Below are 118,572 nucleotides of genomic sequence, written 5' to 3' on the forward strand. Positions count from 1 at the left end.
TCATTTAATATCGAAATTCCACACACAAAAAAATGTTTGCAGTTTTGCAGTTTCGTTGTTTTTCTTATGTCACCGCCTATTCAAATAGGTCGATCTGTGTTCAGCTGGGCACAGCTGGTAAAGAGCCATTGGCACACAATTCTATTGGTGTTTGTGTGCATTCACGCTCAATGGCTGCATAACTTGAGAACACTAAAGTTGCCTCCTACAGTACCACACACGGTTTGTGTATCTGTTTGTCTGTGTGTGTTTGAGTGGTCTTGTTTTTTGTCTGTATTTGCATTTGAATCATGAACAGAGATATTTAAAGTAGACATTTATTGATTCCTATACATAGACAGTCTGTCTTTCCTACAGTATACGCTCCATTGTACCTACAGTACAGTACATAGTTGTCTGAGCACAGCAATACAGGCAGACAATTTTTTTCTTTTGTTTCAATGTTGATATTGTTGTTCACTGTTGATAATGCTGTTGATACTCCTGGACTCTTTCTTTCTTGGCCAATATACCCCCCAAAAAATGCAGTTTACATGTGACCTAGAAATAATGTAAGGCAATTACCCTTGACTCTTAAAATAGTCTGTTATCATCTGTGAACAGTATACTACCCCCCAGTTCAGTGTTGATAATGTTGTTCAGTGTTGATATTAAACACCAGACTATAACATGTAGGCCTACTGTACTGTGCCCCGTACCTGGTGAATGTCCAGGGGACACCTGCTGTCACTGGTGCTGAAAATGTTCAAAACTATTATTGCAATAATGCTTAAAAAGGTATATATTTTTCCATGTGTACATTTTCTGTTGTGTGTTGTTTATTCAGAAAGAGTAAAGACATCAGCAGTCAATTTTATGTTTAGAGCAATTTATTGACGCAAACCATTTTCATCATTCATTTTATTCAGGTTGACATGAACATTGGGTAGGAATGAATCATTCTGAATGATGAATAATGAAGACTAAAATTATCACAGTAGAGAAACACAGTTCAATTAAAAATACAGTAGGACATGCAAAGGACAAAGAACACAGTATCATGATTCAGGACTCAAACACCCCTTTCAGAAACCAGGCTTTTGCAGGGCTTTTGTGATTTTTGAGGCCAAAAATAATAAGACATTTTATTTAAAACTGAAACAGATGACTTTTTAGTCTTCATTTGAACTGGAGCGAGAGGGAATAGCAATGTGAATAAGATTAGACAGATAAGGAGGGGCAAGATTGTGGATAGCCTTGAAGGTGTGGAGGAGTATTTCAAAATGAATTCTAAATTTGATAGGGAGCCCATGGAGATGTTGCAGTGCAGGGGTAATGTGATAACAGGAAGTGGATTTGGTACTCACGAGCAGCTGAGTTCTGGACCAGTTGGAGCTTGAGGGATTTTTTAGGGAGACCAAAGAGGAGAGAGTTACAGTCAATGTGGGAGGTGACAAGACTTGGGCTAAATCCCATTACTAATTTCTATCCCTACCCCTCTGTCTTAACATGAATCGAGACTCCACTACCCCTACACGTGGATGCGCAGAACAGAGGGGAAGGAGAAAGGCTTAGGGCTAAGGGGTGAAATGGGATTCAGCATATGCCAGAATTTGCGAGGTCATGTGACAGTGTTGTACTTCTCTCCTTCAAGGTCCTCAGTACTTTGCACAGTAGAGGAACCTGAAGCGGCGATCCCTGTAATGAGGTGAAGGACATTAGAGAAGGTCAGACAAAAGCTTTTGGCTCTTAATATCAACATAAGAAAATTTGTGGACATGCTTTTATAGAAATATAAAATGTCATCAAGGAAGAGTATGGGTAACTTACTGGGGAGAGTTGTGGTGGATGGAGTAGACTCCGGCCAGGTAGTTGTAGTTGGGCACATACCAGTTGAAGTACTCCTCATAGTAGTTCACCCAGGGGGTCCAACGGCAGCTGTGGTGGTAATGGCCAGGGGCTCTGCAACACCTGATGTAGAACCTGACACAAAATGGAGGACAAGACATTACATCAGAAGGAGTTATACACAGTCTAGTTTGGGGATGTCAAACATTAGGCCTGTGGGCTGGATGTGGGCCATCAAATGGTTTAGTCAGGCGCTATACTTATGTTAAATTAAAGAAAAAGATACAAGAAGGGGGGTAAAAGTAAACCTCTTGTCTATTACAAAGGTGCTGCAGGTTGTGATATATTTAGCGATTTCGGCCCACTTGGGATTGACACCCTCTACTTGGAACCATGCACTATGGTATATGGTACTATACCCATATTATTTTTAGTTTTCAGCTTCTCAAATGATCATACCCTCCTTACTTTCCATCAACATGTTCCATTTTAGCAAAACAATAAAATATTGAAATGTAATATAGAGAGGCAAATAGAGGTAAATAGAGAGGCAAATGACCTGAAAATCTGGCAAAGTGGATTAGATTCACTGACTGCGTGCTTGCCGTTTGAAGTCTGATGGTAGGCCTTATTAAAATGGTTTCAGGTCATTGTTCGGAATGAAAAGGACTGTGGGACAAAAACGATAATTACCTGCGATCCTGGTAGTAGTTGTTGTGATAGCTGGCTACTCCTGACATGACGTAGTTGAAAGGGCAGGTGTAGGAGAGAACGCCATTAAAGCTGTTCACATAACCACTGCCAGTGCACGTGGGGGTGGAGCTGAATGTGGATTTGCAGCTGAAGCTGAACCGACGATCCTCATATGCATTACTGTGGTAGCTGGAGTTGGAGAAAGTGAAAATATATCATTTTAACAAGGCCAATGACTGGTAAGTGGTGTGATTAATAGGAAAGCTAACAAATTCAAAAAAGTTTGAAGCTAGCATACTTCGACAAATGACTGCCTAAAAGAGTTATGTTAAGTACATTACAGTCATGACATTTTGAAAAAGTGGATAACTGATAGTTGTGATGTTTAACAGAAGAGCTGAACAAAGAGGCAGTTTAAACCGAGCATATTGGTCCAACCAAACTCAGTCCTCTTTAAGTGGACCAAAAATTGACAGCAAAGTTTATTTCAAAAAGATCCGGCTGTTCTTTCTGGTCCTGTTTGGCTTTTATGGTGTGTCAGTCCTCTATTTGATCACACCCGGTACTCAAGAGCTCTCCTTCAGTGATCACACCTGGTCAGAAGTCTTCCCAGGACTCATAAGCGAACCGTACTGAGACCACGTCAAGACAGGTTTTGGTGCGGTTCACCTCTGGGGAGTCCGGGTACACTTTGGAGCATTCACATATGCATATGCACAAACATTTTTGAGTCACAGGTCTGAGTTCGCTTAAATGACTGAAAGGGAGCAGGTGTGTAAACACCCTTTTACTTGTAAACCACAACCACAAAGCCTGGAAAGAGTTCATCACTAACCTGGAAATCCTGGAGATGGTTTGAGTGGATGGGCAGATAGCGTAGAAGTAACCATTGAAGGAGTTTACATATCTCTTGGATCTCTTGGCTGATGATCCATCTGCAATGATGACAAGCCAGCTTTAGGTCTTGAATCCCCCATATATCCCATATGAATTAGCTGAACGGCTGGCTGACTTACCTGTATCATTTGTCAGGGCAGGGATGTCCAGGTCATCCAGTGCTTCATTCGCAAAGCTGTTTGATTCCTCTGTTTAGAGAAGAGGAACAGAAAAAAAACATTTAATTTCATCACAAATTATTTCTTGTACAAGTGCAAAGTAATTAAGTTCAAATTCATGTCTTTGTGTACGTGTCCAATATAAGGTGGTTCTGACCATATGTGGTTCGTTTTGCCAGATCCTCAATCATACGTTCAACCTCTGCCAGGTCTCCCTCATCATCTTCTCCAGAGTCCACTGGCTTGCACATGGTGCCTGAATAGAAACAATAGGAAATGAAGTTGTTCAGTAAAGTTTAAGGGGAAAGGTCTTGGTTCTTATTGCTTATGATTAATAGAACCACAAAACCGCAACATGCTGGTCTTACCTCCAACATAAAGGAGAAGCAGAAGAGAGCAGCCTGTCTTCAGTGTCTTCATGGTGATGCAGCTGCTAGGACGAGCTCCTTCCAGGTGATTCAGGTGATACCCACCGATGCTGTTACCAGGCAATGCAGCTGTTGCCAGAAGATGCTGTTACCAGGTAGAGGTGATACCAGCAGCTTTGCTGTCAAGTGACCCAAGTTGCAGCTTTGGGAGACTTCTGTCTGTGGAGTCCACAGGTGCTGCTTTTATACCTTAGAGTGTTGTGTCTCGCGTGACTTGGCCACGTGTCAATCACTAAACTTGACAGCACGTTTGTCAGCATCACCTGTTGATTGGGTGCATCATGGGTGGCCAGATTAGTCTCTTTTGGGAAATGGGTCCTAATTCACACGTAAATAATCTATACAATGGCAGTTAGAAATACAGTGCATCTGAATATGTTTTACTGGATGGAATGCCACCATGCAGGGGAACTTACAGTAAATGTGGAGCAGAGCTCTTTATGTGAAGCCTCTTGGCCCTCTGGCATGTAAAGGTTATTTATGGACTACTAGTCTCTGTCAGTGATGAATAACTGTCCTCTCAATTTAGTTACACAATTGCACTGTGCATGAACTATTAAAGATACTTTTATTTACAATATTGCATGACAAAATAACATTACATGAGTGAATGAAATAGGACATCGTTTGAAATAGGACATCAACATGACCTCAAACCGCTCAACTGAACTTATAGAGCAGCCTATTTTCATTTATTGTTTTGGTCTGACTCAATTTACAGTTAGGTCATGTGAAAAAGAGCTCAAAGCCCTGTCAAGGTCCCTTGAATACGGAATGATTATGATGATGAACTCACGCAGCCACATAGATCAGAAGAAAGCTTCTACTGGCTTACTGTCTACCACTTGACTTGGCGTCAACTCTCCACCTCTGTCCATGGTGCTGACGTGTCCCCCATCACCCTTCAAATCTGTGTCAGTGGAACAGGTACACCTGTCTTTAGTGCACGCCCTTTCTCAGCAGGAATTACTGTCACCATTCCACAAGCAGTAGTAAAGCGTAAACAGTGACAGGAATAGACAAAGTGAAAGTCATTCACGTGCAGAAGATAATGCCATTCAACAGATTCCTCCCATGCAGGGCCCATAACAGACTAGACCAGCTGATCAGGTTCAAAGCCTGTGTCAGCCCTGCCTGGCTGAGTGATTGACAGCTGTGAGATCCAATCAATAAAGGTTATCCTTCATTTTTGTGGGAGGCCACATTCCTGAATTTGTAATGTGTGTGTGTGTGTGTGTGTGTGTGTGTGTGTGTGTGTGTGTGTGTGTGTGTGTCTCTGTGTGTGTGTCTCTGTGTGTGTGTCTCTGTGTGTGTGTGTGTGTCTCTGTGTGTGTCTGAGTGTGTGTTAGGGGGGGGGGTGTCAAAGAGCACAGAAGTTATTTGCAGAAGAGGTGTCAGGAAACTAATTACATCTCTGTAATACAAATCACTGACAGGAGTTTCTCTGTCTTGAAGGATTAACTTCATTCCACATCTTTCACTGCCAACAAATTTTCAGATCCTGTTCAGCAGCCTCACTGTTGTGTACGAGACCTTAATTGGCAGCTTACGTGTGTGCGTGTGTGTGTGTGTGTGTGTGTGTGTGTGTGTGTGTGTGTGTGTGTGTGTGTGTGTGTGTGTGTGTGTGTGTGTGTGTGTGTGTGTGTGTGTGTGTGTGTGTGTGTGTGTGTGTGTGTGTGTGTGTGTGTGTGTGTGTGTGTGTGTGTGAGAGAGAGAGAGAGAGAGACAAGCTATATAGGTCAAAGCTGGAAAGGGTTTCCCTTTTTTAAGAAAAACCAGAAGGTGTGTTTACTGTAACTGCAATTCTGCTAAAACAGCGGAACCCTGAGGGACTAGCCACAAGAAAACAGGCTGCAAGTAGGCCAGGGGGCATAGTGAGCTAATCCTAGATTCTGAAATTGCAGATTTACAAGCTTTACAATGCTATTGAATATGTTTACTTTTTTAAGTAGAGAAAAAAGAAAGTTTCACCTATAGAAAATGGCCTGCTCACACACTCGTACTCATTGATATTTTCAACTGCTGACAAAGGGCCCATTTCTTGTAAGAGAGATTTGGCTTGAGGCAATACAGTATGAACACACCAAAAAATAGGGTAATGATTGATGGTCAGGAGAAAAATGGCAGTCAACTCAGAAGATTTATCCTGATGCAAAGTATCAGGATAAACAGCACAGTTTGCGTCGATGATGAGTACACCCCTTTTTGAACAATATTTTTTATACGCACACAAAGTTATTTCCAAAATGACTGGATTGAATACGTTTAATACAACATCTGTTGAGCTTACAACAGAAAAGGTTAATAATATAACTAAAATAATGTGGCTTTCCATTTTTGTGAAATCAAGATGAGTACACCCCTCTGTTAGAATCCCATGGGAAGGATCATGAGCTGCTTCAGTAGTCACACATGTTCACATGCATGTTTGTTTTTGTGAAATTTGGCTTTCAAATAGCATTCATCCACCCCCAAAATCATGTCAGTTACATTACTTGACTTGACTCGAGACATGGGACATTGGGACTACTTACTTGGTTACCACCACACGTGCTTGACACCATCTAAAACAAATGTGTTCATCTTTTTTGTCATCAAACCACACGACATGATTCCAGCAATCCATATCTTTAGTCTGTTTGTCACTGATGAGACCATGACAAACAAATGCTTTGCTAGATGGTGTATGCATGTGTGGTGGTAACCAAGTGAGAAGTACAAGGAAATGTCTCCCATGTTTACAGTCAAGAATGGTAGTGGGACTATCGTGGTTTGGGGTTGCATGCATGCGGTCAACATTGGGAAGCTGAATTTCATGTTAGGAAACATGCATGCCAGCATGTACTGTGACTAGCAGCTCAGGATCCTCTCTATGGAAGTTTAACATAGGGGTCAGGGTGTACTCCCTTTTGCACCGTCATAATTAGATACCCCTTACAGTTAAAATGGGGTGTCAATATTATTCGTTAAAACCTAAAAATCAGTCCATTTCAGAAAAAAGCTGGCTTTGTGTATATGAAATTCACCAGAGTACAAAACAGCTACATAGCTTGAATCACACACACGCACACACACGCACACACACCTGCCAGTCAAGGTCTCGTGCACAACAGTGATGTTGCTGAACCAGATCTGGGTTCTTACAGGAACTGGAAACGTGTTGGCAGTAACAGATGTTGTGGAATGAACTTAATCCTTCAAGAAAGGGAAACTCCTGTCAGAGTTATTTACTGCACCATTACAGAATGGTAATTAGTTTCTCAGTAAAACCTTTGCTTTGGACCCCAGGAAGAATAGCTGGGTCTGCATCCAGCTAATGGGGATCCTAATAAACTAAACTAAACTTTGCTGTTGGTGAGCTCTGTGTTGCCCGACTGCTTTGTGGCCTTTGCACACCCACGCCCACACACACACCCACACACAAGAAAAACATACCTCTCAACCAACTGTGTCTCAGCCCTTTTCCCGTGACTCATTAACAATTCAGGAATGCAGCATCACGCAAAAAAAACATTATGGACAAGCTTTATTGATTAGATCTTGCAGCTGACAATCACTCAGCCAAGGAGGGCTGACAGGCTTTGAAGGTGATCAACTGGTCTAGTCTGTTATGGACCCTGCATCGGAGGAATCTGTAAGCGTTTTCTTCTGCACGTGAATGACTTTAACTTTGTCTATTCTTGTCACTGTTCTACTCACTGCTGAGAAGGGGTGTGCACTAAAGACAGGCAACATACATTTGACACTAAATAACATTAACACATTTTAAGGTCAGGTAAGGTCAGAAGATTTTACCACCACCTACACAAATGGCAAATAAGCCATTGTTTCCAAAAATAGTAGCGTATTATTCCTTTAACTGAGTAGCATAAAATACAAGCAGTAAGCACAAGCACAATCAGCAAATTGGTGGGTTTTGTTAAATGTATATACAGTGAGTCCAATATGTATTTGATCCCTTGCTGATTTTGTTGGTTTGCCTACTAACAAAGACATGATCAGTCAATAAATGTTATGATAATATGTATTCTAATATGGAGAGACAGAATATCAAAAAGAAAATCCAGAAATTAACTGAAGAGAATATATATTAATTTATTTCCATTTCATCGAGCAAAATAAGTATTTGATCCCCTGACAACTGATTACAGTTCCGGGCCCACAGACCAGATGGGCACTTCCGATCAACTTGCCATCTGAATTAAAGACACCTGTACATACTAACATGCATAAAAGACACATTGAATCAGCAGAATCAGTCCATAGTATGAGTGAATCAGTCACACTCCAACCTCACCAGCATGGGAAAGACCAAAGAGTGGTCAAATGATATCAGGGACACGATTTTAGACCTGAACAAAGATTAAATGGGCTGCAAAGCCACAAGAAAGAGACTGAGTATTAATGACTCAGCTGTTGATGCATTTCTTCCAAAATGTGAGGAATACAAAATGACTATCCATCAGCCTGTCTGGGGTTCTATACAAGATTTAACCTTTTGTAGGGATTTGATAATCATGAGAACAGAAAGAAATCACCCTAGAGCTGTACGGGATGAACTAGGCAATGATATCAAAGCTACTGGGACCAAAATCACTGAGAAAACTATTGGTAGCACTTAATGCCACATACGTAGGTTTAAAATCCTGTACTGCACATATGGTACCTCTACTTCAGAAGGAACCTGTGCAGTCCCACTTGAGGTTTGCCAACGGACATCAGACTGGTTTAGGATATGATAAGGAGGTGCTGTAGTCAGATGAAACCAAAATCAAGCTGTTTGGCATTATCACAATTCAATGTGTTTTGAGAAAGAGTACTGCTGTCTATGATCCCAAGAACACCCTCCTCACCATCATGCATGAAAGTGGTATCATTATGGTTTGAGGGTATTTGTCTGGCCAAGGCACAGGACAACTTAACATCGTCAATGAATGGATGGAGGGAGACATGTAATGTGCAATCCTGAGTGCAAACGTCCTTCCCTCCACCACTACACTGAAGGGTGGGCCATTTTTGGACCTACATGACAATAATACACAACATACAGTCAAAGCAACAAAGGAGTGGCTCAATAAGAAGCATATTAAAGTCATGAAGTGGCCTAGACAGTCTCCAAATATTAACCCTATAGTAATTCTATGGAGAGAACTGAACCTCCCATTTACCAAGCTACAGCCACAAACTATTCATGTTTTAGAGATAATATGCAAAGAAAAATGGGCAAAAATCTTTTCTACTATATGCACAAACATTGTCATCAACTAAAAGAAGCATCTGACCTCAGTGCTAGACAACTATAGCCTGGCTCTCGCGAGACCCTAGTGCTTCGTGCATCTTCGTTACACTTCGTGATGACAATCCATCTGCGTGAGAGCCAGGTTAAGACAACTAGGGCTTTGCCACAAAGCACTTTATCTTCTTTTGCTAGAGGGGTCACATACTTATTTGCCTAAATTAAATACAAATAAATTAAAATATATTATTTTAAGTTATTCTCTGGAATTTCTTTTTGATATTCTGTCTCTCCATGTTTGAATACATATTATCATAAGTTTCTAGACTGATCATGTCTTTATTAGTGGGCAAACCGGCAAAATCAGCAAGGGATCAAATACATATTGGACTCACTGTATATTGTACAGGTCCTGTGTCCAGTTTCAGTTTCAATGGTGACAAGGCCATGGCTGACTGCTCTGTAGTGTACAAAGGAGACTGGAGGCCAATGGGGACAAATCAGCACCATGGACAGAGGCATGCAGGGGCGGGTAAGTGGGGAAATGTGTCACTGTCTGAGCAGAAGTTCTTTAAGAAAAGAGCTAATGTCTGTGGTTAGGTTCCCTTACTGTACAAATGCATACAATTCATATCTGTAACCCTTGTGTCTCATTCCTGTCAACAACAAAAATACTCTTTAGAAGTTCACTTGAAAATGTTGGGGTCATATTTGGTCTGGAATGCAGCACATCTAAGTCAGAGGTTCTCAAAGTGGGGTCCTGGGAATCCCTAGGCGTCCGCAGTGCATTGCGAAAGGGTCCATGGAAATTAAGGGTGTCAAAATGCAATGCACAAAAAACTCGTGTTTCAATCTTTCATCTTTGTCAAATAATATGCTCTTTACCCAGTGACAGCTATTAGTCCCAGTGAATGTAGGTTAATGTTATTCATTTCCTTCATGCTACTGACTGGAAAAATTCCTCTTCTGTTTTTTTTTTGGAAGGGGTGCATGTGATCAATCATGTTTATCATGTCAACAGGACAGCTGTCAGAGCAACAGAGTGGGGACACACACATGCATCTATAAAGGAATGTTATATGTGTGCATTATAGTATTTCAGTTAATTATGGCATGTCCTGGCATTTGGGATGTGTGACGAACTGGCTTTGCTGTGATGTGTACTGTACACTCTCTCCTGTGTGGTTATGTTTGCCTGCTTGTCTTTGTCAGTCTAATGGTTTTGCAATAAGGTGACGTCTGGTCATGCAAGTCAATTTCATGATGACCTGAGCCTCACTCTCTGCCAAACATTCATTTAATACCTCTTATTAGCTGTAACTTGAAGCAACACCATGTTTTAATTACTCTGGTCACCCAACAGGTCAGAGGTGGAGTCGTCTCTCTCATAGAGAAAAATAGGAAATCCTCCAGTTGCTTTACGCAATTTCACAACATGGAAAGTGGCAACCTGAACTGAGAGGGGCCAGTGACCTTTGACTAACAAGATTGCAAACATTATTTCAAAGATGTGAAATGTTTAGTATTGCATGATATTTTGTATTGCTAAATATTGTATAGTTTACAGCAGTGTTTCTCAACAGGATTGCCGGGGCTGATAAATAAATTATGTAATATAATGCATATTTGTCTAAATTGATAAGTTAATGCTAGTCAGTGGAATCTTTCATCTGCCATTTACGCACAATAAAGTAAATATAGGTCGCCCCAGTCAGCTGCAACTTCGAACGTAGGTCATGTGACGTCTCCAAATGTGTTACTTTTCTAAGCTTGTGTGGTATCGGATGCAATGCCATGTTACTGCTTGTTGGTTTGGGATGCCTTGACATTTTTCATGATTTGAAAGGGTGCCTCGCCTAAAAAAAGTTTGAGAAACACTGGTTTACAGTATTGCTTCAGATTAAAGTTTAGAGTGTCATAATGAAAACACTCCTACAATACACATGTGGTTTGAACATTGCAGCCGAGTAGGCCATGACAGGTTCTGGTCTTTGAAACGGACTGAGATAAGTCCACAAAAGTAGAGGCTACAGGAGCCTTCACATAAAGATGTATGTTTATATTAACGTTTACTGCAAGTCCCATGCATGCCTGGAAACTCACAGGAAATGTAACCCATTTCTCATAACAGACTAATCCAACCACCCATTCACCCAACCAACAGGTTCCTCTGATGACGAGAGACATGCTGTCAGGTTTAGTGATTGACACGTGGCCAAGTCACGCGAGACACAACACTCTAAGGTATAAAAGCGGCACCTGTGGACTCCACAGACAGAAGTCTCCCAAAGCTGCAACTTGGGTCACTTGACAGCAAAGCTGCTGGTAGCATCTCTATTACCTGGCAACAGCATCCTCTGGCAACAGCATCCTCTGGCAACAGCAGCTGTATTGCTTCACCATGAAGACGCTTAAGACAGTCTGTTCTCTTCTGCTTCTCCTTTATGTTGGAGGTAAGTCCAGCATTGGTCTGGTTGTCCATAAACAAGATTATGTTATCAACCAACACATTTTCAATTCAAATTTACAAAGTAATATTGCTTTGAAACTTCATTGATATTACTTTTGTTCAGGCATCATGTGCAAGGCAGTGGACTCCAGCTCTGGTGAAGATGATGAGGGAGACCTGACAGAGGTTGAGCGCATGATTGAAGACCTGGCAAAACGGCCCACATATGGTCAGAACTACCTTATGTTCATCACATACTGACAAGATTCTGAATTGAATTACTTTAGTATAATTTTTTACAAGTGATGCTTAAGGTATTTCTGGTTTTCTAAACAGAGGAATCAAAAAGCTTTGCTAATGAAGCGCTGGATGACCTGGAAGTCCCTGCCCTGTCAAATGACACAGGTAAGTCGGCCACCCTTTCGGATTATACATGTCATTAAAATGGGATTTTAAAGGGAATTCAAGTCCTAATGCCAGCCTGTCATGATTTCAGATGGATCATCGGCCAAGAGATCCAAGAGATATGTAAACTCCTTCAATGGTTACTTCTACGCCATCTGCCCATCCACCCAAACCATCTCCAGGATTTCCAGGTTAGTGATGAATTCTTTTCAGGCTTTTAAATTGTGGTTTAAGGAAGTTTTTTTTTTCTGTTGAACATCTTCTTCGGTTAGTTATAATGGTTTGTCTACAATGTGGTTTATTTTCACTTTCTCCCACTCCAGTTACCACAGTAATGCCTATGAGGATCGTCGGTTCAGCTTCAGCTGCAAATCCACATTCAGCTCCACCCCCACGTGCACTGGCAGTGGTTATGTGAACAGCTTTAATGGTGTTCTCTCCTACACCTGCCCTTCCAACTACGTCATGTCAGGAGTAGCCAGCTATCACAACAACTACTACCAGGACCGCAGGTAACCTCAATCATATACCGTCAGTGTGTGAAATTGAATAATATAATCAACTTCATAGGATTTTCAACACGTTTCATTTTCTGTTTATTTGCTTTCCAGAAATTACATTTGAACACACACAGTTTTGTAATTAAGAAACGAATAAACCTATTTAAGTGACTGAGGATGATCAAGAAGCTGAAAATACTGAATACTTCAGACCAGACTATGTATTATACTGGTTCTTCTGATGTAATGTCTTGTCCTCCATTTTGTGTCAGGTTCTACATCAGGTGTTGCAGAGCCCCTGGCCATTACCACCACAGCTGCCGTTGGACCCCCTGGGTGAACTACTATGAGGAGTACTTCAACTGGTATGTGCCCAACTACAACTACCTGGCCGGAGTCTACTCCATCCACCACAACTCTCCCCAGTAAGTGTCCCATACTCTTCCTTGATGACATTTTATATTTCTATAAAACCATATTCAAAAAGTGCTACCAGGTATTGATACAAATGCATATAAATGTCTGATGAATGCTAATCAATCAGTAAATCTTCCTGAATGCCTGGTATATTCTTATGTTGACATTAATGTACTAATTTTCTTATGTCCTTCACCTCATTATAGGGATCGCCGCTTCAGGTTCCTCTACTGTGCAAAATACTGACCGCAACAATCACAAGAAAGCACTGCAAGGTCCTGAAAACAATGTTTCTGAAAGGGGACTTTGTGTCCTGACTCGTGATACTGTGTTATCGGTCCTTTGCATGTCCTACTTTATTTTTTAATATAGGCCTACTGTCTTTCTCTACTGTAGGAATTGTAGTTTTTAATATTCGTCATTCCTACCCAATGATCATACCATGGATGACAACCTGAAAAAGAATGTTGAAAATAAGTTTTTGCTTCAATAAATTTCTCTAAACATAAAACTGACTGCTTACATCTGTACTCTTTATGAACAAACAATTTATCTGTACAAGAGAGAATCTACACATGGGAAAATATATTATTTTTTAGCATTATTCCAATAATAGTTTTGAAAATGAAGAGTTTCAGTTCCACCGACAGCTTGTGTCCCCTGGACATTCACCAGGTACGGGGTACAGTGCAGTACACAATGTAGTGTGTTCATTATCAACACTGAACAACATTATTAACACTGAATAACATTATTAACATTTTAACTATGAAAAATAAAGTAAACCGTCTGCTTGTATTGCTGTGCTCAGGGGTGGGGGTGCTGTTCAATACCCGTTGGAGGAAAGACAGAGATATTGGGGGAGTCTAGCCTATATGTTTAGCCATGTTTATCACTTTATCAACATGTTTAAAACAAATTGTTATTCGCATCAGTAATATGAGTTCTTAATAGTCTTATGTGGCCTGCGTTATCTCTTTACCGTAATATTTTTTATATTTTTAGTGTTTTTAAGATGTTTAGTGACTACGCCACTCTCATTTGTTAGGGTGAGAGAACCCAACCATCAAACACTTGATTTGACTTTCCCCGCAACAGGTTAGTGAATAACAAGAGATACAACTGTCATACAATTCAGAGTTCTTTTTATTTTCTTTTTCGTAATGAGTCTCTGTGTCTGAAAATATGCCTCATGGGCTCAGTCCAATATAAAAAAAATAGAATGTGAACCCTTTACAGTATTGGTAGGCACGCCATCATAATATACAAAATTGTGCAAATGTGCTAGTTGCACGAGAGGTAGACCAAATCACAGAAAATTGCACGGCAAACAAAGTTAGTAAATCAAATTATACAAAAGAAAACAAACTGCCAAAAGGGCAAAATTGGTAATGGCCACCACACACACACACACAAGCCTGTTAGACACACGTCTTTGGTCTCCCCCTACAGCAAGTATAGGTTCCAAAAGGAGTCTGAGGTTTAAGATACGTCTCCCAGTAATACTTCAGTGTTCATACCCTAATCATATACACAAGCTCCGTCTTGGCGGTTACTAAGTAGAAACTTACACGAGCCCCTTCGTCTCGGATGTTAGAGTGAAACTTACACGAGCCCCTTCGTCTCGGACGTTACAAAGTGAAAGGGTTGCACAGGATGAATCACTCACACAATAGGACAAAACAAAGAAACAGGTTGGGAAAAGAACAGTGATGCCCCCCTTCTCTAGTGACACTGCATCAGTGTAGTCGAAGGCACCATCTCCTCCTATGTACATTTAACGAGAAAGTTACCATTAGGCACGGCATTTATAACTCGATTCAACAGGAGTTGTGTATTGTGGAAATGTGGGCGCTCCCACAGGTGCAACCACGACACCACAGCGCGATATCAAGGGCACCACGCTGCCAGTCCCGCCATCGCACCTGCGGAGCACCCCCACTCCCACCCCACACAACTCCCTACACAAGTCAAGTGCTAAGCGTCGAAACTCTTACAGAAAATGCCGGCATTACCTCTGGTTCTCTCGAAGCGGCATGCAAGCAGTCAACCACACAGGACACAAAGTGGAAGAACATCACCAGCGACACTGTGATAGAGTAACACTACATCAGTCACAACAGAGACTACGTTCGCACACACGAGAGAAGCGTACAGAACGCATCTTTTACCTTGAGTTTGCCCAGCTCAGCACACCATCCCAGAACAGCAGCCGACCCCACGCCAGCCGCCGATGGACAGGGCTACAATTAAGTTAAATGGTGTCAGTAACCAACAACTAAGTACATTACAATGCACCAAAAAGAGCAATAAACCAACCGAGAAGGACGCCTACCTTTCCTGTACGGTGGCTCAACCACAAACAGAGGGACAGAGAGAGCGGTGTGCCCACGCTACACTCGACAGCATCAAAAACACGGCGTCTTTGCTAACTAGCTACCACCGCAATGATTTATGCTACACACCTGAAGGAAAGGGGAGTGTCGTTGCGCCGTCAGAATAAGGGTTCAAGATAACCACCGGTTACATACACCCCCACTTTAAAAGGTCACCGTCCCGGTGACACTCCGCACTCGCACACATCCCCGCACACACCCAACAAGCGCGCACGCACGCACACACCCAACAAGCGCGCACGCACGCACACGCACACACAAGCGCGCATGTGCATCGCATGCGCATCCAACGAGCGCAACCACACGCACACTAGAAGCCCCCCAGCACATTAACCATCAACAAAGTACACATGCACATAATCATACACAGACACTGCATTATGATCCAGGATGGAGTCACGCCAGGCTGGATGGACATGGACGTTCTTCTGGGACGGTTACTCTCCAGTCCACTACATGACAGTCTGCGGTTGGAGGCCTGCCCATTGCCCCCTGAGTGGGCTGTCGGCGAAGGCTGCCGCTGCGCACCCACAGAGGCCCGTTGCCCATTGCCCCCTGAGTGGGCTGTCGGCGAGGGCTGCCACTGCGCACCCACAGAGGCCCGTTGCCCATCACGGTCTCTCACTGGGTGCCCCAGATGCTGGCTCCCCCACGTGAAGCCAGCCTCATGCGACATGGACGTTCTTCTTGGACGGTTACTCTCCGGTCCACTAAATGACAGTCTGCGCCTGCGGTTGGAGGCCTGCCCATTGCCCCCTGAGTGGGCTGTCGGCGAGCGCTGCGCACCCACAGAGGCCCGTTGCCCATCACGGTCTCTCACCGGGTGCCCCCGATGCTGGCTCTCCCACGTGAAGCCAGCCTCCTGCGACTCCGGTTGAGGTTGAGGTTGCTGGGAAATGCCCAGCCACCTTGACAGCACATCCAGCTGCCCTTGCCGATGCGCTACCATCTGCTTCAACTCAGACAGTCCTTCCATGCTTCTCTCGCAGCTTGGCCGTCGGCTATGCCAGCACCCCTGCCGGTGATCATCGGTGGGGCCCTCCGCTGGCTGGGGGTAATCACTGTTCTTTTCCCAACAAAACAAAACAAAACCAAATGCATACAAAACCCACCACTAACAATTGTAGACAGCTGTATCCACTTAGTTATCCTTTGCCGACTACTGCCAAATGTGGCCTGCGTTATCTCTTTACCGTAATATTTTTTATATTTTTAGATGTTTTTAAGATGTTTAGTGACTACGCCACTCTCATTTGTTAGGGTGAGAGAACCCAACCATCAAACACTTGATTTGACTTTCCCCGCAACAGGTTAGTGAATAACAAGAGATACAACTGTCATACAATTCAGAGTTCTTTTTATTTTCTTTTTCGTAATGAGTCTCTGTGTCTGAAAATATGCCTCATGGGCTCAGTCCAATATGAAAACAGAATATGAACTTACAGCACTTATGGGCACGTCATCTTAATATACAAAATTGTGCAAATGTGCTAGTTGCACGAGAGGTAGACCAAAATAACAAAAATTGCACGGCAAACAAAGTTAGTAAATCAAATTATACAAAAGAAAACAAACTGCCAAAAGGGCAAAATTGGTAATGGCCACCACACACACACACACAAGCCTGTTAGACACACGTCTTTGGTCTCCCCCTACAGCAAGTATAGGTTCCAAAAGGAGTCTGAGGTTTAAGATACGTCTCCCAGTAATACTTCAGTGTTCATACCCTAATCATATACACAAGCTCCGTCTTGGCGGTTACTAAGTAGAAACTTACACGAGCCCCTTCGTCTCGGATGTTAGAGTGAAACTTACACGAGCCCCTTCGTCTCGGACATCAAAGTGAAAGGGTTGCACAGGATGAATCACTCACACAATAGGACAAAAGAAATAAAAAGGTTGGGAAAATAACAGTGATGCCCCCCTTCTCTAGTGACACTGCATCAGTGTAGTCGATGGCACCATCTCCTCCTATGTACATTTAACGAGAAAGTTACCATTAGGCACGGCATTTATGACTCGATTCAACAGGAGTTGTGTATTGTGGAAATGTGGGCGCTCCCACAGGTGCAACCACGACACCACAGCGCGATATCAGGGGCACCACGCTGCCAGTCCCGCCATCGCACCTGCGGAGCACCCCCACTTCCACCCCACACAACTCCCTACACAAGTCAAGTGCTAAGCGTCGAAACTCTTACAGAAAATGCCGGCATTACCTCTGGTTCTCTCGAAGCGGCATGCAAGCAGTCAACCACACAGGACACAAAGTGGAAGAACATCACCAGCGACACTGTGATAGAGTAACACTACATCAGTCACAACAGAGACTACGTTCGCACACACGAGAGAAGCGTACAGAACGCATCTTTTACCTTGAGTTTGCCCAGCTCAGCACACCATCCCAGAACAGCAGCCGACCCCACGCCAGCCGCCGATGGACAGGGCTACAATTAAGTTAAATGGTGTCAGTAACCAACAACTAAGTACATTACAATGCACCAAAAAGAGCAATAAACCAACCGAGAAGGACGCCTACCTTTCCTGTACGGTGGCTCAACCACAAACAGAGGGACAGAGAGAGCGGTGTGCCAATGCTACACTCCACAGCATCAAAAACACCGCGTTTTTGCTAGCTACCACCGCAATGATTTATGCTACACACCTGAAGGAAAGGGGAGTGTTGTTACCCCGTCAGAATAAGGGTTCAAGATAACCACCGGTTACACTTAGGTCTACACCTTTGTAGCTTGATGGTGCAGTGATGGTGGTCAGAATTGAAACTGTTTTGCCCCTGTACTGACAGTCCAATAGCAACTGACAGGAGAGAATATTAAAAAGTAGGCTACATAAATGCATCAGGTGTGATACTGGTCTAACTGTTCCTATTTTTTAGCAACCTAATACAGTGAAGAGGGAATGAGGGTACCTTGCTGTTTTTCTCATAACTGAGTAATACATTGATTTATGTATGATATTAATTATGGGCAATAACTTCATAGAATACATGTATTTGCCTGATGGGGCGATGTTTAAAAAAAAACACGAGTGAAGGGCTCCCCCACCTCACAAAAGCCAATTTAAACACTGACCGGGTGTGATCAAAAAGAGTACTGACACACCATAAAGGCCAAACAGGACCAGAAAGAACAGCCGGATATTTTTGAAATAAACTCACAATATGAACAAAAACAGAACTTTTTGTTCTTTTGCTGTACATTTTTGGTCCACTTAAAGAGGACTGAGTTTGGTTCACAGGGGACCAATATGCTTGGTTTAAAGGAACAGACCACCCTTTTTTGATTTTCACATATGTGCAGTATTTCCAAGCATTATTTATGAATGTGCATATAATTTTCGTCTATGTGTTTGCATTGCCCCGTTTAACAGTATAGCCACATTAGGCATAGCAATGCAAGTCTATGGTACAAAATAAAACACAATCAAATGTACTTATAAACCATTTTAAAATTAATGTAAAATTCACCAGAGTGTAAAACGGCAATTTAATTCCATCCAGTGACCACTTGTGGCTTGATGCTAAAGATACCAGTTACTTCCAGTGATTATGCTAAGCTATGCTAATAATTCTGATCCAATAAATCTAAGCACTGAAAACACTGAGACGAAAATGATATGCACATTCATGAATAATGTTGGGAAATACTGCAAATATGTGAAAATCAAAAAAGGGTGGTCTGTTCCTTTAAACTCATTATTTGTCAAAAGCTTCTGCTGACAGTAATGTAAAACACAGAAACCCCTTATGGAAATGAACGCACAATTACACACATGAGCAACTCATTGTATGAAAAATGTATGAAAGTCTGCCATTCTGAAAAACAGAGAACATTTTGAATTTTGGAGCACATTTGAGAGATGGCAACCAACTGGTGAATCTTTTTCAATAGACCTTCTGGTCTGTAATCCACTATGAAAACCCTGACAGGAAAATAGGCCTAATTTTTCCAGCCATAGACTCTGTATGTGCATTTCAATCATAATTTTAAGCACTTTCCTTTGGATATTGCAAGGTGGCCAACTTTATTTTCATTTGTTTTAGTTTAGTCAACCTTTGTAAACATGTATGTAAGGAAATAGGACAGAATAGTGCTGAAAGTAGTTAATCGTTCATGAATATCACCTTATAGTACAATGTAATAATGCATGAAAACAAGTAATTTTGGAAAATGGTGGCCATATTGAATTCTGAGCAAAAATTGACGTGGCCCCATGTTTTAATTTCTTCCAATAGGCCTTCTGGTCAGTAATCCACAGAGAAAAGTGCGGTGGGAGGACGACAGGCCTAATTTTCCCAGTTGATGACCTGTCTATAATCCACTTTGCCAGATTTTCAGGTCATTTGCCTCTCTATTTACCTCTCTATATTACATTTCAATATTTTATTGTTTTGCTAAAATGGAACATGTTGATGGAAAGTAAGGAGGGTATGATCATTTGAGAAGCTGAAAACTAAAAATAATATGGGTATAGTACCATATACCATAGTGCATGGTTCCAAGTAGAGGGTGTCAATCCCAGTTGGGATCAGGGGCCACATACAGCTACTTTGATCTCAAGTGGGCCGAAATAGCAAAATATTGCAACCTGCAGCACCTTTGTAATAGACAAGAGGTTTACTTTTACCCCCCTTCTTGTATCTTTTTCTTTAAAAATTTAACATAAGTATAGCGCCTGCCTAAACCATTTGACGGCCCACATCCAGCACACAGGCCTAATGTTTGACATCCCCAAACTAGACTGATGTAATGACTTGTCCTCTATTTTGTGTCCTACATCAGGTGTTGTAGAGCCCCTGGCCATTACCACCACAGCTGCCGTTGGACCCCCTGGGTGAACTACTATGAGGAGTACTTCAACTGGTATGTGCCCAACTACAACTACCTGGCCGGAGTCTACTCCATCCACCACAACTCTCCCCAGTAAGTGGTCCATACTCCTAATTGGTGACATTTTAAATGTAGCCTATATAAAACCATATTCACAAAGTGCTACCAGGTATTGATACAAATGCATAACAAATACCTGATGAATGCTAATCAATCAGTAAATCTTCCTGAATGCCTGGTATATTCTTATGTTCACATTACAGTTAAGAGCACGTCTCTCTTCTAATTTTCTTTCTTATGTCCTTCACCTCATTATAGGGATCGCCGCTTCAGGTTCCTCTACTGTGCAAAATATTGACTGCAACTATCACAAGAAAGCCCTGCAAGGTCCTGAAAACAATGTTTCTGAAAGGGGACTTTGTGTCCTGACTCGTGATACTGTGTTATCGGTCCTTTGCATGTCCAACTTTATTTTCAATATACTGTGTTTCTCCACTGTGGGAACTTTAGTTTTTAATATTCAAATGATCATACCATGGATGACAACCTGAAAAAGGATGTTGAAAACAAGTTTTTGCTACAATACATTTCACATAAAACTGCTTACATCTGTACTCTTTATGAACAAACAATTTACAAGAGAGAATCTACACATGGAAAAATATGTATATATATATATTTATCATTATTCCAATAATAGTTTTGAAAATGAAGGGTTTCAGTACCACCAACAGCAGGTGTCCCCTGGACATTCACCAGATACGGGGTACAGTACAGTACACGTTATAGGTGTCAATTATCAACACTGAACAACATTATTAACACTGAATAACATTATTAACATTTTAACAATGAAAAATAAAATAAACAGTATGCTTGTATTGCTGTGCTCAGACAAGCATACGTATACATACATTGTAATGTAGGCGGGGTGCTGTTCAATACCCGTTGGAGGAAAGACAGAGACATTGGGGGAGTCTAGCCTATATATGTTTAGCCATGTTTATCACTTTATCAACATGTTTAATCACCCACCCCCATCCTCCATACCTTGCTCTGCCTTTCCTCATTGGCCTTATTGCGTGTGTGTGCGCGTGTGTGTGTGTTATATCTATGAGAAGCTTAGAGAGCATCTTAGAAACAATCAATACTCTCCACCAGAGGGAGCCCATAGACCAGGCAGAGTGCAAGTGCACGTCTGTGTGTACTGTATGTGTCTGTGTGTGAGTCTCTCTGTGTGCACTGTATCTGTTCACATGTGTGCATCTACTGTATGTATATCTGTTTGCATGTGTCTGTCTGTGTGGACTGTATGATCTGTTTGCATTTGTGTCTGTGTGTACTGTATCTGCATGTGTGTGTCTGTGTGTACTATATACTGTGTCTATTTGCATGTCTGCATCTGTGTGTACTGTTCATGTACTGTATGCGTCTGTTTGCATGTGTGGGTGTTGTGTACCAGATCAGTGGCATCAATACTAGGGTTGCCACCTGTCCCGTTGTTCCCTGATTGTCACGGTTGTTAATGGTTTATCCAGGGTAAAAACAAGAGCTTTCTTGGACACTGAATGAAGGGAGCTTAAGTTGGTGTCGTTGAAGAACTTCTGGGAGAGGAAGTCTTCTTATGCTGTTTGCAGTGGTAGGGCTTCTCTTTGGTGTGTGTAAGATGGTGTAGTTTAAGTGAGTTTACGTGCCGAAAATGTCTCTTACACTGTTTGCACTGATGGGGCATCTCTCCTGTATGAATGAGCTGGTGTAGTTTGAGACTCCCCGCCTGTGTAAAACATTTGCCACACTGTTTACATTGATGGGCCTTTACTCCTGTGTGTGTAAGTTGGTGTGTTTTGAGATTACCTGCCTGGGTAAAACATTTGCCACACTGTCCACATTGATGGGCCTTTACTCCTGTGTGTGTAAGATGGTGTCGTTTAAGTGAGTATACGTGCCGAAAACGCATCTTACACTGTTTGCATTGGTGGGGCATCTCTCCTGTATGAATGAGTTGGTGTTTTTTGAGATCACCTGTCTGGGTAAAACATTTGCCACACTGTTTACACTGATGGGCCTTTACTCCTGTGTGTGTAAGCTGGTGTAGTTTAAGTGAGCTTACGTGCCGAAAACGCCTCTTACACTGTTTGCACTGATGGGGCATCTCTCCTGTGTGAATGAGCTGATGTCGTTTTAGACTCCCCGCCAGGGTAAAACATTTGCCACACTGTTTACATTGATAGGCTCTCTCTCCTGTGTGAATGAGCTGGTGTAGTTTGAGTTGTTCTTTCCGCAGAAACCTTTTCCTGCACTGTTTACATTGATAGGCTCTCTCTCCTGTGTGAATGAGCTGGTGTAGTTTGAGACTCCGGGCCTGTGTAAAACATTTGCCACACTGTCCACACTGATGGGCCTTCACTCCTGTGTGTGTAAGCTGGTGCCTTTTAAGACGTGTTGCTGTACTAAAACATTTCCCACACTGTCCGCACTGATTTGGCTCATCTTCGGTGTGAATGCTCTGATGCCTCTTCAAACACTTCTTTGCAGTGAAACGTTTTCCGATGACAGAGCAATGACGTGGCTTCCCTTGATGGGTTTGCTGATGTGCTTTTAGAGTTTTCACATTACTGAAATCAGAACAGAGATACTTCTTCAAAGTGGTCTCTGGGGCGGCAGTAGATTTAGGAACAGCTGACAAAGCAGGTTGGGACACTCCTCCTGTTCCTGCACCAAGAACACAAAACAATCATGAATCTTCATCTTAAGTATCCCTGCATATTATAACATGCCAAAATATGCACACATATATACATACATACCGTTATTAAAAACTGTACATAAATTATATTAAGATTTTATTCAAGATTCAAACTACAAATGAAATAAGAAAAACAAGTTCAATTTTACTTGAAGCATCAGAATAAAAACACAAAAGTTTAAAAGGAAGATTATTAAAACAAGTTTAGATAAATAAAAAGAGTAGTCAATATAAATGGGTTTCATCATGGTTGCACTGTGTGTAGGACAGAGGCAGAAAGCAGTGTTGTTTTCCATTTACACTGTGAAGGTAATGGATGATTTTTATGCCTAGCAAAAGGCATCAGTTTTCTAGGACCTGAAAGAAGTTGGGTTTTATTACTGTGTTGTATTGTAGTGAGTACTGAGTGAGCAAAGACAGGAAAAGGGTCTCTATGCTGAGTAGCTATCTGTGCTCTTTTAATGAAGCGTTCGTGGAAGTGATATTGTGAAATGTGTTCAATTTTAATGTTGCAACACAACTAATCAAGCAACGAATTAAAAAACAGCATTTTGAAACAAATGTGTTTCCTATGTGAAAGAAAATCTAGCCTTCACATGTTTTTTTACATTTCAGTGTGGCCGGCACATCATAAATAATGGAGCTATAGTTTGCACCTTAGTAAGTGTCTTACTTTTTTCTAGGTCAAGATTTCATGTTACATATGTAATATTATTACGATGGGGAATGTGCTGTGTCTACCAGCCGTTTTTGCTCACAAAGGAGCGATTAGTAGACTAACTAAAAGTAATACACAATAGATTTAAATGGGGTTTTGCAATGTTTTCTGTTGTGGTAAATGCCTCTCTGCCTCGTGTTGGTGTGTGTAGGCGCACTGTAAACATTGAAACCCGTCTATAGATGCAAGAACCAGAATAAAAACACAAAAAAGATCTTGAGTTTTTAGCGTGTGCAGAAACAGAGCATAGGTGTGTTGATCATGTTATGACAAAAGGTAACCATGGCTGTATCAAGGTGAACATTGCTACAAAATAAGAAATAAGAATCCTTCCAGGGAGAGAGTGAGTGAGAGAGAAATTTCTTACCAGTTTTGGGGTTTTCACCATCTTTGTTATTCTGGTGGTCTTGTGTTCTTTGATGACATTGTGTTGCACAGCAGTCGACCACTTGCACTGACAACCTCCTGCACTTGACCAGGGACGGAGGATCTGGAAGGGACTGGATCATCACAGAGCTGATGACTGGAGCGTTGTCTGAAGCTAAACTGGCGACTGGAGACATGTCTGAAGCTGAGCTGACGACTGGAGTCATGTCTGAAGCTGAACTGACGACTTGAGTCATATCTGAGCTGACGACTGGAGCCTTGTCTGAGCTGACGACTGGAGCCAGGTCTGATTTTTCATCTTCTTCCTAAAGCCCATCAATGGAGGACAGGACAAAGAACATTTTCAAACAGTTTCTGTAATTGACCCTTTAATATTCTCCTTGTAAGAACATTTTCAAACAGTTTCTGTAATTGATGCTTTAATATTCTTCTTGTAATGTCAGGTCATTTCATTCACACTATGTATTTTGTCTTTAATGGAGGACGGGGGAAAACAGAATAAGTGTATGGCATCAACATGAGTACGTAGATCAAAGAAGTCTTGAGCTAATAGCAGTATCAGTGGATATCTAAAAACAACCATTTGTTCAAACATGTATACTAAATTACATATAAAACTGGTTTCATAATTTCAGTAAAAGTCACTCTACCTGCACCGATTCAGATTTGATATCTGCAGATGAGGAGGTGATCTGTTCTGGGGCAGAGATAGTTTCATCTACAGAACAAATAAAAAAAAACCCAGATCAACAACAATTAAAAGCACAAATAGTCTTGTGTGGCAGAACAATTCAGTTAAGTACACAGGAGTGTATCAAATGTTTATTAGTCAGCAGACATTTGTTTGCCAACTAGTAAAATCAAATGGGAACAAAAGAAGATAAACTCAAATATCTGTTTCTATTTAACCCAGGCCCCTTGAGTGAGTATCCATCATGACCTCTGGCTTTGACACTAAGGTGACATGACAGTCAAACACTCCCACAACCCCTGTGATGATCCAAATAGCACACCCAACTTTTCAGCAAGAAGATGGGCACTGGTAGATACAGTGCGTGTGTGTGTGTGTGTGTGTGTCATACCAGATTGGGTACACTGATATCCATCAGCAACAGCCACATAATATTCTTCCTCTTTAATGCCAGTGTCTGCATTCTGCAATGGACCGTCCTCTTCTTTCTGCAAAACAGGAAATATTATATTGTATGACAGAGAGAGAGAGAGAGAGAGAGAGAGAGAGAGAGAGAGAGAGAGAGAGAGGGGGTTAACATACCACCACATTGGGCTGGCTCTCTCCTTCCTGCAGTCCTTCAGTCACTTCCTGAATCGTCCTGCAGAAGACACAGATCTCAGAGGTCAAAGTTCAAAGTAAATTGGCAGTTGATGTCAATGTTCAATGGGGTGCCAAAGTCACACCTTTCTACTGATGGAGCATGGGTCACAACTCACAAAATTGTTGAAAGAAAGTGAATAGGGCGAATCCAGCTCAATCCTGATTGCGTTTCAGATGTGTCCTGGATTTCACATATGGCAACAGTGAATTTTAAATATTTGGATTGGCGTTGAAAAGTACTTTCCGGCGGGGTACAAATGTTATTTTAGTTTTTGAGCGAAAGTAGATAATAGATTACAACGTGTCGTGCGCCTCATGCATTTCATGTGAACCGAGGCTGAAGGCGCGCAGTCGGCTCTACCGCTGCACCACGGCTCAAGTGGCTGCATGTCAAACATGCAACTTCTCTTGTGTAGTGAAAATAATTCTGTATTTTGGTATGCACACAACTCACATAAATTCTGAGGTACAGCATATGTGTGATTTAGGGGTTAAGGCAAGGTGTATCAGAAAATAGGGCGGAGACTTCAGAACCTTGTCAAGGTACTATGCTAGAGGTTTAACCATTCCTCTGTGTTTGTGTGTGTGTGTGTGTGTGTGTGTGTGTGTGTGTGTGTGTGTGTAACGGAGGCTAACTAGCACAGAGTTGGCGTGGAACGTTGGTAAACCTCCCTCCGATAGCCTCATACAGTCTCGTGCCGTTGGGCCGAGAGACTAGGCTCTTGGCCCAGCGGTATCGTACTGTGTCTCCCATTGCCGAACCGTTGTAGTTGACGAGGTCGCACGTTCGATCCCCGAGGGGGGTGAACAGGTGCAAGATGACCTCCGTCACAGTGGTGCCGCTGACCCGGGATGGGAGTGAGGTTTAAGGGGGAGAGTGTAACGGAGGCTAACTAGCACAGAGTTGGCGTGGAACGTTGGTAAACCTCCCTCCGATAGCCTCATACAGTCTCGTGCCGTTGGGCAGAGAGACTAGTCTCTTGGCCCAGCGGTATCGTACTGTGTCTCCCATTGGCGAACCGTTGTAGTTGACGAGGTCGCACGTTCGATCCCCGAGGCGGGTAAACAGGTGCAAGATGACCTCCGTCACAGTGTGCGTGTATGTGTGTACCTGCAATTGCTCTGATGGCTCTGCAGCAGCTCTTCCAGGTCTGCCAGATCATTCGTCAGGACAGCAATACGCTGCATGAAACATAAGCATACTCACTCAATGTACATCGATACAAGTACAAAAATGACTAATGGCCTGTTAATACAGTTCCTCCGTTTCACCTATATTGTTTCAATATGGGGAGATTTGTTACAGTTCATAAACAAGTGAATCTGAGACAACAAACGTGCAGCCCATTTCATTCACCATTGTGATGGGTAAGACTATATCTTACAAAATGGGACAGAAAAACGTTGCTGTTGGTTTGAAGTAAACTGGACCAATGAGCTGACTGCTAGAAAAGGTGGACCAACATTATATTGCACCCTATGGGTTTGGAATGGGATGGCACTTCAGTTACACCATTTACTCCATTGTACCTAATGAGATAGACTATGTTGTTACTGAAAAAACAGACAGGTCTACTGGTTACTCAGATAAGTTACTTGTGTTGGAAGAAACTCATGTTTCTTACTTTTGACACCTCTGGACACAGGTACATCCAGCTGCAGCCTGCAGGATGGGAACCAATGTGTGACATCACACAATGCCAGCACCAGCCCCATATGTCATCCCATATAAATGGGAGAGAGAGAGAGAGAGTTTGCATACCATCACATTGGGCTGGCTCTCTCCTTCCTGCAGTCCTTCAGTCACTTCCTGAATCGTCCTGCAGGAGACACAGATCTCAGAGGTCAAAGTTCAAAAGTTAACTGACAGTTGATGTCAATAGTCGTGTTTGCAATGAAGCAGATTTTTGCTTGATCACAAGATCTGCTTGGTCTTAGAAAGGTGGGGCTGAATGCTTAGCAAACAAGGTGCAGAAATATCTAATGTCACTTCCCAAGACATAAAAAACGCTGTTTCCTACTTGAAGCAGCGAGTGAACTTCAGTGTGTTTGTGTGTGTGTACCTGCAACTACTCTGGTGGCTCTGCATCTGCTGTTGCAGGTCAGTCAGTTCATTCGTCAGGATTGCAATACTCTGCAGAAAACAAGCAAACACACCCAGTCAATGTACATCCATCAAATCATACATAATGACTGCACTGTATTCCCCAGCAGTACTATGAACTAGAAAAGTTTACGCTGTAGTACTCAATATTGCAAAAATGTCCAGATGACATACACATTTTAGGTGTTCTCAACAGGTTTTCAGGTACCAATAAATTAACTCTGGTTGGCATTGTGTTTTTAAGTACAACTGACATCCTAACACAATGTCTTTGAGTTTGTAAATTGGAACTCTATCTGGCATATGAGTGGTTAGATGTCTTGACAACAGCTGAGGCGACCATGGAGTAGTGGTTAAACAGCTGGTCTTCAACCTCAAAGGTTGCAAGTTCAATCCCCAACATGGAGATAACCTTACCTACTTCCATACTTTCTGGAACATGGTATGAAAATATACAGATGGCCACAAGACACATGACTCCAGCTTTAATTAGCAATATTTTTCACATTTAATTTCGAGCGAAATTACGAAAGAAAAATGCTTAGGTAAAGCAAAACAATGTTTGAGCTGCTGTGGTCTGGATAGGGGAATGGCCACAAGATCAGAGGATTGCAGGTTTGAATCCTATATCTGACATATGAGACTATGGATGTCAGCATGTTGTGCTTGGGCAGTCATGGACTAACAGTTAAGCAGTTGGCCTCAAAACATGATGGTTTCAAGTTCAATTCCCAGCACGGGATGTTAGTTAAAAATAAAAAAAAATCACATTCAACATTATTGTTTTGGTATGATGTCAGTTGGCCGGATTTGAAGTGGAAAGTATGTGTGAAACACATTTGACTGTTAATTATGAGTAAGTCCAATACTTCCTAACAAACAGGAATAACTTTATACAAATAGGCAACAAAACCTGCAGTTGAGTGGTGTTGGGGATAGTCTTCTGCATGTAGCCGTATTGGCATGTCCTTATCTTGAGGTTGAGAGTTCGAATCCTAAGGCTGGGTCACTCACTTTTTTGGTTGTTTTAGTTGTTTTTTTTTATTGTTTACCAGCTTCTGCTTTGTGTAAAGAAGAACCCATTCATGTCAGAACCATAGAAACCCTATTTTATTAAAATGTAACATAAAATACAAACTTATCTAAAAATGGTGAATCTGTCAATGGGAGATAGATTTACTCAACACCATGTGACCATCAAACCACAACTGACAACTTGGCATGGAAAAATGTGTCAATCAACCTCACTTCAAGGTAAGAAAAGACCCATAAAAGTGTGTTGGTGTGTATGTGTAGTAGTTTACTATGTTGCTGTGTGTGACCTTAGGTGCTCTTGATGCTACACTGTGTGTATGTTATGTTAGCAACTTAGCTTAGAATGTTAGCTACTGCTAGTTAGGCTAGCACTGTGTAGGCCTTTCATACAATTTCTTTTCTTGTATCATACATCTGCAGTGTTGCATTTTCATGATGACATATTGCACATTGAACTTCTGTATAAACCAGTGTAGCAAACCCAGTGATCATGCTGTAGGGGCCTAATCCAACAAGTCCTCATGAAAGCCTTACACTTATTAGGCCTATTTATGCTCCACAGACAGCCGATATGGGACCACCAGAACTCAATGATCCATCAGCTCTGCTCAACACTCCAAAGGACAAACAACTGACTGTGTTGTGAAGTCTGACACTATTTTGGGGGAAATGTTATTGTAAGTTATATGGATCTCCTTCAGCCACCAACTCCTAATAAAAGATTCAGAAATGGACAACAAATAAATGACTAAATTCCCTAATGTGTTGAGGTTGATTCTTTGTAATATATTGACTGTTGACTGTATAGACTGGGTCTAAATTTTAGAACAGATTGTTGTGTATTGTATGATTGTTGTGTTATTGTCTACTGTTTTTGTTTGTCAACCACATGGAACAAAAAAAAACTTGATATAAAGCATTGTTCACGTTTGTGGAATTAAAGCTCATGTTATATTTGGTTTAAACAGAGGGGTGGTAGCCTAGTGCATTAGTATAAACCAACCAATCAATAAACCAACCAAGATTTTTTTGGCTCTAAAATGGGAAAACATAAAACTTTTAATTTTGAAATAAAAAACTTAGAGTCAATATAGCTTAACAATGCTGTACTTGTTTACTTTAAAATTGTAACTCTCTGCTAAGTACTAATTGCATTGATTTTTGCACAGTTCTCGAAATATTTATGTCAATGGAGCATGTTAGATCTTTGAGTAGCAGCTACTAAAACATTCAAGATTTTATTTTTTCTCATAACATTTGTTTTCACATAACATGTCTGATTTTATGTAAGACTTAAAACTCAACTCAAATCTTTTGTGTAAACAATTGTTTTCTGTGCATTTTAGAGTTTGGAGTACATACTTGACTTGGGCTGCTAAAAACTAAAAATCTAATTATGGAATTAATGTTTTCAATCTTTTCAGTCATTTCAAAGTTTTTGATCATCTTCTTAACTCATTGGCTGCCTTAGCCGTCGAATGACGTCATTTCGAATAGTGACGCCCCCTGCCTTCGACGTCGTTCGCCGATAATTGTGTTTTTTTACAGCCACGCCTTGAGGACGGTCTGACCTATGTTGTGTATTAATTTCACGCCTCTAGTCATGTTCTAACTATTCCTGTAGGTGGCAGAAGTGTCCTTAGGAACAGTCAGGGCAGGGCATTAGCTCACATCAAGAGGAAATGTCAAGACAAAAACATCCCATTTTACTATTATAATCTCAAAAGTAGCATAGCAAAATCATTTGTGAAAGTAAAGCACCTGTGACAGTAGTCTACTTTCTTGCCCTCTTATTTTAACACAGGTATTCTACTGATTTTAGTGTCCGAGCCTGACAAAAAAAAAAACTTCCTCTCATGACCAAAATACACCCCCCTGTTGCCATCTAGCTAGTAGGCATTGACATAACTAGCTTGCCCAAAATATACCATGTTCAACCAGAGATGATCTGTGTGGCAACTGTTTCATTTTGGATAATGTGATCAGCCTACACAACATCAGGATGATGCGTACAAAAGATCATCTAACAGGAAAATGCACGGGAGTAGTGGTCACCTCAGTTGGGAATGTTTGGCTATTGTTTGCTACGCTAGCTAGCTAGCATGAAATCGCTAACAACTTACAACTAAGCCTAAATAAATGAGCCTTGGTAAGTCAACTATTTTTACCCATTCTACAGTTGCAGTTATGGATTTGTATAGTATGATCAGCTTACTGTATCATCAAAAAGACAGGGGGGTTGCAGATTCTTGGAACAGTAGGTTAGCCTTTGTGTCTGGTCAGATACATTCAGCTCACATGAGAAAGCATTGTTTAGCCTCAGACCAGCTAGCCTTCCCCACTCCAATCGGCTTGTGAAATGTTGGATATGTGATCAGTACTTTATCAAAAGAAAATTCATTGAACAATATATGGCAAGATCACTATATCAGAAACATGATGACAGTAATCATCAATCTGCAAATTGTCCGCTCTGCCAAAGAAGCAGCAGTAAGCTAAGTTGTGCTGCCAGCCTGCCTCCCAGTTCACACGGTACAGGAGGAAACACATCAGCTGTGATTTGTTCCTCAACTGGAGGACTAGCTAAACAGAGGGACTATGAGACAGTATTTCTGTGAGTTTAGTATTTCACATGAGTTACATGCACCTGCTGTCATGATCCATTGTGCGCGCCAGCAACAAACCAAAACACTCTTGTTTTCAAGCCCAGCCCGTTATATTTCAGTACATTATTAGGTTGAAAAGACCATACAAACGATCTTTTGTTCTGGCTACAGATGACAGGAGACTCTGTAATAGCATCTGATAGGTTTGGAGTTGTTAGGACGGTGTCATTATGAGCAAAAACACTTGCAATTGTACAAACCCCAACTCCGATGAAGTTGGGACGTTTGGTAAACAGTGAATAAAATCAAAATGCTATCATTTTCAAAACATTCAATCTATTCATTAGATGGAGAATAGTGAAAAGACAACATATTAAGTGTTAAAACCGAGAAAAAAATATTGTTTTGGGGGACATATGTACTCATTTCTAATTTGATAAATCCAACACGTCTCAAAAGAGTTGGGACGGGGACAATAAATGGCAGCAAATGTCGAGGAAGACTAAAAACAAAACAAAAGACAACACTTAACAGTTAAATACATTAACCGATGAGATGATTTTATATAAAAAACATTGTTAATTCCTATCTTGGACATGATTTCACCAGCTTAAATGGTGGGTGTATTCCTTGTCATGTTTTGCAATGTTTTCCTTTCTGTAGTGCTTACAGTGTGACAGGTCTTGACCAAAAACCCACCATTTTATCACCTGCTGGTCCTTATGATGGAGCCAAACTGTTAAAACATAGTAGAGAATGCAATTTGACCTTACTATGTGGCAGTAATCGAAGATCTCCCATCAAAATATAATGCATGAGTGGCTTGTCATGCTGTTTAAAACCCATTTATACCATTCAGCACTGTATTTAACTCTACAGATGAGTGAGAACATCTTAACCAATGCACTACTGCATCCGCATGCCATCATGGAGGCTGACTTTTGAAGCTAGCACTAACACAAAATGGATGGTCCATTTTCACTGTAGCACAGGATGTGCAATGCTCTATTATTGTCAAAAAGAATGGACTTCTACAACTTCTGCTGACTTCTGTAAGCAAAGGACAGTTTCCTATGTCTTCTGGGTCTATTTCAAGTGAGCTCAGGTGCTTAGGAGAATGTTACACCCCTGTATCATTTTCATGCATTAAGCATTCTTAATATGGTCGATTTTCAATAGCTCTAGCACTCCAGGAATTAGAGTGAGACTACAGCCAATATATATTTCATGATGTCATGAACCTATACAATGATTTTATTAACAAAAATATGTCTTATATACACTCAATCGTGGTAAATCAAAGGGAATTCAAAAATGTATGTAATAACTATGGTAATTATTCCCTTTGCATCTTTAATTCTGAGTGACTCAGCCTCTCTGTGATGATCTTATACCTGGACACCTATATTGTCCGTCAGTACAATTCATTTTGAAATGTTCTTCTTTGTTGTTTTATCTTATTTGGATGTTTACTAAATTTCACTGATCCCCGTCCCAACTCTTTTGAGACGTGTTGGATTTATCAAATTAGAAATGAGTACATATGTCCCCCAAAACAATATTTTTTCTCGGTTTTAACACTTAATATGTTGTCTTTTCACTATTCTCCATCTAATGAATAGATTGAATGTTTTGAAAATGATAGCATTTTGATTTTATTCACTGTTTACCAAACGTCCCAACTTCATCGGAGTTGGGGTTTGTAGGTCAACTTCAAATGGCGTTTTCTCAGCTTTTTGGCTAGAAAGCAGCATTTTGGCGAATTCCACTTATTTTCAACAGATGATTATGAAAGAATGGAAAGGGGTAGAGAGACACCGTTTTTTTCTGATGACAGATGAGCGTCTAATCTGTGTTTTGATAGGTATGGTGTTGACATAGACACAGAACTCAATTTTCTGTGAGCCTCCAAAAAACACCCAAAATGCTGAAAAATCTCTGGCACTCTGGGTTACTCTTTCATGAAAATGGCTGGCAGCCAATGAGTTAAAGATTTTGTGTCCTGCATATGCATGAATGTATATAGTATTTACGTAAAACATTTGGTTACAAAACTAAACCTTTAACGGGAATAAGTTTCCACAAAAGTTTTGAGTTCATGGAACATGTTGGGGTTTACGGTGTGCAAGTATGACAACACAGTTCCTTCCATTCCCCTGTATTTTTCATCTGTGTTTATATGAGGGGACATTTGTTACAAACAAGCGGTAATGGGACAACACACTAGCAGTTGAAGGTGAAGATTGTGCACATCCCAGGAAAAGGTGCAGGACAAAGGCCGACTGTAGTTTCAAAGATAGAGGTCCGCACACTTAAAATCCTTTTTGTTTTCTTTTATTATTTCATGGCTGGATTACGTTTCGACTTCACAGTCACAATCAGATTCCAGATGAAGACTGTGACGTCGAAACGTAATCCAGCCATGAAATAATAAAAGAAAACAAAAAGGATTTTAATTGTGCAGACCTCTCACTTCTATATTCCATTTATCCATTCATTCCATATATTTTACAAAATGGGAAAGAAAAATGTTGCAGCTAGTTTAAAGTAAAATGTACCAAATGCCACAGTGACAGACTTATCATATTTATCTTCATTACAGTCATATCATTCACATACACACACACACACACACACACACACACACACACACACACACACACACACACACACACACACACACACACACAGACACAGACACACACACACACCTGTTTGGCTTGTGTTAGAGAGTTGTCTTTCTCCTCCAGTTGTTTCTGTAATTCATCCACCTGGAGCTTCAGCTGCTGGTTTGACTCCGTCTGCGGATATAAGCTTCTTCCATTCTCAGCCGCCCTCTTTTCCAGACGATGGATTAACATGCACAGAGTTGTGTTCCTCTGGACCTCATTCTGATTGAAACAAACACACACATATGCGCGCGCGCACACACACACACACACACACAGTTGCTTGTTACAAAGCACAACCAGTAAAAAACTAAAAGTAAAAGGTGTGTATATTACCTTGCCAATTATTAAGCGGGCTTGCGGAGCAAGGACCATGCAGAGCATGGCCCTTGCAGAGCAAGGCCCGTTTATAGTAATCTCTAAGTCCTGTTTTATTAAGCGGGCTTGCGGAGCAAGGACCATGCAGAGCATGGCTCTTGCAGAGCAAGGCCCGATTATAGTAATCTCTAAGTCCTGTTTCTTATTTATTGGTCTTGTGCAGGGCAGCAGTAAAATAGAAAATGGATCTCCTCCTAGGCCTTTCGAGATAGAGACACCGTTCAAACACTAAAACGACCGGCTCGGCTTGGAGATCGCGTATAGTTATAGGCTTCTCCGTGTCTCTTGTCGATTTCCGTTTTTGGCGATTTTGTTAAAGCCTGGGTCCCCATTGGAAACAGTGGTGGAACCTCCATGAACCAAGGTTCCGCCACTCTAGAGATTAGAGTGTAGGAGGCTTTTTCGGTCATAAAACATCAACACTTTCACCTAGAAGTTTAGTTGACGCGTTGTTAGCGAGCTCTATGGGATGTCTCCAAATTGTCAAAGTTTCATCTCCCAAATCCCAATACTTTTTAAATGGCAGGTTTGTAAAAAAAACAGGCCTGGCTCTATGGAGAATCCCAGTCTTTCGAAAAGGGCATTTTTCAAGAGATCAGCGCATGTCCCACACGGAGGTCCATTTGTGCCTGAAAAATTTAACCTATAAACTTCATTCAAAGACTGTTAGAGAGATCACAAGCATGACTCCGATCTGTGAAAAGGACACGTGCCAACTCCTTTTAGTTTTTTTACAACGATGTTGTAAAGACAAAAAACTCATTCTCATTTTCTCCCCAGTTTAGAGCTCAATACTAACTGTCTTTCAGTCAATCACAACAGGTGCAGCCAATGAAGTGTTCCATTTCAACTGTCACTGTCTCAAGATTCTATTCTTAACGAGCAGGTGCGAGCAAGCATTCTAGAAGTCTATTGTTCAGCTCTGCAATGCAATGTAATATAGTCTTGCTGGACTATGCATGACAATTAGCTGCTTGGCTTAGTGGTAATGCATGCCGCTGCATTAGAGATATGGAGGTTGAGGGTTCGAAACCCATCCGAAGCCATGTTGATTTTCTAAATTATATCATATGCAGCGTTCCTTGGCCGACTTAAAATGCCATGTATATCATTTAGTATGGACGGCAAATGTGCTGAATTACAGATATTGAGGTTGGGGGTTCGAAACCCAGTCAAAGCCATGCTGATTTTCAAAATTACATCATATGCAGTGTTCCTTGGCCAACTTAAAATGCCATGTATGTCATTTAGTATGCATGGCAAATGTGCTGGATTACAGATATGGAGGTTGGGGGTTCGAATCCCAGTCAAAGCCATGTTGACTTTCAAAATTATATCATATGCAGTGTTCCTTGGCCAACTTAAAATGCCATGTATGTCATTTAGTATGAATGGCAAATGTGCTGAATTAGGGATATGGGGGTTGGAGGTTCGAACCCCAGTCGAAGCCATGTTGATTTTCAAAATGATATCATATGCAGTGTTCCTTAGCCAACTTCAAATATCATGTATTGTATGTCATTTAATATCAATGGCAAAGGGGTTGGATTACAGATATGGAGGTTGTGAGTTCTAATCCCGCTCGAAGCCATGTTGATTTTCTAAATTATATCATATGCAGCGTTCCTTGGCCGACTTAAAATGCCATGTATATCATTTAGTATGGATGGCAAATGTGCTGAATTACAGATATTGAGGTTGGGGGTTCGAAACCCAGTCAAAGCCATGTTGATTTTCAAAATTATATCATATGCAGTGTTCCTTGACCAACCTAAAATGCCATGTATGTCATTTAGTATGCATGGCAAATGTGCTGGATTACAGATATGGAAGTTGGGGGTTCGAATCCCAGTCAAAGCCATGTTGATTTTCAAAATTATATCATATGCAGTGTTCCTTGGCCAACTTAAAATGCCATGTATGTCATTTAGTATGAATGGCAAATGTGCTGAATTAGGGATATGGGGGTTGGAGGTTCGAACCCCAGTCGAAGCCATGCTGATTTTCAAAATGATATCATATGCAGTGTTCCTTAGCCAACTTCAAATATCATGTATCGTATGTCATTTAATATCAATGGCAAAGGGGTTGGATTACAGATATGGAGGTTGTGAGTTCTAATCCCGCTCGAAGCCATGTTGATTTTCAAAATTATATCATATGCAGTGTTCCTTAGCCAACTTAAAATACCATGTATGTCATTTAGTATATCCCCAAAACGCAGAGCTACAACACTTTCAAGATGGCTGAATCCAAGATGGCTGAATTGTTTGGCCCATAACTTCTGACTGGGTGGATGGAGTTTTTCCAAGATTTCTTTTAGCTTTGTTTTCTCAATAGTACTTTGTTTCATCTCTGCCCCAAAAGGCAAGCCCGCTTCCAGCATTTTCTGTGAGAATGCATTTCTAGTTATTATCGTTCTTGTGCAGGGGGACAGTAAAAATAGAAAATGGATCTCCTCCTAGGCCTTTCGAGATAGAGACACCGTTCAAACACTAAAACGACCGGCTCGGCTTGGAGATCGCGTATAGTGATAGGCTTCTCCGTGTCTCTTGTCGTTTTCCCGTTTTTGGCGATTTTGTTAAAGCCTGGGTCCCCATTGGAAACAGTGGTGGAACCTCCATGAACCAAGGTTCCGCCACTCTAGAGATTAGAGTGTAGGAGGCTTTTTCGGTCATAAAACATCAACACTTTCACTTAGAAGTTTAGTTGACGCGTTGTTAGCGAGCTCTATGGGATGTCTCCAAATTGTCAAAGATTCATCTCCCAAATCCCAATACTTTTTAAATGGCAGGTTTGTAAAAAAAACAGGCCTGGCTCTATGGAGAATCCCAGTCTTTCGAAAAGGGCATTTTTCAAGAGATCAGCGCATGTCCCACACGGAGGTCCATTTGTGCCTGAAAAATTTAACCTATAAACTTCATTCAAAGACTGTTAGAGAGATCACAAGCATGACTCCGATCTGTGAAAAGGACATGTGCCAACTCCTTTTAGTTTTTTTACAACGATGTTGTAAAGACAAAAAACTCATTCTCATTTTCTCCCCAGTTTAGAGCTCAATACTAACTGTCTTTCAGTCAATCACAACAGGTGCAGCCAGTGAAGGATTCCATTTCAACTGTCACTGTCTCAAGATTCCATTCTTAACGAGCAGGTGCGAGCAAGCATTCTAGAAGTCTATTGTTCAGCTCTGCAATGCAATGTAATATAGTCTTGCTGGACTATGCATGACAATTAGCTGCTTGGCTTAGTGGTAATGCATGCCGCTGCATTAGAGATATGAAGGTTGAGGGTTCGAAACCCACCCGAAGCCATGTTGATTTTCTAAATTATATCATATGCAGCGTTCCTTGGCCGACTTAAAATGCCATGTATATCATTTAGTATGGATGGCAAATGTGATGAATTACAGATATTGAGGTTGGGGGTTCGAAACCCAGTCAAAGCCATGTTGATTTTCAAAATTACATCATATGCAGTGTTCCTTGGCCAACTTAAAATGCCATGTATGCCATTTAGTATGCATGGCAAATGTGCTGGATTACAGATATGGAGGTTGGGGGTTCGAATCCCAGTCAAAGCCATGTTGACTTTCAAAATTATATCATATGCAGTGTTCCTTGGCCAACTTAAAATGCCATGTATGTCATTTAGTATGAATGGCAAATGTGCTGAATTAGGGATATGGGGGTTGGAGGTTCGAACCCCAGTCGAAGCCATGTTGATTTTCAAAATGATATCATATACAGTGTTCCTTAGCCAACTTCAAATATCATGTATTGTATGTCATTTAATATCAATGACAAAGGGGTTGGATTACAGATATGGAGGTTGTGAGTTCTAATCCCGCTCGAAGCCATGTTGATTTTCAAAATTATATCATATGCAGTGTTCCTTAGCCAACTTAAAATACCATGTATGTCATTTAGTATATCCCCAAAACGCAGAGCTACAACACTTTCAAGATGGCTGAATCCAAGATGGCTGAATTGTTTGGCCCATAACTTCTGACTGGGTGGATGGAGTTTTTCCAAGATTTCTTTTAGCTTTGTTTTCTTAATAGTACTTTGTTTCATCTCTGCCCCAAAAGGCAAGCCCGCTTCCAGCATTTTCTCTGAAAATGCATTTCTATTTCATTTCTGATTACTAAAGTGTTTCCTACCTGCAATGCTTCTGTGATGAATTGGCTGGCCTTCTCAAGGTCACTGCAGGCTTGTTTGTGACTTGCAGCAACATGGTGGGAAATAGCATTTATCTACAAGCAAATGCATAGGGGAGACTGGGGTTGGTTGTTTACATTTAGCCTACTCGTTTACTTACATGTAATTCAACGAAAACGCAGGGAAACAATTTCCATACAGGGTCCGTGTATATTTTGGTAATTGGATTTTCCCTTTATGAAGGGAATTCAAAAAACGAAAAACGACTGGTTTGTTTGATTTTCGTTTCCAAACCTAAAACGAACAACTGAATTACGCAGCATTTTTCTTTCATTTTCTTCTTTTAATTACATTTTAAAAAATGAAATTCAAAGTCAGCACAAACGGAAAAACGACCAAAAACAAGTATTATTCATTTTCTCGCAGCCGGAAGTCAGACAGGTAAGGGTAAAGACTTTCTCGTCTCCAATTGGCTACAACGTCTACAGTAAGAAGTATAAGTCAGTGCTCCCTTCTGATTGGCTTTCATTTGACAGCCAGAACGTCAACTCGCGCTCAAGGTGGGATGGTAGGATAAAATACTTTTATATAAATGCCGTGCCGTAGCGTAGCCCAGGGGCGCCGCCAATTTTTGGCCATGTGAAAGATTCTAATTTTGCGGCACCAACCCACACACACACACACACACCCCCTACATTTTTTGTTTACAATTTCTATCACGATATGAATAAAGTCACTATTAATTATTTCATTTAGGCCCTATCTATTCTTTTTTTCGGGGGAGGGGGGCAGGAAAGGCATGAAGCCAGAAAACACTAGGTGTCCCTAAGAAAATAGGCTACTGGTGTCCCTTTGTTCCCCTCAAAATGTTTAATTCCAAAATAGTACATTAACCATGTATTTTAACAGATAACAAATGCAATCACTGCAAACTGTCACAGGGCTCAGAGATGAAGAACACGTGTGCACATACTCATGGAGCCATACTATATTGTTACGCATACTATTACGCATGGTTAACAACCCCATTTAATCAGCATATAAATGCTGCGAATTCTCGGAAACACGTCTTATAGCCTACCGACATCTAACACTTCCACAATGGATGGTGGTTGCAGTCCTGCGTGTAGTGGCCTTTTAAGTACTTGTTCTCCGTTAATTTGCTTGAGTAGGCTATTCTCTCAAATTCAGCATCAGCGTTACTTTTAAATGTAGCAAACGTTTCTTGAGGGGGCCGATCATGTGAATACAGTCAGTCACTGACAGAGATGGGGATAAGACTTTTGGTTGCAAATCACTTGCACCAAGGAGCTAACAAAACGGAAGTCTTAAGTGACAAAACAATTTAATGGACTTTGTTGAAAGAAACCGGGCACATGTGAAAGTGATCATTGATATTTTACTGTTCTGTGCAAGTACATTGCACTACGTGGTCACACTGAGGGCGCAGACAGCATTACGGAATTTTTTGGAGATGTTCAAACTTGTGAGAAGGTGAAGTTTCCATCCCTCTTCTCACTGGCTGATTTAGCCTATTTTAAAAACTCACGAATGGTTTATAAGTGAACATTTTCAGTTTTCTTAAATGTTGGGACTTTGATGAGCGAAAGCGCACACGCACGCACTGGTAGGCTACGCGCACACCTGAGCTCGCAATGGAACACTTTCTCCGAACATTGTCATGGCCATGGGCGGAGGCGCCGCCAATGGCAAGCATATTAGTGGGTGTATTTAAGCCGTAGTCAAGTCGTTGATGTGAGCGATTTTTATTGAGAAGTGGTAACCTGTAGGAGGTGGCTTCGCGTAAAACTGCTGCATATCATTGTAAGCAGAGAAGCGTGTTGTAGTTTGATGCTGCTGAACTTAGAAGAAGTGAATGGTTTCGTTTTCTGTTGCCAGTGATATGTCCTGTCCGTTTTATGATGCCAACGTGTAGGGGCGTACATTTATTTTCTGATGGCTTTGGTGAAGGTAAATTAAAGGCATAAATATTTTTGATATACTTCCGACTTAGTGCCTGCTCCTCTCCATTCCGCTCGTTACGCACGTCCTTGACAAGACGTTGCAAGCGCTTCCCCACAAAACTAATTGTGATTATGAGCATGATAAAAAGTGAGTGCAACAAAGGGGAGTGCAACACAATATCAAATGCTTTGGTGGAAGTAGGCTACACCTGTTTTACATAACCCCTCGCCGTACCTCCAGTGGTGGCACACTGTCATTGAAAAGTTAGGTACCATAGTACTACAATATTATGACAACGCATGGATAGTTGCCTACTGCACTACGGTCATTGTTCTAGCAAATGTATAACACAGTGTCTTAACGGGTTAATAAAACCCAACTTCTTTCAGTTAATAGAAAAGTGAGGTCTTTTCTTCTGCAATGTATAACAATCTCAGATCCCAAAGCGAAACTTATCCACATAGGAGTGTCATGGAAGACAGCTTCACTTTATTTTAGCCAGCGCGAGGACAGGATTCAGTGACCGAGTGAATTAAAATGGTCTGAAGCCTGCCTACTTCGTTGACATTATCGCTCAATTTTTCATAGGCATAGACTTTCATAGTTTGAACTCTGCCACTTTTGCAATTACGCGGTTGTTTACGATGTTTTCTTCTCACTCAATGCACTTGCTAAAAGTGATAAAGCCAACCAGGCATCTTCTGGTACGACATAGAGTTCTTCAGCGGAAGCGGAAGCATGTAGTAGATTGTAGTCTTTCATGTTAGCATTTAAGGACGTCCTGGTTCCTATCGGCTTCCGGCCTCCATTGGGAATGAATAGGGGTAAATTTCAAATAAGCTCCGAGTGCAAGCACGCGCTTAGCGAACCCCCGTAAACTGTCGAGGGTGTTAAAAATAGGCTGTAGGTATGACATGGTTGATCATTTTGTGTCAAACTTCGACATAAATACGATGTTGCGTCCATATGCTAAACCCGGAAGCTTTTGGCGACTACAGAAACGGCGCCAGTATCTAACGGCATGTACGTGCGGAAGGTTGTACCCATGGCAACCAAAGGAAAGTATGTAGTTCGGAAGTTTTAATGATCAGAAAGGGGTTAGCAATATTGAATTATAATCGTCATGATTTAACATGTGAATACACCAACATGATGATACGATCCGTTCCACTAATGAGAAAGGGATGCGGGGACACGCTAATGTTCGTTGTTGCCGTGCAACTTATATTTTTGCCAAACCTGAATCTCTATGGCGTTTTGCAATGTAAAAAATCGCCATGGAACCGGTAGTCCAAACGCCGCATACAAGTTGACGTCAACGCTGAAGAGCTCTATTTTGGCTACTGTAAAACTCTGTCAGTCGTGCGCACTGTCAAATGAAAGCCAATCAGAAGGGAGCCGTTATAGCCAATCGAAGGCGACTTCCGGCTGCGAGAATATGAATAATGCTTGTTTTTGGTCCGTTTTTCCGTTTGAGTTGACTTTGAATTTCATTTTTTAAAGTGTAATTAAAAAATGAAAATGAAAGAAAAATGCGGCGTAATTCAATTTTTGGTTTTGGGTTTCGAAACGAAAATCAAACAAACCAGTCGTTTTTCGTTTTTTGAATTCCCATTCATAAGGGAAAATCCAATTACCAAAATATACACGGACCCATACAGATTCAATGTGTCCCAATGTTTGTTTTTGTCTTCGAAGGATGGGTGTAAAAAAGGCACCTTGCACAACTGTGACAACCAACACAATTGTCATTATTACCATTACAGGGAGTCCCTCACATACTACAGAGAATAATTTATCTCCACTCACCTCAAAGTCCATTGGTGCAAGGAATGTGTCTTGGGCTGGGACTTCAAGACATCGGTTCATGGCGCTAAAATGATGTTTATGTTAGACCTACAGGTTGAATACCTTGGAAATTGGGCTACCTGAAAATAGCATTACCCTATCGTGTGGCAACAGGGTGCCGTTTCCATTTTCTGTTGGCAACACATTTTAGCCCGTTAGCTCAATTACTGCACACAATTTCATTTCATCCCAGCACGTGGACAGTGACATTGGACCAGACCGAACATGACAGATTTCACCCACCTCAGCCTGCAGAGTTAATTGCTGGGTCTGGAGACACGAAACTTCAAGGAACATTGAACATAAACAGGGTTTATCAAAACGATATCACGCAGTGAGTTTAACGGGGGGAAACCCACTGGGAAGTTTGTAATTGTTGTACAGTAGTCCTAGCTGTTTTTGCGGGGCAGTGCAGAACTTAGGCTTGCTTGTAAAATTTCCTCTTGGATCTGCGAGTTTCCTTTTTGAATGCACACACGCGCTGCTCCGGCATTTAGTTTCCCAGTTTTTGGCGCCTCCCTCTGGAACTTCCAGGGACCTCTCCACTCCGAATGAATAATAATAATACATTATTATTATTATTATTATTATTATTATTATTATTATTATTATTATTGTATTATATTATTAATAATAATAAATTATTATTATTATTACCACTTCAGTTCAGTAAACTGAAGTGATTAATTATTAATCCTTTATTATATCCCATTGGGGTACGGCCTAGGCTATAGCAGATTCATCACGTCGCGTAGGTCAGTGGTTCCCAAACTTTTTCAGCAGGGACCCCTTTTGCACTAAAGATTTTTTTGTATTTTTTATTTTTTTGCCACCCCCGTTGAAAAACACATGCAACAATGTAAGCTGCCAGTCAAGGTCTCGTGCACAACAGTGATGCTGCTGAACCAGATCTGGGTTCTTACAGGAACTGGAAACGTGTTGGTAGTGAACGATGTTGTGGAATGAACTTAATCCTTCAAGAAAGGGAAAGGGAGTTATTTACTGCATCATTACAAATTGTGGTAATTAGTTTCTCAGAAAAAAAACGTTGCTGTTGGTGAGTTCTGTTACCCGACTGCTTTGTGGCCTTTGCATTTGCATTTCAGGTGCCCAATTGCACGCACGCACGCACGCACGCACGCACGCACGCACGCACACACACACACACACACACACACACACACACACACACACACACACACACACACACACACACACACACAGAAAAGCATACCTCTCAACCAACTGTGTCTCAGCTCTTTTCCGGTAACTCATTATAAATTCAGGAATGCTGCCTCACTCAAAAAATATTACAGATAAACCTCATTGATTGTATTTTGCAGTTGACAAGAATCACTCAGCCAGGGATAGCTTACACAGGCTTTGAAAGTGATCAACTGGCCTGTTGTGGGCCCTGCATGGGAGTAATCTGTGGAATGGTGTTTTCTTCTGCATGTGAATGACTTAAATTTTGTCTATTCTTGTCACTGTTCTCCTCACTGCTGAGAAGGGGTGTGCACGATAGGCAGGCAACATTTGACACTAAATAAAAATAACATTTAAAAAAAATTAAGGTCAGGTGAGGTCAGAACCACCACAAATGGCAGATAATCCAATAATAATAATTCCAAAAATAGTAGTATTCTTTTCACTGAGTGGCATAAAAGACAAACAGCAATTTTTTGTTAAATGTAACTAAATTGTCCAGGTCCTGTATCATGTTCCAGTCCAGTAATTGTGACAAGGCCATGGCTGACTGCTCTGTAGTGTACAAAGGAGACTGGAGGCCAATGGGGACAAATCAGCACCATGGACTGAGGCATGCCGGGGCGGTTAAGTGGGGAACTGAGTCACTGGGCAAAAAATCCTCAACTTAAAAAAGCTAATGTCAGTGGTTACGTGTAGGTTCCATTACTGTACAAATGGATACAATTCATATCTGTAACTCTTATTTCTCATTCTCTCATTCCTGTCAAAGCAAGGGCTGGACACGGGTCTGTATCAATAATGGGGAAACCTTCCCCAGCCCTGCAAAATGATCATCCAGAAGTAAACAAGCATTCTGTTATTATCTTTGACACTTGCAGGCTTTAGTGCTGTGCTGTGCTGGCACTTCTGATCTGTATCAGTCATTTCCTGAGCAGTAATTAGCCCATCAGTCATCAGCCTGTAGTAGCAGTGGTACAACCTACTGACATGATTTCACTCAAGCAGAAACTGGTTTATCTCTTACTGCCACAGGTTCATCTCTTATGGGAAATGGGCCCTTTGCCAGCTCTTGAGATTACCAGAATGAATTTAATATATCCGTATTTTGAATTCAGTAACATTAATTGCTGTACAAAAGTACTATCACTGAGATATCACATCTGACAAGCCATTCTTAAGATATACAGTACAAGTGATTAAATGTAAATTCCCTTTCTTCTAGTCATGCTACTGACTGGAAAAAAACCCTCCTCTGTTTTTTTTGGAAGGGGTGCATGTGAGCAACCATGTTTATCATGTCAACAGGACAGCTGTCAGAGCAGCAGAGTGGGGACAAAGACACACATGCATTTTGTATAAAGGAATGTGCGTTATATAAGGGGTTCCCAAACTTAAGCATGCCAAGGCCCTCTGATACAGGTTGTGCCACGTTATTTTTTCTGTGCAACCAGTTTCACAACTCGTTGAAGTTGGTGCATTTCGTAACCCATTCAAGTACTACAGAAAAGATAATACATATATAACATAGTAAGGAAGAAAATTATTCTATTGGGATTGTTTGGCTTATTCTTGGTTCATTTTGGCTACTTAGTTATTCAATTGATTAAATTATTGATTTTATTTCATTATATTTTCCTGCCTACTTGCCGCGGCCCCTCTAGCACCCCCTCATGGCCCCCGGCCCCCACTTTGAAAACCACTGTGTTATATTTCAGTTCATACTGTATAATTATGGGATGCCCTGGCATTTGGGATGTAAGACAATCTGGCTTTGCTGTGATGTGTGTTTACTGTACACTCTCTCCTGTGTGGTTATGTTTGCCTGCTTGTTTTGTCAGTCTATTGGTTTTGCAATTAGGTGATGTCTTGTCATGCAGGTCAATTTCATGAATATTACCTGAGCCTCACTCTCTGCCAAACACTACCTAAACATGACCCAAATCATTCCTCCTCTCACATCCTTGGCCTTTTTGAGGCCCTGCCCATGCACTATCTACACAGTATAGATTTATGACCGTTCATTTAATAGGCTACCTCTTATCAGTTGCATCTTGAAGCAATACCATATTTTCATTACCCTTGTCACCCAACAGGGTGGAGAGGTTACCCAACAGCGGTGGAATCGTCTCTCTCATAGAGGAAAACAGGGAGAAGGTTCAATCCTCCATGAAATTTCACGACATGGAAAGTGGCAACCTGAACTGAGAGGGGCCAGTGACCTTTGACTAACAAGATTGCAAACATTATTTCAAAGTTGAGAAATGTTTAGCTGTCTATTGCATGATATTGTTTAGAATTGTAGCTTTGCTTTAGACTCAAGTTTAGAGTGTCAGAATAAAAACACTTTTACAACATATTTGTGGTTTGAACATTGCAGCCGAGTAGGCCATGGCAGGTTCTGGCCTCTGAATGACAAAAGACCAACAAAGGTCGGCGTCTGCGCCTGAACTTAATACTCGTGTATTGCTTGGTGCGTGCACTCCCAAAAAGTAGTAATCACTCAAGATAATGGAAAAAATGAGGCGCACACAAGACTTGTGTGAAAAAGTGTATTGAAGCCGAAAATAAACAACAGAAGTCTAAGGTTAACTGGAGAAACAGACGTTTCGGAGCTAGCCCATTCTACATGTTATCAAAAAGAGCTTTTATGGGAATTCAAGTCCTAATGCAATCATTTCAGATGGATCATCGGCCAAGAGAACTAAGAGACATGTAAACTCCTTCAATGGGTACTTCTACGCTGTCTGTCCATCCGGTCAAACCATCTCTAGGATTTCCAGGTTAGTGATGAACTCTTTTCAGGCTTTTAAACTTTCAATGTTTGTCAATAATGTGGCCTATTCTCACTTTCTCCCACTCCAGTTACCACAGTAATGCCTATGAGGATCGTCGGTTCAGCTTCAGCTGCAAATCCACATTCAGCTCCACCCCCACGTGCACTGGTAGTGGTTATGTGAACAGCTTTAATGGCGTTCTCTCCTACACCTGCCCTTCCAACTACGTCATGTCAGGAGTAGCCAGCTATCACAACAACTACTACCAGGACCGCAGGTAACCTCAATCATATACCGTCAGTGAATACAATCAACTTCATTGGATTTCATTTCAAAACATTTCTCTTTCTCGAATACAGTTGTAATCAATGACTACACCTATTGTTTCATGCTCCTGAAAAGTAACTGAGGGTGATCAAGAAGCTGAAAAGTCTGCATACTTCAGAACAGGATAAGTATTATACTGGTTCCTCTGATGTAATGACTTGTCCTCCATTTTGTGTCAGGTTCTACATCAGGTGTTGCAGAGCCCCTGGCCATTACCACCACAGCTGCCGTTGGACCCCCTGGGTGAACTACTATGAGGAGTACTTCAACTGGTATGTGCCCAACTACAACTACCTGGCCGGAGTCTACTCCATCCACCACAACTCTCCCCAGTAAGTGTCCCATACTCTTCCTTGATGACATTTTATAGTTCTATAAAACCATATTCAACAAGTGCTACCAGGTATTGATAGAAATGCATAACAAATGCATGTCTCTCTTCTAATTTTCTCTCTTATGTCCTTCACCTCATTATAGGGATCGCCGCTTCAGGTTCCTCTACTGTGCAAAATACTGACCGCAACCATCACAAGAAAGCCCTGCAAGATCCTGAAAACAATGTTTCTGAAAGGGGCCTTTGTGTCCTGACTCGTGATACTGTGTTATCGGTCCTTTGCATGTCCAACTTTATTTTTTAATATAGGCCTGCTGTGTATCTCTACTGTAGGAATTGTAGTTTTTAATATTCGTGATTCCTACCCAATGATCATACCATGGATGACAACCTGAAAAAGAATGTTTAAATAAGTTTAATATGTTTTTGCTTCAATACATTTCTCTAAACATAAAGCTGACTGCTTACATCTGTACTCTTTATGAACAAACAATTTACCTGTACAAGAGAGAATCTACACATGGGAAAATATTAATTTTTTAGCATTATTCCAATAATAGTTTTGAAAATGAAGAGTTTCAGTTCCACCAACAGCAGGTGTCCCCTGGACATTCACCAGATGGAGTACAGTACAGTACACGTTATAGGTGTCAATTATCAACACTGAACAACATTATTAACACTGAATAACATTATTAACATTTTAACTATGAAAAATAAAGTAAACCGTCTGCTTGTATTGCTGTGCTCAGGGGTGGGGGTGCTGTTCAATACCCGTTGGAGGAAAGACAGAGATATTGGGGGAGTCTAGCCTATATGTTTAGCCATGTTTATCACTTTATCAACATGTTTAATCACCCACCCCCATTCTCCATATCTTGCTCTGCCTTTCCTCAATGGCCATGTGTGTGCCTGTGTTATATCTATGAGAAGGTTCCAGAGCATCGTAGAAACACTCAATACACTTCACCAGAGGGAGCCCATAGACCAGGCAGAGTGCAAGTGCACGTCTGTGTGTACTGTATGTGTCTGTGTGTGAGTCTCTCTGTGTGTACTGTATCTGTTCTACTGTATGTATATCTGTTTGCATGTGTCTGTCTGTGTGGACTGTGTGAACTGTTTGCATGTGTCTGTGTGTACTATATACTGTGTCTATTTGCATGTCTGCATCTGTGTGTACTGTTCATGTACTGTATGCGTCTGTTTGCATGTGTGGGTGTTGTGTACCAGATCAGTGGCATCAATACTAGGGTTGCCACCTGTCCCGTTGTTCCCTGATTGTCACGGTTGTTAATGGTTTATCCAGGGTAAAAACAAGAGCTTTCTTGGACACTGAATGAAGGGAGCTTAAGTTGGTGTCGTTGAAGAGCTTCTGGGAGAGGAAGTCTTCTTATGCTGTTTGCAGTGGTAGGGCTTCTCTTTGGTGTGTGTAAGCTGGTGTAGTTTAAGTGAGCTTACGTGCCGAAAACGCCTCTTACACTGTTTGCACTGATGGGGCATCTCTCCTGTATGAATGAGCAGGTGTTCTTTGAGATGTGATGCCAGCAGAAACCTTTTCCTGCACTGTTTACATTGATGGGTTTTCTCTCCTGTGTGAATGAGCTGATGTCGTTTTAGACTCCCCGCCAGGGTAAAACATTTGCCACACTGTTTACATTGATGGGTTTTCTCTCCTGTGTGAATGAGTTGGTGTGTTTTGAGATGATCTGTCCGTGTAAAACATTTGCCACACTGTTTACATTGATGGGCCTTTACTCCTGTGTGTGTGAGTTGGTGTTTTTTGAGATTATCTGTCCGGGTAAAACATTTGCCACACTGTTTACATTGATGGGCTTTCTCTCCTATGTGTGTAAGTTGGTGTAGTTTGAGACTCCCCGCCTGTGTAAAACATTTGCCACACTGTCCACACTGATGGGCCTTTACTCCCGTGTGTGTAAGCTGGTGTCGTTTAAGTGATGTTGCGTACCGAAAATGCCTCTTGCACTGTTTGCACTGATGGGGCATCTCTCCTGTGTGAATGAGCTGGTGTAGTTTGAGACTCCCCGCGCGGGGAAAACATTTGCCACACTGTTTACATTGATGGGCTTTCTCTCCTGTGTGTGTAAGTTGGTGTGTTTTGAGATTACTTGCCTGGTTAAAACATTTGCCACACTGTCCACACTGATGGGCCTTTACTCCTGTGTGAATGAGCTGGTGTAGTTTTAGATAATCTGCCCGTATAAAACATTTGCCACACTGTCCACACTGATGGGCCTTCACTCCTGTGTGTGTAAGCTGGTGCCTTTTAAGATTTGCTGCTGTACTAAAACCTTTCCCACACTGTCCACACTGATTGGGCTCATCTTCGGTGTGAATGCTCTGATGCCTCTTCAAACACTTCTTTGTAATGAAAGGTTTTCCAATGACAGAGCAATGAAGTGGCTTCCCTTGATGGGTTTGCTGATGTGCTTTTAGAGTTTTCACGTTATTGAAACCAGAACAGAGATACTTCTTCAATGTGGTCTCTGGGGCTGCAGTAGATTTAGGAACAGCTGACAAAGCAGGTTGGGACCCTCCTCCTGTTCCTGCACCAAAAACACAAAACAATCATAAATCTTCATCTTAGGTATCCCTGCATATTAGCCAAGCATGCAAAAATATGCACACATATATACATACATACATACTGTGATTTTATTTTTGTGATTTTATTCACGATTCAAACTACAAATGAACTGAGAAAAACAAGTTCAATTTTACTTGAAGCATCAGAATAAAAACACAAAAGTATAAAAGGAAGATTATTAAAATCTGTTTAGATAAGTAAAAGGACCGGAAAGAAGTTGGGTTTTATTACCTTGTTGTACTGTAGTGAGTACTGAGTGAGCAAAGAAAGGAAAAGGGTCTCTATGCTGAGTAGCTACGTATCTGTGCTCTTTTAATGAAGTGTTCATGGAAGTGATATTGTGAAATGTGTTCAAGTTTAATGTTGCAACACAACTAATTAGGCAACGAATTAAAAACCAGCATTTTGAAACAAACATGTTTCCTATGTGAAACAGAATTTAGCCTTCACATTTTTTTTCACATTTCAGTGTGGCCGTCACATCATAAATAAGCTTAATGGAGTTATAGTTTGCACCTTAGTAAGTGTCTTACTTCTTTCTAGGTCAAGATTTCATGTTACATATGAAGAGCTCTTTTCCAAAACGCTATATACACCATTTTTGACTTTTTGCATTTTAATATTGGAATTGTGAATTCTTGCCATTCAAATATTTTGAGAACATACTTTAAAACCTCTATAAAAATGCATTTTTCAATGCATTTCAATGGAATGCCCAATACAAAAATGTCAATTTCCCAACATTCTATGAAATGGATATATCTCATTTTGGAAAAGAGCTCTTCATATGTAATATTATTACGATGGGGAATGTGCTGTGTCTACCAGCCGTTTTTGCTTACAAAAGAGCGATTAGTAGACAAACTAAAAGTAATACACAATATATTTAAATGGGGCTTTGCAATGTTTTCTGTTGTGGTAGATGCCTCTCTGCCTCATGTTGGCGTGTGTAGGCGCACTGCAAACATTGAAACCTGTCTATAGATGAAAGAACCAGAATAAAAACACAAAAAAGATCTTGAGTTTTTAGCGTGTGCAGAACCAGAGCATAGGTGTGTTGATCATGTTATGACAAAAGGTAACCATGGCTGTATCAAGGTGAACATTGCTACAAAATAAGAAATAAGAATCCTTCCAGGGAGAGAGTGAGTGAGTGAGAAATTTCTTACCAGTTTTGGGGTTTTCTCCATCTTTGTTATTCTGGTGGTCTTGTGTTCTTTGCTGACCTTGTGTTGCACAGCAGTCGACCACTTGCACTGATAACCTCCTGCACTTGACCAGGGACGGTGGATCTGGAAGGGACTGGCTCATCACAGAACTGAAGACTGGAGCCATGTCTGAAGCTAAACTGGCGACTGGAGCCATGTCTGAAGCTGAGCTGACGACTGGAGCCTTGTCTGAGCTGATGACTGGAGACATGTCTGAAGCTGAACTGACGACGTGAGTCATGTCTGAGCTGACGACTGGAGCCTTGTCTGAGCTGACGACTGGAGTCGTGTCTGAGCTGACGACTGGAGCCAGGTCTGATTTTTCATCTTCTTCCTAAAGCCCATCAATGGAGGACAGGACAAAGAACATTTTCAAACAGTTTCTGTAATTGATGCTTTTAATATTCTTCTTGTAATGTCAGGTCATTTCATTCAAACTATGCATTTTGTCTTTAATGGAGGACGGGGGAAAACAGAATAAGTTTATGGCATCAGCATGAGTACGTAGATCAAAGAAGTCTTGAGCTAATAGCAGTATCAGTGGATATCTAAAAACAACCATTTGTTCAAACATATATACTAAATTACATATAAAACTGACTTCATAATTTCAGTAAAAATGTCTCTCTACCTGCACCGGTTCAGATTTGATATCTGCAGATGAGGAGGAGATCTGTTCTGGGGCAGAGTTAGTTTCATCTACAGAACAAATAAAATAAAAAACCAGATCAACAACAATTAAAAGCACAAATAGTCTTGTGTGGCAGACCAGTTCAGTTAAGTACACAGGATTGTATCAAATGTGTATTAGTCAGCAGACATTTGTTTGCCACCTTGTAAAATAGTAAAATCAAATGGGAACAAAAGAAGAACTCATATATCAGTTTCTATTTAACCCAGGCCCCTGGAGTGAGTATCCATCATGACCTCTGGCTTTGACACTAAGGTGACATGACAGTCAAACACTCCCACAACCCCAGTGATGATCCAAATAGCACACCAAACTTTTCAGCAAGAAGATGGGCACTGGTGGATACAGTGTGTGTGTGTGTGTGTGTGTGTGTGTGTGTGTGTGTGTGTGTGTGTGTGTGTGTGTGTGTGTGTGTGTGTGTGTGTGTGTGTGTGTGTGACTAAAACCTCCTGTCAAGCTTAAGCATGTGTGCTGTGTGTGGACGTGTTACAACACAGACATAGGGCTGAGGTAGAGACAAAAACCCCTAGATCCATGTTTACTGTTTATTTTGATTCAGACTCTCAGACTCTTTTATCCATAGCAACTATAGCCTAGTACTGATACAAATAGAAAATATGGTTGTGAGGGTTTTAGTCATCTTTTTCATGTGTGTGTGTGTGTGTGTGTGTGTGTGTGTCATACCAGATTGGGTACACTGATATCCATCAGCAACAGCCGCATAATATTCTTCCTCTTTAATGCCAGTGTCTGCATTCTGCACCTCCTCTTTCTGCAAAACAGCAAATATTATATTGTATGACAGAGAGAGATAGAGAGAGAGAGAGAGAGAGAAAGAGAGAGGGAGGGTTAACATATCACCACATTGGGCTGGCTCTCTCCTTCCTGCAGTCCTTCAGTCACGTCCTGAATCGTCCTGCAGAAGACACAGATCGCAGAGGTCAAAGTTCAAAGTAAATTGGCAGTTAAATGTCAATGTTCAATGGGGTGCCAAAGTCACACCCTTCTACTTCTACTGATGGAGCATGGGTCACAACTCACAAAATTGTTGAAAGAAAGTGAATAGGGCGAATCCAGCTCAATCCTGATTGCGTTTCAGATGTGTCCTGGATTTCACATATGGCAACAGTGAATTTTAAATATTTGGATTGGCGTTGAAAAGTAGTTTTCGACAGGCAACAAATGTTACTTTAGTTTTTGAGCAAGAGTAGATAATAGATTAACGTGCGCCTCATGCATTTCATGTGAACTGAGGCTGAAGGCGCACAGTCGGCCCTACCACGTACCGCGGCTCAAGTGGCTGCATGTCAAACATGCAACTTCTCTTGTGTAGTGAAAATAATTAAGCTTATGTATTTTGGTATGCACACAACTCACATAAATTCTGAGGTACAGCATATGGGTGATTTAGGGGTTAAGGCAAGGTGTATCAGAAAATAGGGCGGAGACTTCAGAACCTTGTCAAGGTACTATGCTAGAGGTTTAACCATTCCTCTGTGTTTGAGTGTGTGTGTGTGTGTGTATGTGTGTGTGTGTGTGTACCTGCAATTGCTCTGATGGCTCTGCAGCAGCTCTTCCAGGTCTGCCAGTTCATTCGTCAGGACAGCAATACGCTGCATGAGACATAAGCATACTCACTCAATGTACTCGATAATGTAATCGATAAAAGCAAAACATTTTTTACTAATGGCCTGTTAATGCAGTTCCGGTGTTGTTATCTGTGTTCATGGGGAGATTTGTTACAGTTCATCAACAAGTGAATCTGAGACAGCAAACGAACAGCCCATTTCATTCACCATAGTGATGGGTAAGTCTATATTTTACAAAATTGGACAGAAAAACGTTGATGTTGGTTTGAAGTAAACTGGACCAATGAGCTGACTGCTAGAAAAGGTGGACCAACATTATATTGCACCCTATGGGTTTGGAATGGGATGGCACTTCAGTTTGCAGATGGCTGGAGCCATGTCTGAGCTAGACACAGGCAGAGGTGTCAAAAGTAAAAGTAAAAGTACATTTGTGGTGCAATTACAACACTGGCACATGGCATTACATAGCTGTTACACCATTTACTCCATTGTACCTAATGAGATAGACTGTTACTGACTGTTGTTACTGAAAAAATAGACAGGCCTACTGGTTACTCAGATAAGTTACTTGTGTTCGAAGAAACTGTGTTCATGTTTCTTACTTTTGACACCTCTGGACACAGGTACATCCAGCTGCAGCCTGCAGGATGGGAACCAATGTGTGACATCACACAATGCCAGCACCAGCCCCATATGTCATCCCATATAAATGGGAGAGAGAGAGAGAGAGAGAGAGAGAGAGAGAGAGAGAGAGAGAGAGAGAGAGAGAGAGAGAGAGAGAGAGAGTTTGCATACCATCACATTGGGCTGACTCTCTCCTTCCTGCAGTCCTTCAGTCACTTCCTGAATCGTCCTGCAGGAGACACAGATCTCAGAGGTCAAAGTTCAAAAGTTAACTGACAGTTCATGTCAATAGTTGTGTTTGCAATGAAGCAGATTTTGCTTGATCATGAGCAAAATCATCTGCTTGGTCTTCGAATGGTGGGGTTGAATGCTTAGCAAACAAGGTGCAGAAATATCTAATGTCACTTCCCAAGACATAAAAAACGCTGTTTCCTACTTGAAGCAGCGAGTGAACTTCAGTGTGTGTGTGTGTACCTGCAACTACTCTGGTGGCTCTGCATCTGCTGTTGCAGGTCAGTCAGTTCATTCGTCAGGATTGCAATACTCTGCAGAAAACAAGCAAACACACCCAGTCAATGTACATCCATCAAATCATACATAATGACTGCAAGTATGACAACACAGTTCCTTCCATTCCCCTGTATTTTTATCTGTGTTTATATGAGGGGGAAATTGTTGTTTTACAAACAGGTGATGCTGGGACAACACACTAGCAGTTGAAGGTGAAAATTGTGCACATCCCAGGAAAAGGTGCAGGACAAAGGCTGACTGTAGTTTCAAAGTGAGAGGTCCACACACTTAAAATCCTTTTTGTTTTCTTTTATTATTTCATGGCTGGATTACGTTTCGACTTCACAGTCACAATCAGATTCCAGATGAAGACTGTGACGTCGAAACCATGAAATAATAAAAGAAAACAAAAAGGATTTTAATCGTGCGGACAGCTCACTTTGAAACAACACACTAGCAGCCCATTTCTATATTCCATTTATCCATTCATTCCATATATTTTACAAAATGGGAAAGGAAAATGTTGCAGCTAGTTTAAAGTAAACTGCACCATTTTTTAGGGGCCACAGTGACAGACTTATCATATTTATCTTCATAACAGTCATATCATTCACACACACACACACACACACACACACACACACACACACACACACACACACACACACACACACACACACACACACACACACCTGTTTGGCTTGTGTTAAGGAGTTGTCCTTGTTCTCCAGTTGTTTCTGTAGTTCATCCACCTGGAGCTTCAGCTGCCGGTTTGACTCCACCTGCTCTGATAGGCTCCTTCCATTCTCAGCCGCCCTCTCTTCCAGACGATGGATTAACATGCACAGAGTTGTGTTCCTCTGGACCTCATTCTGATTGAAACAAACACACACACACACACACACACACAGTTGCTTGTTACAAAGCACAACCAGTAAAAAACTAAAAGTAAAAGGTGTGTATATTACCTTGCCAACTATTTCATTTCTGATTACTAAAGTGTTTCCTACCTGCAATGCTTCTGTGATGAATTGGCTGGCCTTCTCAAGGTCACTGCAGGCTTGTTTGTGACTTGCAGCAACATGGTGGGAAATAGCATTTATCTACAAGCAAATGCATAGGGGAGACTGGGGTTGGTTGTTTACATTTAGCCTACTCATTTACTTACATGTAATTCAACGAAAACGCAGGGAAACCATTTCCATACAGATTCAATGTGTCCCAATGTTTGTTTTTGTCTTCGAAGGATGGGTGTAAAAAAGGCACCTTGCACAACTGTGACAACCAACACAATTGTCATTATAGAGCTCTTCAGCGTTGACGTCAACTTGTATGCGGCGTTTGGACTACCGGTTCCATGGCGATTTTTTACATTGCAAAACGCCATAGAGATTCAGGTTTGGCAAAAATATAAGTTGCACGGCAACAACGAACATTAGCGTGTCCCCGCATCCCTTTCTCATTAGTGGAAGGGATCGTATCATCATGTTGGTGTATTCACATGTTAAATCATGACGATTATAATTCAATATTGCTAACCCCTTTCTGATCATTAAAACTTCCGAACTACATACTTTCCTTTGGTTGCCATGGGTACAACCTTCCGCACGTACATGCCGTTAGACACAGGCGCCGCTTCTGTAGTCACCAAAAGCTTCCGGGTTTAGCATATGGACGCAACATCGTATTTATGTCGAAGTTTGACACAAAATGATCAACCATGTCATACCTACGGCCTATTTTTAACACCCTCGACAGTTTGCGGGGGTTCGCTAAGCGCGTGCTTGCACTCGGAGCTTATTTGAAATTTACCCCTATTCATTCCCAATGGAGGCCGGAAGCCGATAGGAACCAGGACGTCCTTAAATGCTAACATGAAAGACTACAATCTACTACATGCTTCCGCTTCCGCTGAAGAACTCTATTACCATTACAGGGAGTCCCTCACATACTACAGAGAATAATTTATCTCCACTCACCTCAAAGTCCATTGGTGCAAGGAATGTGTCTTTGGCTGGGACTTCAAGACATCGGTTCAGGGCGCTAAAATGATGTTTATGTTAGACCTACAGGTTGAATACCTTGGAAATTGTGCTACCTGAAAATAGCATTACCTAGCCTATCGTGTGGCAACAGGGTGCCGTTTCCATTTGCTGTTGGCAACACATTTTAGCCCGTTAGCTCATTTCATCCCAGCACGTGGACAGTGACATTGGACCAGACCGAACATGACAGATTTCACCCACCTCAGCCTGCAGAGTTAATTGCTGGGTCTGGAGACACGGAACTTCAAGGAACATTGAACATAAACAGGGTTTATCAAAACGATATCACGCAGTGAGTTTAACGGGGGGAAACCCACTGGGAAGTTTGTAATTGTTGTACAGTTGTAGTCCTAGCTGTTTTTGAGCGGCAGTGCAGAACTTTATTAGGCTTGCTTGTAAAAATTTCCTCTTAGATCTGCGAGTTTCCTTTTTGAATGCACACACGCGCTGCTCCGGCATTTAGTTTCCCATTTTTTTGCGCCTCCCTCTGGAAACTCCAGGGACCTCTCCACTCCGAATGAATAATAATAATAATAATAATAATAATAATACATTATTATTATTATTATTATTATTATTATTATTATTATTATTATTATTATTATTATTATTGTTATTATTATTATTACTAATAAATTATATTACTATTATTATTACCACTTCAGTTCAGTAAACTGAAATGATTAATTATTAATCCTTTATTATATCCCATTGGGGTACGGCCTAGGCTATAGCAGATTCATCACGTCGCGTAGGTCAGTGGTTCCCAAACTTTTTCAGCAGGGACCCCTTTTGCACTAAATATTATTTTTTTTGCCACCCCGTTGAAAACACATGTAGCAATGTAAGCTGCTAGTCAAGGTCTCGTGCACAACAGTGAAGCTGCTGAACCAGATCTGGGTTCTTACAGGAACTGGAAATGTGTTGGCAGTGAACGATGTTGTGGAATGAACTTAATCCTTCAAGAAAGGGAAAGGGAGTTATTTACTGCATCATTACAAATTGTGGTAATTAGTTTATCAGAAAAAAACTTTGCTGTTGGTGAGTTCTATGGCCCGACTGCTTTGTGGCCTTTGCATTTGCATTTCAGGTATCCCATTGCACACACACACACACACACACACACACACACACACACACACACACACACACACACACACACACACACACACACACACACACACACAGAAAAGCATACCTCTCAACCAACTGTCTCAGCTCTTTTCCCGTAACTAATTATAAATTCAGGAATGCTGCCTCACTCAAAAAATATTACGGACAAGCCTCATTGATTATATTTTGCAGCTGACACTCAGCCAGGGATGGCTTACACAGGCTTTGAAAGTGATGTACTGGTTTGTTATGGGCCCTGTATGGGAGTAATCTGTGGAATGGTGTTTTCTTCTGCATGTGAATGACTTAAATTTTGTCTATTCTTGTCACTGTTCTCCTCACTGCTGAGAAGGGGTGTGCACGAAAGGCAGGCAACATTTGACACTAAATAAAAATAACATTTAAAAAAAATTAAGGTCAGATGAGGTCAGAACCACCACAAATGGCAGATAATCCAATAATAATAATTCCAAAAATAGTAGTATTCTTTTCACTGAGTGGTATAAAAGACAAACAGCAATTTTTTGTTAAATGTAACTAAATTGTACAGGTCTTGTGTCATGTTCCAGTCCAGTGTGACTAGGCCATGGCTGACTGCTCTGTAAAAGGAGGCTCAAGGCCAATAGGGACAAATCAGCACCATGGACAGAGGCATGCAGGGGCGGTGGGTAAGGTAAGTGGGGAACTGAGTCACTGAGCAAAAGTTCCTCAACTTAAAAAAGCTAATGTCAGTGGTTACATGTAGGTTCCCTTACTGTACAAATTGATACAATTCATATCTGTAACTCTTATTTCTCATTCTCTCATTCATGTCAAAGCAATAGGGCTGGACACGGGACTGTATCAATAATGTGGAAATACCACCTTCCCCACCCCTGCAAAATGATCATGCAGAAGTAAACACACATTCTGTCATTGTCTTTGACACTTGCAGGCTTTAGTGTATTGGAGCTGCTGTGCTGTGCTGGCACTTCTGATCTGTATCAATCATTTCCTGCAGTAATTAGCCCATCAGTCATCAGCCTGTAGTAGCAGTGGTACAACCTACTGACACGATTTCACTCAAGCAGAAACTGGTTTATCTCTTACTGCCACAGGTTCATCTCTTACGGGAAACGGGCCCTTTGCCAGCTCTTGAGATTACCAGAATGAATATAATATATATTCATATATATTATACAGTATTTTGAATTCAGTAATATGAATTTCTGTACAAAAGTGCTATCACTGAGATATCACATCTGACGAGCCATTCTTAAGATATACAGTACAAGTGATTAAATGTAAATTCCCAGCCAAGGCCCCCTGATACAGGTTGTGCCACGTTATTTTTTCTGTGCAACAGTGTTAATTTCGTCAACCATGACTATGACTAAAATATTTCGTCAAAGCCCTTTTTTGATTTTCGTCATTTAGACTAAGACTAAGACTAAATTGGGAAGGCAATGACTAAAATATGACTAAAACTAAAATTGATTTTCGTCATTGTGACTAAGACTAAGACTAATTTTTTAAAAAACTGACTAAATTAACACTGGTGTTAAATACAACAGAGAAAAAGAGAAGCAGTGTGTGAAAAAGTTTCATTCTGCACAGTGTGATACATGTTAAAAAGAGAAGCAGTGCACGGAGAAGGTTTATTCTGTCCAGTCAATGATATATGTTAAAAAGAGAAGCAGTGTGTGGAGAAGTTCTATTATGTACAGTGTTGACTAAAATGACTAAAAATTGACTAAGACTAAAATTGATTTTCGTCATTTAGACAAAGACTAAGACTAAATTGGGAAGGCAATGACTAAAATGTGACTAAGACTAAAATTGATTTTCGTCATTGTGACTAAGACTACGACTAAATCAAAAAAAGCTGACAAAATTAACACTGATGTGCAACCAGTTTCACAACTCGTTGAAGTTGGTGCATTTCGTAACCCATTCAAGTACTACAGAAAAGATAATACATATATAACATAGTAAGGAAGAAAATTATTCTATTGGGATTGTTTGGCTTCTTCTTGGTTCATTTTGGCTACTTAGTTATTCAATTTATTAAATTATTGATTTTATTTCACAATGTTTTCCTGCCAACCTGCCGTGGCCCCCCTGGCACCCCCTCATGGCCCCCGGCCCCCACTTTGAAAACCACTGTGTTATATTTCAGTTCATACTGTATAATTATGGGATGCCCTGGCATTTGGGATGTAAGACAATCTGGCTTTGCTGTGATGTGTGTGTACTGTACACTCTCTCCTGTGTGGTTATGTTTGCCTGCTTTTTTTGTCAGTCTATTGGTTTTGCAATTAGGTGATGTCTGGTCATGCAGGTCAATTTCATGATGATGACCTGAGCCTCACTCTCTGCCAAACACTACCTAAACATGACCCAAATCATTCCTCCTCTCACACCCTTGGCCTTTTTGAGGCCCTGCCCGTGCACTATCTACACAGTATAGTTTTATGACCGTTCATTTAATTGGCTACCTCTTATCAGTAGCATCTTGAAGCAATACCATATTTTCATTACCCTTGTCACCCAACAGGGTGGAGAGGTTACCCAACAGAGGTGGAATCGTCTCTCTCATAGAGGAAAACAGGGAGATGGTTCAATCCTCCATGAAATTTCACGACATGGAAAGTGGCATCCTGAACTGAGAGGGGCCAGTGACCTTTGACTAACAAGATTGCAAACATTATTTCAAAGTTGAGAAATGTTTAGCAGTCTATTGCATGATATTGTTTAGAACTGTAGCTTTGCTTTAGACTCAAGCTTAGAGTGTCAGAATAAAAACACTTTTACAACATATTTGTGGTTTGAACATTGCAGCCGAGTAGGCCATGGCAGGTTCTGGCCTCTGAATGACAAAAGACCAAACAAAGGTCGGCGTCTGCGCCTGAACTTAATACTCGTGTATTGCTTGGTGCGTGCACTCCCAGGTTCCTACTGGAGACATTGAGAATGGACTAGCTCCAAAACGTCTGTTTCTCCAGTTAACCTTAGACTTCTGTTGTTTAATTTCGGCTTCAATGCACTTTTTCACACAAGTCTTGTGTGTGCCTGCTTTTTTCCATTATCTTGAGGTTCTGGTCTCTGAAATGGACGGAGGTCCAGAAAAAGAAGAGGTTGCAGGGCAAGGAGCCTTCACGTAAAGATTTATGTTTATATTGTTTACTGTATTATACCTGGCAGAGGTTGAGCGCATGATTGAAGACCTGGCAAAACGACCCACATATGGTCAGCCTTCTGACAAGATTCTGAATTGAATTACTTTTGTATACATGTTTTACAAGAAATGTTTTAGGTATTTCTGGTTTTCTAAACAGAGGAATCAAAAAGCTTTGAAGCGCTGGATGACCTGGAGGTCCCTGCCCTGACAAATGACACAGGTAAGTCCGTCACGCTTTCGGATTATACATGTTATCAAAATGAGCTTTTATGGGAATTCAAGTCCTAATGCAATCATTTCAGATGGTTCATCGGCCAAGAGAACTAAGAGATATGTAAATTCCTTCAATGGGTATTTCTACGCTGTCTGTCCATCCGGTCAAACCATCTCTAGGATTTCCAGGTTAGTGATGAACTCTTTTCAGACTTTTAAACTTCCAATGTTACAATGTTACAACGGTTTGTCAATAATGTGGCCTATTCTCACTTTCTCCAACTCCAGTTACCACAGTAATGCCTATGAGGATCGTCGGTTCAGCTTCAGCTGCAAATCCACATTCAGCTCCACCCCCACGTGCACTGGTAGTGGTTATGTGAACAGCTTTAATGGCGTTCTCTCCTACACCTGCCCTTCCAACTACGTCATGTCAGGAGTAGCCAGTTACCACAGTAACACCTACCAGGACCGCAGGTAACCTCAATCATATACCGTCAGTGAATACAATCAACTTCATTGGATTTCATTTCAAAACATTTCTCTTTCTCTAATGCAGTTGTAATCAATGAATACACCTAGTGTTTCATGCTCATGAAAAGTAACTGAGGATGATCAAGAAGCTGAAAATACTGAATACTTTAGACCAGACTATGTATTATAGTGTTTCTTCTGATGTAATGACTTGTCCTCCATTTTGTGTCAGGTTCTACATCAGGTGTTGCAGAGCCCCTGGCCATTACCACCACAGCTGCCGTTGGACCCCCTGGGTGAACTACTATGAGGAGTACTTCAACTGGTATGTGCCCAACTACAACTACCTGGCCGGAGTCTACTCCATCCACCACAACTCTCCCCAGTAAGTGTCCCATACTCTTCCTTGATGACATCTAAGCATGTTCACTAAGTGCTACCAGTTATTGATACAAATGCACAACAAATATCAATCAATCAGATTCCTATATCTGCTTAAATTCCTGGTATATTCTTATGCTGACATCACAGTAAAGACTTTTCCTTTACCTATTATAGGGATCGCTGCTTCAGGTTCCTCTACTGTGCAAAGTACTGAGGAGCTTGACAGAAAGAAGTACAAAATGAAAACAATGTTTCTAAATGAGGTGTTTGTGTCCCGACTCATGATACTGTGTTCTCTGTCCTTTGCATATCCTACTTTTTAAAATCATTTACAGTGTTTCTCTACTGTGAGAATTTTAGCCTTCATTATACGTCATTTGTACCCAATGTCCATACCATGGGTGTAAACCTGAATAAAAAAAAAATATTGAAAATGTAATTTTTCTCCAATAAACTGCTCTAAACATACAGTAAGATTGACTGCTTGTGCCCTTACTCTTTCTAAATAAACAGCACAAAAGAGAACATCTACACATGAAAAAAGTAGGCTATGTAGTCTATATAGTATATCTACTGTATATATACTGTATATATTAGCATTATTCCAGTAATAGTTTTGAAAATGAAGGGTTTCAGTACCACTGACAGCTTGTGTCCCCTGGACATTCACCAAGTACGGGGTACAGTGCAGTACACATTGTAGGTGTTCATTATCAACACTGAACAACATTATCAACACTGAACAACACTATCAACATTGAACAACATTATCAACATTGAACAACATTATCACCATTGAACAACATTATCACCATTGAAACAAAGAAAAAAAACCCGCCTGCCTGTATGGCTCTACTCCGACAAGCATATACTGGCACTGTACTGGGTGCAGGTGGGTGGTTGGGGGTATACTGTACTATTCAATGTCTTGGTAATGGCCTTATATTATTCTTATTGGTTACACGTAAACTGCTTTTTTCGGGAAAGAAAGAAAGAAAGAAAGAAAGACAGAAAGAAAGAAAGAAAGAAAGAAGCCTGTTTGTGTCATCTCACTGTTGAACAAATGTTCCTGCCATGTTGCATTGCTGTACAGTATGAGATTGAAACCTGACTCTGACAGGGACAACAGGGGCCTCGATGCCAACAGCAATAGCAGCCTGTACACTGAAGTCTCAAGTTGAGTAATTTCAACTCACTTTTGTAAGTTTTTGTTGAAAAGCTAATTTGAGTTGAGATGTTAAATTGATATGGTATACAAATTGTAATAAATTTCAACTTATAACAGGTTGTGGAGGGCTGTTATTGCAAAGTTAAGTCAACAAACTTTACAAAGTTTTACAAGGTTTCAACCAATCATTGCCTGCTCACCTTAGTACTAAGGGCCAGAGCCATACAGAAGGGAGAGTTACGCGATTGGAGGACCAGGAATTAAATGGCAGCCCCGCCTTTCAGCGAGATTAGGTTGTTCCTAAAGCGGCTGTCTGCATAGACTCAACATACAACCACCACATTAACAGCCAAAAATAAGGACTAACGAACTATCTGCGGGGTAATCACCACAAATATGTAAACCATCAACTCTCTCGGTGGTGATAATCACAACAGTTTTACCATCTGTGATGTTTATCTGAAGTTATTACTACGAACAGCAAGTCTTGTCATATTCCCTGCATTGCATTTGCTGTGTGCTACGCCCACTACTAGGAACTAACATTCGCAACGCTGAGCAGCATGGAGAAGCTAAAACAGCTAACTTTGCTAATGAGGAAGTCGGCCTTAGCACACAGTGGAGATTGCCCGACTCTCCCTTCTGTATGGCTCTGCTAAGGGCTATCATGTCATAATTCAACTAATGCCTGCACCTGCCAAATGCATGATCACTGTGGTCACATGGTTTATTGCACCTGTATTTAACCCTATCCAGACCGGGGGGGGGGGCTAAAAGTGCCTGCACCAACTTTGAAATCGTATGACTCCTGAAAGGCTTAAGCGATGACTACGAAACTTGGAGACTTTTCCTAAAATGAAGTTGGCTACGATGTGATACCAAAAGATTAGGTTTGTCATTTTTGTTGTTGCCATGGTAACGGTTTTCTGACGGGTACGTCTGACAGAAAATCACTGATCTGAGTCTCATCAGTGTACCCTCCTTATTGCATACTACTTATTGTATAGTTATTCCATTACATTAGCATAACTTTACCAAATATAATATTTGCTAAATTAATTATTATAAAATGTTGCTAATTTATGCTAATTTGATGACATCATCAAATACCTAAATTTACCTTTCCCAATGCAAATTTCAACTCAATTTTATTTCTTCTTTTTATTTCTCATTGTTTGTGTGTCTTATGTAGATCATGGCCTGCAAATTTGGTAATAATATATCCTGTTGTTGAGGGCTGAATGCTTGCGGCTATGTTACACAAAACTGAAGCCGCTTTGCCATATCTACGACGTGATTTTGTCACACAATTTTTCATATGTTTTTACATTTTCATTAGCATCAGAAACTCTTGTCTACATTTGAAGTGGTCTGATGCACATAATAACTACAATTGATGTGCATTACCCAAGTTAGATGGAAAATACATCACGGTGACATTTTGGGCAATAAAACCAGGAAGTGACGTCATAATGACGTCATAATACCCAATAATGACACCAAACTGATGTCAATCATAGATTTTGGGCTGACGATCCTCTCCTCCGAGTTTGGTGGTCATACGCCATTTGGTTCCTAAGTTATGAGGTGGGGGCCAAAAGAGCCCCCCCCCGGTCCCAGGAATGCCAAAAAAGCCCGGTCTGGATAGGGTTAAACCAGAACTCCCGACTCGTACTGTGCTTGTACGTATGTCCTTACTTGCTTTGCTTGCTTTTGACAATGCTGCCAGCAATGCTTGCATGGAACGACTGCATTATTTATTGCAGTTTTACATGTTGTTTGCGCTGTCTTATGCCCCCATAGTGGTAGATCATTGTGTTACTGTTCCATTCACTTGGGGAGCCATGACTATGTGGTATTAATATGAACTGAAAATTAGAAATGGATGAAATGAATAACTTCAAACACTTAGTTGGCACAAACTTGTAAGGTTAGTTGAATAGATCCTCCAACGTAAATTGCTTATGTAACCTTGTAAGGTTAGTTGTAATATATCTTCAAACACTTAGTTGACATAACCTTGTAAGGTTAGATGAATACATACTCTAACTTGAATGGCTTAGTTGGTGTAACCTTGCAAGATTCAGTGTTCTCAAGTCTCACGCTTTGAGCGTGTGACACACGCATCTCAACAAATTCACACTCTCAGACGCCACACATGGTATTTCTCACTCTGAAATTTAGATAACTTCTCCAATCGGCACACCTATCCACAGACGCGCCAGCCATTGGTAACATCGCTTCTGTGTTCAGACCAGTTACCCAGTTAACAAGCAATTCAGCCAATTAGAAAATACATGGTTCTGTTGTAGGGCAGATCAGAGTTTCATCTAATGGCGCACGCTACAGAAGAAAGTTCGAAGTGAACTGCCTCAGAGGCTATCCAACAACAATTTGAGGCTCAAAGCAGCAGCCAGCATTCAAGGCTATGGTCCCTTTCCGTCAAGTGACATATGCCTGACTTGTCTCAAATTACCTGCGCCGAGCCCCTTACTCAGCGCCGCCATCCCCACAATGGTCCAAGCCCTACACAAGTGCGGATCCTAAAGAGAGCCCCCAGCCCGGCGGCGGAAAGACGCACCAAGACGTGGCTCCTCCCCGTAACAGGCAGAGGGACCGTCAGAGGTCTCCCGACCGTGGGGAGGGAGACCGAAAGAACAAGTAGCCTACCATGTGGTCGTAACACTGCATTGTACTCCACACAGAAAAGCTAAGTCGTGGACCAGTAGACTGATAGTTCCTCAAATAAATGCAATATGAACTAAACTACAGTAGTAGTACAAGTGTAGTGCCATCATCTGTAAGCACTTTTAAAAACCGTAACTGTGTTTAATCTATGTGGTTCATACCCTTGAACTAAGCACACTGGCACCTCCAGATCGAGAATCTATGCAATCCAACCCCACCAAGCATACATACAGCATTTACGTCATGCCACTTCAATAATAAACATCAATAACGAAAAGCAAACAATCATCAAATCATAATGTGGTTTGAAAAGGGTGTGAAGACATCAGTAGGGGATTTTGAACACACAAGTGTCACTTGATTCAAATGGTAGCCCTCAGATCCACAAAGGTTGGGAACCCCCGCAATATATGGTGCTGCAAAGGCACCAGATTGCTTAAGGCCGCATTGATTGTTTACATCTGCATTCTATTTCTGGAACGGTTAATTGTGAGGAATTTTTCTTTGAGATGAGTATCAGTTACTGTAAACACATGTAAAATAACTTTAACACTTGTGGCCTATATAGCTTGTCAGTGGAAGCTGCCAATCAAGGTCTCGTGCTCAACAAAGATGTTGCCAAACAGGGTCTGGGTTCTTACAGGAACTAGAAACGTGTTGGCAGTGAAAGATGTTGTGGAATGAACTTAATCCTTCAAGAAAGAGAAACTCCTGTCAGAGTTATTTACTGCATCATTACAAAGTGGTAATTAGTGTGCCCCATTACAAACATGCACACACGCAAAAACAAACACACACACACACGCATGCACACAGATACAAGCACACACACACACACACATTGCACACACACTGTCAAGAAAAATATACTTCTCTGTCAACGGTGTTTCGTCTCCTTTCACGTAACTCATTAGAAATTCAGGAATGTGGCCTCCCACAAAAATACAGGATAACCTTTATTGATTGGATCTCGCAGCTGTCAATCACTCAGCCAGGGAGGGCTGACACTGGCTTTGAACCTGATCAACTGGTCTAGTCAGGTATGGGCCCTGCATGGGAGGAATCTGTTGAATGGCATTGTCTTCTGCACGTGAATGACTTTCACTTTGTCTATTCCTGTCACTGTTTACGCTTTACTACTGCTTGTGGAATGGTGACAGTAATTCCTGCTGAGAAAGGGCGTGCACTAAAGACAGGTGTACGTGTTCCACTGGCACACATTTGAAGGGTGATGAGGGACACGTCAGCACCATGGACAGAGACGGACAGTTGACGCCAAGTGATGTGTAGAGGTAGACGGTAGGCCAGTGGAAGCTTTCTTCTGCTCTAGGGGGTCAGTGTGTTCATCATCATAATCATTCTGTATTCAAGGGACCTTGACGGGGCTTTGAGCTCTTGTTCACATGACCTAGTGAATCAGGCCAAAACAATAAATGAAAATATACAGTGAGTCCAATAAGTATTTGATCCCTTGCTGATTTTGTTGGTTTGCCTACTAACAAAGACATGATCAGTCAATACATTTAATGATAATATGTATTTTAATATGTAGAGGCAGAATATCAAAAAGAGAATATAGAAATAAACTTCTGAGAATATATATTAATTCATTTCTCTTTCACTGAGGGAAATAAGTATTTGATCCCTTACCAACTGAAAACAGTTCCGGTCCCACAGATCAGATAGGCACTTCCTATCAACTTGTCCTCCGAATTAAAGACTCATGTACATACTAGCATGCATAAAAGACACATTGAATCAGCAGAAGCAGAATCAGTCCGCCATCAGTTCAGTGAATCATTCAGACTGCAAACTCACCAACATGGGAAAGACCAAAGGATATCAGGACAAAAGATTTCAGACCTGAACAAAGAGGAAATGGGCTACAAAGTCACAAGAAAGAGACTGGATATTAAGGACCCAACTATTGATGCATTTATTCCGAAATCTAAGGAATACAAAATGACCATCCATCAGCCTGTCTGGGGTTCTATACACAATTTGACCTTTTGTAAGGATTCAATAATCATGAGAACAGAAAGAAAGCACCCTAGACCTGTACGGGATGAACTAGGCAATGATATCATCTTCTGGGACCAAAATCACTGAGAAAACAATTGGTAGCACTTAATGCCACAGAGGATTAAAATCCTGTAGTGCACACATGGTACCCCTGCTTCAGACGGAACCTGTGCAGTCCCGCCTGAGGTTTGCCAATGAACATCAGACTGGTTTAGGATATGAAAAGGAGGTGCTGTAGTCAGATGAAACCAAAATCAAGATGTTTGACATTAACACAATTCAATGTGCTTTGAGAAAGAGCCTATGATCCCAAGAACACGTCCTCACCATCATGCATGAAAGTGGTATCATTATGGTTTGAGGGTGTTTGTTTGGCCAAGGCACAGGACAACCTGACACCGTCAACGAATGGATGGAGGGAGACATGTAACGTGCAATCCTGAGTGCAAACGTCCTTCCCTCCACCACTATAATGAAGGTGGAACATTTTTGGATCTCCCAACATGACAATAATATGCAACATACAGTCAAAGCGACGAAGGAGTGGCTCAAGAAGAAGCTTATTAAAGTCATGAAATGGCCTAGACAGTCTCCAAACATTAACCCTATAGTAAGTCTATGGAGGGAACTGAACCTCCCATTTGCCAAACTACAGCCATAAACTGTTAATGTTTTAGAAATAATGTGCAAAGGAAAGTTGGCAAAAATCAATTCTAATATATGAACAAACATTGTCAAGAACTAAAAGAAGCATCTGAATTCTGTGCTAGAGAAATAGGACTTTGCAACAAAGTACTTTGTCTTCTTTTGATATAGGGGTCAAATACTTATTTGCCTACATGAAATACAAATCAATTAAAATATATTCTTTAAAGTTATTATCTGGAATTTCGTTTTGATATTCTATCTCTCCATGTTAGAATACATATTATCATTACATTTAGAGACTGATCATGTCTTTATTAGTGTGGAAACTGGGAAAATCAGGAAGGGGTCAAATACATATTGGACTCACTGTAAGTTCACTTGAGAGGTTTGAGGTACTGTTGATGTCCTATTCCATTCACTCATGTAATACTCAATTCCATAATTTAGTCATGCAATATTGTAAATAAAAGTATCTTTCATGATCCATTCACAGTGCAAAATGTAAAATATTTGAACTAAGATGAGAGGACAGTAATAGATTAGATGCCAGAGGGCCAGGAGGCTTCACATAAAGAGCTCTGCTCCACATTTACTGTAAGTTCACCTGCATGGTGACATTCCTTCCAGTAAAACACATTCAGATGCACTGTATTTCTAACTGCCATAGTATCTTTACATGTTAATTAGGACCCATTTCCCATAACAGACTAATCTAGCCACCCATGATGCACCCAACCAACAGGTTCCTCTGATCATGACAGACATGCTGTCATGTTTAGTGATTGACACGTGGCCAAGTCACGCGAGACACAACACTCTAAGGTATAAAAGCGGCACCTGTGGACTTCACAGACAGAAGTCTCCCAAAGCGGCAACTTGGGTCACTTGACAGCAAAGCTGCTGGTAGCATCTCTATTACCTGGCAACAGCATCCTCTGGCAACAGCAGCTGTATTGCTGACGTCACCATGGAGACACTGAAGACAGTCTGCTCTCTTCTGCTTCTCCTTTATGTTGGAGGTAAGTCCAGCATTGGTCTGGTTGTCCATTAAAAAGATTATGTTATCAACCAACACATTTTCAATTCAAATTTACAAAGTAATATTGCTTTGAAACTTCATTGATATTACTTTTGTTCAGGCATCATGTGCAAGGCAGTGGACTCCAGCTCTGGTGAAGAGGATGAGGGAGACCTGGAAGAGGTTGAGCGCATGATTGAAGACCTGGCAAAACGACCCACATATGGTCAGAACTACCTTATGTTCTTCACATACTGGCAAGATTCTGAATTTGAATTACTTCAGTACATGTTTTACAAGAAATGCTCAAGGTATTTCTGGTTTTCTAAACAGAGGAATCAAAAAGCTTTGCTAATGAAGCGCTGGATGACCTGGAAGTCCCTGCCCTGTCAAATGACACAGGTAAGTCGGCCACCCTCTCAGATTATACATGTCATTAAAATGGGATTTTAAAGGGAATTCAAGTCCTAATGCCAGCCTGTCATGATTTCAGATGGATCATCGGCCAAGAGATCCAAGAGATATGTAAACTCCTTCAATGGTTACTTCTACGCCATCTGCCCATCCACCCAAACCATCTCCAGGATTTCCAGGTCAGTGATGAACTCTTTCAAGGCTTTTAAATTGTGGTTCAAACTGCCTCTTTGCTAAGCTTTTTCTGTTGAGCATTTTCAGTGAGTTACAATTGTTTGTCTGAAATGTGGTTTATTTTCACTTTCTCCAACTCCAGTTACCACAGTAATGCCTATGAAGACCGTCGGTTCAGCTTCAGCTGCAAATCCACATTCAGCTCCACCCCCACGTGCACTGGCAGTGGTTATGTGAACAGCTTTAATGGTGTTCTCTCCTACACCTGCCCTTCCAACTACGTCATGTCAGGAGTAGCCAGCTATCACAACAACTACTACCAGGACCGCAGGTAACCTCAATCATATACTGTCAGTGTGTGAAATTGAACAATATAATCAACTTCATAGGATTTTCAACATGTTTCATTTTCTGTTTATTTGCTTTCCAGAAATTACATTTGAACACACACAGTTTTGTCATTAAGAAACGAATAAACCTATTTAAGTGACTGAGGATGATCAAGAAGCTGAAAAGACTGAATACTTCAGACCAGGATAAGCATTAGAGTGATTCTTCTTATGGGCCTAATGATTTGTCCTCCATTTTGTGTCAGGTTCTACATCAGGTGTTGCAGAGCCCCTGGCCATTACCACCACAGCTGCCGTTGGACCCCCTGGGTGAACTACTATGAGGAGTACTTCAACTGGTATGTGCCCAACTACAACTACCTGGCCGGAGTCTACTCCATCCACCACAACTCTCCCCAGTAAGTGTCCCATACTCTTCCTTGATGACATTTTATAGTTCTATAAAACCATATTCAAAAAGTGATACCAGGTATTGATAGAAATGCATATAAATGTCTGATGAATGCTAATCAATCAGTAAATCTTCCTGAATGCCTGATATATTCTTATGTTCACATTACAGTTAAGAGCATGTCTCTCTTCTAATTTTCTCTCTTATGTCCTTCACCTCATTATAGGGATCGCCGCTTCAGGTTCCTCTACTGTGCAAAATACTGACTGCAACTATCACAAGAAAGACCTGCAAGGTCCTGAAAACAATGTTTCTGAAAGGGGCCTTTGTGTCCTGACTTGTGATACTGTGTTATCGGTCCTTTGCATGTCCTACTTTATTTTTTAATATAGGCCTACTGTCTTTCTCTACTGTAGGAATTGTAGTTTTTAATATTCGTCCTACCCAATGATCATACCATGGATGACAACCTGAAAAAGAATGTTGAAAATAAGTTTTTGCTTCAATAAATTTCTCTAAACATAAAACTGACTGCTTACATCTGTACTCTTTATGAACAAACAATTTACAAGAGAGAATCTACACATGGAAAAATATATTACTTTTTTGCATTATTCCAGTAATAGTTTTGAAAATGAAGGGTTTCAGTTCCACCGACAGCTTGTGTCCCCTGGACATTCACCAGGTACGGGGTACAGTGCAGTACACAATGTAGTGTGTTCATTATCAACACTGAACAACATTATTAACACTGAATAACATTATTAACATTTTACCAATGAAAAATAAAATAAACCGTCTGCTTGTATTGCTGTGCTCAGACAAGCATACGTATACATACATTGCACTGTAGGTGCACTGGTGGGGGTGCTGTTCAATGCCCGTTGGAGGAAAGACAGAGACATTGGGGGAGTCTAGTTTAGCCATGTTTATCACTTCATCAACATGTTTAATCACCACCCCCGTCCTCCATATCTTGCTCTGCCTTTCCTCATTGGCCGTGTGTGTGTGTGTGTGTGTGTGTGTGTGTGTGTGTGTGTGTGTGTGTGTGTGTGTGTGTGTGTGTGTGTGTGTGTGTGTGTGTGTTATATCTATGAGAAGGTTCCAGAACATATTAGAAACACTCAATACACTCCACCAGAGGGAGCCCATAGACCAGGCAGAGTGCAAGTGCACGTCTGTGTGTACTGTATGTGTTCACATGTGTGCATCTACTGTATGTGTATCTCTGTTTGCATGTGTGGGTGTTGTGTACCAGCGGTCCGTTTCTCGAAAGCGTTTCTCCACCAGACAGACCCTTTAGACAGGGCAGAGTGCAAGAGCACGTCTGTGTGTAGGCCAACTGTATGTGTCTGTGTGTGTGCGTCTCTCTGTGTGCACTGTATCTGTTCACATGTGTGCATCTACTGTATGTATATCTGTTTGCATGTGTCTGTCTGTGTGGACTGTATGATCTGTTTGCATTTGTGTCTGTGTGTACTGTATCTGCATGTGTGTGTCTGCATGTACTATATACTGTGTCTATTTGCATGTCTGCATCTGTGTGTACTGTTCATGTACTGTATGCGTCTATTTGCATGTGTGGGTGTTGTGTACCAGATCAGTGGCATCAATACTAGGGTTGCCACCTGTCCCGTTGTTCCCTGATTGTCACGGTTGTTAATGGTTTATCCAGGGTAAAAACAAGAGCTTTCTAGGACACTGAATGAAGGGAGCTTAAGTTGGTGTCGTTGAAGAGCTTCTGGGAGAGGACGCCTTCTTATGCTGTTTGCAGTGGTAGGGCTTTTCTTTGGTGTGTGTAAGCTGGTGTAGCTTAAGTGAGTTTACGTGCCGAAAACGCCTCTTACACTGTTTGCACTGATGGGGCATCTCTCCTGTATGAATGAGCTGGTGCTCTCTGAGATTCCCCGCCCGGGTAAAACATTTGCCACACTGTTTACATTGATGGGCTTTCTCTCCTGTGTGAATGAGCTGGTGTAGTTTGAGACTCCCCGCCCGTGTAAAACATTTGCCACACTGTCCACATTGATGGGCCTTTACTCCTGTGTGTGTAAGATGGTGTAGTTTAAGTGAGTTTACGTGCCGAAAACGCATCTTACACTGTTTGCACTGGTGGGGCATCTCTCCTGTGTGTGTAAGTTGGTGTGTTTTGAGATGATCTGTCCGTGTAAAACATTTGCCACACTGTTTACATTGATGGGCCTTTACTCCTGTGTGTGTAAGTTGGTGTTTTTTGAGATTACTTGCCTGTGTAAAACATTTGCCACACTGTTTACATTGATGGGGCATCTCTCCTGTATGAATGAGCTGGTGTTGTCTGAGACTCCCCGCCTGGGTAAAACATTTGCCACACTGTTTACATTGATGGGCCTTTACTCCTGTGCGTGTAAGCTGGTGCCTTTTAAGACGTGTTGCTGTACTAAAACCTTTGCCACACTGTCCGAACTGATTTGGTTCATCTTTGGTTGGCTTCCCTTGATGGGTTTGCTGATGTGCTTTTGGAGTTTTCACGTTACTGAGACCAGAACAGAGATACTTCTTCAATGTGGTCTCTGGGGCTGCAGTAGATTTGGGTTGGGACCCTCCTCCTGTTCCTGCACCAAAAACACAAAACAATCATGAATCTTCATCTTAGGTATCCCTGCATATTAACTCATTGGCTGCCTTCGGCGGCGAATGACGTCATTTCGAATAGTGACGCCCCCTGCCTTTGACGGCGTTCGCCGATAATTGCGGTTTTTTTTTTTACAGCCACGCCTTGAGGACGGTCTGACCTATGTTGTGTATAAATTTCACGCCTCTAGGCATGTTCGAACTATTCCTGTACGTGACAGAAGTGTCCGTAGGAACAGTCAGGGCAGGGCATTAGCTCAGAGCAAGAGGAAATGTCAAGACAAAAACATCCCTTTTTACTATTATAATCTCAAAAGTAGCATAGCAAAAACATTTTTGAAAGTAAAGCACCTGTGACAGTAGTCTACTTTCTTGCCCTGTGATTTTAACACAGGTAGGCTACTGACTTTAATGTCAGAGCCTGACAAAAAAAAAACTTCCTCTCAAGACCAAAATACAACCCCCTGTTGCTATCTAGCTAGTAGGCATTGTAGCTAGCTTGCCCAAAATACACCATGTTCAACCAGAGATGATCTGTGTGGCAACCGTTTCATTTTGGATAATGTGATCAGCCTACACAACATCAGGATGATGCGTACAAAAGATCATCTAACAGGAAAATGCACGGGACTAGTGGTGATGTGTCACCTCAGTTGGGAATGCTTGGCTATAAAGTTTGCTACGCTAGCTAGCTAGCACGAAATCGCTAACAACTTACAACTAAGCCTAAATAAAGGAGCCTTGGTAAGTCAACTATTTTTACTCATTCTACAGTTACTTTTTATGGATCTGTATAGAAGACCTCATTTTTTCCCGCTAACTCAAAGGAATGGAGGAAAAATAAATGAGGCATTCAAAGAAAAGAACACGGTCCCTCAAGTCAAATATGACAGAGGTTCCCTGATGTTTCGAGGTTGCTTTGCTGCCTCTGGCACTGGACTACTTGACCGTGTGCATGGAATTATGAAGTCTGAAGACTATCAACAAATTTTGCAGCATAATGTAGGAGTCCACCCCTGAATCCCATAGAAAACCTATGGAGAGATCTCAAAACGGCAGTGTGGAGAACGCAGCCTTCAAATCACCTCAAGGATGGTCTAAAATTTCAGTAGAGCGTTATAGGAAACTCATAGATGGTTATCAGAAGTGGTTGTTCGCAGTTATTTTGTCTACAGGTTGTGCTACCAAGTATTAGGCTGAGGGTGTTAATACTTCTGTCCGGACCATTTTTGAAGTTTTGTGTAAAATGGTCATTCATTTGACTGTTTTTACATTCTCTTTTGTGTTTTTTCATTGCAAGACAAACAAATGAAGATCTTAATAGCACAGCATTTGTGATTGCAATCATTTTCTGGAAGAAATTGAGTATTGTCTGACAGAATTGAAGGGGTGCCAATACTTTTGTCCATCACTGTAAGTAAAAAGACTAGTCAATATAAGTGTTTCATCATGGTTGCACTGTGTGCAGGACAGAGGCAGAAAGCAGCATTGTTTTCTATTCACGCTGTGAAGGTAATGGATGATTTATATGCCTAGCAAAAGGCATCAGTTTTCTAGGACTTGAAAGAAGTTGGGTTTTATTACTGTGTTGTACTGTGTACTCTATGCTGAGTAGCTATCTGTGCTCTTTTAATGAAGTGTTTGTGGAAGTAATATTGTGAAATGTGAACTATTTAGGCAACTAATTAAAAAACAGCATTTTGAAACAAATATGTTTCCTATGTGAAACAGAATTTAGCCTTCCCATTTTTTTTCACATTTCAGTGTGGCCGTCAAATCATAAATAATGGAGTTATAGTTTGCACCTTAGTAAGTATCTTACTTTTTTCTAGGTCAAGATTTCATGTTACATATGTAATATTATTACGATGGGGAATGTGCTGTGTCTACCAGCCGTTTTTGCTCACAAAAGAGCCATTAGGCCTAGAAAAAATATTGTTTTGGTTCCGGTTGCCGACCGACCCTATCATTTTTTGTGCGACCCAAATTTTTTTTGTTGAGTTTTTTGAATCCTCAAAAAATATATCGATGTCGTGTGGACGGGTGTTCATATAGACAAGACACAACACGTTTATTAATTCCCATAACTCGCCATCTCTCACTTTCTACCTGCCTGCAAGTTACTGAATTTGCATCGCATGACTATCCACATAGGAGTAACACACACGCGCGCGCCATAAGGGCCGCCGGCTTGATATTAGAAAACCCCAAATGTCACTGCAGAGTTGCGCACCTACTCGGTGTAGGCTAATTATTATGCTACAACATGCTAATTGGTTGTCGTTGTAGCTCGTAAGTTTTAAACAACTTGCCTCATAGTTCTTGCAGACTAATAGCCTACTGTACGATGTAGGATAGTTTGGGAACCTGGCGAAAATGCCTGTCAAATAATAAGTCAGTAGCCTTACCTCACCCGACACTGACACAGCCTGACCACCCGCCTCGAAATGCAACACACAGACAACATTATGAGTAGGCCTATCCACGATTTTCGAATGTATTGATATTGTCTCCTCGTGTTAGAAAAGGGCTTCCATTCAGTCGCGCACTGCATGTTCGACGAGATGCATAACTCGTTATAACAATACTAAAGTAGCACTGTATCAATACCTTGTAAAATAAGTTAATATGAGAGAAGGGAAATGCTTTGCCCAAGTTTTCCTTCATTCTTTCATTTACCTCAAGGCTTGGCTAACCAAGAAGTCCGTTGGCCTGCGCCCATTATTTTCTCGCTCTCTCTCTCTCTCTCTCTCTCTCTCTCTGCTTGTCCCTCCACCATTGCACAGGAGCAGGGCGCCTGTCACTGTCTGACTCTCCGCACCTCCTCCAAATAATGAAATAGAAATGAACGATGATGTCGCCACAATTACGACTGTTCGATGAAGACCTAGGACTACTACAGTTTCCTACAATGATGATTCAACGACAATGACGATGTTGCCCCTCAATCACCCGCCATTAACACATTCATATCGCCTCAGGTGTCAACATCCTCGCGTTAAACAAAAAAGTGAGTAAATAGAATGTTTGCAAGCCAGAACCTTCCTCCCAATGAAAATATGGTCTACAACGGATGATGGTAAGGAATCAAAAAAGTAAACGGGACATAGGCATAGGCCTACAGGAGTTAAAATAGCAGTGTCAGGCAACTGACAGCTGGACAAATTTAGCCAGAAACGGTAGGCTATTACGCATCATATCCTCATTTCGGTGACGGTCAGTATAATTGGCTCATTAATGCTTATTGTAGGCTATTTCATTGTAGCTTTAGCAGGCCTCACTCCACCTTGGCATTGTTCCAACAACGTGTATGACGAAATCTGGCGCATGTGGGGGTTAGGGGTGTCGGACATAAAAAAAAATTTGAAAATTTTTTTTTTTGAAAAAAACTTAAAAAATTCCGACCGACCCATGACCAAAGCTGACAACCAACCGGAACCAAACTTTTAATTTTCTTAGGCCCTAGTAGATTAACTAAAAGTAATACACAACAGATGGTGTGTGTAGGCGCACTGTAAACATTGAAACCCGTCTACAGATGCAAGAACCAGAATAAAAACACAAAAAAGACCTTGAGTTTTTAGCGTGTGCAGAAACAGAGCATAGGTGTGTTGATCATGTTATGACAAAAGGTAACCATGGCTGTATCAAGGTGAACATTGCTACAAAATAAGAAATAAGAATCCTTCCAGGGAGAGAGTGAGTGAGTGAGAAATTTCTTACCAGTTTTGGGGTTTTCACCATCTTTGTTACTCTTGTGGTCTTGTGTTCTTTGCTGACCTTGTGTTGCACAGCAGTCGACCACTTGCACTGATAACCTCCTGCACTTGACCAGGGACGGTGGATCTGGAAGGGACTGGATCATCACAGAACTGACGACTGGAGCCATGTTTGAAGCTGAGCTGACGACTGGAGTCATGTCTGAGCTGACGACTGGAGACAGGTCTGATTTTTCATCTTCTTCCTAAAGCCCATCAATGGAGGACAGGACAAAGAACATTTTCAAACAGTTTCTGTAATTGACCTTTTAATATTCTCCTTGTAAAAACATTTTCAAACAGTTTCTGTAATTGATAATGGAGGACGGGGGAAAACAGAATCAGTATATGGCATCAACATGAGTATGTAGATCAAAGAAGTCTTGAGCTAATAGCAGTATCAGTGGATATCTAAAAACAACCATTTGCTCAAACATGTGTAATAAATTACATATAAAACTGGTTTCATAATTTCAGTAAAAGTCACTCTACCTGCACCGGTTCAGATTTGATATCTGCAAATGAAGAGATCGGTTTTGGGGCAGAGTTAGTTTCATCTACAGGACAAATAAAAAAAAACCCAGATCAACAACAATTAAAAGCACAAATAGTCTTGTGTGGCAGTTAAGTACACAGGATTGTATCAAATGTGTATTAGTCAGCAGACATTTGTTTGCCAACTAGTAAAATCAAATGGGAACAAAAGAAGATAAACTCATATATCTGTTTCTATTAGGGCTGGGCAACGTTAACGCGTTAACGGTGCGTTAACTATTGACAGGGTGTCTGCAGGTTTTAACAAGTGAAATTTTAGACTTTTTTAGACATTTTTTAGACCATGATGGGCAAAATTTTAGACCTTCGCGGAGTATTAAAAAATGAAATAAAGCCAGATTGTGGTCAATTGACATGCGCACGCACACACACAAAACACACACACACACACACACACACAGAAGCCGACAGGGGGGGACAAAGGGGACAGTTGACCCGGGCCCTGAGAAAGAGGGCCCCCAGAATTGGGACCCAATTGTATTGTATTGATTGAGAGGGGGGCCCTTTCAGATGATTTAGTCCCAGGCCCTGTAAAAAGCCGTCAGTGGCCCTGCACACACACACACACACACACGTGCATCTGAATGAATGCAATAGTGCATATTATAAGCATAAAGAGATCTGATCAAAAATGACCAGTGAGAAGGTGCAATGTTCACTTTCACAATTTCAAGTCATCAAAGCCAGCAATTGTGAACAGCCTGTCTTCACATTGCACTGACTGAGGTTTTTAAATGTGAATAAGAATGCCATATGTGCAAGCCTATATCAAGAGGAAGAACAGAACATGATAGAAGATAGAAGAACAGAACATGAGCTAACACCACTACTGCCATAAAATGCTGCCATAAAATGACGTTTATTTGTTTCATCTATTGGAGGCATTGACAATTTACTGTCCAAGAGAACGTCTTATGGCAGTTAATACTAATAACAAAATAGTTCGAAATTTTGACCAACTCAGCCCTTGCCACTCAATCCAAAGATGCATGCCTTATTCGTTTTAGGGGGGTTGTACCAGAGGTCTCACGCAAGCGAGAGTGTAACCTGAATGACAGCTCAAGAGAGCGCGACGCGAGAAAGATTCTGCCACGGCGCGAGAGTCGGTGTAATGCGCAGCTGTATGGTGTTCAAAATCTAGCGTTCGTTTGATCTATATTTATTTTCAAGCAGCATAACGTGAAGCTAAATGGTGATCAATTCGGAAGCAGCAGGCAAAGAAAATGCACAACGGTGTTATAACAACTAAATCATCCATCGACAACATAGCATATATCTTATCCATTGCACAATATGTTTCATGTGCTTTGGCTTCTAATGAGAAGTGCATGTGACAGCATACACGAAACGTTTGTGCGTGGACATGTCCGTAACAGCTCAAATGCCCACCAGTTTGCAAATTGCTACCACAGAACCAGTAGAAAATACCAAGGCATCAAACAGAATAGGCCTACAACAAAGGCACTTCCATGGGAATTCGACTGTTAACTCGCTCATAATTTCAGATTAGCCACACACACACACCGTCGCTACTCTCTTTCGCTCGCACAGACACAATCAAGCTTCGCCAACTTTGAGGCTACGCTAAGCCACGGCCAACACCTGACTACCGGTATTCCATCACCACCGCAAGGACTAAACATCACTTCTTACCTGCAACGATTCACACTGGTGCTGACATATTCCCTTGGCTTGCACTGTCACATTTGACTTCTGTTTTAAATCGACACCTTTCATTCCAAATAGAAATCCGTTCTTTTTCAATGAGGTGGTGACTGACTTCCCTCATTAGTTAACTTCTTCCAGGTGTTTAACACAGTCAAGTAGCCTAGTTATCTAATGTATGGCCACCGCAACGCCAATATCGTTTTTACAACGTCTAGATATAAACAATGTCTAGATATACACTACTAACGTGGGTTAGTAGTCAGAATAGAGAATCTTTGGTCAGACTGCGCGGTGGAAGGGGAGGAGGAGCTACAGTACATTTCCGTATCACATCTGTAGTTTTATTATTGTACGTTGCAAACAGCAACATGTCATGTAGAACTACACAGACCATAACTGCCACAATATCAGAAAAAAGCGGCGTGTAAAAGGACGTAAAACCAAAGCAAAACAGAACAAATAAACATTAATCCTTTGTCGATATTTTGCATTGAAACGTAGGTCTTAAATTACTCAAACTCAATTTTAGACTAAAGTGCAAAAAATCCCTATATTTTAGACTTTTTTAGGCCTAAAATGGATAATGTGTAATTTTAGACTTTTTTAGACTTTTTTAGACTCCGCGGACACCCTGTATTGAGGTCAATATCGCCCGAAAATTTTTTAACGCTATAACGCAGCAGGTTTTTTTTTTGTGTGTTTTTTTTTTTTTTTGCCTTTTATGACCGTCGTTCGTGGCTTTTATTTTGAAAGCGTCAGCGCGCTTGTTGCTGCTTCCAGTGACTGCAGTGCTGACAGAGAAGAAGAATGTCTAGAAAAGTAGTCAAAACAAAACAGGCATAGCCTACAGAAGGACGTCAACTTCTGAATGGACATTAATATCGGTACACAGTTCTGGTCCTCCTTGCGCAACTCTCGAGCAGCATGTGGCTCGCCTTTGCAGCTCGCAAGGTTAGTCTATTGTACGGTCAGCATGAGGGTACTGTTGTGCTGGCTGTCTATCAGCTGTCAATAACGCCACGCGGACTTACTAAAGCCCTGATCAAAAAGCGAACCGCGAGATATTACATTCCTCACGCAACGTTTTGGTATCTACATGGCGCTGCGCGTGCATAGTAGACTGCATGAACATGGTAGGCTATGATCTCGCGACATCGGCAACTTCGTCAGCATTTAAGATAGTGTTAGTCATGTCAACGTTATTGTTTTGAAAGATGTAATTGCTGTCAATGCCAACAGACAGTCAATTAGTTTCTAGTCCCTGAAACACCTTAAAAATAGCGACAGATAAGAGAGAAGGTGGGAGTCTTTGACAGTGAGAGAAGGCAGGACACATATCTCACAGACGCACGCCTATGGCAAGCCGTTTTAACATATAGTTTTTTTTTAAGTGACAAGTTTTTTTTCTTTTTTTCTTGTAGGCCCATGTAGACCATCCTAATTTGAGTTTATAATTTCTAATATATCAGTTTCAGTAGCCTACAATCTTAAATAGCCCTAGTGTAATATTGTATGCAATAATTTGTTTCATTAGTAGGCCTACATTGGATAGGCATATAGCCTACTACATTTAGACTGATAGGTTGGCAAATAGCCTACATTTCCATTGTGGAATATTATATTAGACCTACATAGGTTATCTACACAGTACATATGCAAATTATTATTAATTATTTTATTTTATTAATTTAAAAAATATTTTTATTTTATTTATTATTTATTTTATTTATGATTTATTATTACATGACATGACAGTCAAACACTACCACAACCCCAGCGATGATCCAAATAGCACACCAAACTTTTCAGGAAGAAGATGGGCACTGGTAGATACAGTGTGTGTGTGTATGTGTATGTGTGTGTCATACCAGATTGAGTACAATTATATCCATCAGCAACAGCAGCGTAACATTCTTCCTCTTTAATGCCAGTGTCTACATTCTGCAGTGGACCGTCCTCCTCTTTCTGCAAAACTCATAGGAAATATTATATTGTATGACAGAGAGAGAGAGAGAGAGAGAGAGAGAGAGAGAGAGAGAGAGAGAGAAACAGAGAGAGAGAGAGAGAAAGAGAGAGAAACAGAGAGAGGGGGTGGGGAGGTGTTAACATACCACCACATTGGGCTGGCTCTCTCCTTCCTGCAGTCCTTCAGTCACTTCCTGAATCGTCCTGCAGAAGACACAGATCTCAGAGGTCAAAGTTCAAAGTAAATTGGCAGTTGATGTCAATTTTCAATGGGGTGCCAAAGTCACACCCTTCTACTTCTACTGATGGAGCATGGGTCACAACTCACAAAATTGTTGAAAGAAAGTGAATAGGGCGAATCCAGCTCAATCCTGATTGCGTTTCAGATGTGTCCTGGATTTCACATATGGCAACAGTGAATTTTAAATATTTGGATTGGCGTTGAAAAGTATTTTTCGGCAGGCAAAAAATGTTATTTTAGTTTTTGAGCGAGAGTACATAATAGATTACAACGTGTGCCTCATGCATTTCATGTGAACCGAGGCTGAAGGCGAACAGTCGGCCCTACTGCTGCACCGCGGATCAAGTGGCTGAATGTCAAACATGCAACTTCTCTTGTGTAGTGAAAATAATTATGTATTTTGGTATGCACACAACTCACATAAATTCTGAGGTACAGCATATGTGTGATTTAGGGGTTAAGGCAAGGTGTATCAGAAAATAGGGCGGAGACTTCAGAACCTTGTCAAGGTACTATGCTAGAGGTTTAACCATTCCTCTGTGTTTGAGTGTGTGTGTGTGTGTGTGTGTGTGTGTGTGTGTGTGTGTGTGTGTGTGTGTGTGTGTGTGTGTGCGCGTTCGTGTATGTGTGTACCTGCAATTGCTCTGATGGCTCTGCAGCAGCTCTTCCAGGTCTGCCAGTTCATTCGTCAGGACAGCAATATGCTGCATGAGACACAAGCATACTCACTCAATGTACATCGATAAAAAAAATTAAAAAAAGACTAATGGCCTGTTAATACAGTTCTTGTGTTGTTATCTGTGTTTATGGGGAGATTTGTTACGGTTCATACACAAGTGAATCTGAGACAAACAATGAGCAGACCATTTCATTCACCATTGTGATGGGTAAGACTATATCTTACAAAATGGGACAGAAAAACGTTGCTGTTGGTTTGAAGTAAACTGGACCAATGAGCTGACTGCTAGAAAAGGCGGACCAACATTATATTGCACCCTATGGGTTTGGAATGGGATGGCACTTCAGTTTGGGTCATTCCATGTCGATTCACACGCCTTCCCCACATGACCCTCTCCGATTTACCCGATATCTCACATACAGGTACCTTTTGATGTCAATTGAAAGAATACCAAGTCCAGCACCCTACGTCCAACGGTTGCGGAGATGAAGCCCTCCAAAGTTGTTTGTTTTGGAATACACTGTACAGTTCCCAAATATGATGGAAAATCAATTATAACTCCCAAAGCATACATAGTGTCCAAGTTCTGGAACCCCAAAATGGCAAGACTCTTCATCACGCTTTTCACAAATTCAGTTTTTAAGGCTTAATAAAGCCAAAAATAATCAAGGCATGCCATTTGTAAGTACATCATCTGGTAGACGGAGTCATATTGAGGGGCCATGGTGATTTTTAGGCCTGTATCTTCCTTCAAACTAAAACCAGAGGTGTCAAAATCTGCTTGTAAATTTTGTATGCAATTCACAGGCTTGAAGAGTGGGCATGGCACCCCAACTTTGGAGGGCTTCATCTCTGCAACCGTTGGACGTAGGGTGCTAATACTTGGTATTCTTTCAATTGACATTAAAAGGTACCTGTATGTGGGAGATCGGGTAAATCGGAGAGGGTCATGTGGGGAGATTCTAGGGAATCATGTGAATTGACATGGAATGACCCGTTTGCAGATGGCTGGAGCCATGTCTGAGCTAGGCACAGGCAGAGGTGTCAAAAGTAAAAGTAAAAGTACATTTGTGGTGCAATTACAACACTGGCACATGGCATTACATAGCTGTTACACCATTTACTCCATTGTACCTAATGAGATAGACTATGTTGTTACTGAAAAAACAGACAGGTCTACTGGTTACTCAGATAAGTTCTATATCGTTCCTCCTGACCGCCAGAGGCGGTGCTTACAGCACATGGATATCCATGCACGTCAGTGCAGGTCGAGTACTTAGTAACAACAAATTCACTTGTGACCTGGGTGACGTCACCCGGTGACCCCGGGGTCGGGGTCAAAAGAGCAACGCACCCAGGAAATGTCCTCTTTTCATTTCTCGCGTATCATCGCAGGTCGCGAGTGCTGTGAAATGTAACATTACTGGATTTTGGACTAGCGCCTGTCGGTTTCATTACCCTCGGGATTGGGGCTGTGTTTTTTACAGTCCACCCCAAAAACCTCGCCTCCTTCGCTCCTTGCGTCTTCCCCCCCCCCTCCTGCCGTCTTTGCCAGACCATTCCCCAGGATTATCCCATCAGTCTTGAGCTCGTAGATGGTACTCGCGTCTGTTTGGTTGCCTTCACTTGCCGAAGTCGTCCTCGCGGGGATCGGGGGGGGGGTCTTCCTCACGTTGAGAGCTAATCTACCTGTGTGTCACTACCCTCCGCTACCCCGACGCTGTCGTTCAACAAACCAAGATAGTCTAATCCACGTCCCGCTTGATCAGGCTTCCACTCGCATTTCATCTCAAACTTCATTTGTGTCAAGGTAATGCCGTGTTTGTTAATATCTTATTTCTTGTCAGCCCTCATTTCTTCTCCTGTCGGCCGGCTTGGTTCCAAACTTTCCAGCGGTGGTTCCTCCCGCCGCTGCGTTTGTTGTTGGTACGGACAAGGATCTTGTGGTTATCTTCGCCCAACTCCCTCTTTCTGTTGTGAAATCTTACTCGAACTAGCTTGTTAGATCTCAACACACTTCGGCGTCATGCTGCGCGTGGGTGGAATGGTGAGCGATCCCCGCGCTAATAACTAATTCAGTTCGCTCCCTTAATATTCATGATTTCATTGACATCTCATCCACTTTGCGCTTTCCTTCTACCAGATGTATCCCCTCCTCTGTGGTTTTGTTTTGATAAGCGGCTTTAATGGCGCACGAGGAACTCCCATCCTGTATTATTTATTCATAGATATCAGACACTTCTAGTACCGTGCTCAAACTAAATTTGAACTCTCGCTTTGTCAGCAACGTTGCTAACTATATTTGTTTATACGCTAGTCAGTACTTTGCGGCCTCCAGCCTGCTGTGCCTTGTCCCACGGCTCTAGCTTGAGGTTGCTATGTGCGCAATTCTGTTGACTTTCTAAGTTCATTTCGACCGTGTAGCATTTATACGTCGCTTTCGTATTTGACATTAACGGCTTTTCCTTGTTCCACCGTGGCGGTGGTTCCATCTACAATCTTTCCATGCCTGGGCCTCAATGCCCCCGGTGTCTCCGCCGTAAGGGCCCTCGGCAGAGATAGTGGCCGCTACCTACTATCCGAGCCATTCCAATTTTTTACATGGTTTAGTAAGTGCAACTTGACGCTAGTCGTTCAATCCCATACTAGGGAACCACGACAGACTGCTATTCTAATTCTATCAATTTTTACCCAAACAACTCCAAAAAAACCACCAAACAAAAGAAGAACAAAACAAACCTAAGACAGTTATATAGTATATTAGTGGTATTATTGATAACTCTGACAACTGGCCTGTGTAACTCACTCAGTTGTCACCTCTGTGGTTCCCTCCCCCCGTTTTGTTGTGTTTGTCACCTCCTACTCGTTGGGGGTGGCCATCCGCCCCTTGTGATGTGTATTGCCCTTGCCCATCTTGTATTATATGCTGTGCATCTTCTTGTGCATTCCTATGGTGTCATAGTTTGGCTTGTGGTTGAGTGGTCTCCTACTGTGCGATGCTCGCTTTGGTGTGGCACAAGTGCAGCGGCCGGCCCAGTGGCCAACATGTGCATAGTCTGCAGTTTTTTGTGTCATTGCTCTTGTCTTGTCAGGCTTGGTGTCTCTCCCCAACGCCTGTCAGCTGGCGCCTTGCTGGCGTACTCACTCCGCGGGTTCTCTCGCCCCCGGTGTGGTTTTGTAATTGTTGCAGATGTCTGTCTGTCCACTCGCAGTCAGGTCGTCACCTCATAAACATCCTGTGCTGAACTTCATCTATTGACCCGCCAGAAGTTGGGGTGCGCCCACTCCACTCATGTCCCCCTGGGTTGTGGTATTTGAGCAGTGGCTATAACATTTACAATTTGCAGTGCTTTCCTTGTCTGCAAAGCACGGTGTCCTCCGCGCACTACCATGCTGTGACTATTCTCCCTACTGTATCCGCCCATTGGATGGCCCTCCGCCCTTCTGGTGTATATTTTGCATTTGTGATGCTTACACCCATGTTGTTTGGGCTGCCAACTTCGGGGTGGCCTCTCCGCCCCCTGGGTCATGCTATTTGTCAGTGTCGCTACTCTTGTCAGTGACGGGTGGTTCCTCCAAGCCTACGTCCGTGCTTGATCGCCTTCCGTTACTGACCCCCATTTGGGATGACCCTTCTTCCGGGCTGGGTGTATGTTTTTATTCTGCAAATTGAATGCTTATGTGTACGCATCGTGTTGGGGGCGGGGTCTCATCTCCCCTCTAACTGTGTTTTGTTCCTCATTGTTGCTGCTCGCCTGCCTGGTCCGTCCCTCCAGCCTCCCTGCTCGTGCTTCCCTTATTGACTTCCGTTGGGTTCCGCTATGCCGCCACCCTACACCGTGTTGTACCTGGTTGGGCATTGTTTGCTTGTCAGCCCCAGTTCCCCCTTCCTCGGCTGCCCCTCCCGTCCTTTCCATGTTGGGTGTTTTATTTTTCCCTCACTACAATAAGCTAAACTTTGCTCCGTCTCTTCAGCAGCAGACTCACTGTTCTAGGGTGGATTATTCGACAACCAATCTCACTAGGAGTGCCCTCTACCTATAAAACACATGGAACTACCTGTTGGCGGCGGTTTATACCCTGCTATTCTGGCCTGAAAATGGTCGCACCTGCAACACGATATGCTAAATGCGCCATAGCTAGTGAGATACCTTCCGTGCCTGACCGCGCCCGCTTGCGCCAATCGGCGTCAGTAGGTGGACGTGGTGCTGGTCTGTTTGGAGTTTTTGAGATCGTTCTACCAACCCTGCCTACACTCTAGCCCTCCCTGCTTCGTAAGGGCAACAGGGTGGCAGTTTGATGGCTCTCGCTCTCGCATCGCCGCTGCCTAGCACAGCCGACGTAGCGCAGGTTCCGGTCTACTAGCCCCGCCACTAGCAATGCATAGACCATCACCGGTTGCCTGCCAAGCCTGATTAAAACATCGGCTGGACAATGCTCCTTCATTCAGTGCATGTAACTGGACTCATAGCAATGTCGTCCTGCGTGCGTTACCTACGGGGTCCCAGTACTGGTGACTGCTCTTTTCTTATTTAAACGACCCCTACGGGTCGTGATCTCGCGCTGGGGCCCGCCTGGGAAGCTACATGTGTCCAGAGCCATTGGCGTTTCCTGCACGAGGCTGCTTCTAAGCATCTAGCTACCAGGTCGTAGTGCATGATTAACACCCTGGTCCGATTCTTTGCTTCAATCTTTGTCTCAGCAATCTGTCCTGGTGTCTAGCTCCCACAATCAGTCCCTAGTTGCGTTATGTGTGGCTCCTGTGTGATTCTCGCCTGAGGTCTATCGAACTATCACTCTGTGTATATTCTTTTCTCCACGCTGGTGTAGCTCTCAAAAACCTACCACACAATGCCGGCGGTTCTATTTTTATGTGGATGGTGTCCGGTCAACTCTTCTGTTCCGTGAACACATCTCTTCCGGAAACACACTTGCACCAGCCTCTTTGGCACCGGGCCCCCTCCCTGAAATTTGTTTTCTGCGGCAATGTGGTGTTTTTCCCCGCCCCTATAGGCATGGCTCCACTACCGTCGACGCGTGCGCTAACTAGAATACATCTCTCCTTCACCTCATGGCCGCGCCTTGCTATGGTGATGGTTGACCGGGTTCCAGATCAGTATCGTCCGGTCACGTCTGGCCATTCTTCCTTTGCGCCTCGGGTTACACAAGTGGGCACGCACATGCTTGGGCACAACTGTGGCTGCCCTTGCATTGGTCCTGTTCACGGGCCGTGCGCGTTCCCGTACTCGTCCGCTGTTCTCCCCTACCACATCTCTCGTTGTCCATACTAGGCGGTATGTACCAACACGTTCGCCTAACGGCATCACTCATGTGGCTGTGGGGCAAGGCTTCCGCCTTGTAGAGCCTACTTGATAGGCTTCTCTGTCAACCACATGTGCGCAAGACTACGGTCAGCTGGCGTAACGTGATTCTGGTGGGACCTGAGTTGCATGATTTGCCTCTCCTCGCCTCTGTCTACTCGCTGTGATCCTCTCTGTTCCTCGACTGTTTTAGTGTCAAGTCCCTCTTCTGCTTGTTTGGCACGGCCTGGTGGGTTTCGCCTGTGGGCCTCTTGGGATTATGCCACCAAGGTGCTTACGCCTTGAGCTCGCTGCGGCATTCTGAAGTGTGTTGGGAGGGAGCCTTGTAACCTTATGTGATGGTATCGAATGGGCATGGTTTGCATGATTGCATTTGAAACCCGTGTGGTCCTGCTCCCTGTCCTGGCGGTGCCTTGGCTTCCCCTTTATTCATCGCCATTCGAATGGTACGAGTCCGTTTCCAGGCTCTTTGTTGGCAGTGGCCGGTTGTCGCCCGTTGAGCTTCTTGAGGTTCACACCCAGGGCACCCGCGCCGTCATGGCTGCTAGGCCCGCGTGAGATTGGAGTGGCTTCCAGCTCCAGATCACTGCTGTGTAGGGCTCTCTACTCTTCTTTACCATGGTTGGGCCGTAGGGCTGGCGCCCCGTCCTGTTCAGGCTGTCCTTGAGGAGTGTGCCGTTTGGTGTCTACGCCTCTACGGCTGCTGCTAGCTGTGTGAGTGAGTGGTTTCTCCGCTCCATGCCCTATTCTTTCTGCCTTGTCCTTGCCATACGCCATTGGAACTGTGCAATCGGTTCAATCCTCTGGTAGGCCCGTTTTTGGCCGTTGGTGCGGCTTTCAATCACCGTCTGGGCTGCTATTGTGGTTAGCCGTTCGCGGTGCCCTCGTGCGCCATCTCCTCGTTTGCCTCGGCGGTTTACAGCATATAGCGAAGTGACTTCCGCTCTCAGCCTCCTATTGTACGTCGCGCTTTGCCCACTGCCTCTATCTTAGGCCTGTGCCGCACTCGTCCTTAGCGGGTCTAACGTACACTTGCTGGGGCCTTTGACTGTTTCGCTGCCCGTTGGCCCTCTGTAGGTCCACACTGTGTCTGAATGTCCACATACTAACTGCTGTTATCGGAGTCAGGGCGTCCTGCCCACCAAAGACAGTATGTCTGCTTCTTCTATGATCTGTCTTCAAGCCGGCGGCTATGTTGCTCACTCCCGTGTGCCCTTGGTGATCTTTCGCCATGGCTCTCAATCGCTGGGGCGTGCCCTTCCCTGGTGCCTACACGCACTGCGTGTAACGCGGTCTACGAGCATGTATGTGGGAGTGTGTCCCGCTCCCTATTCTGTTGTACAGGTAGCGCCTCTTTTCTCTGCTGTTTTGCGCCTTTATTGTCTCCCTTTCTGACAGAACTTGTATCTACGTTGATGCCTCGCTAGAACACTTCGCCTCTGCTGCGGTGCCTCCAGTCCTCGCTGTTTACATATCCGAGCCGCCAGTGGGTGACTAGAACCTGCGCCCCTACACGCGGCTATACATCATTAATACGTGGTGTGGATGGTTACGGCCACCATGATTCTGCTATCGGCTGCAAGACAGCATAGATCAAGGTTCACACGTCAATCGTTTAGTTGTCCAATTCCTCTTCTACATGGCCTTGGTCATACAAAGAAAGTTCTGCAATTGTGCGTTTCTTGCTCTCTCCATCGTCAGACGCATACGCACAATTCTAGGTAAGGGACCATCAGACAGTCCATAGACATAGACATTAGGCAACTCATACAATGACATAGCCCAGTATGGAAGTATACTATTGCTCATACAGAGACATCCTTTAAACTGGTCCAGACTGGAACACCGAAGACTTGTCGATCAGAACAGTACATTAAGAGGAGGTATTTATGTGTTTCTTTTTACTACAATGTCCTTTATAAGCGTATCTGACATAGTAATAGTAATGTCCACTTTGAAGAATAATATTAAAAAACAATCAGTTTTTGCTATATTAAATACACCAGCACGCAGTACCCTGTGTGTGTGTAGGTGCTGTGTTAATTCTGCTCTATCGTGTTTTGTGAATGCGCGTGTCTGTGTTGATGTGTGTGTGTGTTTTTAGTGACAGGTAGAAAGTGCGCGTGTGGCGGTCGGGGGTGTGTGTCCGTGTCTGTATGTGTGTCGTGTGTTTGTGTGGATGTGTGTGTGTAGTGTATGTGTAGTAGAGTAATGAGCTTGTGTGTCAGTGTGAGTCTATGATATTGGGTTATAGTGCAGCGAAGTCGTACAGATGTGCTATGCTGTGTAGTGCTTCGCTGTGTGTGGTGATGTGCTGTGTGTCGTGTGTGGCTAGTGTTGCTGGTTGACGTGTGTGAAGTGTGCTTCGTGTGTTTGTGATCGTGTGTTTGTGTGTCGTTGTGTGGTGTGTCAGGTGGTACTGCTTTTGAGTCTCGCGTGCAGCAGGTTTTGGATAGTATCGAGCTCTCACAGATGTAGTAGTGGCAGGTGGTAATGCTTCCAGGCGTCACTTCGCAGATACACTGGTGTGTTCGGTTATGAGGGGGGGGAGCGTTGGTCACGTGGTCCTGTGGCTGGACTAGAGCCGCTGACAGTGAAGGAGAGAGTGCGTGTTTAGAGTGTCAGTATCTTGGGGGGTGCAAATGGCTTGATGCATCGTGCTTGCTTGCAAGCCCGGCTGGTACGGGCGAACGGATAGCGCCTCGGTACCGCTCTTTCCAAGAGGGCAGGATAGGCTGCAGCATTCTATGTGCAGGGTGGCTTGTGTCATTTGATGATCATCAGTCGACTATCTCTCCGAGTTGAGGCGGTTCGGTGTAAGATGCTCCTGTTCACGGGAGCCGGACCATTGTAGGTGACTGCCCAATGACAGCTTCTTCGGCTGGTGTTCACAAACACGCCTGGATGTGTCCTCTCCTGTTTTTCTTCAGAAAAACTCTGTGCAGCACTACTCCAATCCCACATACGAACTGTTGATGCAGCTGGACACGACGCTCTCGTATGGTATTCCTCTGTTATCATAGTGTCATGATGTAGGGTAGTGAGCGGCACATGTGCCATTCTATGATAATTGTTGCGGCACATGTAAGTAAGATGCTGTCGGTCAAAAGGGTCCTTCTTCTGCCTGTGATGTTAGATGTTGGCGGTCCAAGAGAAGGTTCGTCGCTGATAGTGCAACGCCAAGGAACCGTTGTGTGCTGCTCACTCTCAACAACTCCACAGCATCCACCGGTCGATCGGTTCAAGTGTTGGCATGTTTGTTCTTTTTGGACCCTCTGAAAGCTTGACAACAAATCACCTTTTGGTCCCCTTGTTGACAATCAGCCAGTAGGTTGCTTGTACTTTGTCACCCTATACTGGACCAGCAGGTCCTACTTCCTCTGTAGTGGGGGGTCATCATGCCGCTCCTTATGTGAATAGGCCCCACACAGTGTCTGATAACACTCATGCCGCAGAAGATTTCACTTCAACTAGATGGATATGAGTGATTTAATGTTAGGCTAAGTACTAGACTGTGCGGTCGTTGTGTCACATCACTAGTGTCAGGCAGCGTGTGACCAGCAGGGGGCTGGAGAATTCACATCGCACCTTCTGCGGAGGCCACTTCCGTGCATCAGGCGGTCAGAGGGCTTGAGGTTTGTCATTCCCTACCCCGTAGGGCTTGCGTGTGGTACTCAGGAGGGTGGGTGAGGGGTGCAATCATGGCATTCCAGCTAGCTCAGGTTGCAGAGTGGAGGTTGCGCTTGAAACCTAGTTATTCGTACCATGCTTACTTCTGAATGAGACTCTTTTGTTGTGGGTCACTAATGGGTATTGGTGTTTCCATTCGGGGGGGGGGGGGGGGGGGTCGGGGGGGTCAGCGTGGAATGCTGAGCTCTGAAGTCAATGAAACAGCATTCTCACAGTATGAGTCTCTTTTCTATGTCACCAGGGGTTGAGGGCTGGATGGAGGGACAGCAGCATCATTGCATCCTCCCGTGATCCGCTTAGGGCTCGGGTAATGCGAACTGGTATACGGGGTCGCATGGTGTGGGGGGTAGTTGTGGCTTTTGAGGTGTGACATAGGGGGGGGTGGGGTGAGAGGACTAAGCCGTCTCGAACGCACTTCATGATTATGAGGCGTCAATTGCTACAACAGGACTGGTATTCATTGAAGCAGCATGACTGGTTTGATGATTTCTTCGGCACGCGGGTATTGATGGTAGCAGCTGCTTTGAAAAGTGATGGGATGACTGCTTGCTCCCAATAGAGCATTGTTAAAAGATGTCTGTGAAGACATCCTTCCACCCTCATTCTCCGTCTTCTGCCACAATACTTCTAACACTCCGGTCCCAGGGTCGGTTGTCTGTGGCAAAAAAAATAAAAATCATGCTGCTTGGCCTTTGCTGAGGGTTGATTGCGGTGGCCAGCGGTCTCCTTCAACACATGGCACAGGACAGGTACAAACTGGGGTTGATTCAGGGGGGGTGAGGGGTGAGTTTTCTTCTTTCTGTGGATGAGTGTCATTGTTGTGCGTTCAACGAAGCGCGTCACAGAAACTGTGTTCAGTGGTCGTGTTAGCCATAGAGGTGTTGTTGTCACAGCGAGGCTTCGTCGGTGCGGGCTTATAGTCCGGGAATGGCCTGTACTACGTCCCTGCCATCAGGCTCTGTGTCCACAACATCTCTGCTTTGTCTTTGAACTGAAATGTTGTTATTTTGTCGCGGTGCTCTATCGCTTTTTTGCTTTCTCCTTATGCCCGGGGACAAGGTTTGCGCTTACTGCTTGCTTTACACAACACTGCTTTGACGGCCAGGCTAGCGTCTCTCTGCTCTGAAGGCTTTGTCTCTGGCCCACAGCCAGTCTGTGACATTCTTCAAGCTGGAAATCACCCCTATGAGACTTCTGGTTGTGCCCCCTGATGTAGGGGATTGCGTTTTATTTTTTCTAGTCACATCAATGCCTCTTCCTTGTGATACGTAGGAGTGTGTTTCAGCGGTGTCCTGTGTACCCCTCACATGTCATAAGATTGGTTGCTGTGGGTCAGCAGCCTTGTTTTGCAACAGATGTGCCCAATCTGTGGTTCTCAAAGCAGTCTTCATTCTTCACTTAGTTCGTGACAGACACGGCTTCCCACTCTGGCCATTTTTCCTTCCCCCCACTCTTCTCACCGACTTCTTCTGGACCATCCATTTCCCTCACCTCTCTATCAGGAACTGGTTCTGGTGAAGTTCTTATATTATCCCCTTGGTGTTTGGCGCTTTATGGCTGGCAGTCATTTTTGAAGCAATTCGTTAGGTCTTGTCTGATAGGCCCGATGGTGTGTGCTTGTCCTTTGCCGTTTAATGCTCCTTGTTTTGGGGGATAAACAAAGTCCATTGGTGTTATTTGTCGCTCTTGTTGAAAGATACAACATGTTGGTGAAAATTTGGACGTACTCGTATACTTGAGACTTCTTTCGTGGTTGGAAATCTCCCACGACCACTGTGAAGGCATCCTGTGTCCAGTGTCAGTCTTGTCATGTTCACAGTGATTCCTCTGTCTCCCCTCGATTGCATGCTCGTATCAGTCTGCCTCAATTCGCTTCTGGCACATGCTGGTGGTGTGCTGCTAGGTAGTCGAGGGGTAGAATCTGCCGACCAGTATAATGTGTCGGTATATTACTCATATATGTTTTTTGTTTTTTCTTGCTTTGGGGTAGATAGCAAGGAGTCGGCACTTGATCCATCATGAACTCATCACTATTGGAGAGCAGTGTCTCTGTAGGCCACCACGTCAGCATTTTTCTGCACACTAGCATACAGTGACTGTACAACACATATTACCAATTACACTCACCAGACTATTGCCTCCCCCACAAATCGTTTTTCGTCCTGCTGCAAGGGGCCTTCTGCCGCTCGTTGGCCCGTAAGTTGCTCCAGTTGTGATACGACCTGAGTCTCGTCACTGCGCGTTCGTTCCCGCGCACCATGATTCTGTAAACACAGGTCACACGCGTTCTCACAGTTTTGTTCGCTGATCTTAGTATAGCCGTGGGATGTCTCATCCCTCTTATTGTCCAAGATATTACGTTTGCCAAGAAATTGATGGTCTGCTGGACGATCCTTGGGTTGTGGCTTGTCAACCCGTGTTTCGAAACAACCAACCAAGAAGAAACAACTCCAAGAGACATCCCGTACTCCAGCCTCCTAAATCCTATCCACCACTCTACCACCCACACCCAAACCTTAGTCATCCCACTCCCACACATTCACTCACTCCGAAAATGATTTCCTTCTAAACTTCCCTCCCCCAAAAAACAACACACATCCACACGCCCACCACTCGTCAAAAAAGGAAAACAAATCTCGACCCCGGAAAAAAGTCCACCCCCTGGCTCAACAAAAACGCGACGCCCGACCCTCCATCCTCGTCCCCATTCTCAATTCAACAAAACTACCTCTATTCTAACACAATCTATCCATCTTTCCCGCGACTATCACCGCTCTCGCTCTCCCAAACCATCCTTTTTTTTCGTTTTGCCTTCTCTTCTCTAATTCTGTGTATTCATCCTCTTGGGGCTCTGCTTTGTGTTTTTTCGCCGTCTCCATGTTTATTGTGGGGCTTAGTCCGTTTTTTTTTTAGATCGGTGTTCCGAGTTGTTATTTGCCTTTTTTGCTTCGTATGTATTATTCCCAATGTTCTTTCTTTCTTCAGTGTCTCTGTTGGTATTATTTTCTCTTTTCCAATACTCTATTTCTCTGCTTGAAGTCGTCTTCATTTTCTTAACCTGCATCACTGTTTGCTTTGCTCTTTGATTTCTGTTACATTCGTTCCGACTAACTTCTTTGCTTTTTCCGTACGACTACAGTTTCCGATTCTTGCTATGATCATTTTTTTTTTTTTTTTTCCCCCTCCCCACCCTCGTGAATGACATGCATAACATTGTTATCTAATTATATTATACATCTCTGTTTGGGGGGGGGGGGGGTTTTTTTTTCTCTTTCATCACTGTTTTTGCTGAGTTGGCTTATGATGTATATGGAGTTGCCCCCCTGCAGCTCATTCGTGTCGCTCACTATTTCTGTTTCGTTTCCTGGTTTTTACTTCTGATTGGTTACTTCTCGCTCTTTTTTCGGGGGCGAAGCGAGCTGCGCCCCTGTTTCCGTCTGCCGTGCCTTTCTTCTCGGGCTTTCTGGCTTGTTGCTCCGATTGTTCCTGGCTTTGTATTTCTTTTCTCTTTTTCTCTTTTTTTCCCCTTTTGCTTTCTGCTCTGTTGCCAAGTTTATCTAATCTTCTTATACTGCATTGCTGGCTGTGCACTCCTTGCTCTTTTTGTTTTTTGCTTTGATTTTGTTTGCCAGTCACGTTGCCAGCCTTTTTGTTTTTCTGAGCTCTCTCTCTCTGTGTCGGGTTGTGTGTCTTGTCCCATGTCTCTCTTTTGCGTTTCTTTGGATATTGACTTATTCTCTCTCTTTCGTTTGTCACTTTTCTCTTTTTTCTCGCTTATCTTCTGTATCTCTTCTGCAGGCGCTTATTTTTTCCCTCTGGACATTGTAGTCTCTGTACTGTCCTTCTGTCGGTTGCGCGTTTTTTTTTTCACTTTTTTTTTTTAGTTTTTTGTTCTTTTACCTTGTTTTTTCTTGTTCCTCTCCCTTTCCTTCTTGTGTATTCCCTTATTTGTTTCTTCTGTTACTTTCTCCATCTTTGGCCTCTGTCTCTCTCCTACATGGGTCTGACTTCGTGTTGTGTTTGTGGCTGGCTCCATTATCCGTATGTTGGCTGACCGATGCGCTTTGCGCTCAGTTCGTGGGCGATCATTATTTTTCGTGCCGGCTATACCTGACTGTTGGCCCTCTGCACATTCTATGGTACCTTATTTCTGTATCTGCCTTCCTTCGTCCCGGTTTTATTGGCTCCTGTTCTGGACATGCTCTACTATTTGCTCTACATCTATTGTTCAGATTGTAGTATTGCGAGCCGGGGGCACACTTTATAGCTTCCACGGTTTTTTTTTCTTCTTGGGTTTTTTTTTTTTTGCTATTGTCACTCGCTGCAGTATGGTGTTTCTGTTTTTTTTCTTATGGTTCTGTTCTTTCCTTTTTTTTTTTTTTCTGTCTGTGATGGGATGCTATCATTTTTCGTGCAAGGTCTTGTAGCTTTCTCTTCGGGTTGGGCATCCCTGCCTCTCGTTTTTTTTTACTGCCTGTTTCTCCGGTTTTGCCTTTGCTGAATTGGACATAATACGTGGTGCTGGTATTTTTGTGTTCTGTTCTTGTCGGGAGTTTGTGAAGTGGCCTACATTGTTTCGGTTCTATTCGCCTTTTGGGTCTTGTATCTCTGTTCTAGGTGTGCCTTCGTTTGTCCGGTGCGGCATGGGTGGGGGTGCTGTTGTTTTCCCGCGTTCTACTTCTGTTTTCCCACCGCTTGTTTTTTTTTTGGTGTTTCTTTTCTCGTTGTGCTCTAGTACCGCGTCTCTGTCCTCTGGTTCTTTTTTTTTTTCTTTCTTTTTTGCCTCTGTCCTCTTCATTTTTTCTCTGCCTCTCTTGACTCTTCTCTGACTCTTGCTTGTCAGGCCTGATGTGTCCCTTTTGTGTGTTAGGTGTAGTGTGTGGGGGTGCGTGTTTGTTTCCGGGGTATCTTGTGGCAAGGTTTTGCTTGCCCATTTTTATCCGGATATTACTATACGCTGGCATGTTCTGTTTTTTGTGATTGCCTTTTTTTTTTCTTGTGTGCTTTGCGCTATTTCGCAGCCACTTGTTCTTCCTTCTCTGATGACCATTACTGTGTTGGGGTTTGTTTCCTCTCTCCCCTCTGCTTGTCTTATGCCTTTATTTTCCTTCTCTGTCCGTTTCCTAGCGATCATTCTCTGATCGTCCATTTTCGCTCTTATTTTTGTGGTTTCCGTCCATCCTTGCGCGTCTTGTCGTTCGTATTCCTTTCTTGGGCGCTGGCGTCTTTCTCCTTGGTGACACATGTTTGGGGGGTTTGGTGGTTCCCTGGCGTTGGGTGCCCCTGGGGGTGGGTGTGGGGGTGTTTTTCTTTTTTGCCGCTTTTTTTCTATTTTCTCGTTTTCCTCCTCTTTTCGGTCTGACGTGGGCGTTGCCCCGCTTTCTCTCGATTTCCTTGCGTTAAGTTTGCCTCTCTGGTACCTTTTTTCTTCTTTTTCTCGGTACCGCCATTGTGTCTTCTCTAGTTGGGTTCTCCTCTGTTTCTTTGCTGGTGCTCCTACTGTGTGCGTTCGCTGTGTTCATTTCTGGACGTGCCTTGTCTCTTTCTTCTCTTTCGTGTTACTTTTTGGTGGGGCGATTTTCTAGTCTGTATCTTTCCTATTACTTGTCTAACGCCCTACTCCCTTCCAGGTGTTGGTGTGTGTGTGTGCCGACCCCGGCATCCTGCATCGTTTTCCCTCGGCCTCCGCTTGCTGTGGCCTCTTGAGGTATGGGTACGTGGTCTTGCCTACGCCATGTCCCAATGCCGCAGACTGTTCTGCATTGTCTCCGGCTGCTTGCTCTGCCTTTGTCCGTGGTGGTGACACTCGCCTTGGTCTTGGTGTACGCTTGTGGACATCGTACAGGACTCTGTTGCTGACCTTCTTTTCCTGTGTTCCGCCTCATCCATGGAGGCTGGACCCGGAGGTGGTACCGAGCCATCTGGTACGGCTACAGGGTGGTGCGGTTGGACCTTTTGCTTCCCCACCAGGTTGGCGCGCTGCCCCTGTGGTTCTCTCACTTTGGCAGCACGTGGGCCCCTTTAGACCAGGTTGCACTGGCTCGCATTTGGCCTATGGTACGTGTGAAGGCGTATGCAGCAGCGCGGCCTCCTGGGCATCCGGCTGCGCCTTCACCAGGTTTTATTGTCTTGATGTCGTCCCACATTATCCTGTGGCGACTGCGGTGGCTTCAGGTCCGTCTCAGTAGCACTGACGACGGTTGGGCACTCCTCATGACTTTGTTGGTATTGGTCATCCATGTGCTGTAAGCACCGCCTCTGGCGGTCAGGAGGAACGATATAGAACGAAGGTTATGTATATAACCACGGTTCTATGAGTTCCGGATGACCGGCAGAGCTTGGCTGTCACTCGGAGTGTACACGAGAAATTTTGCCAAGAGGACATTTCCTGGGTGCGTTGCTCTTTTGACCCCGACCCCGGGGTCACCGGGTGACGTCACCCAGGTCACAAGTGAATTTGTTGTTACTAAGTACTCGACCTGCACTGACGTGCATGGATATCCATGTGCTGTAAGCACCACCCGCCTCTGGCGGTCATCCGGAACTCATAGAACCGTGGTTATATACATAACAGGCACGTGCACTCCAATACGGCAGGGGAGGCTGTGCCTCACCTGTCTCTTCTAGACTTCATGAGAATGATGAGATGCAGTAAATGTGAATAATAGTAACAATAATAACTACTGTTTTCGAGCATATTTACCATAACTACCATTTGTGCAGTATTTAAACAGTTTCAATCATTTTCAATCATTTTTGTGGCCAAAACCGCACTATTTTCCCACCTCCTGCTCCGAATACACTGAATTTGGGCCAACTCCCGAGCTGGCCTCACCGCAGATTGCGCAATCCCTCAGTAACAAGCTTCAGCGCATGCGCCATTTTGCTCGTTCTGTGTATGCAATTCGTAATATTGTATTAAACGTTTTTATACACTTAATAGAAATATGTATGGTGTGCCCTCATTTTCCTGATATTTGTTTTCACTATTTTCTACGTGTGATTATCATTTCTTTACTCTGAGCGCTTTGGCATAACCCCATTGAAAAATAGAGTAGTGCGGCGAGCAACACATTGGCCTCACCCTCATTCTGCCGTTGAGTCTAGCTTTGTCAGTGACGTCATAGCGCCACTATATGAAGTTCAATACAGTCAGTCATTAGTGTTGGCTAGCTTGTTCACGTTGACTGCTACCATCGAAGTGGATTTCATAACGAAACTAAGATCATTCTCAAAGTTGGATTTCCAAGGGAAACAAGACGTGGTAAAGACACCAGAGCTGAGGAAATTGATTCAGGAGATTGGACAGAATATTATTTGATTATTTCACAGTGAGTGGTACAACCGAAAAGACTGGCTATGTGGAATGGGAATTATGATTGTTCTGGCTACGCCAGCCTTTAACAGGAAAACCCTTATTTTGACATATGTTTACATTTGTACTCCAGCTGCGAGACCTTAGAATGCCCATGGTTCTTTGACAGTTATCTCAAGCGCTACATGAAACCCACCAGTTTAACTTCTCGTTCCTTGAACGCAGCTAAAGGCAATCTCTGTAAGTGAATAATATTTTTATTTGATGTTATATCTGTTCCGACTTAACTAGTACACCAGCTTCTTAATTTGTCATTTTACTCTCAATGAATTTATGTTAGCTTAGCTCCAATATTACGGCAGTGAAATTCATATAGACAATGCCGTTTTTATGTAACTGTTATTTGATTCGAATATCCATATCAACACAAGAGATTTATACGAATGAATTTGTATGTTTTTCAGTTTCACAACCTTCCATAAACGACCAAACTTCACCCTCGGTGTCGCAAGTGTTTTTTCTGGAATTGTTTAGCTGTCTGGATAGCAGTTACTAGGACAACTGTGAGGCCAGAACAGTGAAAAGAGAGACCTACGAAGAGCTGCTGATGACCAGACCGCATTGTTGTGCCAGCGGAAGACAGACCCAGCACGCAAGTGTAACGTCACGTCAACGAGGAAGGTAGACCACGCATCCATAGCCATGGACAGGACAAACGCATCCGTGAGATCAGCGAACCCGCATACGAGTACAGCTTCATTAGCGCTGGCAGCAGCTACTGCTCGTGCTAAAGCCCAAGCCGCGCAGGCAAGAGCTGCATATTCACGTCAAGAGATAGATTTAAAAATGGAAAAAGCCCGACTAGACGCAACACTCATCGCCTTAGAGAGGGAGAGAGAGGCAGAGGCTGCCATGGCTGAAGCAGCTGTAATGGAGGCTGCAGCTGTAGACTTTGATAAGGAGTACCACAGTAGACCAGATATACTACTACTTACACAAAGTTCAGAACAACGCACCAAGGACTATGTAGAAAGACACAGCCATCACAGTGACAGCTCACGTTCAGTTCAACAAGACTTGCATCAAAGTGCTGAGCTTAATGACCACCTTGCAGCAGGTGATGTGTTTGTGGATATATCTCACATTCACATTGAATCTCTGAGTAACCAGTCACATACAGGCTTGTTTACCCACACATCTAGACATGATGACCGCACCCCCCCACTCAGATCACCAGGCTTACCTGCTCACACATCCAGAGACAGCAACTACAGTCCTCCTCCAAGCTTACCTGCCTATGCCCCCCAGCACACCGGCTACAGACATTCCAGACCTGAATCACCTGACCAGGCATCCCATCATACCGCCTACAGTCATCTCAGACCTGAAACATCTGACCACGCACCCCAGCATGCTAGCTACAGACCCGGATCACCTGACCACGCACCCCAGCACACCAGCTACAGACATCCCAGACCGGGATCACCTGACCACGCACCCCAGCACACCGCCTACAGACATCCCAGACCGGGATCACCTGACCACGCACCCCAGCACACCGGCTACAGACATCCCAGATCGGGATCACCTGACCACGCACCCCAGCAGACCAGCTACAGACATCCCAGACCGGGATCACCTCACCACGCACCCCAGCACACCGCCTACAGACATCCCAGACCGGGATCACCTGACCACGCACCCCAGCACACCGGCTACAGACATCCCAGACCGGGATCACCTGACCACGCACCCCAGCACACCGCCTACAGACATCCCAGACCGGGATCACCTGACCACGCACCCCAGCACACCGGCTACAGACATCCCAGAGCTGGAACACCTAACCACACACCCCAGCACGCCGGCTACAGCCATCCCGGACCGGGATCACCTGACCACGCACCCCAGCACGCCGGCTACAGCCATCCCGGACCGCCCATCTACGCACCCAAGCAGACAGATGACAGCCGCCCCAGACCAGGCTCAACCACCCACGCACCCAAGCACACCAACTGCAGCCCTCAGAGAGTAAGCTTGCCTGCCAACGCATCCAGACACTCTGAGCACAGCCCTGTCAGACCAGCCTCACCTGCCCACGCACCCAAGCACGAACAACGCAGCTCTTCCAGACCAAGCTTACCTACCCACATGCCCACACACCACAACTACAGTCCTCCCATGCCCAGAGCAGCACATCACCCCAGTGACACACCCACATCTGACTTAGCAAGGTACCTGGTAAGAAGTCAACTTGTGTCATCAGGACTGACCAGGTTCGATGACAGGCCTGAAAATTACTTATCCTGGAAAAGCTCATTCATGAATACGATCGAGAGCCTAGATCTTAGAGCAGGGGAAGAGCTAGATTTGTTAATACGGTGGTTAGGCCCAGAATCTGCCACACACGCACGCCGCATTAGATCAGTAAATGTGAGGGACCAGGCAGCAGGATTGGGGCTCGTATGGGAGAGGTTAGAGGAGATGTATGGTGCGCCTGAGGCTGTAGAGGGAGCTCTCTTTACTAAACTTGAGCAGTTCCCTAAAATATCACACAAAGAGTACCATAGGCTTAGAGAGCTGTATGATTTGCTGTTAGAGATCGACTCTGCAAAGCACGAAGGTTACCTACCCGGCCTATCCTACCTTGACACAGCAAGGGGGATAAATCCAATAGTGGAGAAACTGCCATACTCACTTCAGGAGAAGTGGGTCATGGAAGGCTCGCAATACAAGGAGAAATTCAGGGTTTATTATCCTCCTTTTCATTTCTTCCTAGAGTTTATACGCAGGCAAGCAAAGGCACGCAACGACCCAAGCTTTAGCCTTCTCACCCCGACCACAGCAAGCAGGAAGGTCAGTGAAAGTCACAGTAGTAACACAAGATCAGTCTCTGTGTATAAAACTGACACTGCCCACTCACACTCCACCACTGCAAATGAAGACCCAGAGAGACAATGCCCTCTACATCTCAAGCCACATTCCCTGCAAGTATGCCGGGGTTTCAGAGAAATGACAATTGATGAACGAAAAAGGATTCTACAGGAGAAGAACATATGTTTTAAGTGTTGTGCATCAAACAAGCATGTAGCCCGCAATTGTGAGGTGGTAATCAAATGCACTGAGTGTGACAGCAATAGGCACCCAACAGCGCTGCACCCAGGCCCAGCTCCATGGAGCTCCACAATCTCGCCACTCCCATCAGAGAATGGCGGGGAGAGCGATTAAGTATCAGACATTGTTGTAGTGTAAATATGGCATCATTAATGATACCAGGCGGGGAGTGTTCTGGCTACGCCAGCCTTTAACAGGAAAACCCTTATTTTGACATATGTTTACATTTGTACTCCAGCTGCGAGACCTTAGAATGCCCATGGTTCTTTGACAGTTATCTCAAGCGCTACATGAAACCCACCAGTTTAACTTCTCGTTCCTTGAACGCAGCTAAAGGCAATCTCTGTAAGTGAATAATATTTGTATTTGATGTTATATCTGTTCCGACTTAACTAGTACACCAGCTTCTTAATTTGTCATTTTACTCTCAATGAATTTATGTTAGCTTAGCTCCAATATTACGGCAGTGAAATTCATATACACAATGCCGTGTTTATGTAACTGTTATTTGATTCGAATATCCATATCAACACAAGAGATTTATACGAATGTATTTGTATGTTTTTCAGTTTCACAATCATCCATAAACGACCAAACTTCACCCTCGGTGTCGCAAGTGTTTTTCGATAATTGTTTAGCTGTCTGGATAGCAGTTACTAGGACAACTGTGAGGCCAGATCAGTCATAACAAATGTTACAGTTTCATTCAAATAGCTCATATTAAGTGGAGGACGAGTAATGTTTCATAAGCATATTTTAGTTCATAAATTATGTAATTCATTCTGCAAAAATGTGTATAATTTTCTCTCAAAAAATGTCATTGGTTTCAATGAGGGCACTCGTGTTCTGGCAGGCACTCACTTTTCGGCACGACAGTGGCAACAAGCAAAACAACGTTAGCAGTTTGCTAGCTGGGTTGGATATGTCAAACCGTGAGAATATTATTGCGAGAAGCCCTGTAATCAAGACAGCATTTCAAGGTAAGGAAATTTGATTATTACATTTGCCCGCCGTGGCGTTGACTTGGGTCTAAGTTTTATTTGATTTTGTCAAGATGAAGGAAGAGTTGTTTGAAAAATAGTTCGGTTGCATTGGTTTTACAGTAGCTATGTTTCACATTTCAGGCGTAATCTTAACCTGCAACTAGTGAGAATGTTTTGAATGACATAGCAATGGCTACATGTCTCAAAGAATAATTAATCACGAGTGATTTTGGCAACAGAACGAACTAGGGGTTGTGGGTTCCTGGATTTTGGTTTGGTTTGCGGCTGTGTGTTCACTTTGCCAGTCCCAGTATGCCCAAGTGATAACGTTGCTTGCTATCCTAACGAGGCAGTTTAAAATGATAATAATCAAACGCTGTATAATACACGCTTTGAGGTTCGGCTCGTCTGACATTCTTTGAAATGTCCATCCTCGAGATGAACGACTGTGGAATATTTCAGCGTCATTGTCTATTGTTTAGCCTATTTAGGTTGAGTTTGGGTCCGCAGTGGTATGATGTGGATGAGTGGGAGAGTTGACGGTTCTCAGGAGGAGTGTCCTCAAATGACGCACCATGTCGTGCCTATTTTCTGTCTAGAACTACTATAGTCTACCCCTAGTCTTTTCTACCGGAGGTGGTAGCTGTCCATGATCACGGCCACGTCTGGCTTCATTATCTATTTCACAGGCTACCAGAAGGATCATCCCGGTGGGGTGATATTCTGTTGTTGAATGCATAATGTGAATTGTTGCTGTGTAAGCGGTAGCCTATTACAACGCAAGCATCGGATCTGTATTTTCGAGTGGTGGAGTGAAAGGAACGCTGATAAGCAGACCTCAAAATTCAAAAATGCTCGTGTGGCTTGGGGTTATCAGCGTCCCCTCTTTCAAAGACCAGAAAACACTGAGAATGGCCTTGTATCTTGACGGCCTATAAAAATACAGTATAATCCTGGACACATCGTCTGATCTGAATGTGGTGTCCACCTTTCTAACAGACATATTGGTGTAGGGAGGAGGAGTAGGCCTAGCAGGCCTAATAGCGCAGCCTGTGCAGTAGGTAGCCTAGGTAGAACTAAACGTGACTCTGCCGCCAGTTATATGACTCAAACTTGTTAAATGGCACTGCCCCACCGTTGTTTACCCACGCCCCCTGCGCCAACGCCGAGTCTGGACCACTGAATCCTGTGTGTGTGTGTGTGTGTGTGTGTGTGTGTGTGTGTGTGTGTGTGTGTGTGTGTGTGAGAGTGAGTGAGAGAGAGAGATATCTAATAGCATTTTCTCTAAATGCAGTATGTTTTAATATGTAGGCCTACCTTATGTTCAGAAAGCGACATATGAAACTTATAGGTATTTGGCAAATATTGATATATATTTGAAAATCTGATATTGGAAAAGTCACTGCCTCACCAGCCATAAAGTTGACCGCACGTTACTGCTACATAACCTTCGTTACTTGTGTTGGAAGTAGAGGTGCTCCGATCACCATTTTTTGGGTCCGATCACCGATACCGATCACCAAAAATCTTTATCTGCCGATTACCGATCATTGCCGATCACAAAAATGATTTCCTATTTTTTTAATAGCCTATTAATTATCCTTATTGAATACCATTTCTGCCCATAAACCAATCAATCTTAATTTGCACATGTCTATTATTAGGCTATTATTATTATTATTATTATTATTATTATTATTATTATCTTTCAGACTAGTGTTGGTAATACAGTCTACAGTATTAATCAATGTATAAGTTATTGCATAGAATAACTAAACTATTTAAGATTGAATTGAAACTGAAACATTACATCAAATAGTCTTCCACATACGAGAAAAAAGCAACCTGTCGCTTTAAATGAGCAGCCTCGTGAGGAGAGCCCCTCCCGTCCACAGTTGCAGTGCTCCACTACCGTTCTGAATCTCTCTCTCAAGTTTTAACCACATCTGTCGCCGTTTGGTGTTTCAGCGACTATCAAACTAATCGACTGACTGCCAATTACAACTTTGAAAACAATAATTGACATGTTTGTGCTGACAACGTGAAGTTGTCGCGTGCTGACCAAGGCAACTACACAGGTTATAACGTAACATGGCTCACTGGCGAGTACTCAATCGCAAATTACATTGTCACTCAGGTAAACGGCGCATGGATCGGAAAATCAGATCATTGTTGATGCAGATATGGTTATGAATGGTGGAAATGAAGGGGGGAATGGCGAAAAGTTATAGACAAGCAAAGATGCCTTCTTTTGGTGCAGTTGCAGCTGTGCAGAGCCAGCGCCTACATGCAGCGCCAGGTGTAAAGGCAAAATGGTTGCTTGAGGAATTTAATATCTCTGGATCGTTTTTTTTATCGGTATGTTTTTCCGATCACCGATCAGGCTATTTTTGGCCATTATCATGATCAGCTGCCGAGCAATCGGAGCACCTCTAGTTGGAAGAAACTGTGTTCATGTTTCTTACTTTTGAAACCTCTGGACACAGGTACATCCAGTTGCAGCCTGCAGGAGGGGAACCAATGTGTGACATCACACAATGCCAGCACCAGCCCCATATGTCATCCCATATAAAGTGGGAGAGAGAGAGAGAGAGAGAGAGAGAGAGAGAGAGAGAGAGAGAGAGAGAGAGAGAGAGAGAGAGAGAGAGAGAGATTGCATACCACCACATTGGGCTGACTCTCTCCTTCCTGTCCTTCACTCATTTCTTGAATCGTCCTGCAGGAGACACAGATCTTAGAGGTCAAAGTTCAAAAGTTAATTGACAGTTCATGTCAATAGTTGTGTTAGCAATGAAGCAGATTTTGCTTGATCATGAGATCTGCTTGGTCTTCGAATGGTGGGGTTGAATGCTTAGCAAACAAGGTGCAGAAATATCTAATGTCAATTCAAGACATAAAAAACGCTGTTTCCTACTTGAAGCAGCGAGTGAACTTCAGTGTGTGTGTGTGTGTGTGTGTGTGTGTGTGTGTGTGTGTGTGTGAGTGTGTGTACCTGCAACTACTCTGGTGGCTCTGCATCTGCTGTTGCAGGTCAGTCAGTTCATTCGTCAGGATTACAATACTCTGCAGAAAACAAGCAAACACAGCCAGTCAATGTACATCCATCAAATCATACATAATGACTGGAAGTATGACAACACAGTTCCTTCCATTCCCCTGTATTTCTTATCTGTGTAAAACAACAAATTTCCCCTCATATAAACAAACAAGTGATGCTGGGACAACACACTAGCACAGGGATGTCAAACTCAGGCCCGGGGGCCGAATTTGGCCCGCGAAGCCACTTTATTCGGCCCGCGAGATCATTTCAAATATCTATTACAGTTGGCCCACATCCACCTTAATGTATACTAGCATAACATGACTTGAACATGAAATTTGCTGTGTCACGGGATGTGCAGACACATTTGAACTAACAAATATGATGGGAAAGAATGTGTGTGAAATTTAACTATGAATATGAAGTGCATGTACACACAATTTTAGTCCATTTTTAAAAATAAATGTTGAGTTCGGCCAGCAACTTCGTTCCAGAATTTTATTTTGGCCCTCAGTCAATTTGAGTTTGACACCCCTGCACCAGCAGTTGAAGGTGAAGATTGTGCACATTCCAGGAAAAGGTGCAGAACAAAGGCTGGCTGTAGTTTCAAAGCGAAATTCTTTTTGTTTTCTTTTATTATTTCGTGGCTGGATTACGTTTCGACTTCACAGTCATAATCAGATTCCAGATGAAAAGAAAACAAAAAGGATTTTAAGTGTGCGGACCTCTCACTTTGAAACAACACACTAGAAGCCCATTTATATATTCCATTTATCCATTCCTTCCATATATTTTACAAAATGGGAAAGGAAAATGTTGCAGCTAGCTTAAAGTAAAATGCAACAATTTTTAGGGGCCACAGTGACGGACTTATCATATTTATCTTCATAACATTCATATCATTCACACACACACACACACACACACACACACACACACACACACACACACACACACACACACACACACACACACACACACACACACACACACACACACACACACACACACACACACACCTGTTTGGCTTGTGTTAAGGAGTTGTCCTTGTTCTCCAGTTGTTTCTGTAGTTCATCCACCTGGAGCTTCAGCTGCCGGTTTGACTCCACCTGCTCTGATAGGCTCCTTCCATTCTCAGCCGCCCTCTCTTCCAGATGGTGGATTAACATGCACAGAATTGTGTTCCTCTGGACCTCATTCTGATTGAAATACACAGACACACATACACACAAACACAAACACAGACACACGGTACATACACACATACAGTACACACACACACACACACACACACACACACACACACACACACACACACACACACACACACACACACACACACACACAGTTGCTTGTTACAAAGTACAACCAGTAGGGTGCATCAAATGCCCCCTATGAAAAAATATTGCCTTGGCCCTATAGTAAAAATGTTCTACACCCAGTAAAAACACACTGTGTAAAATATTTTGAAATTTGGATGAAGTCTACCTGGGCCACCAGCCCCATGAAAATAGAAAATAATGGTGATAGTCAAAATCTTGGAATAGAAACAGGATTGGACTGGCCATCTGGCATAGCGGGCATTTCCCGGTGGGCCCTGCACCCTCGTGGGCCCCCATTTTTTTTTTTTAACATCACTAAAAATAGGGGCCCACGAGGGTGCAGGACCCACCGCTGACTCAGTTCTCAGTCACTAATAATAATGAGGGGGGGGGGCCCTTAAATCCAAAAGTGCCCGGGCCCTATTTATCCCCCAGTCCAGCCCTGAATAGAAATGTACATTTCGGTGCAACAAGCTACCCAATAAAAACATATTGCCTCAGCTGTGTGATAAAAATGTTCTATGCACAGTAAAGTCACCCTGTGTAAAATATGTTGAAATTTAGATGAATTCTACTGGGTCCACCAGGCCCATGAAAAAACAATGGTGATAGTGATGGGCAACCTGGATTCCAAAGCTAAAGTCCAGTATCACATATTCCAAATATAGCCAATATAATGCACCAGCTGACCCACTGCTAGTATCAAGCAAGAGATTGCGAAGCTGTATGACTTTTGTGTGTTTCACCTGTGGGCCTACAGGATTGTACAGGTAGCTGTTAATACCTGGTGGAACATATGTGCTAAAGCTGTGAATGCTCCTTGGAATGACTTGTGTTTTTTCAAGAACTCCCTGCAGTAGTTCAATAGAGTACAGTCAATGCAATTGTATGTGATGTTGGAAAGAGTGGCTTCCCAAAACCTGTACTGAAGTGACTTCTAGGTATGTCATGGGTATCACCAGGTCCAGAGTCCATTGCCAAGGGCCTCTCAGGTAAGTTATGGTACTCATCTGATGGAGTAAAGTGAAATACTACCACAGGCGATGGGATAAAGAAGTAATGGCACTCTTCGATACAGATGGTGTAAATTCAATCTGCTCACAACATTACCGTGCCGTGGCAGCGTACCGTGATCATTACACCCTGTGGCCATTCGGAATGCGGGGGGCAGTATAGCACCGCTTTTGCAGAGCAGCGTCTGCCTGTGTTTGTGCGTCTGTTTGTGCTTCCGTGCTTGTCCGTCCCCCAGTTTTAGTAGTAGTAGAAATACAGTCAGCAAATTGCATGTTTTATTTATTGACTATTCAAGCCAGGAACGGGTATCCTCAGGATACAGAGTTTGCATACCTACAATTTGAACCGGTAAAGACAATTAAAACCGAGTCAATCAGACAGGAACACCATTGTAATTAAGTGTGTCCCGTAACGCCAGCATGAGAGAGATCGAATTTTAAATTTGGCGACGACATTCTGTCTTAAAAACTGGCATCGGCCGCTTCCAATTTAGGACCATAGGCCTATTCAACCATTTCCACAACCTCACTGATCACAGTTGCTTCATCTCTAATGCCAGGGCTAAGAATAACGAAAATAGCAAAACAGAGTAGGCTAATAAACCGTAATGGAGAGACTGAGGAGACATGAAATCAAGCGGCGGAGTTCGGACCATTTTGAGTGGACCGATGTCGCTTGCTTTGTGTAGCCCTATCAAGCAAGCCTGTCTCATTTGTGCGATGAGCACAAAAACACAAATTGAACCACTCGTATAGTGTGAGTCAAACAGACATGAACAACATTGTAGCCTAATGAAGTAGTGCCCCGTTACGTCAGCATGAGAGATGTGATTTTACATTTGGCGACGACATTCTGTCTTTAAAACTGGCGCATGCCGCTTCCCCTATTGCAGGCTATTACCTGATCTACACTGTCGTTACCACAAAAAACAAGGTAGCACAACGTCATACTATTACTAGCCTATATATCTGGTAAGTAGTAGGTTGAAGACGGGGGTATTATTGGTGCACTGCTTTTTTTGCGAAGCAGAGTAATCGGCTTCAGTGTAGCTCATTGTACGTTGATCCCTCCCTCAGTTTTAGTAGGCTACAAGTCGAAAGAGTCAGCCAATTGCGCGTTGCATGTAACATTGGGCATAATAACCCAAGCGTGATCCCTAAACAAGACCGCCAGTCGACGGTGTTTTGTTTTTATTATTGTGTCCTGCATTCACCGTCTCAATTCCGCTCCTAACTTATAAGTGATGACTGTTAATTATTTCTGCCTATTCAAGTCAGGAACGGATATCCTCAGGATAGCCTATCGGACTAATAGGTTGAAGACGGGTTTTTTTTATTGGTGCTTGTGAACATTTCATCCTTTCAATGCGCTGTTGTGCGCGATCGACAGGATTCCGGTTAACTGGGGATGTGACGGACTGCATACGTGACAAGACATCTGTTACACCAGGTGTGGCTAATCATCTGTGATTAGGACTGCAAATTCAGTTGCTTCGGTGGAGATTCGAACCGACTGGGGAACTATGACTCCTTCGGAGGCTGGATAACCTGTCGCGCCACACATGTCACAAAAGGCTGTGCAGTGAGTCCCGTGCACTGCACTGCACTGCTGTAACCCACCCCCTCCCCCACAGACAAACATTCCTGTTCTGAAAAGTTCAACACGTTCTGAACATTTTAGCCGCTTTGCATTAAGTTTTCGAGCAGACACTTGTCCACGGTGACGCAACATCGAAAGAGAAAAGCAGAGACTGTTCACAAATAACTGAATAAAGATTTCATTTTAAACAAAAACACAGCATTTGTATGAAAATGTGCTGGGTGACCACACTGCCTAGGCCTATCCAGATGCACGTATAGCAACAATGAGAAAGAGAGGGAGAGACGGAGAGAGAACGATTAGCGGCGTATCTCTGTGTGTGTGTGTGTAGTGTGTGTGTGTGTGTGTGTCGGGGAACATTTGAAGTGAAAAAACAACCCTCCCCCACTTCAGCATCAGATGTTGGTGGTCTACAAGTCAATCCTTGTTTACCCGATCTTGTAGCCTAGTATTCATGAAGTTCATAAAGCCATATCGGTAGCCTATTATAGGCTAAGATATCAAAAATCCCTCCGCAAATTTCTGCATTGCCAGAGTTCATAGGCTAAAACAACTTTATTTAGGCCTGACTTATTTAGCTTACTTTATTAGTATTATTTAGGCCTATTATCGTATTTAGGCTTTAACGTAGGCCTATTTTACAAAATATCCAAAGAAGGAAAAGAAAAGACAGACAAGTTGAGGCTTACTGATCGTAGCCTATTACAGCAAATCGAACATGCGCTTTATGAACACACTAGCCTGAGGGCAAACATCTTCTTGGCACGATTGAGATAACCAGATTCAACTACCTGGGCACACACTAAAATACTGACAGACTACAATTGCTTGGATCTTCAGTGGGTTTCGTGGGTCCGGGGGGATGGGTGGTGATGGCACGCTTGATGTATTTTTCCCCCTGCATGCATGCACGCGGACACACAGGGTCGGGACATTCACCCAATACCATGAGCAAATGACTGAGTGCGGCTAAATATGCCTGATGCATAGCGTAGCCTAATTATTCACACATCACGTCAAGTCACAAATTAGTAGTCTCTTGCAGTTGACCTATGCCAAATTAACGTCCTTCCTGTAGGCTGCACTAATTCAAACAGGTAGAGAAGTCGGCTTAGCCTATAGCCAAAGTCTGTAAAATGTAGCCTATTTTTTGTAATTTCCAATTATCTAGGCTATGTTTACGATAACGATTTGTTGCGCTATGACGGTGCTCAAGACAAGTTGGATCATAGTCATCTCAAGTGCTCCCATTAAAAAACGGCTGGGGTGTTACACCGGGAAGACCGCCGTCTTCTCTTTGCTGCCTAAATTGTAACAGTTTAAATGCCTCATCTCCAAGCAGCACAATCGAAACTATTGGCTATCTAGCTTGTGAGTTTGGCTGGTATTCAACAAGACGAGTCAGTTGGAATTAAGTCTTAGGTCTTGCGAAGAGTGGAAAGAGCTTCGTTACAGGCTACGTCGCGTGTGTGTGTGGGCGAGAGAGGGAGAGAGAGAGCGAGAGAAAGAACTTTTCCCCCACTTGTCCCCCACCCATCGCACAACGTGAAAGTTGAAATGTGTGTAGCCTATGCTTAAATAGGCCTACTGCCTAAACTGTAACAGTTTAATTGCGTGCTCTCCAAACAGAGTGTGTGTGTGTGTGTGTGTGTGTGTGTGTGTGTGTGTGTGTGTGTGTGTGTGTGTGTGTGTGTGTGTGTGTGTGTGTGTGTGTGTGTGTGTGTGTGTGGGGGGGGCGAGAGAGAGAGAGAGAGAGAGAGCGAGAGAGAGAGAGGCGCTTCCCCGCAGAAAGAGCAAGGCGATGTCTCCAAATATTAGACAAATGCAGCTTATTTTAGTTAAGTAGACATCAGGGAAGTATTTTGCTTAATAGCAACGCCGACCTGATTGGTTCATATAGCTCTGAATAGCCACAGAAGGCTAGGCTATATTTTAATGGGTTTACGCGCGCGAGGTCATCTAACTGTGGTCACGCCACAGAAAAAAGAAAATTCATTACGTTATTTATTCTTTTTATGACTCTTCCTACTTCCTGGAGGTGTTCTCACACAATTTATAGGCATGTTGTTATCCGCTGAATCAGTGCGTGCTGGTGAATATGAGCATATATTAATATGGAGGACGAGTAATATTTCATAAGCATATTTTTTAAGCATATCCTCTCCTATATGAACACGCGAGTGTGTGTGTGTGAGTGAGGGAGAGAGGGAGAGAGAGAGAGAAAGAGAGAGAGAGAATCCCTGGCTGCGCAGACATTGTTTAGTTTAAAAATGTTTTGGCATAGGCATAGTTTTTGGGCATAATTTAATGGCATAGGCCTACACTACACTCGGTGCATTGATTAGTCATAGCAAACAGCAAAAAATGCAGGTGGGGATGTGATATCTGACATGTGACATCTGTTCTGTTGGTTATGGCTACCAGAGTTCCGCAGGTGTGTCCTTCCCTAACCTGACAGTTGCTTACACTTAATTTGAGCACGAAAACAGCAATATCAATCGCTTGCTAATTTTTGCCAATGTGACAACATTAAATTCATTAGGGAAGTGTAGGTTAGGTTATCGCCCCAGCTGTTGGCGATGTAAGATAAATAGCCAACGCTTAAACGCTCAAACGCGGCGCTGTAGGTTACTGCGGTGAGGTTTAGGCCCCCTATTGCACTCTCCGTAATTTTTACCAAACGAAAAAAGTATACACATCCAGAAAACAAGTTTGAAGTTGCAATATTAGACGTTTCAAATCTTGCGATGCGAGAATCGGTATAGGGGCTTGTGGCTACACTCAATTTTGTCAGAGCTTGCACATTAATGGCAATTCATCCAATCATCATTAAAAAAAAGAAAATTCATTAGGCTATTTATTCTTTTTATGACTCTTCCTACTTCCTGGAGGTGTTCTCACACAATTTAAATAGGCATGTGTTATCCGCTGAATCGGTGCGTGCTGGTGAATATGAGCATATATTAATATGCCGTCAACATCGTCTAAAATATTCCATATGGTAATAATTGTTGCCTACACATTTGTGCTTCTTCACCACTCTGTGCTATGGTTATCTGATATGAACGAGAGAGAGAGAGAGAGAGTGAGAGAGAGAAAGAGAGAGAGAGAGAGTGTGTGTGTATGTGTATGTGTGCGTGCGCCCGTGTGTGTGCGAGTGAGTGAATGTGTATTGTGTGTATGCAAGAGAAAGTGTGTTTGTGTGTGTGTGTGTGTGTGTGTGAGTGTGAGAGAGAGAGAGAGAGAGAGAAAGAGAGAAAGAGAGAGAGAGAGAGAGATATCATATATATACAGTTTTTTTTTTAAATCCTTCTGGATTATGGGTTCTTGGGTCCATGATCTCTCATTACAAACCTGAACATGCGCTACCACGTGGTAAAGCGTATAGCGAGCGCTCCCAAGTATAGCAAGCGCTCCCAAGTATAGCGAGCGCTCCCAGGTGCCACCTGGCGGTTGTTTGGGTACACTGCAGCTAGGCCCGGTACGTACCGAGGTGGATGACGTGGCATTACCTCGGTAAAGGGTGTGCATTGTAGGGGGACCGACTGTACAGTTGTATTGACTGCCTTGTAGCCTAGTCATTCCAAGGAGCATTCACAGCTTTAGTACAGATGTTCCTCCATGAATTGTAGGCCCACAGATGAAACACACAAATATAACAGTCATACAGCTTTGCAATCTCTTGCTTGATACTAGCAGTGGTCCAAGGCAGCAAGGAGTTGATATTGTGTTGCAAAACAGCAATTTTGCCTGAATATAGCAGTTTGACCATCAGTCTGTCCCGAGACTGAAGTCTGTGTAAGTGGATTGACTGAATACACATCCTGCTTAGATATCCCTTCTGTTTGTGCTCCCAATACAGGTGATTTCACTAATTACCAGGGCTGTAGTACTCGAGTCCGGACTCGGCCCGAGTCCGGTCTCAAGTCCGTTTTTTTATGGACTTGGACTTGTCTCGGACTCGGTATTGTTTGGACTCGGACTTGTCTTGGACTCGGACAATGGTCTTGCCAAATTAGGCTTTTGGACTCGCCGGGTCTGTCATTAAGTTTTGTTTAGAACACTGGCCATCATAGATTGTAAAGTGGAGCTTGAAATCCAATAACAAACAAGTTTTGTCTTCACATCCATGCCATATAGGTTATCTTCTAAGGTTCACACTATTGACATTCATCCTTTTCATTGTCAAACACTGACCGACATGTGACTCGGACTTGACTTGGACTCGAATCTTTTTGGACTCGGTCTTGTCTCGGACTCGAACCTCTTTGGACTCGGACTTGTCTCGGACTTGACTAGTACTGGTCTTGGACTTGTCTTGGACTCTACAAAGGTGGACTTGACTACAGCCCTGCTAATTACCTCATCAACCTGGCTTAAGTGGTAATTAGGATCAGCTGGTTCATTATATTGGCAGGGGTTTGTCCACCTCTGTTTTAAGACAATGGAAAACCTGGATTCAAAAGCTACAATCCAGTGCCACAGATTTACCTGTCCAATTGGAAAGGTAAAACTAGGTATGTCATTTGGAATATGTGGCACTGGACTTCAGCTTTGGAATCCTGGTTGCCCATCATTATCACCATTGTTTTGTATTTTCATGGGCCTGGTGGACCCAGTAGAATTCATCTAAATTTTTAACATATTTTACACAGGGTGACTTTACTGTGCATAGAACATTTTTATCACGCCGCTGAGGCAATATGTTTTTATTGGGTAGCTTTATACACCGAAATGTCCATTTCTATTCCAAGATTTTGACTATCACCATTATTTTCTATTTTCATGGGGCTGGTGGCCCCGGTAGACTTTCAAAATATCTTACACAGTCTGTTTTTACTGGGTGTAGAACATTTTTACTATAGGCTCATGGCACTATCTTTTCATTGGGGGCATCTGATGCACCCTAACAACCAGTAAAAAAATAAAAAGTGAAAGGTGTGTATATTACCTTGCCAACTATTTCATTTCTGATTACTAAAGTGTTTCCTACCTGCAATGCTTCTGTGATGAATTGGCTGGCCTTCTCAAGGTCACTGCAGGCTTGTTTGTGACTTGCAGCAACATGGTGGGAAATAGCATTTATCTACCAGCAAATGCATAGGGGAGACTGGGGTTGGTTGTTTACAGGTATTTACTCATTTACTTAAATGTAATTCAAGGGAAACGCAGGGAAACCATTTCCATACAGATTCAATTATCCCATAGAATCCATTGTCTTCGAAGGATGGGTGTAAAAAAAAAAGTAACCTAGACCTAGGCCTACAGAGAATAATTTATCTCCACTCACCTCAAACTCCATTGGTGCAAGGAATGTGTCTTGGGCTGGGACTTCAAGACATCGGTTAATGGCGCTAAAATGATGTTTATGTTAGGCCTACAGGTTGAATACTGAATTGGAAATTGGGCTACCAGAAAATAGCATTACCTAGCTAGCCTATCGTGTGGCAACAGGGTGCCGTTTCCATTTTCTGTTGGCAACACATTTTAGCCCGCTAGCTCAATTACTGCACACAATTTCATTTCATCTCAGCACGTGGACGGTCATTGACCGTGGAGCAGACCGAACATGGCAGATTTTACCCACCTCAGCCTGGAGACTTCATTGCTGGGACTGGAGACACGAAACTTCAAGGAACATAGAACATAAACAGGGTTTATCAAAACGATATCACGCAGTGAGTTTAACGGGGGGAAACCCACTGGAAAGTGTGTAATTGTTGTACAGTAGTCCTAGCTGTTTTTGCGCGGCAGTGCTGAAGGCTTGCTTGTGAAGTGTCCTCTATCCGAGACTGCGAGTTTCCTTTTTGAATCCACACACGCGCTGCTCCGGCATTTAGTTTCCCAGTTTTTGGCGCCTCCCTCTGGAAACTCCAGGGACCTCTCCACTCCGAATGAATAATAATTATTATATTATTAAATTATATTTCTATTATTATTACCACTTCAGTTCAGTAAACTGAAATTATTAATTATTAATCCTTTATTATATCCCATTGGGGGTATCTCGCAGATTCACCACGTCGCGTAGGTCAGTGGTTCCCAAACTTTTTGAGCAGGGACCCCTTTTTTTGCCACCCCTGTTGAAAAAGTTGGTAAAGGCACACACGTAGCAATGTAAGCTGCCAGTCAAGGTCTCGTGCACAACAGTGATGCTGCTGAACCAGATCTGGGTTCTTACAGGAACTGGAAACGTGTTAGTAGTGAACGATGTTGTGGAATGAACTTAATCCTTCAAGAAAGGGAAACAGAGTTATTTACTGCATCATCACAAACTGTGGTATTTAGTTTCTCCGAAAAAAAAACTTTGCTGTTGGTGAGTTCTGTTGCCCGACTGCTTTGTGGCCTTTGCATTTGCATTTGAGGTACCCAATTGCACGCGCGCGTGTGTACACACGTACACACAGAAAAACATACCTCTCAACCAACTGTCTCAGCTCTTTGCCCGTAACTCATTATAAATTCAGGAATGCTGCCTCACTCAAAACAAATTCCGGACAAGCCTCATTGATTGTATTTTGCAGTTGACAAGAATCACTCAGCCAGGGATGGCTTACACAGGCTTTGAAAGTGATCAACTGGCCTGTTGTGGGCCCTGCATGGGAGTAATCTGTGGAATGGTGTTTTCCTCTGCACGTGAATGACTTTGTCTATTCTTGTCACTGTTCTCCTCACTGCTGAGAAGGGGTGTGCACTAAAGACAGGCAACATACATTTGACACTAAATAACATTAACACATTTTAAGGTCAGGTAAGGTCAGAACCACCACAAATGGCAAATAATCCAATAAAAATAATTCCAGAAATAGTAGTATTTCTTTCACTGAGTCGCATAAAAGACAAGCAGCACATTTTTTGTTAAATGTAACTAAATTGTATCACGTTCCAGTATCATGTTCCAGTCCAGTAATTGTGACAAGGCCATGGCTGACTGCTCTGTAGTGTACAAAGGAGACTGGAGGCCAATGGGGACAAATCAGCACCATGGACAGAGGCATGTAGGGGCGGTTAAGTGGGAAACTGAGTCACTGAGCAAAAAGTCCTTAACTTAAAAAAGCTAATGTCAGTGGTTACATGTAGGTTCCCTTACTGTACAAATGGATACAATTCATATCTGTAAACCTTATTTCTCATTCTCTCATTCCTGTCAAAGCAATAGGGCTGGACACGGGTCTGTATCAATAATGTGGAAATACCACCTTCCCCACCCCTGCAAAATGATAATGCAGAAACACACATTCTGTCATTGTCTTTGACACTTGCAGGCTTTAGTGTATTGGAGCTGCTGTGCTGTGCTGGCACTTCTGATCTGTATCAGTCATTTCCTGCAGTAATTAGCCCATCAGTCATTCCTACCCAATGATCATACCATGGGTGTCAACCTTAAAAAGAATGTTGAAAATAAGTTTTTGCTTCAATAAATTGCTCTAACATAAAAATGACTGCTTACATCTTTACTCTTTATGAACAAACAATTTATCTGTACAAGAGAGAATCTACAGTACACATGGAAAATGTTATTTTTTAGCATTATTCCAATAATAGTTTTGTGAAAATGAAGGGTTTCAGTACCACCGACAGCAAGTGTCCCCTGGACATTCACCAGGTACAGGGTACAGTATAGTACACATTATAGGATGTCCGGTAAACTGTCTGTGACCCTTAGACCCAAAAAGACCAATTTTATATAATCTTATCTAATGGTGGTGCAAGTATCATAATGGGGATGTTTTTTGTATGTTTGTTTTACAATGTTGGTCCGATTTTCTACATGCCGGGTATCATGGATCAGTTGAGTACATCAGGATACTGCAAGAAGTCCTGTTGCTCTATCTATACTGAAGAGAAAATACCCTTAAAGTGGATGTTTCAACAAGACAATGACTCCAAACACACCAACAAGCAAGCAAAATCCAGACAAAATGCTTCCAAGTAATGTTGTGGCCAGCACAATTCCGGGACCTTTATCCCCTCGATAACTTGTGGGCTGACATAAAAAAATGCTGTTCATGAAGTAAAACCTAGAAATGCAGATGAATTGTGGAATGTAGTACAATTAACCTGGGCTGCTACCCGTTGACCGTTGTCAGACTTTGGTTGCAGGTATCAGAAACCATGGTTATGCACCAAAATATTAGTTTAGGATGCTCAGCAAAGTTGAATTTTCAAGAATTTGTTCATTTGTACAGTAAATTTTTGAATTTCCAAAGACAGATATCAACACTGCTATTTTTTTTTAACATAACATTTCTTCTTTTTCTGTGAAATATTATAAAATTGAATTACTTTCCCTAATGTTCTTGCTTTGACATATGTGCAGTGGCTGTGCAATGTCCCCAATGCATTTTTGTTCATGAAAGTAGACTTAATTTGAAGAATTTTGACATTTACTCATAAGTTGATTTATTTAATAAATGTAATAATGTGAATTCCACAATTCATGGTTTTTTTTTTAGCTGGACGGCCAAAATATGTAAAAATATGAATGATTGGAATAGTTCAAAATGTGGACAATGCATCTACAATCCATGGAAGTTAAACATTGATGAAATTATGGAAATAAACTTTCACGATATTCTAATAATGTGGCCAGAATCTGCAGGCCTATTCATACCTCTTTTTAGCCAACCTTGGTACTCGTATCTGTAAGGAGATAGGACAGAACTTAACTGAAAAAAGGTCATCTTTATTGATCATTATGGCCTTACAGTATTGTGAAAAATGTCTGTATGTATGTCATATTTTCAGCACTTTCCTTTGGATATTGCAAGGTGGCCAACTTTATTTTCCCCTTTCTTAGTTTTAAACAGTTTAGTCAACCTTGTTAAACATGTATGTAAGGGAATAGGTAATGCTTTATGAAAATTACTCGTACAGTATAGTCACAAGTGCATGAAAGTCTGCCATTTTGGAAAATGGCGACACTATCAAATTTTGAACATCAATTGAGATGGACATGAGTTTTAATCTCTTCCAATAGGCTTTCCAGTCTGTAATCCATTGTGAAAACATTGGCAGGACAATAGGCTTTATTTTTCCTGCCATGGACTATGTGCAACTCAACCATTATTCTGAGCACTTTCCTTTGGATATTTGAAGGTGGACAATTTATTTTCATTTTTTAGTTCAGAGTAAAATCATGGTACATTTTATAGTTAAACCATAGTCAAAACATAAACCGCGCCGAACCATGCAAAAAAACAAACAGACAAACAAAAAAAAATCTAATAACTAAGAAAAACTAACTAACCAAGAAGTAATGGTTGACTATGGTCGATTTTCATAAGGGAGGAATGCGTTTTTCGTGTGTCGTTGCAAACCACTGAGTGACGTACTTGGTTGCAAATTGGAAATTAC

The 118,572-nt window shown here is 42.6% G+C and overlaps 6 protein-coding genes and 1 long non-coding RNA gene across 11 annotated transcripts; 4 read left to right on the plus strand and 3 right to left on the minus strand.

The window, feature by feature from the left end:
- Nucleotides 1-11,817: 11,817 nt before the first annotated feature.
- On the plus strand, nucleotides 11,818-13,900 carry LOC134464231 (hemagglutinin/amebocyte aggregation factor-like). The gene is made up of 6 exons (XM_063217705.1): nucleotides 11,818-11,917; nucleotides 12,025-12,093; nucleotides 12,185-12,284; nucleotides 12,417-12,605; nucleotides 12,866-13,018; nucleotides 13,217-13,900. Exons 1-6 carry the CDS (start codon nucleotides 11,818-11,820, stop codon nucleotides 13,254-13,256), a joined length of 651 nt encoding a protein of 216 aa, XP_063073775.1. The 3' UTR covers nucleotides 13,257-13,900.
- An 807-nt stretch (nucleotides 13,901-14,707) lies between these two features.
- Nucleotides 14,708-15,575, minus strand: LOC134464556 (uncharacterized). 2 transcript variants are annotated; one of them, XR_010037938.1, is made up of 4 exons: nucleotides 15,346-15,575; nucleotides 15,182-15,253; nucleotides 15,026-15,099; nucleotides 14,708-14,777 (listed from the first exon to the last, which is right to left on the minus strand). It is a non-coding gene; the product is annotated as an uncharacterized LOC134464556 (long non-coding RNA). The 2 variants fall into 2 exon arrangements; XR_010037937.1 differs by having other exon boundaries at nucleotides 14,715-15,099; nucleotides 15,346-15,559.
- Nucleotides 15,576-22,721: 7,146 nt separating this feature from the next.
- Nucleotides 22,722-55,152, minus strand: LOC134463959 (uncharacterized). The gene is made up of 11 exons (XM_063217347.1): nucleotides 55,087-55,152; nucleotides 54,769-54,948; nucleotides 54,041-54,111; nucleotides 53,738-53,795; nucleotides 52,896-52,966; nucleotides 27,203-27,260; nucleotides 26,552-26,622; nucleotides 25,381-25,438; nucleotides 24,758-24,825; nucleotides 24,088-24,412; nucleotides 22,722-22,968 (listed from the first exon to the last, which is right to left on the minus strand). Exons 2-10 carry the CDS (start codon nucleotides 54,916-54,918, stop codon nucleotides 24,340-24,342), a joined length of 678 nt encoding a protein of 225 aa, XP_063073417.1. The 5' UTR covers nucleotides 54,919-54,948; nucleotides 55,087-55,152; the 3' UTR covers nucleotides 22,722-22,968; nucleotides 24,088-24,339.
- LOC134464756 (hemagglutinin/amebocyte aggregation factor-like) lies at nucleotides 44,812-47,234 on the plus strand. The gene is made up of 5 exons (XM_063218102.1): nucleotides 44,812-44,833; nucleotides 46,095-46,194; nucleotides 46,277-46,465; nucleotides 46,695-46,847; nucleotides 46,993-47,234. Exons 1-5 carry the CDS (start codon nucleotides 44,812-44,814, stop codon nucleotides 47,030-47,032), a joined length of 504 nt encoding a protein of 167 aa, XP_063074172.1. The 3' UTR covers nucleotides 47,033-47,234.
- Nucleotides 55,153-57,875: 2,723 nt separating the features above from the next.
- LOC134464232 (dermatopontin-like) lies at nucleotides 57,876-61,879 on the plus strand. Its single transcript, XM_063217706.1, has 7 exons — nucleotides 57,876-57,907; nucleotides 60,309-60,373; nucleotides 60,552-60,614; nucleotides 60,697-60,796; nucleotides 60,896-61,084; nucleotides 61,314-61,466; nucleotides 61,640-61,879. The coding sequence occupies exons 1-7, from the start codon at nucleotides 57,876-57,878 to the stop codon at nucleotides 61,677-61,679; spliced, it is 642 nt and encodes a 213-aa protein (XP_063073776.1). The 3' UTR covers nucleotides 61,680-61,879.
- A 6,982-nt stretch (nucleotides 61,880-68,861) lies between these two features.
- LOC134463958 (hemagglutinin/amebocyte aggregation factor-like) lies at nucleotides 68,862-71,151 on the plus strand. The gene is made up of 7 exons (XM_063217346.1): nucleotides 68,862-69,010; nucleotides 69,131-69,235; nucleotides 69,343-69,411; nucleotides 69,503-69,602; nucleotides 69,740-69,928; nucleotides 70,193-70,345; nucleotides 70,565-71,151. The coding sequence occupies exons 1-7, from the start codon at nucleotides 68,959-68,961 to the stop codon at nucleotides 70,602-70,604; spliced, it is 708 nt and encodes a 235-aa protein (XP_063073416.1). The 5' UTR covers nucleotides 68,862-68,958; the 3' UTR covers nucleotides 70,605-71,151.
- Nucleotides 69,986-114,584, minus strand: LOC134463957 (zinc finger protein 568-like). Of its 4 annotated transcripts, XM_063217344.1 has the most exons (11): nucleotides 114,506-114,584; nucleotides 114,209-114,301; nucleotides 106,300-106,479; nucleotides 105,233-105,303; nucleotides 81,044-81,101; nucleotides 80,801-80,897; nucleotides 77,202-77,266; nucleotides 76,675-76,915; nucleotides 72,765-72,932; nucleotides 72,586-72,669; nucleotides 70,738-70,808 (listed from the first exon to the last, which is right to left on the minus strand). In XM_063217344.1, the coding sequence occupies exons 1-10, from the start codon at nucleotides 114,515-114,517 to the stop codon at nucleotides 72,611-72,613; spliced, it is 1,044 nt and encodes a 347-aa protein (XP_063073414.1). In that variant the 5' UTR covers nucleotides 114,518-114,584; the 3' UTR covers nucleotides 70,738-70,808; nucleotides 72,586-72,610. The 4 variants fall into 4 exon arrangements, with proteins under 4 accessions (XP_063073413.1, XP_063073414.1, XP_063073412.1 ...); XM_063217343.1 differs by having other exon boundaries at nucleotides 69,986-70,808; nucleotides 72,586-72,932; XM_063217345.1 differs by lacking the exon at nucleotides 70,738-70,808 and having other exon boundaries at nucleotides 72,526-72,669.
- Nucleotides 114,585-118,572: the final 3,988 nt, after the last annotated feature.

The sequence above is a fragment of the Engraulis encrasicolus genome, chromosome 15, assembly GCF_034702125.1.
Source record: "Engraulis encrasicolus isolate BLACKSEA-1 chromosome 15, IST_EnEncr_1.0, whole genome shotgun sequence".
Taxonomy (NCBI): Eukaryota; Metazoa; Chordata; class Actinopteri; order Clupeiformes; family Engraulidae; genus Engraulis; species Engraulis encrasicolus.

Excerpts from the sequence above, each read along its gene's own strand:
- LOC134463958 (XM_063217346.1), top strand. The coding sequence starts at position 68,959 with ATGGAGACACTGAAGACAGTCTGCTCTCTTCTGCTTCTCCTTTATGTT. Across the intron at positions 69,011-69,130 it reads GCTTCTCCTTTATGTTGGAG|GCATCATGTGCAAGGCAGTG; the intron begins GTAAGTCCAGCA and ends ACTTTTGTTCAG. Across the intron at positions 69,236-69,342 it reads GGCAAAACGACCCACATATG|AGGAATCAAAAAGCTTTGCT; the intron begins GTCAGAACTACC and ends TTTTCTAAACAG.
- LOC134463959 (XM_063217347.1), bottom strand. The coding sequence starts at position 54,918 with ATGTTAATCCATCGTCTGGAAGAGAGGGCGGCTGAGAATGGAAGGAGC. Across the intron at positions 54,112-54,768 it reads CCTTAACACAAGCCAAACAG|AGTATTGCAATCCTGACGAA; the intron begins GTGTGTGTGTGT and ends TGTTTTCTGCAG. Across the intron at positions 26,623-27,202 it reads AGAGCCAGCCCAATGTGATG|CGTATTGCTGTCCTGACGAA; the intron begins GTATGCAAACTC and ends TGTTTCATGCAG.
- LOC134464231 (XM_063217705.1), top strand. The coding sequence starts at position 11,818 with ATGTGCAAGGCAGTGGACTCCAGCTCTGGTGAAGATGATGAGGGAGAC. Across the intron at positions 12,285-12,416 it reads ACCATCTCCAGGATTTCCAG|TTACCACAGTAATGCCTATG; the intron begins GTTAGTGATGAA and ends CTCCCACTCCAG. Across the intron at positions 13,019-13,216 it reads ATCCACCACAACTCTCCCCA|GGATCGCCGCTTCAGGTTCC; the intron begins GTAAGTGTCCCA and ends ACCTCATTATAG.
- LOC134463957 (XM_063217342.1), bottom strand. Across the intron at positions 77,267-80,800 it reads ATATAATTGTACTCAATCTG|ATGAAACTAACTCTGCCCCA; the intron begins GTATGACACACA and ends TTTGTCCTGTAG. Across the intron at positions 76,916-77,201 it reads TCAAATCTGAACCGGTGCAG|GAAGAAGATGAAAAATCAGA; the intron begins GTAGAGTGACTT and ends GATGGGCTTTAG.
- LOC134464756 (XM_063218102.1), top strand. The coding sequence starts at position 44,812 with ATGCCAAGGCCCTCTGATACAG. Across the intron at positions 46,466-46,694 it reads AACTACTACCAGGACCGCAG|GTTCTACATCAGGTGTTGCA; the intron begins GTAACCTCAATC and ends ATTTTGTGTCAG. Across the intron at positions 46,848-46,992 it reads ATCCACCACAACTCTCCCCA|GGATCGCCGCTTCAGGTTCC; the intron begins GTAAGTGTCCCA and ends ACCTCATTATAG.
- LOC134464232 (XM_063217706.1), top strand. The coding sequence starts at position 57,876 with ATGGACAGAGGCATGCAGGGGCGGTGGGTAAG. Across the intron at positions 57,908-60,308 it reads ATGCAGGGGCGGTGGGTAAG|GTTCTGGTCTCTGAAATGGA; the intron begins GTAAGTGGGGAA and ends CATTATCTTGAG. Across the intron at positions 61,085-61,313 it reads AACACCTACCAGGACCGCAG|GTTCTACATCAGGTGTTGCA; the intron begins GTAACCTCAATC and ends ATTTTGTGTCAG.